The 131,492-nt window shown below is 41.2% G+C and overlaps 2 protein-coding genes and 1 pseudogene across 10 annotated transcripts in view; all 3 read right to left on the minus strand.

Moving 5' to 3' along the window:
* The window catches only part of GRIA2 (glutamate ionotropic receptor AMPA type subunit 2), a 117,589-nt gene extending 102,737 nt beyond the window's left edge, over positions 1-14,852 (minus strand). For 4 of the 7 annotated variants that reach the window (XM_030563886.1, XM_030563888.1, XM_030563889.1 and 1 more), the window contains exons 1-2: positions 14,477-14,851; positions 13,803-13,943 (exon numbers count right to left, since the gene is read on the minus strand). In XM_030563886.1, the coding sequence (XP_030419746.1) occupies positions 13,803-13,943; positions 14,477-14,570 (235 nt within the window). In that variant the 5' untranslated portion in view covers positions 14,571-14,851. Of the gene's footprint in view, positions 1-13,802; positions 13,944-14,476 lie in introns of all 7 variants that reach the window. The other 3 variants (XM_030563887.1, XM_030563892.1, XM_030563890.1) reach the window with 1 other exon arrangement.
* A 16,244-nt stretch (positions 14,853-31,096) lies between these two features.
* LOC115652341 lies at positions 31,097-31,517 on the minus strand (annotated as a pseudogene).
* A 16,568-nt stretch (positions 31,518-48,085) lies between these two features.
* GLRB (glycine receptor beta) lies at positions 48,086-121,199 on the minus strand. 3 transcript variants are annotated; one of them, XM_030565134.1, is made up of 10 exons: positions 121,056-121,199; positions 118,796-118,950; positions 97,220-97,326; positions 94,687-94,754; positions 91,908-92,137; positions 89,826-89,908; positions 77,815-77,955; positions 73,790-73,942; positions 61,396-61,688; positions 48,087-49,624 (listed from the first exon to the last, which is right to left on the minus strand). In XM_030565134.1, exons 2-10 carry the CDS (start codon positions 118,948-118,950, stop codon positions 49,328-49,330), a joined length of 1,527 nt encoding a protein of 508 aa, XP_030420994.1. In that variant the 5' UTR covers positions 121,056-121,199; the 3' UTR covers positions 48,087-49,327. The 3 variants fall into 3 exon arrangements, with proteins under 3 accessions (XP_030420996.1, XP_030420994.1, XP_030420995.1); XM_030565135.1 differs by lacking the exon at positions 121,056-121,199 and adding an exon at positions 119,693-119,997; XM_030565136.1 differs by lacking the exon at positions 73,790-73,942 and having other exon boundaries at positions 48,086-49,624.
* Between the last annotated feature and the right edge of the window lie 10,293 nt (positions 121,200-131,492).

The raw sequence follows: 131,492 nt of genomic DNA on the forward strand, positions 1-131,492 counted from the left end.
AAAAAGAGGAAGCCATTCATACTGTATTCTCCTCCTCTGCAGGAAGAGAACAGGAGCATAAAGTGAGATGTAACTTGCACCCTTTGTTTCCAATCATCCCAAGAGTAAAAAACCTGTCCACAAAGAAAAATGCCCTCAAAATTGTTTAACTCCCCATCTGGGAATGGACCACTTACATGTGCACATTGTTGATTTTTGTGTGGATACACAATGGAGATCTTGCATACTGTTGATTGAGTTATAAAGTGAGCTATGTCTACATGAACAAAATGTACAAAACAGACAATAATGAAGAGAAAAATACTCCTCCTATGCCATCAGATCCTTCCCCCAACCACAAAGGTCAACTACACCTTATCTGAGCTGAACTTTGTCCCGGTCTCAGTCACCTAAGTGCCAGATTTGGCCAGGCACTGGTCAAACACTGATGCTAAACTGTCCAGATATGGAAAAAACAAGGAAAATCTGTATATCTTCTTCACATTAAAGGACACCACACAGCCAAATTTCTCTACCACCTCCATGCTGACACTCACAGATGTTGAAAGGAGGATGAGAAAACAAAGCCTTGCCAAAACCACTACAAGAGCTGCTTTGCAGACAACTGCACCAAATCACCTTCTGAGATTGACTGAAGAGAAAAGAATATCTACCTCAACCAAGGGCTGCAGGACGATCTCTTCAATCAAATGGTTACAATTATTGACAAAGATGATGAACTGGGTGGAAAACCAATCTTCATGTACATGTTCCTTGCTGAACTTGACCTACTTATCATTGTTCGTCCACATCAAAGCCCTCCTTTGTAGTGAAGCCTATAAAAAAAAACTTGATAGTGCACTGAGACCACAGCCTACCACGCTGACCAATACTGTTGCCTTGTTTCTTTGTACTCCCTCACCTATCTGTTTATATCCATCTGTTTTCTCCTGTCTTATACTTAGATTGTAAGCAATTTTTGTTCTCTGTTTGTAATGTAGCACAATGAGGTCTATGACTAGACTCTTGATCTATAACTAGGACATCTAGGCATTATGGTAATACAAATAATTAGTAATAATAATTCAGAGGTTACAGTCTAAAATCTCCACTAGTACCTCCAAATGTTCAGTGAAAGAATCTGGTCAAAACATCCCTAGAAAAGTTATCCCTTCAGCCCTGGACCAGCCTCTACAATGGCAGCCATTCTAGATTGAATCCACAAAGTATAGTAAAGGAAATGGAAAATTCCTCACAAAAGGAAAAACTACTTCTAAGCAGAGATAGCTGAAAATTAGGAGGCTGTGCCACTTCTCTCCGGCCGCTGGCTGCACGGCTGCCCCTGTTCCTCCCGAGTCCTCCGGTCCATGTTCACAGGGCCGCATTCCAAAACGGGCTTTAGAGCTGCAGGCCAGGGCCCCGGGGCCCCCTTAGCCCAGAGCCCTGCAGCCCCTAAAGCCCCTGCATTCTGGGTGGCCCTACCTGCCGGGGGGGAGGGAGGCAGCTTCCTCGCTGGCTCACTCACTCCCTCCCTCCCACTGCCAAACAGCTGTTTGATGGCAGGGGAAGCACTGGGAGGGAGGGAGGGAGGGAGGGAGGAAGGGAGGACACAGAGAAGAGGAACTTGTGCAATGCTCCCTTGTAAAGTCAGCCAAACAACATGATAAGGGAGCATTGCACAACTTTAAAAATGAGTATGTTCCTTAATGGAGCAGTGACATAACTTTGAAACAATGTTAAACGGGAGGATGGTAAGTAAGGAGTTACTGTAGCTACTTCTCTTTCCACCTCAAAACAGGCCATTAAGTGATAGCTGATGCCATGCGCTAGTAGGCTGTAAAACTTTAGCAATTCAGTAACAGTCATTTAAATTCTAGGATTTATTTGGTAAAAAAGCAACTGAAAGCACTACCTAATGGATCGCTTTGTTTTTTGCTTTTCATTCTTAACATTTTAGAGTCAAACCCTTTTATTTTTCAAATCATTTAAAAGGAAATAAAATCAAACAATTTGCTCCCAGGCTGAAATAACTTTATGCCCAGTTTCATCCTGGGTCAAAATTTTAACTCTTTATAAATAGAATTTTCTAATAAAAATGCTGAGATGACATTCTTAACTACAGTAATATGAGAAAATGCAGTATCACGTAACTGAAATTCAATCAGAGACTAAAATGAAAAGGTGGGATAATATAGCAACTAGACTTCATCAGATGCTGGTAATTGTGAGCATTTTATTTACTATCTCAGTTATAGTATCCTTGCCTCGAGTGGACTTGAAGCTGGAGTTAGGCTGATTTGGCTTTATCTATGGAAGAAACTGCATTTATAAGTTTTCAAGGGTGATTCAGTCTACTGGTAAACAAAATAGAAACGGTGGTACAGGTTTTCAAGAGAGTCCAGTGTTCACATAGGCACCAAAATAAGTAGCCATATTTTCAAAGTTGCTCAGCATGTTTGGTGCTGAGTTCTTTTGAATATTGAGCCATGAATGTCACAAAGAGAACCTGCTGAGTGTGGAACTCTTGAAAATCTAGCACCAATTGCGGATTCTGAAAATTTGAAAATCTGACCCTACATGAACAGTTTTACTGACATTCCCCTTACACTGCACATGACAAGTAAATACTCTCATGGACTTCAGTGAAAATTTTGCCAGCAAAAGACTCATGGGATTAGACCACAAATGGGAAATTGCCATTTTTCTCTTCTTTTCAGTATCTAAAACAATTTAACTTCAGTGTTTAACAAATAAAGATACATTTCTGATGTGCACAATAGGCTATTCACAGAATAATTCAAGTGGTAATTCAGTTGTAGGCACAGCACCATCAAGCAAACATCCAAGAGGATCCCATGCCAAGTTAACTCTGTTAATATAGAGCTGAACAGTCTGATCTTATATAGAATGAAGTTATAGCTTTGTCCTGAAACAGGAAATTTCTTATGGCCTGATCCTCATAGACTCTAGGACTGGAAGGGACCTCGAGAGGTCATTTAGTCCAGTCCCCTGCCCTCATGGCAGGACCAAATACTGTCTAAACCATCCCTAATAGACATTTATCTAACCTACTCTTAAATATCTCCAGCGATGGAGATTCCACAACTTCCCTAGGCAATCTATTCCAGTGTTTAACTACCCTGACAGTTAGGAACTTTTTCCTAATGTCCAACCTAAATCTCCCTTGCTGCAGTTTAAGCCCATTGCTTCTTGTTCTATCATTGGAGGCTAAGGTGAACAAGTTTTCTCCCTCCTCCTGATGACACCCTTTTAGATACCTGAAAACTGATATCAGGTCCCCTCTCAGTCTTCTCTTTTCCAAACTAAATAAACCCAATTCCTTCAGCCTTCTTTCATAGGTCATGTTCTCAAGACCTTAATCATTCTTGTTGCTCTCTCTGGACCCTCTCCAATTTCTCCACATCTTTCTTGAAATGCGGTGCCCAGAACTGGACACAATACTCCAGTTGAGGCCTAACCAGCGCAGAGTAAAGCGGAAGAATGACTTCTCGTGTCTTGTTTACAACACACCTGTTAATGCATCCCAGAATCATGTTTGCTTTTTTTGCAACAGTATCACACTGTTCCACTCATATTAAGCTTGTGGTCCACTATGACCCCTAGATCTCTTTCTGCCATACTCCTTCCTAGACAGTCTCTTCCCATTCTGTATGTGTGAAACTGATTGTTCCTTCCTAAGTGGAGCACTTTGCATTTATCTTTATTGAACTTCATCCTGCTTACCTCAGACCATTTCTCCAATTTGTCCAGATCATTTTGAATTTTGACCCTGTCCTCCAGAGCAGTTGCAATCCCTCCCAGTTTGGTATCGTCCGCAAACTTAATAAGCATCCTGCCACCTTTAATTGCATTGAATATAGTACCTTAACCCAAAAAGCAATCTCATTAATTTCTATAAGGTTGCCTGTGGAGTAAGATGATATTCAAAGTCAGCTATTGTAGAAAAACTGGACCTTTATTTTGTAGAGAATAAGTCATATCCCTTGGTGAAAGTCTTTTCTTTGTTATGTCTTTTTTTACTCTTTACCTAGGCATACTGAAGACCAATATAGTTACACTGTCTGAAACAGTGTAAATGAAAACAGAATCAGGCCCCAAAAGCTTTACTCACTGACTTCATTCTCCAAATGGAAACTTTAGGGCACAAATTCACTTCTCTTTTAAACTGACCCATGTATAGGTAAGAAAATGGTTAAAGTTTCTTAAAAGCATACAAAATGTCAAAGATGTATTTAAGGAAAAGTAAAAAAAAATGAGGATTATTCCCCTTGATCAATGATTCACAAAGCATCTTTGCACCACAGACAAAAAGATACATGAAGCGTAGATATTAGAAGTAATACTTAAAACAGCATAATCCATATCACTGTTGTCATAACATTTTTCCCAGATTTGGACCTTAGCGTCCAAAATATGGGTGTTAGCATTAAAACCTCCAAGCTTAGTTACCGGCTTGGACCTGGTAAAGCTGCCACCAGCCAGGGATTTACAGTGCCTGGCTCATTGTTGTCTCCCCAAAACCTTCCCTGGGGGACCCCCAGACTCAGATTCCTTGAGTCTCACAACAAAGGGGAATAAACCATTTCCCTTCCCCCTCCTCGCTCCAGGTGTTCCCTCCCTGGGTTCCTGGAGAGATACACAGAAGCAAGCTCCGTGAATCTAAACAGAGGGACTCCACCCTCCCTGTTTCCAGTCCTGGAAACACATGAGAGAGCTAATCTCTCTTCCCCCTTACCCAGAGGGTATGCAAAGTCAGGCTTAGTAAATCTAACACAAGAGATTTTCCCCCTGACTTCTTCCTCCCACCAATTCCCTGGTGAGCTGCAGACTCAATTCCCTGGAGTCCACACTAAAGAAAAACTCCAACAGGTCTTAAAAAGAAAGCTTTATATAAAAAGAAAGAAAAAATACATAAAAATGGTCTCTCTGTATTAAGGTGACAAATACAGGGTCATTTGCTTAAAAGAAAAAAAATGAATAACCAGCCTTATCCAAAAAGAATACAATTTAAACATTCCAGCAACTACACACATGTAAATACAAAAAAAACCCAATATAAACCTTATTGCCTTACTATTTTTGTACTTACAACTTGGAAACAGAAGATTAGAAAGCTGGAGATAGAAAAATCACTCTCATAGCCGAGAGGGTCAGACCCAAGACAAAGAACTCACACACAAACTTCCCTCCACCCAGATTTGAAAAAGTCTTGTTTCCTGATTGGTCCTCTGGTCAGGTGTTTCAGGTTACTGGTGTTACCCCTTTACAGGTAAAAGAACATTAACCCTTAGCTATCTGTTTATGACAACTGTAAGTACACATTACAAATTAGAAATACAGTGCGGTAAATGGAGCTACTGATGACACAGTTTGTATTATCTTAACAGGTGATTTTCAAAAAAAAATATGCATTTACTATATTTGCCTAGTTCTTTTCATCTCTCCTTTCTATTCAAATAAATTGTAAAGCGTTCACTTATGGAATTCCAGACTGTTTGTTTATCATAAAAGTACCTTTTCAATTTTAACGAGCTTAAAACTAATATGTATTTGTAACCAATGTACAATTTTAATTAACTTTTTAAAGTAACACCTGAAGGTTTTAAAATAAAATAATAATGCTGATACAAAACACATTAATTTCAAATAACATAAGACAGATTTCTACAACAGCAAACCTTCTACAACACTGAAACCAGATTTCAGTAAACTATGTGACACAAAAGAAAAAAATCACCATGGGCAGAACAACTGTAGAAAACTACACGAGTGAATCCCTAACTCTTGGTCTTCTACAAATATAATTTCTCACAGTACTGTGACGTTAGCCACTGTATGTCAGATACTTAACTTGTGGTACCTACAGTTATCCAACAATTTAAAAATATAATATAATAAAAATCTTTCAACTCAGGAATTCTCATATGAGAAGCACAATACTTAATGTGTGTGATGCATTTACTCATGCAAACCTTTTCTCAACATTACTTTGAGCCTGATCCTACAGGTTTTGGCTTCAGTGCCAGTGTCCACTATCCAGGAATGCAGGACAGAGCCTTCAGTATAAAATATTGGTAATTCATGCTCCCAGCTGATTTATAGTTAAAATACTAATTTTGCTTGTAAGGGCTTTTGGAATCATCTTATTCAGAAAGTTATTGTGTGGTTTAAACAATTTCCGTCTTTTTTTTATATTACACCAAAGCCAAGTATTTATTTATTAGTTGTATTCATTTGTCAAGTTTAGTATGGAGTATTTTTCCAACCATTTCAGTATCAAATAATTGGTCTTATTAGAACTTTCTATAAGGTCACTCAGATTTTACAAATGGTCTTATCATTGCATAAATCTTTTTCTGTCAAGATTTAGACATGACATGTTCTAGAACAGAGGTGGGCAAACTATGGTCTGTGGGCCACATCCAGCCTGCAGGACCGTCCTGCCTGGCCCTTGAGCTCCCAGCCAGGGAGACTAGCCCCAGGCCCCTCCCTCACTGTCCCCCCTTCCCGCAGTCACGTGGGCCCCTGGGCCGCAGGGTTGCGCACTCCTGCTGAGCAGCGCAGCAGCATGTCTGGCTCCAGCCAGGTGGCACGGCTGCCAGACATGCTCCTCTGAGCAGCATAGTAAGGGGGTCGGGGAGCTGAATAAGGGGCATGGATTCTGGGGGGGCAGTCAGGGGACAGGGAACGGGGGGGTGGATAAGTTTTGGAGTCCGGGGGGTCTGTCAGGGGGTGGGAGTGTGGATAGGGGTCAGGGGATGGGGAACAGGGGTTGGATAGGTGTGGGATCCTGGAGGGGCCTGTCAAGGGTGGGGGGTGGATATGGTCAGAGCAGTCAGGGGATTGGGAGCAGGGGAGGTTGGATAGGGGGTGGGGTCCCGGGGGCAGTTAGGGGCGGGGGGTCCCAGGAGGGGGCAGTTCAGGGACAAGGAGCGGGGGGGGTGGGGGTTGGATGGGTCTTGGGTTTTGAAGGGGGCAGTCAGGGGGCAGGAAGTGAGAGAGGTTAGATAGGGGGCAGGGGCCAGGCTGTTTGGGGAGGCACAGCCTTCCCTACCTGACTCTCCATACCATTTTGCAACCCCAATGTGGCCCTCAGGCCAAAAAGTTTGCCCACTCCTGTTCTAGAAGAAAGTTACTGCTAATTATATTAAGCATCCTGCTTGTGTATACATTGGCATAACAATGATAGCTTACTTTCAATTTCGTTAATAATCTTGAAGTAATGAAAAATGTTTTCCCTCAAGAATTATCAACTGTGCAAGTAGAATTGTAGCTGTTTTTAATACTCAAATATATCTTTCTCATCAGAAATCTGATCCACTCTATTGACATCAGTAGTAAGACTATAATTTACATCAAGAGCTTTAGATAAGTCCCCAGTTCATGCAGGAGATCCAGATCACGCAAAGATTTGTGCACGTTTAACTTTATGCACTGTGAACAGTCCCATTAAAGTCAATGTAAATTAGTTATTATAGTAGTAATTCACACAATAACTATATTACTAAGTATAAGGAACTAAAATTAATTTTAGTAGTTATTTAATAAGTAAAATAATAATTAATTCATCAAAATATTTAGAGACTAGTCAAGATTTAATTGATGTGTATCTCACGATTAGCAGTTAAATCTAACTCATTTGATACTTAATTAAAATAAAACTATCTTCAGAAATATAAATAGGATGTATATTTAAGACACAGACAAGATTTGTGCAATAAATGCAAATATGCAATGAAAATCTGGAAAGTCAAGCTGTCAAATCAAAAATGTCACTTATGTGTAATTCCTCAACTTCTGGTTCATGGCTCTGTGTATGTAAATTTAAATATCAGCAAGAAGCAAACAGGCACAGCAGGGATGGAACTAGTGTCCTGATTTTGTAAGGACACCAGCAGCAAGAAAGTACTTTAGAGGCTGCTAAATTTCTTGATATTAAGTGAGAAGGTGGGGGAGGGAGGGAGGATTGTTTGGGAGTGTGAGAAGTGTGACAGTTCATACAGCATACCATCCACATATATTTTTACATCATTTTTTATGGTAGATACAGTTTGGAGCTTGTCAATTCTAACTATAAGGAAGTTCCATGGCTTTCCTGTGTAGAGATTTGTAGGGGAAAAGAAATGAAAAAGAACTAACAGGAGAAACATGAACAAACCTAAGCATAACTATTGAATCATTTTCTCCTATCCTTAAAAACCAAACCAAACCATTATTGTGCAATATATTTGCTTTTGGTCCACAGCATATTTATTCCACATAAACACAGATACATCTTTCCTGGCTTTCCTGGAATAGTCTATTTTTTAAAAAATATATATTTATTTTTTAAATGTTTTTACTGGTGATGTTCTAAATGCTATTTTCTTAAGAATTCCATTTGTAGCATTATAGTACAAAATAGCTAGAAAACCCAAATGCCATGAATACCTCTCCTTCAAAGCTGCTGGTTGATGATATAATGAGAGGATTTGAAATTTATGCATGAATCAGCAACTCATTGTCATAATGTCATGGTGCAGTGATCCCTGCAGAGCTGTAAGACTTTATTTAAAATGGAAATGCTCAACCCCCTCTTGAGCCAGTAAGATTAAAGTTCCAAGATCGTATATATATTACCTCTGTGCCATGGCTACTTTATGAATAACTTGTTACTGTCATTGAGCTTTTACATTACCCTGAGAAAACTTCTCTTGAAGGGACTCAAATCTCTTTTTAATATAAAAAAAAATCAGTGTTCACAAAAAAATTGGTACTGTTTAGTGTTTGTAGGGTTAACAGGAAGATTGTCAAGGTTCATCACCTCAGCTGTTTTCTGTTTTGATGTAATTACACAATAGAATCTATTCCTCATATTGAAGATGAGTGATTTCATTAGTTGGGTTGGGTTTAATTATACTGTGCTAAAGGACTAATAGTTCATTTTTCTGGATAACCTCCAATTTTACCCTATAGATCACCGCCAATACTGTAACCTTGTCACAACTATTGAACACAAAAGCTCCCAAACACCAGTTTGTGTGCATGGTAGTGACCTTCTTACTTTCCTTTCCCCTTTACTTCTTTCCCTGATTTACGTCATTGGAAACACCTATGCGCATCGAAATCTGCTGCTTCTAGCCCGCCTCCCCCTTAGGGAGAGATTGTACTCTCGCTCCTGAGCACCACTCACGCTTGTCTCATCCATGTAAGGGCTCCACAGCCCCTCAGTGAAAACCACGAACCAGAGCCTCACCTCCGGCATGAAAGAAATGGTGCTACTCGATTGACACTAGCTGCTGAAGATTTGCTCTCAAGTATTTGCTAAAGACCAAAATGAACCCTCCCAAACGATAGCTTGCGGTATGTGTTACACAACGTAGTGCAACCTGTGCTACCCAAAGCAGAGCCTCCCTCCCAACAGATCTGTCTTTTGGTCATCATCTACGGATCAGAAGAACTCATTCACCAGACTGTCTGCTGCCTGTTTTGACAACTGTTAGTCGCGCATGCCTCCTTCCTTTGTGCATGTGAGAACGTAATACTTTAATCAGTACTGCTTTATGTAAAAGCCACTCGTTCCATGTATAGACTCAGTATTTACATGCAATTAAATGTTTTCAGTAATACATAAGATCTTTAACTAAAAACACTTTTTGAGCACTCTGCGTCGTGGGTTTCCTTTAGCTATTTTGGGAGGTCCTTTGCTTACGGTCCATTATTAGGTGTTGAGGTGTCTTTGTGCGTGCTAACTTTTGAAATGTGTCTCTGTTTCAAAAGAATGATTTACAAACATTTAAAATCAACATCCAACGCTGAGTAAGACTTCCTATTCTCTCAACAATTTCATTTGGTAGGAGAGGAGTTGGAAAGGCTGCCTGCCTGTTGTTGGAACTAGTCTGCCATCTGCTGGATGCCTAATCTATGTCTGACATTTTTGTCTTCGGTCTGTGAACCTACTCTTAAAGGTGTAGAACTCCATTTTTGCAAGTACTGTGTAGAGCAGGGGTCAGCAACCTTTCGGAAGTGGTGTGCCAAGTCTTCATTTATTCCCTCTACTTTAAAGTTTCGCGTGCCAGTCATACATTTTACCATTTTATAAGGTCTCTTTCTATAAGTCTATAATATATAACTAAACTATTGTTGTATGTAAAGTAAATAAGGTTTTAAAAATGTTTAAGAAGCTTCATTTAAAATTAAATTAGAATGCAGAGCTCCCAGACCAGTGGCTAGGACTCAGGCAGTGTGAGTGCTGCTGATAATCAGCTTGCATGCTGCCTTTGGCACACATGCCATAGGTTGCCTACCCCTGGTGTAAAGTTTCTAGCGGTCAAAACAGCATTTTGTTTTATTCAGTCACTGCCATGACTACTTTGAATAGTAACAGTTTCTCCTGAATATTATTATTACTGAACTTTGGTTAAGGCATGGGCTAAGCTAGCGGAAGAGCACCCCTGCTAAGCAAGGTTGATGAACTGACTACCTTAAAATGACTGGGTAAAGATCCAGCAGCAGTTTCCACTATCAGTTTTATTTCACCTGTAAAATGCTTTGTAGGTCACCACAAGAAAGCAGTCTGAGAGAGAACCAGATACAGAATCTCAATACTCAGACAAGAACGATTTTCATAGGATGAGATAGTGGAAATGGTAATGGAGGTGGGGGAAGCTAATTCTGAAATGTTCAGTATCTCCAATTCTAAATGAACTGCTAATTGTATATGCCTCAGCAAATACTAGTCTCCAGTATCCTCTGATGGCTAATCACAAACCTTTCTTGGATAGTAATCGAAGAAGTACTATTTCTAATTATTTTTAGTATGTGCTGCTTGATTCAGTCCAGAACCAACAGGATGCTTGCACTAAACGGTCCACTTATGATAGATTTGAGAGATACTACCTGCTCTTACTTTACGCACTTTAGCTTGTCATGGACCGGGCTATTATCCTGGACACCAATCTTCAAGTTGCTCAAAAATGGAAGTTTGGGATTTGGCCACACAGAGAAAGAAAAAGGAGAGCCCACGATAGCCTCAGCCTACTGAAAGCCTATATCAGCTCTTTAATGACGTCAGAGCCTTTCATAAACCCCCCCGAGGTTCGATAAATATTGTAGGAGTTGTCTGGAGGAAGATATTTAAGATCAAGAATGAGTCGGGTACAAACATGTGGTTTATTAAGGAAAGCATGATTCCTCCACTTTCTGGAAGAAATTTAAAAGCAGCCATGTTTGCCGTTCGGGATTGTTAGCAGCAGTAAAATCACTGGTGCTGCTTTAACTAAATCATAGTCAGGAGTTCATTGACTTGGAGTGGAAAAGCAAGAAAACATAGAACAATCATTCAGGCTGACCTTGAATTTTGTCAGGCCTAGGATTTTAAGAAACATCTAGTTCAGTTGATTAATTTCCAACAAAATGTCTTGAAAATACTACCCAGAAATAATATTAAGTCCCTGGAGTCTCCCATGATATTTGATGTCAATTAAATAAACTGGGCAGTTCTCTCACGTTATAGTAAATAACTAATGCAATAAAATTATGGAACTAGCTGGCCGTTGGAGGAAATCTGTGTTTTCCCCAGCCATTAGTACCCTTATTCAAAGATAACAGCAAGGTTTTTCTTTAAAAAGGTACCTTCTTTCATTCCTACTTTTTAAGGACATATTAAAAAACGAGAGACCCTGGCTGAGTGTGCAGCCTACACGCAGAATTAAGGGATACTTCAGTGTGACCATGCAATGCTCTCTTAGTAGTATACAATAAGGAATAGTCAGTTTCCCAAGCTACTATCAATGTGTGTTGCCTGTTTGTCCTTGTAAACGGTGTCTCTGCAATGGGCTCATTTTCACTGCAAAAAGATGTGTTAGGAGAGCAAGAATGAAAGCTGGAGACTATGTAGGAAGTCTTTCGGAGCATGAGGGACAAAATGCTTGTAATGCTCCACCTGGACAGGTGTGCGTTTTTAGGGCTCCTAGATTTGTTACAATTGTCATTTTAAACGGTTGTTTGGGTTTTCTACTCTGTATCGCACGGTTTCCCCTTAAACTTAGAATGACAAATTGCTGCTCTAATCGGCTGAGTCTGAGATGATTTTTCTCGTTAGGCAGGCGCCTAAATGGGAGTCTTCCCTGGTCCTTTTTCCTTTTCTTTTTTTTTTTAAAGGTGTTGCGCCGCCACTATACAATTAGGGAATCTCACAGGCCAGATGGAACGTTCATAATTCATTTCCAGAACATAAAAGCTCCTTTCTCATTCAAGATACTACACAGGTTTAAACAATCCTCCGACACTGAAAAAATGCAAAATATGGGCGTAAAACTATCCCATCGGAATCGGTGTGTACATGCATACAACACTAGATACAATTTGCAAATGATGCTATAGCATAAGTAATTGCAAAGCACCTTACTCGAGGAATGGCTCTCTCTTTTCATCGAACTAAGACTAAACCCCTGACTCCAGCTATTTTGATATACCCTACTCAAAGGATGTATTTGTTACACATACAGGCAGATTTATGATGTTTTCTTGATATATCCTTATTTTATCAAGGAGACGAAAAACAACAGCCTCTGCCTGAGTGATTTTAAAACGGGGGGATGATCACGACTCTCGCGTCTACATGCTCAGTCAAAATTGTTAATCGTTCAATCAACCATTTCGGATGAGGTGATGTGGTTTGCAACCGATGATGTTCGTAGGGACTTTTCAGTGCTGGTTTTACTGTGGTATTTTTCCGCGTGGCCCTGGCATTTTAACCTATTGTCTGAGCCGACTGCAAAACAACTGAACACGGGGAAACAAACAGGAAATCCTGAGGATGGGAAGGGATGGCAGCTGTTCTGGCCTTATGAAATTATAATACAGTAGATCATAAGAAACCCCCAGAATATGTGTCGGAAGAAAGCAGCAGTTTTCCAACAGTACAACCCTCGAGGTGGCAATGATTTTATACAGGGAGTGAGCGGGCTCCTTCTTAATGTGCATTTCCTCCCGAAAATACGATCTCTTTGCTGGTCTCTTTGTTAAGGTGCCCCCCGGCCATCCTGGAGGGATTCCTCAAGGAGACTTGAATTATTGGGGTAATGGAAGGAAGGGGGAGCTTGATGTAATATGGAGAATTGCAAACAGTAAAATGGCTGATCCGTGTCTCATTTAGCTATTGATGCTCAGACCAGATGGCTTCCCTCGCTCCCGATCGCCGGCACATCCTGCTTTATTTGCCAGGGCACCGCTGTACCACACCAAGGCGGAAGCCAGGAACGCCGCGCAACGGAGCTAGCACTGCACAGCTTTCGTGGGCAGCAGGCCCTCCCAGTTAAGTTAAATTGATTAATTGGAAGAGTTAAATGGATCTCCGCCTAACAGCTCCTAGCTAAGCATGGAGCGTTTAATTTGCTGAGCCTGCCTGTCCAGCTGGACTGGGAAAGCTAGCATATGGTCCCACGCCATGTGCAGTAAGCCAGGCTTATGTAATGCATGGAAAGAGCCGAAAAGGAACCATTTTAAACCTAGACCATGTGTAAAGCAGTGTGTGCCATCCGCGTTGGAGGCGCCCTTTGAGCCCCAAAGTCATCGCCAGAGGAGCGCATTAGATGGGCGCGTTATCCCCGAATCTGCCCCGCACCTACCCGGGGGGGGGCAAACCACTGCACAGCCCGCACACCACTCTCTCCTCTCCCACCGCCCCATTCCCAGTGCGCACGCGCCCCTGCTCCCCTCCCTCCCCCGAAGTCGAGAGAAAGCGGTCCCGGCGGTCTCACGCCTTCCCCAGAGCAGCCCTGTCCACGGTTATTCGAATGACACGAGCATGCGTTACTCACAAGCATTGGTGACGGCGAAGCTGTTGGCTACCTCCAGGTTGTCGATGTGGGGCGTAAGCCTGAACTCTGAAGTGGAAAATTGAACCATTCCTACCCGAAATGCGCTGTATTCCTGATCGGCACCCCTCGGAAACAACCCCCCTGCAGGGAAACAAACACACACAAAATAGAACAAGAGACCCGATCAGTACTGCAAAGAGAGAAGCTTCAGGCAACAGGGGCATCCCCCCTTGGGCATCGCACCGCTGGGAGCCACTTATTCTTGCTGCCAGGGAGAGGGGCAGCTACATGCACGCTCGCTCTGGGGCGGTGGAGCTCTTCTAGTCAGCTGTCGCGGGGGGCATGTTATTTGTCGGGAGCCGTTGGTTCTGCATCAAGCCAGAGAGATGCGAGTCTCTTAATAACGTGCATAGCTAGCATCGGCAAACCGCTATCGGACCAGCTACACGATTTCGTTTCTGTTTAAGGCAAAGGGGGAATAGCCATCATTTCTGAAGGGAGGAGGCGTCATACAAAATCACACACACACACACACGTGTGTATAATACATGGCATTCAGGGCTTGACAGGACATGAATACGCGAGCGCAATGCCAGCTGTGAATGAATGAATAAATAACCCCTTCAAATTAAAGCTCAATCCGAAAAAAAATCCTCCCAGGCAGGGACACCTACCTATTTGTATGCTGTTAGAATAGACCCCCCAAATCAGTCCCCAGAACACAGGAGCCAAGAAGACAGAAATATGCATAATCTTGTGCATTTCCATGAAAACTAGAGCATCCACGAAGCCACAAACGATCCCTTTCCTCCTCCTCCTTCTTTGTCCGTTCTCGCCCGCGAATTAGATCCTCTGCAATGTTGGCCAAGGGACCAGACCACCCAAAGAAAGGAAAATAACCCCGAAGCAGCGGAAGCGGGAGAAGCGTTTGCACAAGGTCTGGCCCTTGTCCCGGCTCCAGAAGTAAGAAGGCTGCTCGAACGCTGCCGTGGTCCCAGTACATCCAGCACACGCACATGCACTCACACACTCGCACCCCCTCGCGCTAGCTCACAGGCTGGGGAGCGGGGAAGAACCTGGCGCGCGTGCGCGAGCAGCATAGCGCACGGGAGCGCGCGCCCACCCCCACTTTCTCTCCTTGTCCCGGCCCTAGAGCGCGGCTTGCGCTGCTCGCCCGGCTCAGCATCAGGGCTGCGCTGCTGCGGCTGCTTCCCACGTCCCACCAGGGCCGCTGCCGCCGGGACAGCGCTAACCAGGTGGCTGGTGCCTTTGCGCACCGTGGACAGCGCCGCAGCAAGAGCAACGAAGCAGCCGCGTACCTACCCGCCGCCAGCCCCCCGTGCTGCAGGGGGCTCCCGACAGCCTCGCCTGGGGGCAGCGAGAGGCTCGCTGGCCTAACCGGCCCCCTAGTTGTGCTGGGTAAAGGGCTCCCTTATCTGTCAATGGCTAGGTCAAGGAGGGGGCTGGGTGTGTTCAGCTGTGGCGGAGCACAGGGCCTCCCTTCCCCCACATCGAGCCCTGCAGGCGCGTGGCGGCGGCAGGGGGAACTGCAGCAGAGCTGCTCTCCAGCCTGCTCCGTGCGGGCCGGTCCGGCTAGCAGCCGGCGTCGGCACACTGGCCAGAGCGCCTAGTGCTGCAGCCCAAAGGGCGTGCGACCGTGACACGGGATTCGGGCTCTGCCTCCCTCCCCGCGCGCCAGGACTCGCTTGGTCTGCGGCAGGCGCGGTGCTCGCCCATTGGGGCGGGGGCACTAAGCGGCTCTGGTCCGTGGAGTCAGACCGGGGGCGTCCGCTTAACTTTGGGCAGCGAAAGGAAACGGCCCGGACTTGCCTCCATACGTGATTTGTTTTGTTTCAGTCACTTAGGCAGGGACTCTCAAGCTTAAGGGTGTTGGGTGCTCAGTAGGAGCTGACGCCTAATTCCCTTAGGCTTTTTGGAAAACCCTAAGCCTTCACTTATAAAGATGAGAGACCCAAACATTATGGGCAACATTATCAAATCCAGGTGCCAATAATTGGACACCTCACCTCACTCCAAATGTCCGCACTTGAATGAGTGTCCTGATTTTCACAGATGTTGACCACCTACAGCAAGCATCCTGAAAAAGATGGATTTAAGTGCTTAACTTTAGACTCTGGCTTTTGGAAGGTTTGGCCTAAGTGAATAATAAAAAATGGAGAGAAATCTCCATAAACACAGGTCTCTCCATAAGGACAGGAGAGATTAGTTTAGATAGAAAGTAGAGGCGAAAAAGGAGGCAGAATTTTGTTTGAGGTAGCTCATTTTTTACTAGTTTTATCCTCATCAAGATCTTACCTGCATGAATGTTGGCTGTATCTGAAATTCAGGTATATCTGGAAAACCTGTTTTTAATTTACACATTAATACTATTAAGTGGCTAAGGAAGTTATTTTATTTATGAATGCTTAGCCAAAGCTCAAATTACCAAATTTAATTTGCACCCACATTTATTTTCCAAAATTCACTTCACCTCCAACAGATACATTTACAGTGAACCATAAGTGAACCTTGTTCAGTTTTCCATAAGAAGCTGCCCCCCAAAATATCTTATGTAAGAACATTTTAATGCATACACTGCAAAGAAATTTGCCAATAAATGGTGAATAGTGAGTGCATTTTTTAAGTTGGTTTGTATCACAAATAATAAGAGTGGGGGCAATTGCCCCTTCTTTGGAAAAATACCTTTCTGGCAAGGAAAACGCTGATGTTCTCCTGCTGGATTTCCTTTTGATTTTTTTATTAGATTCTGTTTGTGTCTCTTTTCCACAGAAGAATCAGAGCCTGCAGCTCCAAACTAGCAGTTGCTAGAGATCATAAGCAACTATAAAAGCAGCAAAGAATCCTGTGGCGCCTTATAGACTAACAGACATTTTGGAGCATGAGCTATAAAAGCTTTACCCCATCTAATTTCTGAGAAGTGCAGCTTCACTGCAGCCATGCTACTAGGGATTTCCTTTGGAAACTACTGGGATTAGGAGGAGGTTCCCCAAGATGGATGGGCTCAATAAATAATAATAATAATAAATAAAGCCTACAACTATAATACATTGTGCCCAGCTGCCCCATTGGGAGGGGGTAGAATTATGCAAGGCACACTATTCCTACTCTGGTGCCTCCCCATTCTTTATCTGGGTTGCCCCTTCCCAGTGCTCATATCATGTGCTACTTGAAGATGGCAATACAGAGGTCTGGGGAAGGGGGTAGTAAACTTCACTGAAATGACTAGCCCTGCTGTACTTCACATCGTCTAGGGAAAATGTGCATATAAATAATCCCTCTGTGCATATATTTAGAGGACTATCATCAAATCAACAGTCATTATGTCTGGTAAATATTTCAGGGTCAAAATGCCATACTACATTTAATTTTAGTACAGATATGTCCAGTCTATCCCTCCAGTCTCAGGGATTAAGAGCTCTACTCTAAAAATTCATTGTGACACAAATTTGGCATATATCTAATTTTGAGAGTGATATTTTATGTTTAAACAAACACGCAAACAAAAATCCTATTTGTGAGTTTGAATTGCAAAATACACAAGAAAACAAACAGCAGCAAAATAACCTGAGACTATTTTGTGCTTGGATAAAAATGAAATTTAGAATAAATCCATTATGTGGACTCATTGCCTTTACAGTTTGGAAAATAACTAAACTGGCCAATACATATAAGTAGAAAAAATATCTAATGATGTGCACCTATATTTCTTTGCCAGAAATGTTGTACATATAATTTATGATGACACATTTTATCCTGTATCTAGTAAAATGTTATTTTTATTTTTTATATCACAGTAACAACTAGGGGACTAAACCAAGTTGCAGTCCCATTGTACTAAGCACTGTACATTTATATAATAAAAGACAGTGCCTGCCCCAAAGAGGTTACAATTTAAGGCCTTGATCTGCAATGTGGGGGCTGAGCAGTCCATCTGTATGCTATGTAGAATAAAGGCCTAAAAGACAAGGAATAAGAGGTGGATGAAACCAAGTGGCAAGGGTAGAAGAGTAAGAACTACGTAAAAAAATATTGGATGTTTAGCACAGACTGTATGCACAGTTCTTGTATAATAACAAGTCAGTAGTAATAGTCTGATTGTGTTATTGTAGAATTAAAAATAATCAGTTTTTCTTTTTATTTCACTAGGTGGCCAACTGCAGAAAAATATAAAAGCCATTTGGCCCCATTCTCTTTTCAGCTCCACCCTGGTGAGTCCACTGACTGCAATTGAGGTGAAATGGTTCAAATATGAGGACAATACAGTCCAATGAAACTGCAAGAAGGTAATTACATCAGACGTTACAAACAGATGTAAAAAGTTATGCTGACAATAAAATAAGGCATTCTATATCTCTCCATTCTTTTTCTATAAAAATCCTTAGTTCAGTGAAAAGATGCAAGACAGGCAAGGGAGAAAAAAAAAGAAAAACTGGCTGATAATAAATTATGCTAACATGGTAAGAATAGACCATACTAATTAATATTATATTAAAAACCCACATAATATGACTGAGATTCGTGTTCAGTACTCTTTGCACAAAAAAAGGAAAAGCGTTGCATGATAAATTGGGTGCAAGCAAATTATATGCATTTCAGTAGAGCCAAACGTAAAGTCATACATCTAGGAACAAAGAATGTAGGCCATAATTACAATATGTAGGACTCTATCCTAGGGAGCAGTAACTGAAAAGACTTGTGGGAGTCATCGTGGATAATTCCTGAACATAATAAACCAGTGTGACATTGTGGCCAAAAGGACTAATGTGATCTCTGGATGTGTAAGCAGGACAATATCAAGTAGAAGTAGAGAGATATTATTTCTGTATTTGGCACTGATATGACCACTGCTGGAATAATGTGTCCAGTTTTGGTATCCACAGTTCAAGGATATTGTTGAAAAATTGGAGAGGGCTCAGAAGAGAACCACGAGAAAAATTAAAGGATTGGAAAAATTTCCTTATATTGAAAGACTCAAGAAGCTTAACCTATTCAACTTACCAAAGAAAAGGTTAAGAAGTACATACATACATCTGAGGGAAGGGAGCAGAAGGAGACTCCACCAACTGGAAGGCATGAGATGCACTGTCCTAGAGATGGAGGTTCCATGACCACCGCTCCCAAGAGCGGGGTGTTGGTGGTCGGGGATTCCCTCCTCAGGGGGACTTAGTCATCTATCTGCCACCCCAACCGAGAAAACTGAGAGGTCTGCTGCTTGCCAAGAGCTGGGATTCACGATGTGATATAGAGGCTCATCAAGCCCTCGGATTGCTACTCCATCCTGCTTCTCCATGTGGACACCAATGATACTGCCAAGAATAACTTTGAGTGGATCAGTGCAGACTACATGGCTCTGGGAAGAAGGAAAAAGGAGTTTGAGGTGCAAGTGATGTTCTTGTCCATCCTCCCTGTATAGGGAAAAGGCCTGGGTAGAGACCGTCGAATTGTGGAAGTCAACGAATGGCTATGCAGGTGGTGTCAGAGAGAAGGCTTTGGATTCTTCGACCATGGGATGGTGTTCCAAGAAGGAGGAGTGCTAGGCAGAGACGAGCTCCACCTAAGGAAGAGAGGGAAGAGCATCTTCACAAGCAGGCTGGCTAGCTTAGTGAGGAGGGCTTTAAACTAGGTTAATTGGGGGAAGGAGACCAAAGCCCTGAGGTAAGTGGGGAAATGGGATACCGGGAGGAAGCACAAGCCAGAGAATGCAAGAGGTGAGGACTCCTGTCTCAGACTGAGAAAGTGGGACAATCAGCGAGTTATCTTAAGTGCCTATACACAAATGCAAGGAGCCTGGGAAACAAGCAGGGAGAACTGGAAGTCCTGGCACAGTCAAGGAACTATGATGTGATTGGAATAACAGACTTGGTGGGATAACTCACATGACTGGAGTACTGTCATGGATGGACATAAACTGTTCAGGAAGGACAGGCAGGACAGAAAAGATGGGGGAGTTGCATTGTATGTAAGAGAGCAGTATGACTGTTCAGACCTCCGGGATGAAACTATAGAAAAACCTGAGTCTCTGGATTGAGTTTAGAAGTGTGAGCAACAAAGGTGATGTCGTGGTGGGAGTCTGCTATAGACCACCAGAGCAGGGGGTTGAGGTGGACAAGGCTTTCTTCTGGCAACTAGCAGAAGTTACTAGATCGCAGGCCCTGGTTCTCATGGGAGACTTTAATCACCCTGATATCTGCTGGGAGAGCAATACAGTGGTGCACAAACAATCCAGGAAGTTTTTGGAAAGTGTAGGGGACAATTTCCTGGTGCAAGTGCTGGAGGAACCAACTAGGGGCAGAGCTCTTCTAGACCTGCTGCTCACAAACCGTTAAGAATTAGTAGGAGAAGCAAAATTGGATGGGAACCTGGGAGGTAGTGACCATGAGATGGTCGAGTTCAGGATCCTGACACAAGGAAGAAAGGAGAGCAGCAGAATATGGACCCTAGACTTCAGAAAAGCAGACTTTGACTCCCTCAGGGAACTGATGGGCAGGATCCCCTGGGAGAATAACATGAGGGGGAAAGGAGTCCAGGAGAGCTGACTGTATTTTAAAGAATCCTTATTGAGGTTGCAGGAAAAAAAATCCCAATGTGTAGAAAGAATAGTAAATACGGCAGGTAACCAGGTTGGCTTAACAGTGAAATTCTTGCTGATCTTAAACACAAAAAAGAAGCTTACAAGAAGTGGAAGACTGGACAAATGACCAGAGAGGAATCTAAAAATATTGCTCAAGCATGCAGGAGTGAAATCAGGAAGGCCAAATCACACTTGGAGTTGCAGCTAGCAAGAGATGTTAAAAGTAACAAGAAGGGTTTCTTCAAGTATGTTAGCAACAAGAAGAAAATCAAGGTAAGAGTGGGCCCTTTAGTGAATGAGGGAAGCAACCTAGTGACAGAGGATATGGAAAAAGCTAATGTACTCAATGCTTTTTTTGCCTCTGTCTTCATGAACAAGTTCAGCTCCCAGACTTCTGCACTGGGCAGCACAGTATGGGGAGGAGGTGACCAGCCCTCTTTGGAGAAAGAAGTGGTTCAGGACTGCACTGGATAAGCACAAGTACACGGGACTGGATGCACTGTATCCAAGGGTGCTAAAGGAGTTGGCGGATGTGATTGCAGAGCCATTGGCCATTATCTCTGAAAACTCATGGCGATCGGGGGAGGTCCTGGATGACTGGAAAAAGGCTAATGTAGTTCCCATCTTTATAAAAGGGAAGGAGGAAGATCCAGGGAACTACAGGCCAACCAGCCTCACCTCAGTCCCTGGAAAAGTCATGGAGCAGGTCCTCAAGGAATCAATTTTGAAGCACTTAGAGGAGAGGAAAATCATCAGGAACAGTCAGCATGGATTCACCAAGGGCAGGTCATGCATGACTAACCTAATTGCCTGCTATGAGGAGATAATTAGGTCTATGGATGAGAGGAAAGCAGTGGATGTGTTATTCCTTGATACGGTCTCCCACAGTATTCTTGCTGGCAATTTAAAGAACTATGGGCTGGATGAATGGACTATAAGGTGGATAGAAAGCTGGCTAGATTGTCGGGCTCAACAGGTAGCGATCAATGGCTCCATGTCCAGTTGGCAGCCGGTTTCAAGTGGAGCCCTAAGGCTCAGTCCTGGGGCCGATTTTGTTCAATATCTTCATTAATGATCTGGAGGATGGCATGGACTGCAAGTTTGCATATGACACTAAACTGGGAGGAATGGTAGATAACGCTGCAGGGTAGAGATAGGATACAGAGGGACCTAGACAAATTAGAGGATTGGGCCAAAAGAAACCTGATGAGGTTCAACAAGGACAAGTGCTAATTCTTGCACTTTGGACAGAAGTATACCATTCACTGTTACAGACTAGGGATCGAATGGCTAGGAAGCAGTTCTGCAGAAAAGGACCTAGTGGTTACAGTGGACGAGAAGCTGGATATGAGTCAACAGTGTGCCCTTGTTGCCAAGAAGGCTAATGGCATTTTGGTCTGTATAAGTACGGGCATTGCCAGCAGCTTGACATTGGTGAGGCCTCATCTGGAGTACTGTGTCTAGTTTTGGGCCCCACACTACAAGACAGATGTGAAAAAATTGGAAAGAGTCCAGCGGAGGGCAACAAAAATGATTAGGGGGCTGGAGCACATGACTTATGAGGAGATACTGAGGGAACTGGGATTGTTTAGTCTGCAAAGAGAAGAATGAGGGGGGATTTGATAGCTGCTTTCAACTACCTGAAAGGGGGTTCCAAGAAGGATGGATCTAGACTGTTCTCAGTATTAGCAGATGACAGAACAAGGAGCAATGGTCTCAAGTTGCAGTGGTGGAGGTTTAGGTTGGATATTAGGAAAAGCTTTTTCACTAGGAGGGTGGTGAAGCACTGGAGTGGGTTACCTAGGGAGGTGGTGGAATCTCCTTCCTTAGAGGTTTTTAAGGTCAGGTTTGACAAAGCCCTGGCTGGGATGATTTAGTTGGGAATTGCTCCTGCTTTGAGCACGGGATTGAACTAGATGACCTCCTGAGGTCCCTTCCAACCCTGATATTCTATGATTCTATGATTCTGAGTGACACAGTGTGTAAGTACCTACAAGGAGAAGACAAATCTAGAAGACAAAAGGTATAAAAATGGCTGGAAGTTGAAGCTAGACACATTCAGAAATAAGGGACATTTTTTTAAGAGTGAGGGTAAGTAACCTTTGGAACAACTTTCCAATTGTAGTGGAGTCTCCATCACTGGAATTTTTAAATCATGATTGCTTGCTTTTTTTTTTTTTCCTAAAAGATAGACTCTGGTTCAAACAGAAATTAATTCAGGCAACTCCTATAGGGTGTTATGCAAGTGGTCAGACTAAATGATGATAACAATGGTCTTTTCTGGCCTTACACTCTATGCATATTTGTTTTTCATAACTAGGAATTCACCTCTAATTTTGAAATCATATCAAATACATTTTTGTTCTTTCAAAAAACAAAGGCTTGCAGAATGCAGAACTGCAATATCTGCTCAGATGTAAAAAAAATTCTGATTCTAGACAACTAACATACTCTCCAAGGCTTGGTGTCTGTCAGGGAACAAAACACTCCATTTGTCCTAAAAAAATTTTTTTTCTTTGGATTTCTGAAATAAGTAAATGGTTTTCTCCAAGCGAATGTAAAGTTCAATACAAAAGTAAATGAAAGCAAGGTGTTCAAGCCCTAAAACTGATGTACTTTAAAATTGTTTAGTCTGACACGCATGTTCTGGATTTCAAATGTCTCTTTAAAAATAAAAAATACAGCAATGTCGCCAATGTACAAAATAAATAAAGCCATTAGAACAATGGTTTCTGCTGTAGTGTCCCCTCTGCTGGCTCTTCACCTGCAATTAACTAGCATTGTTCCCATATATATAATCACTAGTGGTGAGCTATAAGGAAGACAGTCGACAAACATAGACAGGTTAAATTTCTGCTTCATGATATTGGTGAAAAAAAAATGCATCATGAAGCTTTGGAGTGGCTATTACAAATAATGGAAAGTAATATGCAAATATCAGACAGTGTCATTTAATGTCACTTCACTGCATTTTTGGAGTGGTTTAGTTATATAAATAATATGTTGGAGTTTCTAGTGCATTGGGATTCAGTATATCAATCCAGGTTATTTTCATCCATCTGTGACACATTTTCACATTATTTTGAGGATAAAGCCACTCAGATTCAAGCTAAGCTGTCTGTGTGTATAATAACAAAGCCATCTCTGGTGAAGACAAATACAGTTTTTACTGATTAGATTTTGGCCAATGACACAACCTGCAAATTAGATCTATGATTCTTGGCTGGAAAATAAATATGAAGCTAATTTTGGAGTTAGTTGTCAATGCTTCCCTTTGGGAGTGGCTTAATCTTGTACTTTTTTCCACCACAGTTAAAATTGTTGTCTCTTCTTTTAGTTCCAAGAAATAATTTGCTTTTTCATGTTCTAATTATCTCCTGCCTCACCTACTAGTTCCTCGCTGTTTTTTTGCCTCCTTATCTCATCCTTTTCATTTTGTCAAAAATGCTGCGGCAAAAATAATTTTCTCATGCATTTTTTTATTACATCACCCATCTTCTAATCCTTCAACTGGGTGTAGAAAGTTCAAGCTTTTCATCCTTGCTTTTGAAATGCTGCAGCACTCAGCCCTGATTTTGTCTTCAAGTTCTGCCCTGCCCATCTACTTCATCACTTATGCCAGCCTTGACTTCAACTTTGTTTTTTATTCCCACTTCTGCTTTCCATGCCTTCTTCTATGCTGACTTCTGTGCTTGAAGTGCACTCCCTAAATCCATTCACCAAACTGGCTCCCTTTAATCATCCAAATCCCTATTTAAGCCTCACTTTGCTCTGTCACCTATGAGAAGTGAGTGAATAATTATTTTAAAAGAAAAGCATTTTGAATAGCCCAAAACAGAGTATTTCACAGACTAGCTATGCAACAAAGATTCAATAGCTCTCAGCATTTACAAAAAATGTGATACAAATGTTGACTGGCAAGTACCACTTATAAAGATGTAATAGTCCACTTTGTATTGACATTTGGAATGTACACCTGTCACATTTACTTGTGAATTACTCATGTCTTATTAACTATATAGACAACAACAGTGACAACAACAAAAGTGGCTTCCAAGAATAAGCTGTTTTTTATTCAGTGATTACAGAAGTGAAAGTGCTCACACATCCATTAAGATTCTGACCAATGCTAGAGATACAATAGATAATTAGTTCCACGTCCATAAACTGCATACAGCAATGATCTATGGGGCTAACATATATCATAGCTAATGTCATCTGTGTATATACTTGCACTCCACATGGAACCAGGAACAGCAAGATGTGTTCAACATCATAGCAAGCAGAAAGAGCACTGGAGTCATTGGTTGAGCAAGGATATTCAAGCAAACCCTACTGCTACAAAATGTGCCATGGAATGATTAAAGTCTACATAGAGCAGACTGGACCTTAGTTTTAAGGTCTTATTGGCAATAACCAAATATAAAGAATGTGTGCACTCTACCTACCTTAAAGGGATGAAGAATTCAGTTGATCCTGTTGGAATTTGAATTGGTTATTCCACAAAGCTTGGATATTTAAAACCCGATGCTTAAACAGAGTGTGAGAATGTCAGTCACTTGACTGTTTTTTTAAAAATATATATACACATCCAGTGTAGATTTATATCACAAATACTAAAATATTACAAATAATGATAGTATTATACTACTGATTAATACTGTAATTTGTGATATGACATCACAGGAGATTTAGCATAATAATTCAAGTAAACTTTTCAAAGGATCCTGAACAATAGCAAGACTAATGAATTGCAAAATCTTACATCAAAGATCTTAATCCAATTAAGACAATTTTTTATAATATACCAAAATACAGTAGTGAATCAAGATGCTCTCAAACTAGTCTGTTTTGGTTGGAATTTCCTTGACCAAGTGTAATATCTTACTTTGAGGCCTTATAGGTCCTTTCAATCACAATAAACTCTGCTGTGAGGCTACTAGTATGCAGACTGTTTCTGGCCTCCAGGCCTAGATACTCAGCACTATACCATGGAGGAGAGCGGAGAGAGGGGAACAGGACTGGCATAGTGTATGAACTCTGTCTCTTTGGACTGAGAAGCTATATTGCTCACAAGACCAGCAAGTGATTTAGCAAGCTGTCAATGCAATTGGATTTAAAATTGTGATTGAACTCACATATATGAGTTGTCTTTTGCTGCTTTTCTACCACTTGGCACTCCATCTTTGGTGTAAGAAGAATAGAATTCACTGTGGTCACTAATAAAGTAAGTGAATCCCCCATTTTTCTTTTCCTCTCTTAAAATGCTTTTCCTTTAGAAAATTTCTGAAGTAAGCCTCTTTGGCAGGATGTATAGGCCTGAATTCACACTTACACTAAGATTACTTTACCCTGAATCACAGTTACACCCATTGTAAGGCCCATTTATACTGCTAGACAGTGTAAATGAGAATCAGGCCCATAGTCATCTCAGATGGGTGTTTGAAAGTTCTCTATAAACCTGTCCATTTCTAGTTATACATTTTTACATTTTAACAAAGAAAACAAAGAAAAGACAAAACAACCCCCCCCACACACACACTCCATTTAAAAAAAAACTAACACTTCAGACTATAGTTAATTAACCAAATAATGGACGTGGTACTCTCATTTATTTTACTGACAATCTAGTATCCTTTAGCAATTTTTTTTCGGCCAGGAAAGAGAAATTAAACGGTTAGGACTATTTAGTTCATAGCATAGTTGCTAGAACTAGGGCTGCTGTGGGGGCTGCTGCACCCCCTAGCTTGAAGTGGTTTCCATCTTATACAGGGTTTACAGTTTGGTTCAGCACCCCCACTATAAAAATTGTTCCAGCACGCCTGGCTCAGAGGAGATGAATAAAAGACTACACAAAGATCAGTCAGACACACCTATTTACAATTTTGATAAGAATATAACAAAGAGGATATTGTGACATTAAAACAAAATATGCATCAAATATTAAATAGTAAAGCAAATTTTATCTACAGACTGTAGTCACAAGATATTATCAAGATCAAGAACTTAGCAGTATTCAACAACTGATTAGACATGTCTACAAATAATAGGAATATATACAGTTATATAGGATAATCACAAACTCTTTCTTCGGCATACTACCCAACCACCAAATTCCCTAGAGCAGGGCTCAGCAACCTTTCAGAAGTGGTGTGCCGAGTCTTCATTTATTCACTCTAATTTAAGGTTTTGCATTCCAGTAACACATTTTAACGTTTTTAGAAGGTCTCTTTTAAGTCTATAATAAATAACTAAACTATTGTTGTATGTAAAGTAAATAAGGTTTTTAAAATGTTTAAGAAGCTTCATTTAAAATTAAATTAAACTGTAGAGTCCTCCTGACTGGTGGCCAGGACCCGGGCAGTGTGAGTGCCACTGAAAAATCAGCTCGCATGCCGCCTTTGGCACACTTGCCATAGGTTGCCTACCCCTGGGCTAGAGTTACAAAGAATTTACTCTGATCGTTGTATTATTGCTCGATTACTCTTTTTTGTCTTTTTGTGAAGAATTTGGTACCAATCATTGTCAAAGACAGGATAGTAGATCAGTGAGACCATTGGCCAGTTCTGGAATGGCAAATTTTGTGTTCCTATCATTCTGATCTCTCTGAATAGATCTTGCTTGATTTTATGACCTCATTGTTTATTTGCCATAAACACCTTGAGTTTTGGCATGAGAGATTTTCATTCCAAGAAGTTATAATTGTGTAAAGAAGAAGCTCATTCAAATTATCATTAAAATATACTAGGTTGTTCCCAGTGGACATTTATTTTGAGTTTTGGGCAAAGTAACACTTGTTCTTCAATCCCAGCACTGGCTCACAGTATAGGTCAGAGGTATTTCAGCTTTCACTACTGCATGGAAATAGTCTCCTAGTGATTAATTATTATGTTATGTAGTATTAGTGCAAGTATTAAGAACATTAGAATGGCCGTTCTGGGTTGGACCAATATTCCATCTAACCCAGTATCCTGTCTTCTGACAGTGCCAATGCCAGATGCTTCAGAAGGAATGAACAGAACAGGGAAATTACCAAGCACTCCATCCCCTGTGATCCAGTCCCAGCTTCTGGCACTTAGAGGCTTTGGACTCCCGTAGCATGGGGTTGCATCCCATGTCATCTTGGCTAATAGCCATTGATGAACCCACCCTCTATGAACTTACTTAATTCTTTTTAGAACACAGTTATGGTTTTGGCCTTCACAGCATCCCCTGACAATGAGTTCCACAGGTTGACTATGCCCTGTGTGAAGTATAGAGTGGATACTCATTCGTAACAATATATCAGTGCCCTTTTGCTATGTTACTCCTAAGTGGCTATTGCTTTTAGGGGGGAGTGTCAACAATTCACAGTAGGGAAAGTGTTCCCAGGAGAAATGTTGCTTGTAAGTGGTGATTGCTCTTCTAAGATGTTGCTGCAAACAAGTGTCTACTTCCTTTTGTTTGCTTTAAATTAATTTCATTGGGAGACTCTCTCCTCATGTGGAAGCTGTTCCATGCCTCTAATCATTTTTGTTGCCCTGCTCTGTATTTTTTCCAGTTCTAATATATTTTTTTGGAGATGGGACGACGAGAACTGCACAGAGTATTAAAGGTGTGGGCATAACATGATTTATGTAGGAGCATTATGATATTTTCTGCCTTCCTACCTATCACTTTCCTCACATTCTGAGGCCTCACATTCTGTTAGCTTTTTTGACTGCTGTTGCACATTTAGTGAATGTTTTCAGATAATTATCCACAAGGATTCTGAGATCTCTTTTTTGAGTGATAACAGCTAATTTAGACCCCATCAATTTGTATGTGTAGTTGGGATTATTTTTTCTAAAGTGCATTACTTTGCATTTATTAACATTGAATTTCATCTGCCATTTTGTTTCCCAAACACCCAGTTTTGTGAAATTCTTTTGTAACTCTTCACTGTCTGCTTTGGACTTATCTATCTTGAGTAATTTTGTAACAACTTCAAATTTTGCCACCTCACTCTTTACTGATTTTCCAGATCATTTATGAATATGTTGAATAGCCCTGGTCACAGCACAGTTCCTTGGGGGACAATGCTATTTACCTCTCTCTATTCTGAAACTGACTGTTTATTCCCACCCTTTGTTTCCTCTCTTTTAACTACTTACTGATTCATGAGAGGGCCTTCCCTCTTATCCCAGGACAGTTTACTTTGCTTAAGCATCTGTGGTGGGGAACCCTGTCAAAGACTCTCAGAAAGTTCATGTACACTATATCCACTGTATCACCTTTGTCCACATGTTTGTTGACCCCCTCAAAGTATTCTAATAGATTGGTGAGGTATGATTTCTCTTTACAAAAGCCATGTTGACTCTTCCCCAACAAATCTTGTTAATCTATGAATCTGGTAATGGTGTTCTTTACTATAGTTTCAACCAATTTGCCTGGTACAGAAGTTAGACTTACAAGCCTGTAATTGCCAGGATCACCTCTGGAGTCTTAAAAATTGGCATCACATTAGCTTTCCTCCAGTCATCTGGTACAGAAGCTGATTTAAGTGATAGGTTATATACCACAGTTGTTAGTTCTGCAATTTCATATTTGAGTTCTTTCAGAACTCTTGGATGAATACCATCTGGTCCTGGTGACTTGTTACTATTTAATTTATCAATTTGTTCCAACACCACCTCTATTAACACCTTAATCTGGGATAGTTCTTCAGATTTGTCACCTAAAAAGAATAGCTGAGGTGTGGGAATCTCCCTCACATCCTCTGCAGTAAAGACCGATGAAAAGAATTAATTTAGCTTCTCAGCAATGACATTGTCTTTTCAGCACCTCAATCATCCAGTGGCACCACTGAATGTTTGGCAGGCTTCCTGCTTCTGTTTTACTTAAAAAAAATTGCTGCTAGATTTTGTATCTTTTGCTAGTTGCCCTTCAGATTCTTTTTGGCCTGCTTAATTATACTTTTACATTTGACTTGCCAGAGTTTATGTTCCTTTCTATTTTTGTCAGTAGGATTTGACTTCCAATTTTTAAAGGAGGCCTTTTTGGCCTATAGCTGCTTCTTTTGCTCTGTTGCTTAGCCATGGTGGCACTTTTTTGGTCCTCTTACTAAGTTTTTTTTAGTTTGGGGTATACATTTAATTTGAACCTCTTTTATGGTATTTTTAAAAAGTTTCCATGCAACTTGCTGGCATTTCATTCTTAGGACTGTATCTATTAAATTCTGTTTAATGAGCTTTTTCTTTTTTTTGTCATTCCCCTTTCTGAAATTAAATGCTGTGGTTGACTTCTTTTGTATTTTCCCGTCCACAAGGACATTAAATTTAATTACATTATGGTCACTATTACTGACCAAACATAAAACAAAAGAAATTATAATTGTAATTAGGCATTCTAATATATCCATAAGTATGTAATTAAAACTCAAAGTAAATGCACAGAAAAGTATTTTCTTCCAATTGTATGATTTTTATATGCAAGATTTGATAGATGAGTTTTCTGTACAGAATTCCCTGCTTACCATGTTGCAGCAGTAGTGTCAACACAAATGATTATTTTTCCTAATAATTATGTACACCTCTACCTCTATATAACCCTGTCCTCGGGAGCTAAAAAGTCTTCCCGCGTTATAGGTGAAACCGCGTTATATCAAACTTGCTTTGATCCACCGGAGTGCACAGCCCCGTCCCCCTGGAGCGCTGCTTTACCATGTTATATCAAGAATTCGTGTTATATCGGGTCACGTTATATCAAGATAGAGGTGCATGTGTGAGCCATGAACAGATACTCCCAATAAAAGGGGCACTCACAGGCCTGGCATTTTAGATGTATCTTTGCCTACAAGCACCATTTCTGGTTTATCTCTATTTAGCTCTCATCTGGACATATCACATGTGTATCGCTAAAAGAAGATAATCAAATCATGGGGAATAGTTGCTTTATAACCACATTTGAAACCAGACTGGTAGGAATCAGAGACCATTGTGAAATCATGAGGCAGTGAGTCCTGCACCACTTTGTCAGTTGCCTTAGGCAAAAAGATATACAGTAGTGGTTGATGAAAACTGAAGATGCTCTTAATATTAAAAAAAATGGTTCTCTGGGGCAGGATCTCACCACAACCTGCCTACTGTCCTGCTGTGAGACGTTAATAATCCTTGCAAGAATGGGCCCCAAGTCTAATGTCTGGTAAACAACAACTATGAGGTACAAGGGTTAAACTCACAGATAATGAGGTGCTTTTACCCAACACATCTAAGATCTCACTTAGCAAAACAGAGTGAAATGCAACAAGGGAAGCCATATATAGTTTCCTCATCTGGCCTGTATGGATCTGGCCTTCAATTTAGCTGGATTTGGCTGAATTTCTTTCAAGAAGTAAATGGAAAATTCTTCTCAGGGAGAAAAGCTCAGTAATGTAGTTAAGGCAAATCACAAGCCTGCCTGGCACGCTGATCAGGTCTTGTGAATAAGATTTCGCTAATGGTACAGTGGAAGAAAATAATGATGTGGCCTCACTGCCCCAGTATAGCAGCAGAACAGTTGTCTGTGCTACAGTTGTCCTCATATGAGTGAAATTTCCGTCACTAGCCCTCTAAATGCTTCATTTAGTATTTTATCAGTCACAGGTCATCTGTAAACCAGTGCCTTCTGAACACAATGCAAGGTTTCATGTTGTGTAGATGTGAATGTGTGATGCTTGTGGGTAAAAGATTTGTTTTTGTTTTTTTTCTTGCCAATGAGAAATTTTAATAGGCATCTTTACATGTGCAACAAAATCAGTAAGCTATTGTATAACATGTTTTAATTTAGAACTGGGTAAATAACTTCGAGAAGTTCTACTATTCCATTTTCAATGATGTCCTCCATTTTTCTTCAGAGGAAACAGTGTGTACTCGATCCCAAGTGCTACCACAAAGGCTACGAATCCCCACTTGAAACCTTTGGTGAGAACATCCATAACAGTGACAGGTTTTGCAAAGCCACCCATATATCTCCAAGCTACATTGCGAAGCCATGGATCTCTAAGACTCCGCCTAACCAGTCTTTCTTGGACATCCTGTAGCGGAGTACCCTCTATCTTCCATTGTTTATAGTCAGGGAGTTTCATTTTCCCATGACCATGTTCATGTCCATGCCCCATGTCTGGCCGCTCCTACTATCCCACTGAACAACTGGCAGAGAAATTAAATGATAGAGTAATATTATCCTGCAAATCTGACTGAAACCTGGGTTACCACCTAAAGTGAACTATTAAATTAAAATTCTCACCCTGATAGGCAGTAGTGCAAATGGAATCGATTTCTTACTGGCATGGGGGCCAGCCTGGCGGGCATGTAACCTCCTCACGTTACCCGCCACATGACTCCTACCCACCCCGTCCCCAGCCTGGGGCCAGCATACTCTCCCCGTCCCTTCCCCAGGATGCACCCTCCTTACTTGGGGAGGGAAGAGAAGGCTCTGTCCTCCTCCCAATGCATTGGAGATTTCGGAACCACAGTAGTGAAAGCAGAATGTGGGCCTCTGGGTGGCTGTACCATCCCCAACCATGCCCCCAACCCTGTCCTCCAGTGGGGTTGCTGTACAGATGAGGAGACCCTGCATGGAAGGGCTGGGGACGCTGTGGTACAGCTGCACCAGAGCCAGCATCGTGCGGCTGTCCAGCAGCCCCACGTTCTGCTCCTCCTGTGTCTTTCCGGTACCTCATATCAGCTATAAATATCATGCTGGTATGGTGTATTGTACTGTACTGCCCTACTTGCACTGCTGCTTATAGGAGCAGTTTTAGGCTCTGACTTTAAGCTGGAGCAATGGTAATCTGTTTATGAGCATGACAAATGTGTGAAATGGATACTTTCAATTTACAAAGTATATGCTGACCCAGAAATTTCCATGGTTTTGTTTAGGGAATGGATTAGCAGATCTTCATAGAAACAGGATTACTGCCCTATACAAGAGAATATCAGAGATTGCATTGCTCACTTAAAGTGAGCTCTCTTCTTCAGTATTTATCTAATGATTTTTGCCTCACATTCCCAAAAAACACATTCATGTTCTTCTAGTACTGCTTAAAAACTATTTTAGTAAATGGCAAATACCAAGAGATAAGCATTAATCTTCACAATTCAGGCTTATAAATTGTACTATATAAAACACTTGTTCACAAGGGGAGAGGCAACTCTAGATTTAATCCTGAGTGGAGCGCAGGAGCTGATCCAAGAGGTAACTATAGCAGGACCATTTGGAAATAGTGACCATAATACAATAGCATTCAACATCCCCATAGGGGGAAGAACACCTCAACAGCCCAACACTGTGGCATTTAATTTCAAAAGAGGGAACTATACAAAAATGAGGGGTTAGTTAAACAAAAGTTAAAAGGTACAGTGACTAAAGTGAAATCCCTGCATGTTGCATGGGCCCTTTTTAAAGAACCATAATAGAGGCCCAACTTCAATGTATACCCCAAATTAAGAAACACAGTAAACAAACTAAAAAAGAGCCACCGTGGCTTAACAACCATGTAAAAGAAGCAGTGAGAGATAAAAAGACTTCCTTTAAAAAGTGGAAGTCAAATCCTAGTAAGGCAAATAGAAAGGAGCACAAACACTGCCAGCTTAAGTGCAAGAGTGTAATAAGAAAAGCCAAAGAGGAGTTTGAAGAACGGCTAGCCAAAAACTCCAAAGGTAATAACAATATGTTTTTTAAGTACATCAGAAGCGGGAAGCCTGCTAAACAACCGTGGGGCCCTTTGATGATCGAGATACAAAAGGAGCGCTTAAAGACAATAAAATCATTGCAGAGAAACTAAATGGATTCTTTGCTTCAGTCTTCACAGCTGAGGATGTTAGGGAGATTCCCAAACCTGAGCCGGCTTTTGTAGGTGACAAATCTGAGGAACTGTCACAGACTGAAGTGTCACTAGAGGAGGTTTTAGAATTAATTGATAAACTCAACATTAACAAGTCACCGGGACCACATGAAATTCACCCAAGAGTTCTGAAAGAACTCAAATGTGAAGTTGCGGAACTATTAACAAAGGTTTGTAACCTGTCCTTTAAATCGGCTTCGGTACCCAATGACTGGAAGTTAGCTAATGTAACGCCAATATTTAAAAAGGGCTCTAGAGGTGATCCCGGCAGTTACAGACTGGAAAGTCTAACGTCGGTACTGGGCAAATTAGTCAAAACAATAGTTAAGAATAAAATTGTCAGACACATAGAAAAACATAAACTGTTGAGCAATAGTCAACATAGTTTCTGTAAAGGGAAATCGTGTCTTACCAATCTATTAGAGTTCTTTGAAGGGGTCAACAAATGTGGACAAGGGGGATCCAGTGGACATAGTGTACTTAGATTTCCAGAAAGCCTTTGACAAGGTCCCTCACCAAAGGCTCTTATGTAAATTAAGCTGTCATGGGATAAAAGGGAAGGCCCTTTCATGGATTGAGAACTGGTTAAAAGACAGGGAACAAAGGCTAGGAATTAATGGTAAATTCTCAGGATGGAGAGGGGTAACTAGTGGTGTTCACCAAGGGTCAATCCTAGGACCAATTCTATTCAATTTATTCATAAATGATCTGGAGAAAGGGGTAAACAGTGAGGTGGCAAAGTTTGCAGATGATACTAAACTACTCAAAATAGTTAAGACCAAAGCAGATTGTGAAGAACTTCAAAAAGATCTCACAAAACTAAGTGATTGGGCAACAAAATGGCAAATGAAATTTAATGTGGATAAATGTAAAGTAATGCACATTGGAAAAAATAACCCCAACTATACATACAGTATGATGGGGGCTAATTTAGCTACAACGAGTCAGGAAAAAGATCTTGGCGTCATCGTGGATAGTTCTCTGAAGATGTCCACGCAGTGCGCAGAGGCAGTCAAAAAAGCAAACAGGATCTTAGGAATCATTAAAAAGGGGATAGAGAATAAGACTGAGAATATATTATTGCCCTTATATAAATCTATGGTACGCCCACATCTCGAATACTGTGTACAGATGTGGTCTCCTCATCTCAACAAAGAGATTCTAGCACTAGAAAAGGTTCAGAAAAGGGCAACTAAAATGATTAGGGGTTTGGAGAGGGTCCCATATGAGGAAAGATTAAAGAGGCTAGGCCTCTTCAGCCTGGAGAAGAGGAGATTAAGGGGGGATATGATAGAGGTATATAAAATCATGAGTGATGTGGAGAAAGTGGATAAGGAAAAGTTATTTACTTATTCCCATAATACAAGAACTAGGAGTCACCAAATGAAATTAATAGGTAGCAGGTTTAAAACAAATAAAAGGAAGTTCTTCTTCACACAGCACACAGTCAACTTGTGGAACTCCTTACCTGAGGAGGTTGTGAAGGCTGGGACTATAACAATGTTTAAAAGGGAACTGGATAAACTCATGGTGACTAAGTCCATAAATGGCTATTAGCCAGGAAGGGTAAAGAATGGTATCCCTAGCCTCTGTTCATCAGAGGATGGAGATGGATGGCAGGAGAGAGATCACTTGATTATTGCCTGTTAGCTTCACTCCCTCTGGGGCACCTGGCATTGGCCACTGTCAGTAGACAGATACTGCTCTAGACGGAACTTTGGTCTGACCCGGTACGGCCATTCTTATGTTCTTATATTCTAACCTGAAAATGAAGAATTTATTCCAATTCAGAATTGTATGTCCAATTGTATAATTCAAAGTTACAGTAATAGATTCTCCACGTCATGGAATGCATGACTAATTAATATAGACAACTCATAAAAATGCATACATAATCTGATATTGATGTATTTTGGAAGTAGTAGCCAACTGACAATAATAATTTAAAAGAAGATGTCAGTACTTTCTTAAATCCTGACAGACCACATTTCATGCAGCGTTAATCCTAAGCTTTCTATTATATTAAAAGAATAAATAAAATATATTTCTCTCTTCCACAAAATACAGTGTTTCCTATTTCTAGTAAATGTGCGAGTGCTCCGAGAATTTTGATCAGGGGAAGAATGTGTTAGCCCATTTTAGGAATATTATTTAGAGATTCAGGAAAGAATAGTATCTAAGATTATGTGTAAACACAAAAAGTGTGATTCCTGTCTCAATCACACCAGGGTAAATCAGGAGTAACAATGCTGTAAAGCTGGTGTAAATGAGAGGAGAATGAGACATTTTGAAGTCAGGGTGAATATCCTCAGCAGATGTCAGACCACAACAGCACATTGATGGTAGGCCAAGGTGGCTTTCAATTACCTTTCTGCTCCTAGATATGTAGTTGTTACTAACTGATCCAAGTTATTATTATTAATTATTTGTAATATGAGAGTGTCTAGAGGCTCCAATTGATATCATTGTGCTGGTATGGGTCAATAATCATTTCAAACAGCTTCCAATCCAAATACAGAGGACAAAGAGTGGGAGAAAGGAAGTATTATTATCCTCCTTTTACAGATGGGAAATTGAGGGAAAGAGAGAAAAGACAGTTACCTTTTCCGTAACTGGTGTTCTTCAAGATGTGTTGCTCGTGTCTATTCCACAATAGGTGTGCGTGCTTGCCATGTGCACTGGTGCCGGAAGTTTTTCCCCTAGCAGTACCTGTAGAAGAGCGCCCCTAGTGACCCCTAGAGTGGTGCCTCCATGGTGCAGTATAAGGGGCGCTGTGCACTCTTTCCACCCTCAGTTCCTTCTTGCCAGACAACTCGAACAGAGGGGAAGGAGGGTGGAATGTGGAATAGACATGAGCAACCCATCCGGAAGAACACCAGTTATGGAAAAGGTAACTGTCTTTTCTTCTTTGAGTGATTGCTCATGTGTATTCCACAATAGGTGATTCCAAGCTATATCTGTTGGACATGGGTAGGAGTTCACAAATTCCCAGGACAGAGCACAGCCCAGCTGAACGCAGCATCTTCCCTGGTCTGGGAGACAATCGCATAGTGCGAGGTGAACATGTGAACTGAAGACCATGTGGCAGCCCTGCAGATGTCCTGAATGGAGAAATGGGCTAAAAAAGGCAGCAGACAAGGCTTGCACCCTAGTCAAGTGTGCCTTCACAATCGACGGGGGAGGGATACCTGTCAGGTCATAATAGGTACAGATGCACAAGGTGATCCAGTTGGAAAGCTGCTGAGTGGAAATTGGCCAACCCCTCATGTGTTCAGCTGAGGAGATGAAGACTTACTGTAGAAGACTTACTGTATGGCTTAGTCTGTTCCAGATCAAAGGCCAGAGCCCGTCTTACATCCAGTGTGTGGAGGCAGCACTCCTCACTGGACACATGGGGCTTGGGGCAGAGGACTGGCAGGAAAATGTCCTGACCCATGTGGTAGGTGGAAACCACCTTCGGAAGAAACAAAGGATGTGGGCCGAGCTGGACCTTATCCTTATGGAACACCGTTTACAGGGGCTTGGAGGTCAGGGCCCTGAGTTCCGAGACTCATCTAGCTGACATGATCACCATCAGGAAGGCTATCTTCTACAAGAGGTGCAACCAGGAGCATTTAGCTAGTGGCTCAAAGGGGGGACCCATCAACTGGGCCAGCACCAAGTTCAGGTCCCATTGTGGGACCGGGGGCCTAATGTACGGGAAGAGACAATCCAATCCCTTAAGGAATTGGCCAGTCATAGCATGGGAGAATACTGTATGCCTCTGCACCGGCGGGTGGAAGGCCGATATGGCCGCCAAGTGCACCTAGACAGATGAGGGCACAAGCCTTGGGCCCTAAGGTGAAGGAGATAGTCTAAAATGAGCTGGATTGGGGCAGCCATGGGGTAAATGCCCAGCTCAGCCACCCTTCTGGAGAACTGAGACCACTTTGTCAAGTAGGCTTGATGTGTGGAAGGTTGCCTGCTTTCCAAGAGGATGTGCTGAACTCCTTCTGAGCACGTCCTTTCCTTCTGGCCTATCCATTGAGCAGCCATGCCAGGAGATGGAGAGCCACTAGGGTGGGGTGCTGGAGACGTCCCAGGTCCTGGGAGAGGAGGTCTGGGTGGGACAGCAATGGCCACGGTGGGGCAATCTCCAGGCTCATGAGGGTCCCATACCAATGCTGCCTGGGTCACGCCAGGGCTATCAGGAGGACCCGGGGCCTGTCCCTCTTTATACTTTCCAGGACCTTGCCAATCAGCAGGAATGGGGGTAGGGCATAGAGAAACTGGCATCACCATGATAGGAGGAAGGCATCGGAGACAGCACCCAGTCCCAGCCCTCCCGGGAGCAGAAGCGGAGACGTTGACAGTTCTGCCAAGTCGCAAACAGGTCCACCTGGGGAGTTCTTCACTCTTGGAAAAGTCTGTGCACCACCTCTGGGTGAAGAGACCACTCATGCTGAGAGGAGAAGTCCCTGCTCAAGTGATCCACCTGTGAGTTCTGGGCGCCCGGTAGGTGGTAGGCCTGTAGGCAAATGTTGTGGGCTATACAGAAGTCCCAGAGTCTGAGGGCTTCCAGGCAGAGGGCAGAGGATTGGGCCCTGCCTTGCCTGTTGATGTAAAACATCAAGACTGTGTTGTCTGTGAGAACTGTGACCACCCTGCCCTCCAGTTGCGAGCGGAGGGCAATGCACACCAGCTGGACCGCCCTGAGCTCCTTGACGTTTATGTAGATGGCCAGCTCCTCTGCAGACCACAGACCTTGGGTCTGAACATCTCCCATATGGGCTCCTCACCCCAGGTCCAATGCGTCAGACACCAGTTCCATTGACAGGGGCCTGCCTCTGAGCATGTTCCCCGGGGAAGACCACCATTGTAGGGAGACAGTCACCGGCTCGGGCACAGTGAGGACCTTGTCCATCCTGTCTCTGGCCTGGGAGAACACTGAGGCCAACCAGAGCTGGAGGGGCCTCATCCTGAGTCTGGCACAGCAAACCACATATGTGCACGCTGACATGTGACCAAGAGCTGGAGACACACTTTGGCTGTTGTCACTGGAAACCTTGTGACTATGTTGATGAACCCTTTCAGGGTCTCGAACCTGTCCAGTGGGAGAGATGCCCTGGCCAACATGGCATCCAGGACTGCCCTGAGAAACTCTATACATTGTACCGGAACGAATGTGGACTTGGTGTCGTTCATTAACATGCCCAGAGTGGCGCACGTGGACAGAAGGAGCGCCACGTGATCCCACACCTGCGACTGGGAGTTGCCCTTGACCAGCCAGTCATCCAGATAGGGGAAGATCTGGACCCATGGCGCCTGAGGTGAGCTGCCACCACAGACATACACTTTGTGAGTATTATACCGTGGGTGCAGCGGACAGGCCAAACGGGAGGGCCATAAATTGGTCCAACCATGAAACGGAGGAAGCTCCTGTGCCCGTCAAATATATGGATGTGGAAGTACGCGTCCTGCAGATGAGGGCGGCGTACCACTCCCTAGGATCCAGGGAGGAAATGATGGAGGCCAGAGAGACCATGCAGAACTTGAGCTTCACCATGTACTGATTCAGGCCTCGCAGGTCCAGGATGCGCCTGAGTCCCCCTTTTGGCTTTTGGGATAAGGAAATAGCAGGAGTAGTACCCCTTTCATTTGAATTCCACTGGCACCACTTCCACCACTCCTAGGCCAAGGAGCCACCCCACCTCCTGCGACTGGCTACAATAGCCCCTGGGAAACAAGGATGTTCAGTGGCATCTGCCTTGGTCCCATCGGTGTCCACTCCTCGAGGCAGAGCAGTGCCTGGAGTCTCTGTCAGTCAAAACCCAGTCAGACAACCTGGTGGGGGTCGACGGTGACCTGTGTGGACTAGGCACGGGATGGTTGCCAAGCAGCGAACAGCATTTGGAACATTCCCTCGACCATGACCGGTACCAAGTCAGGGGTGACTGCCAAGATCCCAGTAGTGGCTTGCCTCTGGACCATGGAGCCAGCATTAGCGGTGCCCCTGGTACCGGCATGAACATAATGTCCCCGGCCACTTGCAGGATCTCTGGCATGGAGGGCATCTGGACATCTGGGGAAGCCTGCTCCAAATGGGCCAGGCTGCTGTGCTTGACCTGAGTTGGAGGCTTAGAGGCTGATGGGGACCAAGGACTGCCCAACTTGGGTCTAGACTCTCCCCCAGTTTTGCTCCGGTGCCGGGGTAGAGAAGGCCTCTTATAGCCTTCTTGGCTGCCCTGCAGATGGGGAGTGGTCTCGACTGGTAGATGGTGCCAGGGAGTCGCCGTGAACTGAGACCCCAGTACCCGGTGCTGACTCAGAGCGGCGCACTGGAATCGGAATCAATGCTGACTCCATCAGGATGGCCAGGAGACAAATGTCTCTCTCTCTTGGTCCAAGGCTTGAACGACTTGCAAATCTTGCAGCAATCGCTGAGATAGGTTTCACCCAAACAGTGTAAACAGTCCGCATGCGGATCACTCACTGGCATCAGTTGCCTACATGCGTCACACAACTTAAAACCTGGGGCACAGGGCATGCCCTGGCCCAGGTGCACTAAATAAACTGAACTAAACTAATCAAACTACTTTAACTACAAGTACTACTACACTGAATGAATAAGAGTTCTGGAGGAGAGCTGCAGCTGAGCTGGAGCAGAGCAGTTCTGAAGCACCTTCACTGGCGGCAAGAAGGAACTGAGAGTGGGAGGAGCACACAGTGCCCCTTATATCACATCATGGAGGTGCCACTCTAGGGGCTGCTAGGGGTGCTCCCCTATGGGTGCTGCTAGGGGAAAAGCTTCCAGCACAGGTACACGTTACGAGCATGCACACCTATTGTGGAATACACATGAGCAATCGCTTGAAGAAGAAGTTACTTACCCAAGATCATACAGGAAGTCTGCAATAGTGCGTGGAACCGAATTGAGATTTCCTGAATTACAGTTGTGATGGGCTGGATCACAGAAACCCCCTTGGGAACTGCCAACCAATGTGCCAATACTACTGCCCCTGCTTTTCTGCCCTGGCAGCTTGGGACTCCAGCTCACTGTCTTGCTGAGCCAGATATGCCCATCTGCTCCAACACAAACCCAGGGTCTGAATCATGTGCCCCAAAACTGCAGACTTAAACTGAAAGCAATTTAAAGAAGTGTTTCTGTCTTTAGCACTCAGATGCCCAACTCCCAATGGAGTCGAAACCACAGATAAATCCATTTTACCCTGTATAAAGTTTATACAGGGTAAACTCATAAATTGTTCGCCCTCTAGAACACTGATAGAGAGATATGCACAGCTGTTTGCCCACCCCCACCCTCAGGTATTAAAGCATATTCTGGGTTAATTAATAAGTAAAAAGTGATTTTATTAAATACAGAAAGTAGGATTTAAATGGTTCCAAGTAGTAACAGACAGAACAAAGTGAATTATCAAGTGAAATTAAATAGAACATGCAAATCTAAGCCTAATACAGTAATACAACTGAGTACAGATAAAATCTCACCCTGAGAGATGTTTTAATAAGTCTCTTTCACAGACTGGATGCCTTCCTAGTCTGGGCACAGTCCTTTCACCTGGTACAGCCCTTGTTCCAGCTCAGGTGGTAGCTAGGGGATTCCTCATGATGGCTGCTCCTTTGTTCTGTTCCACCCATTTATATATCTTTTGCATAAGGCAGGAATCCTTTGTCCCTCTCTAGGTTCCCAACCCCTCCTTCTCAATGGAAAAGCACCAGGTTAAAGGTGGATTCCAGTTCAGGTGACATGCACATATCACTGTAAGACTTCATTACCCACTTGCTCACACACATGTATACAGGGAGACATACAAGTAAAACAGAGACATCTGCAGAAATTGTCCTGGTTTCATTAATGGTCCACACTTTGCATAATTACAATAGGCTCTCAGAGTTATATTTCATATTTCTAGTTTCAGATACAAGAGCCATACATTTATACAAATAGGATGATCACACTCAGTAGATTATACGCTTTGTAATGATACCTTACAAGAGACCTTTTGGATGAAGCATATTCCAGTTACATTATATTTAAACTCATTAGCATATTTTCATAAAATCATATAGAGTGCAACGTCACAACAGCCCAGTGGTAGAACCAACAGACCATCCTTCCTCCCTGATGCTGCTGTAAATTATGCCAGGGAGTGAACTGATGTCTCCACCCCCATCTCAGGTTCTGCACCAAGCAAAATTCAGGTAGACTCAAATGATCTGGCCCATAATATTTAGCTAGAAAGTAGAAACTACTCTATCCCTTGAATTATTTAAAAATGAATTGGTCAGAACATTGAAGCATTTACTGTAGGAAACAATCTATCATTGGCAGGGAATGGACATGACAATAATGGAAAAGATTACCTTATAATTTCAATCAAGCTATTTTTTCTTTTCTGTTGGTAAATGGAAAGTATTTGAAGATTGAATGTTTTCTTGTCTTTAAATATAGGATTTCCTTTCAGCCAAAGTGGTTTAGTTCAATTGTCAATGTTCATCAGACTCTCAGCAGGAGTTTTTCTTGCATTAATGGATTCATTTCTGGCTGTGAATTTCCCCCCCCACCAATTTACGTTCATCAAGACTTTCTTGATGGAGATTGGCAAATTCACTCTGAGAAGCTGTCATTTAAAATGTACCATATCCTTTTTTATATTCCTCAAGAAAATAAGGTAAACTGTAATCTGGTTCAATATTGTGTATATGTAAATAATAACAATAATTAAAAAACCCACAAAGAACCCCCCCCCACCTTCCTAATTTAAAATGCTTTTCCATGGGAATAGCAAGGAAGAATTTTGATAAATAAAGCAATAAAATGTGGTTGTGAGTAATATACGAGATAATAAATTGCTGCCAAACTTGGCTAAGTAGTTGACATTTTCTGTTTAAAATCTCTTAGGGTGAATTTTTGCAGGGCAGGGACCCAAGATCCCAATAGAATTACACTGCAGCATTTCTCAGTAATGAGTGAAAATACTGCTATAGCAGTAATACTATTCCAAGTTGGTGTTTGGGTCATTACTATAGAACAGCAAGAGAGGACTTTTTGCAGTGAGAACAGAGATTTGTCAGCTTCCCTCTACCTCCACCAATCCTCTGCTGTCCTCTTTTGTCTCCTCTATTGTTTTTCTTCACCTTTTCGCTCCATAAGTCAAATGGTGAGGGGAGCTTAATTATTCTTCTGTAGCAATAGTGACGTCCTCAAATCCTCTAAGACTTGTAAGACCCAAAGAAACCAGAGACTGCTTGGCATATTTCTAAGGGGATAATAGCAACATTTTTTTCCCACCTGTGTTGGGCTAAAGGATTCCTTCCCCTGTATTTTTGTTTGTTTAGTCTTCATTTAATTAATGCGGGAGGTCCTAATGAGCAGCCAATTAACATATGTGAAGCATTAGTAGATTAGTAACAATATATAATTAAATTAAGTAGATTAATTAAGTATATTTTAATGGATAATGATTTGCCTATTGACATTCTATTGAATGTGCCATTCTCTAGCATAGGCCTGATCCTGAGAGAGATCTCTGGGAGGAGCAGACACTTAGGCCTGGATGATCAAAAGGTATTTAGGTCTCAAACTCCCATTGATTTAAATAGGGTTTAGGTGCCTAAATACCTTCAAGAATCTGAGCCTCAGAAATTCTCAAGAGCATGGCATTTAGCCTTTGAAATGGCCAAACCGCAAACCAATTCCAAATTCTAATGCAAGCAGGTCTTCAGAAGTAAAATAAATGAACGTTTTAATCCAACGAAGAAGGCTGCCTGGGACGCTGAGAAATATATATGTTGTAAACACTTATTAAACACTGAGAAGGATATTTTGTTGGCTCAGTGGGTCAACAGAAAATTTAGAAGGTAATAGTCAAAATCAATAAGACTGAAAATGTTACAATTTGTTTCTCATAAGTTGTTTTCAGCAATAAACTCTAGAAAGAGCTGGAAAATATCAAGCCTATAGTGGGTATTCATCCAAACAACATATAATTCTACAGTTACACAGGTATCTAACAGTGGTGAAATATAGTTACCTTTCATATATGAGCACTAAATAAGGCCAATATATTTTCATCTTATTTACTATTCACATACACTTTACCATCCAGATCAACCTTTATTCAATCACATTCCCATACAATGAACCTTTATTCAGTCACATTCCCATACAGTTTTATTGCTGCTCTCAGCCCCATGCCTGCCAAATGTGTGCATGTGAGTGTGGGTTTCACTTTGGCACTACTAATAGTAATAAACCCCCCCCCAAAGTAAATCACTTCTGCCACAGCTGTCAGTAAACCACAACAAAATGCAAATATGAAGAAAGCAAATATGACATACAGGGAGTACCTTGTAAAGACACTTCACTCCATCATTGCACTTGGACAAAGTGTCTCACTGCAGAGGCAAAGCTTGTGTCGTAGACATTTAGTTAAGTTTTCCAAAGAGATTTCACGATGACAATTTTAGTTTTATTTACCATACCAAAACTCAAGGCTGTTACATGATGTCACCACTGATGTCTTGAAGCCAGGTCATGGTAAATGATCAGTAGATTCCTGCATTAAATCATTTCAAGATGACCATTTATTAAGATATTGGGTATTATCTGATGAAATCAGAAACAAGGCAAAGGTAATGCACTGAAGATTTAAAATGAAAAACAAATTGGTACTGGCAGCTGAGAAATATTCAGGGACAGATTAGCCCCACCCACTTCCTTTTCCCTCTTACTCAAACTATTAAAGACACAGAAGTAAGAAAATAGGGTTGGAAGTGTGGAGCGATATGGGCAATGTTTTCTAAAAGTTAGGTTATTTATTAGTAAGTATTTCTTTTTCTTTCAAGAATTGTTTGTATAGATTCCCTGTTGTAGAAAAGAAACTAGAAGTAACATCTCTTAAAGGAGAATAAAAGGAGGATTCGTCATATAACGGTTGCAGAACTGCTCTCCAAAATTGGACATCTGATTTAGATGCCAATTCTAGAGAGTAATGATCCATAAATGTGTGATTTGTGCTCCAGGCAAAAGCCAAACTCATTCCCATGGAAATTACTAATATATGTTGTTTTGGATCTGGTGGAATGGAATTCTAAGATCTTAAGGTATGGAGTCACCTACAAGCTCTTAGCACATTTGAATACAAAGTTTGATCCACTTGGATGTTCTCCGAGCAGGAGCTGTGCTGTTCAGGGGCATTTCAGAGCTGGTTATACTAGATAGCACAGCGGAGACAAAGGGCAACCCCAAGCCTATTTTGAATTCCCTGAGGCTCAAGTGAATCTTGAAAGATGTACCGATTAAAGGGAGAATGGAAACCTGTGTTTCTTCTGCTTACAGGGAAACCATGCAAGTTGAAACTTGCAAAAATTCCTCCTTTCAGAACAGGTTGCTCCACTACGTAGGTTGTTCAGAACTACTGTGCTTAATCTAATTATAAATCTGCTGTTTGCTGAGGAGGAATTGAAATTTTTATCTTCATTATTAGAATTTCGTAATTGTTATATTGTTTTCTTAACACCCCCTATTGTATTAGTAACTGCAGTTATCGAACTTAGCTCTTTATTGAGCCTGTTATTATTGTTTTACTCTACAACATCACTGTGTTTAATATCTGTATCCCCCAAACAGGCAATCAGTTTTGCACTTTTGCATCCTATTCCAGAATGTAGCTGGCAGATGTCATTCTACAGGCAGCATTTTACAACTAGAGGGAGCTGAAGGACCATGATACAAAAAGATGACACATGAAACTCTTCATAACCTTTTAATAGTAGGGTGAAAAATAAAATGTAAAAGCCTTCTTATATCAATTATTACTCACTGGAGCAAGTAGAGTGTTCTGCAGTGATAAAAATGTTGCTGCATTTGATATCCTTTGCTTGTCAAAGTACAAGGTATCTTCTATTTTAAGCCTCATATGAATGTTATTCTAAATTTTGTGTGTTTTGGATTTGGTTCTACATCTTATTCTTGTCCTTAGTCTTTTGTGCTTTCAGGAAAGAAACAAAACATCTGCCATTATAATATATATTTCTTTTGCTTGCTCTTGTGGGAGTTGAATTGGAAAGTAATTATGGTGTATTAGTGATTAAATGTTTTGTGGTAAACACGAAAACCATAAAGTAAGCAGGAAAGCAAGAAGGAACAGAGATTAATTTAACAATAAAATCTGTAATGGAATTGTACATATAAAATATGGACATTAATTACAGACAAGCCACCTGATATAAAAGTACTAACAAACAAAGTATCTTTCAGAAGGCATATAATTTCCAACACTGGGTTATTATTTGCTTGCCCTCCAGAACCTTAGGAAAAAAATACAAGTATGAGAATAAATTATATATATTACTCTGCCTTTATGTAGCCTTTCCTCTGTGAATCTTCTTCATCTCTCCTTAGGTTTTGTAACAACTTCCAAACCTCAGCTGGAAAAAATAGGCAACTTTGAAACAGAGCCTAAACCAGGAGTTCTCAAACTTGGGGTTGTGACCCCTCAGCTAGTCACGAGGTTATCATGTGGGGGTGTTGCAAGATGTCTGCCTCCACCTCCAGCGTTTATAATAGTGCTAAATATGAAAAGATGTGGTTTTAATTTATAAGGGAGGGTGCACTCAGAGGTTTACTATGTGAAAGGGGTCACCAATACAAAAGTTTGAGACTTACTGGCCTAAACAATGTTAACTCCTCCCTCTCACCCCTCAACTTGTTTTTCAGTTCAACAGTGTCCAGTAACATTTGGGTTACTTCCATCTTTTGCAGTCAGAAACCAATCTATGGGCTATATTCAGGCTGCCTATGTAAATAGCCCCTGAAGGCTGCATATCTGTACACTGGAGATGCAAGACTGTTGAGCACCCAATATCTTGAACAGTAGCACATCTCTGAACCATACATAGATTATTACTGCTAGAATCAGAAACTATCTACATGCACTGGAATTTGCAATGTAAGAGCTTCCACAATGTTTTGCTGAAAATCAAAGAATACCCAAATATTGAAATTTACCTCTGTGCTTAAGTGGGGCATAGACCTTGCACCTCAGAAAAGTACTCCACCTTTGTTCACAGATGGGCAGTTATTTGTTAAAACTTGTTTTTGTTTCTGAGCTGCCCACTGTAGCTCTGGTGAACTTTTCTGTTCTATATATGCAGTTTTGGAGGTTGCTAGATCAGATGCATTTTGAGCTCAAGTGCACAGGGACATATGATAAGTTACAACATGGAAGCCATATGATGCTTTTTCTGTTGCGCATCCTGGTTGAATCTGCCCCTGTGAACAAGAGGGTCAGCTCAACAGAAGCTTTATTACCTGCTTCTCCTTAAAGACTGCATTTCAGTTGAACACTCTGATTCAGCTGGAAAAATCAGATTTTTCTCCTGGCCCATTTCTATCTTTTAGTAGGGGACTAGTGTATACTAACTTTGGTAAATCCCCCAGTTAGTAGGAAATGTTGTATTTTAATATTTTGACTAACAACTATAACTCAGTTTTCCAAAAGGAAATGTATTCCCTGAGGTCACAATTCTGCTGCTGCATTAGGGCTGAAGCAAATTCTCACTGTGTACTGGAGGAGGCCTAGGTTGCTTGTACCTTCTTCGATTCCTTCAGATAGCAGAAAATATCATTTTTTTGTTAGTCTCACTTTATATCTTAGTTTCACAAAGGACAGTGTAATAGTAACCACTGGAGTCTGTGAAATCTGACTGCAGTACTACATACACTAAGCTAATGTACTTTTGTAATCTTAAGTCACGTCATATTACAGGGTCATAGAGTCATAAAGCGTTTAAGGCCAGCAGGAACCACCAAATCATCTAGTCCAAACTTCTGTATAGCACAGGCCATCACCTGAACACTAGACCCAGCAACTAAAATTAAACCATGATATTACAGCCCTCATGGGACTAAACTATTAGGAAAGTGTGGTCTACAAAATAAAGAGCAGCTTATCATCAGAACTCCTATGTCACACTGTCATAAACAGATAGTTAAGGGTTAATGTCTCTTTTACCTGTAAAGGGTTAGGAAGCAGTGACCTGCAACACCTGACCAGAGGACCAATCAGGAAACAAGATACTTTCAAATCTCGGTGGAGGGAAGCCTTTGTTTGTATTTTTTGGGTTTTGCTTTGTTCTCTCTGGGCTCTGAGAGTGACCACATGTACCTACAGGCTCTCTAATCTCCTATTCCAATTTTGTAAGTATAAAGGTAAAAAGGTGGTATAGTCTTTTTATTTGTTTTCCTTTATTTGCAAATGTGTATTTGGCTGGAAGTATTTTAAATTGTATTTCTATTGGAGGAGGCTGTTTCTCCAATTTCTTAAGCTGACAGACCCTGTAACTTTTTACATCTAAATTTCAGAGATAGACCTTTTACTTTTTTCTTTCTTTTTATTAAAAGTTTTGCTTTTAAGACCTGTCTGATTTTTTTCCCTTTGTTGAGGCTCAAGGGAATTGAGTCTGTACTTAACAGGGAAGGAGAAGGGAGGGGAAGGGTGGAATCCCTTTGTTTTAGATTCACGGAGCGTGAATCTCTCTCTCTCTCCAGGAGACCTAATTTCTCTATGTTGTGATTCAAGGAGTTTGAATCACGGTAATCTTCCAGGGTAACCTAGGGAGGGGAAGGCTGACAAAGGCAACGGTGAGGAAAGGGGTTTACTTTCCTTGTGTTAAGATCTAGGGGGTCTGGGTCTTGGGGGTCCCCAGGGAAGGTTTTGGGGGGACCAGAGTGTATCAGGCTCTCGAATTCCTGATTGGTGGCAGCTTATCAAATCTAAGCTGGTAATTAAGCTTAGAGGAATTCAAGCTAGTACCCCAATTTCTGGACTCTAAGGTTCAGATTGGGGAAAGATACTATGACACACACCCTTACTACATTTAGGATTTCATTTTCAACAAGCAGCAGCAGCATAAATGGGTTGGTATGGACAGACACTGCACTCCTGCTCTCTGGCCTCTGCACAAGATGACTTTTTGTATGGGCCTCAGCCTTTGAGTTGTTCAGAATCAGAAACCTGTCCCTTTCACTATAGTTGCTAGGCCTCACTTTTGGTGATCTGTTCTAACTTGTTGAAATGCAAACCTTGAATATGGGTCATGATGAAATTTGACCATGGGAAGAATGGGTTCACTTATATTCAAGCCTTTTAAACTTCAGAAACTGCAACCCATGCAAACCAGACAAGACTGTGACTCCTACACTGCAAGCTTGGAAGGGTTTGCCACACATAAGTAAGGTACAGAATTTAGACCCTACCTTGTGATGCTGCTCCACAATTCCTGTTGCTTAGAAGCCTGGAGAGCGGCCTGTTGATAGATTTGGGGGGGGCATGTTCTAGAAATAGCAAATACAGCCTCTAGCCCCAATTTCTCCTCTGCCTGCAGGTTTTCTAACGTGTGCCTTGTGGAGATGGCAATAAATATTGGACCAAATTTTTGGTTGCAAACACATTTTCACTCACTTTTGCAGTGGGTTTGCTTGAAGGATGCAAAGTAATATTTCTAAATGAGATAATTTTACAAAATTAGTTATTCTCTGATCTTTATTTTTTCACATAGACAAGATCAGCTTAGTCAATACTTTCTTCACTTACTTACAAAGTCTAAAGAATATTAATTACAACTTAGCTTTTTCTTTAACAGTGCCATTTAAAATTATACAAGAACAGATTTTTTATCTGAAAGTCATAAGAAGAGTTGTTAAATACTACACGTACTAGAATATTGATCTTAATACTCAACATGCACATCAGTTTCATTATCAGAAACACTTTAAATCTGTATGTTAATAACTGAAGAGAATTATTTTGCTTTAATAATGTGGTATGCATCATCCTTCATATATTCCTAAAGCAGGATGTATGTTGTACATTTATATACAACAGTTGGTTTCAGCACAGACATTGCAGTGTCATGCTTTCATTCAAAATTAAGATGCCATATTTTTATTACAATCGCATGGCATCTCAAATGCAATATATTGCTTTGCAAATGCAAAATAATTTCACAGACTGGCCTTCATGATTGGGGAAGAGAATAATGAAATGAGATATATTTTACACAAATGAAAAAATAAAAGATTTATCATAAATATATGGACCAGTATATGACATTGAAGAACAAGAAGCAGAAAGGAAACAATGCTCTTGCATAAAGATCAATTCGCTTTGCTGCTGATGGAATGACAGGCTTGGGAGGAGGTGGCTTCTTGTTGTTCTTTGCTTGGGATTTCCCGAGTCCACTGTTGACTTCAATGGGCTTTCCGTAACAGTCATAGTTTGATAATTCAAAATCTCTTGGCAAGCTTCCAACGATGCTGAAATCATTGGATCTCAGATCAGATTTCGAGGTGCAAACTTTTTTGCATCTGGTCTCGCCAACCTATGAAATAAAGAGTTTGGGAAATCATGATCTACTCACAAATATTTTATTCACAAACAAAATGCACCTGTGAGAGAACGCAGCAAACAAATATATATGAAATTACTTGTTGATGGGGATTCACAACATTAGCTTAATTTGCAGGAATGCTTGTAATATAGAGTACTTAAGGATGATCAGCCTATCATATAAACTAATCTAAACATTCATAATTATATAATTTTGCATATACAAGGTGCCTCATGCTGTGGAACTAACTATGCTATATTGCTAGATTATATTTTAAGGCTACAGAGAGAGAGGATATTTTTTCTAAGTGGATTCAGAGCACAAGAAAGTTGTTAGACTGATATCATTTAATACTTACGTTACACTGGGGCTCAGAAGCTGCAATTAGGATTGGAATCTGGAAATTGAAGTACTTTATCCACCAAGCTTGAACACAGAAAGGTTCCCCATACCAGATGGCTAATATGCTTAAACCCTGTGAGGGAACTCCTTTAAAGGAGAGAGAGTACCCTCCTTGTATCAATAGTCCTTGTCCCTCTATAATGACTGCAACAAAGGTAATACAGCATTTTCCCAGAGTCACTGCTAGAGGATCTCATGAATGGAAAACTCCTCTGAGAGACTGAAGGGCAACCTTTCTCCCAGCTGTCTGTTCCCTCAACACTCCTGGGGTAAAGGGGAGCAGATCATGGGGAAGGGAATTTAAACTCAGCTGAGTCTGTCTCTATCCCAGACTTGCCCTCTTTGCTGGTACATAGAAAGGCAATTTTAAAAATAAATTGATATTTCATGTAATGAAGGACTAAGGTTTTGAAAAACAGTTACCTGGGTCCCGATACCTGATCTGCAGAGAGTTTATATTTCAGCTGTTACAAACACCATAAAAAGATTAATCCAGTCAGCCTGAAGAGATTTGGAGACCACTGCTAAGCATCAATGGAAGGTGGATATCTAACTGTCTTCTGTGCATTTGAAAACCTCTCCCAGAGACTCCTTTCATTTTAGAATATTCAGAGAAGCAGTCAAAAAATAAAAATGTAAGTATACTGGTTTAACAGGTAATTTCAGGATTGGAAAGCACATCAGGACTTTTGGATCAACTGAAAAATATTTTGGGGTTTATATTTTACCCCTCTTTGAAAACTGCCAAGGTACACTGCATAAAAATAAATCCTAGCATCAGGATAGGTACATCATACTATCACTGCTCATTTATTTATTTTTCTTATCTGATCACAATGGTTTTGGGGGAGGTAATCAAGTGTTCCATTATGACCATGGGGTTCATCATATGGTGCCACATTTGCCAAACTTAATTTTGTAGACAAAAATGGAGGATTTGCAAATAGAATGCACTAATGTTGCTGTGCTAGTTACCCAACAAAAATCAGTTTTTTTTAAATGATACGTTTTACTTCAGAGATAAGACAAAAAACAAACAAAAACAAAACATGTTTGGATGCTGCAACTGCATCTGCCTGAGCAGCAAGAAAGGAGAACTTGAAGGATTGTGGCCGAAGTCAGTTTTTAATTTAAATGTTTTAGATCAAGAGTCATTGACTTCTTTTTTCTTCACTTGTTATTAATCTGTATGTATTTTAGGGTATCTGACTCATTTTGTCATGATTAAAACCAATCAGGTTTGATGAATGGATATACCATAGACTCATAAGAACATAAGAATGGCTGTACTGGGTCAGACCAAAGGTCCATCCAGCCCAATATCCTGTCTTCCGACAGTGGTTTTACAGAGGGTTTGGGTGCACTCTGGATGTTTACTTTTGGGTGTAATTTCAGCACATTTTTCCTACTAATGTGCTTTTTTGCATTCAAGATAATGATTGGGGCCCAAGAACTTTATTAAAGATGCTGATGACACTAATGAAGCATTAGAGGGAGTCAGAGGGTAATTTGTTGCCAGGCTGATTCTAGTAAAGCAGTGGTCACCAACCAGTGGATCGCGATTGACTGGTCGATCCCAGAGGATCTTCCACTCAATCACGATCTCAGGTGGTGCAGCATGCCTGCCACTAAGACAGGCTCCCTACCCCGGCCCCATGCCGCTCCCAGGAGCAACTAGCGCAGCCCCTCGGCCTTGGGGGTCTCCCTCCACGTACTGCTCCTGGTTGCAAGTACCACCCCCACAGCTCTCATTGCAGAAAGGGGAAGCACGCAGAGCCACGTGTCCCCCACCCCCTCCATGGACACACTGGCCCATTCCGGGAGCAGTATGGGGCCGGGGTAGGCAGAGAACCTGCTGTAGCCTCGCTGCATCTGCCACTGACCGGGAGCTAACAGAGGTAAGTACTGCCTGGTGGGAGGCCTAGCACGATGGGGTCTTGGTCCAATGTAAGGGCTCCTATGTGCTATTGTAAAATACACATTGAACAACAATAAATTTATTCCGTTTGCACAAAACACATGTAATCAAGTCATGATCACTTTTACCTAAGCAACCACTAACTTTTATTTGTCAATATGAGATGTGGTAATAGAATCTTCCACAAAATGGTTGCAACAATTTCTGAGTTAGTAAAATTGTCATCCATAATTTCTAGAAATTCCAAGGATGTTTTAGTACTGGCAACATGAGACTTCCTGCATATGTTCTTAGATTGAAGTTCCTCCTGAAAGAGTTTTTTTCTCTCTACACACTATAACTAGGTGCATAAGGAGCCAGTCATCCTGTTCTCTAGTGTGATTTGGTGGTCCATAACAGATCAACTAGTACTCCATCTTGTGCTTTATCTCTTAGAAAACTGATCTATTGAGTCTTGCCCTTAGCAGGCAAACCTGATGCTAATACACAATGTGATGAGTTCCTAGAATCATCACCTAGAATGTATTCTATCTATATGTTTTTAGGGCAGTTTGACTAAGTTTCTTGTGTTTTACCAAGGAAGTTGGTATGATACTAAAGTACCATCTTTTCTGTAAATTCTCAACACTTGTCCCTAAACCATCTTTATGGTAGAGCAATAGCATCAGAAGTAATGCTTAGCTACAAAAGACACAAACCAACAAAACCCAAGGTGCCCATGGTCTGCTTCTCTTGAAGTCAGCAACAGGTCAAAGGTATTTAATATTGCCTTCACATACATACACAGTGGTTTAGCTGTCAAAGTCAAAACTGTGCACGTAATGAATCTGCAAGAAAAATCTCTGAGGTTAAAGCACACAGGTGAAGGAAAAAGCACTATAGTAAGATCAAAGGAATGGTCATATAGATTATAAATCAGCATAGATGAACATAATATGCATCAGATGCCAAAGCCCAGAAATATGTTAGCAATGCTCTGAGAAGATTAGCAAGAAATATGCCTATTTCTCCTTAAGACAGACTGAGTTGGGGGTGTTATCACCATCTTCAGGGAGCCATTCATCATCTGCCAAAATCATTATTCTTTTAGCAAATGTTCAGTTCAGTCATCAGCACACATGTGTGCTTCTATAAACGGGCATGATGAAAATGTGACTTTTCAAATCCAGGAGAATTTGCCAGAGTTAACAATGTAATCTCTCTCTGCAATCACACCACGAGTGGTAGCAAAGAAAAAATGACTCATTTTTCAAACAGTTCTCCTTTTCCCTGTTTTTTTCACTATATGATGTTACTCTGCAGTGGGAAAAAAAATCAAACTCCCACAGTGGTTACCATTAAAAAGTCAAAATTTGCTAAAAAAGAAAAAAAAAAGTTACCACAGCATCAGAGATTATCAAAATTTTCTCGATGCTTAGGACCAGTGATATCTGTGGAAACTGTGTGGTAAAAGTTGGCTCCTGATATGTAGATTGACATGCATTAGAGCTTTCTGCACTAGCAAAAGCTACAACAGCAACTGAATCTTCCTTTGTTTTCTCACACATAGGTGTTCATGTGATTTTGTTAGATCTACCAGATGCCTTTTGATAGCAGTGACTATGAAGCCCTGTTAACATATCTGTAAACACTAGCACTTCCCTTTATACGTGTCAGTCTTATCGCTCACAGATTCTAGACGGTAATTTGGGGCAATTGGTTTTCTTTACTAAGGACTCTCTCATGTGTAATTCTGCAGGGTTCTGTCTTGTCTCATTTCATTCAGTATGTATATGGATGATATATAGGAGATCAGACGAGATGATCTAATGGGCCTTTCTGGCCTTAAACTCTATGACTCTATGACAGTTGCGAGGGTTACTGAAGAGGCTGTGAGGATTGCAATAGACTGATGACACCCAGCTGTATTTCTCTTTCTCAGCCAAGTCAGCCTGTACTGCTGAACACCTCATCAAGGGTTTGGGTAGAGAGGAAGTTTAGCTATCTGAAGTGTAGGCTGGGGAAGATGATGCTGATAGAATTATCGCCGCATTTCCAGATGTTCCTATCTGTCCTCTCAGCCATGGGTGTGTGCCCACTTTTTGTTTCTAGAGTTCACAATCTGAAGCTGTTGTTGAAACCCTTGTTGTTCTGAGTGCAGAATTGAAGAGAAAGGCATTTCTCCATCTTTCTCTGGCTCAGAAATTGGGGCAATTTCTTAAGACCTGCCATATATGATCCCTTTGTCATACTGTCACAGCTGCACTGAACAGAAAAACTCAAGCTAGGCTCCCACTGGTTTAAAAGAGGGAGTTTCTACCAGGGAGGGGCTTTCTTGACTTTGGAATTTACTTTTATTCCCCACTCTCAGTTCTAAATAGCATCAATCTTAACCTTTAGAACATGCTGCAAAGGCCACCATTTTACACAGACTGGGAACTGGAGAAGCTAAGGCAGGCAGAGTGGTATGTTGATGAGGCTTTCTGGGACAGTGTAGATTTGTCCCATCTCCAATCAAACACCTCTGCACTGTTAAGTAGGATGAAAGGCCCAGGGAAGGAGAGCAGTCAATGGGAGCAGAGGGAAACCTTCCAATAGTTGGGACCCTTCTTCCAGATGATGTTGGGGTATTCTCTTGCACTGAGGTTATCTCTCCAGGGGAGGGAACTCAGTCATTAGGAAAAGGCAGGTGTTAGTAATGAGAGTTTCAATCATTAGAAATAGAGATAGCTGAGTTTGTGATGACTGGGAGAACCGTATGGTGACTTGCCTGCCTGGTGTGAAGGTTGCAGATATCTCAAGGCTTCTAGATAGACTTATGTGTAGTGCTGGGGAGGAGTAGGTGGTACATGCAGGTATCAATAACATAGAGAAGGGTTGGAGAGACATCCCTGAGGCCAAATTTAGGCTGCTAGGAAAGAGCCTGAAATCCAGGACCTCTATGGTAGCATTCTCAGAAATGCTTCCAGTTCCATGCGCAGGGACAGGTAGGCAGACAGAGCTTCAGAGTCTCAATGCGTGGATGAGATTTAGGGGTTTAGAGTTATTAGGAACTGGGGAAACTTTTGGATTAGGGGGAGCCTATACAGGAAGGATGGTCTCCACCTAAACCAAAGTGGATCCAGACTGCTGGCACTTAACATTAAAAAGGTTGCAGAGCAGTTTTTAAACTAAGAGATGGGGCAAAGCCAACTGCTGCAGCAGAGCACGTGGATCGGGCAGAGACTTCTCTTAGAGGAGAGTCTATTGACAGAGATTCTCTAGGTTCTAGTCAGGAGGAGAGGATGGAAGAGGATAAAGTATGGGCCAGATCAGACGAGAAACATTCACATAAAAAGAATCTGACATATCAGAAAAGGGCAGACAATTAAACAGTGACAAGTTTTTAAAGTACTTGTACACAAATGCTAGGAGTCTAAATAATAAGACGGGTGAACTAGAGTGCCTCGTGTTAAAGGAGGATATTGATATAATAGGCATCACAGAAACCTGGTGGAGTGAGGACAATCAATGTGACACAATCATTTGGGGGTACAAAATATATCGGAAGGACAGAACAAGTCATGCGCGGGGGGGAGGAAGGGGAGAAGGGGAGGGACACTATATGTGAAAGAAACTGTAGAATCAACTGAAGTAAAAATCTTAAATGAATCCACATATTCCATAGAATCGCCATGGATAGTAATTCCATGCTCTAATAAGAATATAACAGTAGGGATGTATTATCGACCACCTGACCAGGACAGTGATAGTGACGATGAAATGCTAAGGGAGATTAGAGAGGCTATCAAAATAAAGAACTCGATAATAGTGGGGGATTTCAATTATTCCCATATTGACTGGGTACATGTCACCTCAGGACGAAATGCAGAGACAAAATTTCTCGATACTTTAAAAGACTGCTTCTAGTAGCAGCTGGTACAGGAACCCACAAGGGCAGAGGCAATTCTCAATGTAGACCTGAGTGGAGCGCAGGATCTGGTCCAAGAGGTAACTATAACAGGACCACTCGGAAACAGTGACCATTAAATAATAACATTTAACATTCCTAATCTACTAGAGTTCTTTGAAGGGGTCAACAAACATATGGACAAGGGGGATCCAGTAATCATAGTATACTTAGGTTTCCAGAAAGCCTTTGACAAGGTCCCTCACCAAAGGCTCTTATGTAAATTAAGTTGTCATGGGATAAGAGGGAAGATATTTTCATGGATTGAGAACTGGTTAAAAGACAGGGAACAAAGTGTAGGAATAAATGGTAAATTTTCAAAACAGAGGGGGTAACTAGTGGTATTCCCCAAGGGTCAGTCCTAGGACCATTCCTATTCAACTTATTCATAAATGATCTGGAGAAAGGGGTAAACAGTGAGATGGCAAAGTTTGCAGATGATACTAAACTGCTCAAGATAGTTAAGACCAAAGCAGACTGTGAAGAGCTTCAAAAAGATCTCACAAAACTAAGTGACTGGGCAACAAAATAGCAAATGAAATTTAATGTGGATAAATGTAAAGTAATGCACATTGCAAAAATAATCCCAACTATACATACACTATGATGGGGGCTTATTTAGCTACAACTGATCAGGAAAGAGACCTTGGAATCATTATGGATAGATCTCTGAAGACGTCCATGCAGTGTGCAGCAGCAGTCAAAAAAGCAAATTGGATGTCAGGAATCATTTAAAAAGGGATAGAGAATAAAACGGAGAATATTTTATTGCCCTTATATAAATCCATGGTACGCCCACATCTTGAATACTGCGTACAGATGTGGTCTCCTCATCTCAAAAAAGATATACTGGCATTAGAAAAAGTTCAGAAAAGTACAACTAAAATGATTAGGGGTTTGGAACAGGTCCCATATGAGGAGAGATTAAAGAGGCTAGGACTTTTCCGCTTGGAAAAGAGGAGACTAAGGGGGGGATATGCTAGAGGTATATAAAATCATGAGAGGTGTGGAGAAAGTGAATAAGGAAAAGTTATTTACTTGTTTCCATAATATAAGAACTAGGGGCCATCAAATGAAATTAATGGGCAGCAGGTTAAAAACAAATAAAAGGAAGTTGTTCTTCACATAGCGCAGTCAACCTGTGGAACTCCTTGCCTGAGGAGTTTGTGAAGGCTAGGACTATAACAGGGTTTAAAAGAGAACTAGATAAATTCATGGAGGTTAAGCCCATTAATGGCTATTAGCCAGGATGGGTAAGGAATGGTGTCCTTAGCCTCTGTTTGTAAGAGAGTGGAGATGGATGGCAGGAGAGAGATCACTTGATCGTTACCTGTTAAGTTCACTCCCTCTGGGGCACCTGGCATTGGCCACTGTCGGTAGACAGGATACTGGGCTGGATGGACCTTTGGTCTGACCCAGTATGGCCGTTTTTATGACTGAGAGGCATGATAAGGACTGGCATTTCCAGGTGAGCCTGGGTATTTTTTGCATTTTATTTTAAATCTCTGGTTGGTTATTTTCTAGTTTTGGGAAGAGGGGAAGTTACTGTTTTTATATGTACCTTTAATAATGTTATGGGTGCCCAGAGCCCAGGATAGATTCTGTTTTATTGATTATAAATTGAATGAATAAATAAATAAGAATAACACCTGTTGCCAGACTAAGCCCCATGCAGGCGGTATATCTACCCTACTAAGAGGAATGGTTTGGGTGCACTCTGGATGTTTACTTTTGGGTGTAATTTCAGCACATTTTTCCTACTAATGTGCTTTTTTGCATTCAAGATAATGATTGGGGCCCAAGACCTTTATTAAAGATGCTGATGACACTAATGAAACATTAGAGGGAGTCAGAGGGTAATTTGTTGCCAGACTTATTCTAGTAAAGCAGTAGTCACCAACCGATGGATCGCGATTGGCTGGATGATCCTAGAGGATCTCCCACTCAGTTGCGATCTCAGGTGGTGCAGCGTGCCTGCCACTAAGACAGGCTCCCTACCCCAGCCCCAAGCCGCTCCCAGAAGCAGTCGGCACAGCCCAGAGACCTCAGGGGTTGGGGGCGCCCTCTGCGTACTGCTCCTGGTTGCAAGTACTACCCCCACAGCTCCCATTGGCTGGGAGAGCTGCGGGGGCAGTGCTTTCAGAGAGGGGAAGCACGCAAAGCCACGTGCCCCCCACCCCCTCCATGGGCACATTGGCCCCTTCCGGGAGCAGTATTGGGCTGGGGTAGGCAGGGAACCTGCCTTATCCTCACTGTGTCCACTACTGACCAGGAGCTACCAGAGGTAAGTACTGCCTAGTGGGAAGCCACACTCCAACCCTCATCCCTGAGCCCCTTCCCAGAGCCAGCACCCAAACCCCTTTCTGCATCCCAGCCCTGAGCTTCCTCCCAAAGTCAGCACCCCATAGCTCCTCCTGTACCCAAACTCCCTCCCAGAGCCCACATCCTTCACCCCCTCCTGCACCCCTTCCCAAGCCTGGTGAAAGTGAGTGAGGGTGGGGGAGCACCCACATGGCAGCCAAGCTCCCCTCATCCCCCTCCCACCTCCTCCTCCCCATAGCACACCGTGTCCCCGCTCCTCCACCTACCACCCAGTGTTTCCCACCCAGTCACCACCAAACAACGGTTTGGCAGCATTACCGTGCTCCAGGAGGGAGGGGGAGGAGTGGGAATGTGGCGCGCTCATGGGAGGAGGCAGGGAAGAGGCGGGGCCTGGAATTGGGGAAGGAGTTGGAATAGGGGCAGGGAGGGGGCGGAGTTGGGGCAGGGACTTTGGGTAAGGGGGTGGAATGGGGGCGGGGCACGGGGGCAGAGAGGGGTAGAGCACTCACGGGAAAGAGGGGAAGTCAGCAGCATTCCTATATTTTTTTTTACTCTGAAATTCTCCATCTCTTTTAAAACATCATTTCTCCCTTGCTTTCTGTATGCTTCTTAATGTCTTCCTCTTTTGTTCATTGGTTTTCATGCCTTATTCTGTTCATCATTAAGTATTTCCTCACCCTGGTTTCTGTAATCTGTACTAGAGATAGGCCCAAGTTGTATAATTTGGATCTACTTTTGAGCTCCTTTCAGCCCTTCGTAGTATGAAGAACCAGCTCTGAAATGTGGATTTGGATTTCAGAGCTCTCCAAAATGTCAGGCAGTTCAGATATGGAGTTTTCAGTCAAGCACACTTTTAATTTCCAAACTTGGGTGCCAAAATTTAGGCACTTAAGCCCATAGTTGGACACCTAAATAAGTAGGCTTATTGGAGAAGTGCTGAGCATGCAACCCTCCTCAGCACCTCTACCAATCAGACTATTTATGTAGATACCTAAATATGGATTCAGGTGCTTAACTTTAGGCACCCAACTTTGAACGTTTTGACTTCGTTCCCTCGGCCCTGAAATAAGCAAAATACAGTGTGTCAAGGTCAAAAAGAATTAAAGCTGAAATGTTGAGGATATGGAGCACTTTGGCCCTCTCCAGGAGTTACCAGTCTCAGAACACCTGTTCTTAAAGGGACTGCATCTTGGAACGGAGAATCAGCTAGACCCAAACCCCACTATCATTTAAGGAGACAACCCTATTACAGAGACAAATTCTGTCCTACTACATAAATGCTTCCAAAATTTCTCAGAAAAAGCAGTGTTTCATTTGTACCTATATTATGGCCAGCAGAAGCCATAAGCACAGCTCTCTCTATCCAGCAAACATTATTCCCACCAGGAGAAAAAGGTGTTCACATATAAGGGTCCCTGATAGCTTGGAGGAACACACAAAACTGTGCAGGCCAAACCGTCTTCATCTTGGAGTGCCCTACCCAGGCTCCTGTAATGAATGACCCACAGAGTAGGCCCCTGCATTTTCTGGGGAGAGAAATCAGGACTTGAGTACAAGCCTTTATCCCACTTCTGCCCCTCCGTTGTGTGTGTGTATGCTGGGAGGGAATATTTCTGTTGATTGTCTATGCACAATCCCTTACCTACATCTGGCCCTTAAAATCTATAGTGATATGCCATCTTTTAGGAAAGCTTTGCAGAACACTACTATAGTATAGCACAGATGAAAGACATGATCACAGAGAAACACCTAATGTTCTTACACAGCGTGGTTAAAGCAATTAAAAGGACCTCACACAGTGGATAGGGGATATGCAACCAGAGGAATACATGATTTGGATAGAGGATCACATAGATCTGTTTTAGCTAGCAACACCATAGTCATTTTAAAATGTTAACCTTGATTAAGCTGCACAAAAGTAATCAATTTTAACAAAAGTAATCAATAGATTCCATGCTGCTCTGCTGGAATGTTGTATCTACGCTATTCTGTTGTAAGGAATTACTGAAATTGGTACCCATCCTAACACAAAGAGCATGGTCATAATTCCCAACTGCTCATGCTCAGTGCACCAGTGTTGCTATGCCACCTGTACTCCTCCCCACAATCCAGGGATGACTGGGGGTCAAGAATGGCTCCTTGCACAAGCTAAAGCAGCCACAGGGTTGGTTTAACTTATGCCAGCCAGAATGATTTCCTAGGGACTCTACTGCCAGCTGGGAATTGGTGGAGTATACCATAGTCCAACCCCAGCATGTTGCTGGTGCTGGTGGACTAGTAGAAATTGGTGTATGTCAGCTTTTCACTAACCCAGACCCCCACCCCCATGCTGGGTGAATCCTCCCATGCCTTTTTAGGACAGCATTTTAAGGTAATTTGTTGGACTCAAAGTGTCCTTAGCAGGACCCCAGGCGTATTTTTGTTCATTTAAAATTGTTGAGTCATTGGAAACCATAAGCCAAATTAGTGCCTGGTATAGCTCTATATTTCCTCCTGCAGAATAGACATCAAGTTAAATATCATCTAGGACAGGCGAGGATTGGCCTGTAGAGTCCATATCTCTCTACATAAGAATGTTGTTACTGCCGTGTAAAGCCAGCATCCATATAGAAAACTTTGGCATGAGACAGTATGCATAACCATATAATGACAACTAACAGATTTCTCCATTAGCTCTAACAGCACAAGGGGGGGGCAGTTTAACAGGGAGAGATCTCCCCTATTTATACATGCCAGGACTTCTGGGTCCCTAGGATTAGAAATTCTTTACGTATAATGCAGTACAGCTATGGCCATTTCAAGCAAAGCAGTGAGACTGATGTTACTTGAGTATGCTCTTAATAAATGCTTACTGAAAGCCCGGACTGAATTAAATCCAGTTATAATTTCACAGCTGCTATTAGAAGTGCAAGATTATCATAAAGTTGCTTGTCACTTGATTTACTTGAAGCACAGCAGTAGGCATCTTATTAGGATGTTAAAAAAATGTGCTTCACGTTTTTTTCACTGGGAACATCTGAACGGAAGTCATTTGCGGTGGACTGTTCAGAATGTTGCCCATTAATGATCATGGTGCATAAAGAATAATGTGCTTTGGCTATTTCTAATCCCATTTTTAAGATTAAAACTATTAAACTATGAAAAATATTTCTTAAATAATGATGACTGGGATTCACGTATCATAGCTCTTACCTGTAAAGTGCTGATGTGCACAGGGGTCCCTGTACCATTTACTGTGTTCTTTTTGGCTACATTGCCTCCTTTCCCTTCTGCTTGATCTGCCTTGGCAATTTTTGCTTTTTCAGCTTCAATTCTCTTTGGATTGTTCAGCATTACCTGAACCACTGCATACTCAACCAGTGAAGCAAACCCAAAAAGAAGACAAACGATCAGCCAGACATCTAAGGCCTTCACATAAGACACTTTGGGAAGTTCAGCAGCAAGAGTCATACATTCAGATGCCAAGCTGAGCACCGAGAAGATACCTAGAAACAGTAAAGCAATATATTAAATTAATGAAAACTGTGCAGTCTTCTTAGCCTCTTCCCTGCTGGAGCTCTCTTCCCAGTCCCCGAAACACATATACTGCTACATTCTAATGGATGACATTTCTTATGAGTGAATGGAACTTCATGATGTAGCAGGTATGCTTTGCAAGAAATATATATACATGATACACATACCTTCAGTTAATTAATGGCTTAATAATCTAGACAGGATTTTATTAACCCCAAATGCCTTGAGAGATAGATAAACAGACAAAAAGATGTTAAATTACTTATGGTTATACACACACACAGAGTCATTTGAGTATGTGCATCTAACTCTGGGAAGATGGAAGGGAATGAAATACACTGTTAAAACTGTGTCTTTTCTGCCATATCCTTTAGTGCTAACATGATGGCCCAGAATTAAGCCAGAGGTGTCCCAGGAATCTAGACAGCATGGAAAATACTTAAAATGGTCTTTATCAGTGTAACATGTCTAAAGTACAAGTTAAAACTAGGTTTCTGGCTAAAAATCAAAAAGAAAACCTGTCCACAATTAGCTGCACAAAGGAAGGAAATAAAATGGCTAGGGACTGCATGGTGTTTTATAATCTCAGCTTCAAATGACTGGTGCTCAGAGGGGGCCTTTGTATGGTCCCAATGAGCACCACTTTCCTAGAAGGTTCTCAAAGCTCAGCAACACCCAGGGATACATCTCACTAGTGACAAATGTGGACATCACCTCAATGAAGCAGTTCAGTCACATGCAGTTATGTACTGAAAAGGCTTTCTAAATGGTTTTCAAATTAGGCACACTTACACCCTCTTCCCCAAGTCAGAACTGCCATTTTTGGTGCTATGATCTCTATTGGTAAAATTCTTCCCTCAGTTGCACCTGTGCAATCTCAATGAAGTAAGTGATGTTGGATGGATGTAAATAACTGCAAAATCTGGCCTTAAAAAGAGGCATCAAGACAGCCCATGCTATCATCTAAGTTGCTGACATATGTTGTCCAATATACACACTAAAATATTAATTCATACAGGGATTTTTTTTTCTGATCCATATCCACTTATGTTTGGAAAATTTTAATGGTCCTTATAATATTTGTGCTGCTCCATCAAATAAATTTTAAACCGAGCAGGGCACAAAATATCAGACTTTATCACACCCTTGTTTATTTTGCTTAGATTTTGGTGAGATTGTAGTGGCCAGTATATTCAGAACTGCTATAATTAGAAATTTGTCTCCTATCACCTTAGAATCTCAGATTTTATTTAGTATGAGGCATTAATCTAACACTGGCAGCTTGTCAGATATTAGCTACTAAAACAAAGATGGGGGGAATGATAATAATCAAAGTGATATGATTTCAAAGTCAAAATCTTTCAATATACTGTCTAGAAAGAGATAATATCCCTATATCATTCTAAAGCTCAAAATTCCAGCTTTCCATTGGTGTAATGCATTTATTTCCTGCCCTAGTGAGATATCAGACTGATATCACTGGGCCAAGAGTGAAAGTAGCAAATCCCTGTGCTTGAACCAGATGATTTTCCCTGTTTCATACCTGAAGCATTTGAGCACATACAAGAAATTCCCCTTTTTCCTTGCCTTTCACGTCATTATGAACCACTTATCTGAGATGATCTCATTAGAGATTTCCACTTCCCATTTTTAACAGTGGGGAGAGGAAATACAAATACAATGTTAGAGTTAAATAAAGCTCATGCCCTATTTATGTTCACTCCATAGAAAATGCTTAGTACATCTATCCACTTTCATTCAACAGCCCTGAAAATCAACACCTATTCTGAACCTGAATCACCTCACTAGTAGCCAAACAGACTACCAATATGGGCTAGTAAATATCTCTTTGTAACTGGATATTCTTTGTAATTATTTTTACTCTCTTTAAATATGTTTATTGGCCTAATAAGCTATTTTTGTTAGTATTATGTGATAGGTGCTGAAAACACTCAGTTCTTTACAGTCACTGCCCAGAAGTACATAAGATCTTGGAGCTTACAATTTTGGGCTTAAAGTTGGAAAACTAACTTGTAAATCCTACTGACTGAAAAGATTACAGCAGAGCTTTCATCAGTTTGTTCAAGAGGGCAGCTGAGACCACAATGGCCTTCTGCTAGTTTCCATTTGTCTGGAAACCTGAGGTAAAAAGTTCAGTGTCAGAGCAAAAGAAAGGAAAGAACGTTTTATCAGATTAAGGAAAGAATATAATCAGGTGGAGAAAATATTCTATTAAGTAAACATTCACTGCAAAATCAACACTGACATGGCTTAGAGAACCTGACAGCAGTTTCGTAAGTTGCACCTCTGAGTGCTGCTATATTAGGTGCTTACCTAAACTGACCCAAAGCAAAATGCTGGAATACAGTTGGGGAGAAAAAAAGAAACTCAAAAGTTGAAATATAAACAACATTTTATTCCTATGGAGCACTAAGAGGAAGGGCTTGGAGCCCCTCCACAATTTTGCTGGGTAGAGAAGTGCTTGGCCTGGACTGGGAATGTATCTGTTCCTCTTCCCTCTCCTAGGGCCCCAGATAGGTGGCAGAAGGGGTTCAGGGCTTGGCTACACTTGAGAGTTGCAGTGCTGGTGAGGGGGTTACAGCGAAGCAACTTACTCTGTGTTGACACTTGCAAAGCACGGCCAGCGCTGCAACTCCCTGGTTGCAGAGCTGGCTGTACACCAGGTCTACTTGGGGTGTAATGATTCCAGCGCTGGTGATGCAGCGCTGCTCATCAAGTGTGGCCAGCAAAAGCGCTTTTATTGGCCTCCAGGGTATTAGGAGGTATCCCAGCATATCTGTTCAGCCACTCTGCTCATTGTTTCGCACTCCACTGCCCTGGGCTCAGGTGACCCGCCCTTTAAATGCCCTGGGAATTTTAAAAATCCCCTTCCTGTTTGCTCAGCCAGGTGTGGAGTGCAATCAATCAATCAATGACCATGCCTCCACGCCCCAAACGAGCCCCAGCATGGAACACTTGCAAGCTGCAGGACCTCATCAGTGTTTGGGGTGAGGAAGCTGTGCAGTCACAGCTGCGCTCCAGCCGTAGAAATTATGATAGCTATGGCCAGATATCAAAGTCCATGCTGGAAAGGGGCCATGAACGGGCGTGGTGCAATGCAGGATTAAAGTAAAGGAGCTGCGGAGTGCCGTGAGGGAAACCGCCACTCAGGTGCTGCCCCCACGACCTGCCGTTTTTACAAGCAGCTGGATGCGATACTTGGGGGTGACCCAACTGCCAATCTGAGGACCACAATGGACAGTTCAGAGCAGGGAGAGGAGGGGAAGGGTGTAGAGGAAACCGAGAGTGAGGCTACTGAGGTGGTGGGAGACACCCAGGAGTCCCAGGAGGCATGCAGCCAGGAGCTCTTCTCAAGCCAGGAGGAAGCTAGCCAGTCGCAGCAGCTGGAACTTGTTGGTGAAGAAGAAGCAGAGGAGTGGATTCCCAGTAAGCAGCTTTTATTTTTAGGATGGAACTGTTTTGGGAGAGGAGGGTGGGGGTTATGGCTGCCTGTATGCATGCCTAGATGTGGAATAGCCCATTGATGTGGTCTATCACATCGCGGTAATTGGCCTCTTTAATCTCTTCAAAAGTTTCAGCCAGAGCATGGGCAATGAGTTGCGCGGGTTTACAGGGAGAGCTACTGTGGTCCTTGTCCCAGTCAAGCTAACGCATCTGCGCCACTGTGCCATGAGGGATGGGGGGACCATTGCTGCACACAGGTAAGCTGCATAGGGACCAGGGCGGAATCCACATTGCTGTAGAAGACCCTCCCACTGTTCCCAGGTAACCTGCAGCAGCGAGATATCTGCCAGGATAAAATCCTGTGGAAAATGTAGGGATAGTGTTCAGTGCAGGTCCCCCCCCAGTTGCTCTCTGCTTTCCCCAATGCACAGAAACCCCAGTGAGCCCTGACTCAAGAGGCTCCCCTTCCCAGGTGAGCCGTGGCAGCAACATGGCTTCATTAGTCACTCATTCCCCATTACTCACCATGTCTTCGCTGCTGTGGCCTCTCTGTGCTATGTTTGCTATGTGTAAATGATGCTACAAATAGTCTACAAACTCGTTCACTGTGATTATAAACAATGCAGCCTCTGTAATAAATGTTTCTATTTCTGTTTTTTTTAAGTGTCCTTGAATCCTCCGGCTCTATCACAGCCTGCTGAAAGCCTACAGAACTTGAGGAGGAAACCAAGAAAAAAACAAAGATTTGGTGAAAGCAGTTATGAATCAGTATGCCAGAGAGAATAAGAGGCTGCAGGACTGGAGAGAGAAAATGCATCAGTGGAGGGAAACGCAAAGCGGGAGAAAGGAATTGGCTACCAAGAAAAGCACAAAGCAGCTGATAAACCTCCTGGCGCACCAAACGGACTGTATGCAGTCACTCGTAGCTATGCAGGCAGATCACTACCGTGCTAACGCCCCCCCATCCCAAAGCTCCCTCCCCTGTGCCCCACTGTTTGCTCAAAACCCCCTTCTCCAGCATCCTGGTTCTTACCACCACCAGCTGCCCCCAACACCTGTACGTTCACCTACCAGCCCGAGAACTATGACCTTTACCCTATGGACTCAACCCCCATCACCATGCAGCATATTAATCCTGAAGTGCAGCAGGCATTGCACAGCACTCCAGGCAGGACATAGTCAAACCTCTGACTGTACAGTTCAGCACCCTACCCCCCTGCCCTTTCATGTACTGTATTTTGAATAAATGATTTCTTGGATTTTAAAACAGTTTTTATTATTGCAGAAAGTGAAACATACTGTACCCCAAGGGAAAAACAGGCACTGAAAATCATTGTAACCACTGCACTTCACTCCCGTGGAAGGCACCAAACATTACTGTTGGCTTTCAGCCTCAAATTGCTCCCTTAAGGCATCCCTAATCCTTGTAGCCCTGTGCTTGGCCTCTCTAGTAGCCCTGCTCTCTGGCTGTGCAAATTCAGCCTCCAGGTGTTGAACCTCGGAGGTCCATTCTTCACTGAATGTTTCACCCATCCCTTCACAAATATTATGGAGGGTACAGCACGCGGATATAACCACAGGGATGCTGCTTTCCCCCAAGTCTAGCTTCCCATAAAGACATCTCCAGCGCCCTTTTAAACAGCCAAAAGCGCACTCCACAGTCATTCTGCACCAGCTCAGCCTGTAGTTGAACCAGTCCTTGCTCCTGTCAAGCTCCCCTGCATACGGTTTCATGAGCCATGGCATTAACGGGTAAGCGGGGTCTCCAAGGATCACAATGGGCATTTCGATATCCCCTACTGTGATCTTGCAGTCTGGGAAAAAAGTCCCGGCCTGCAGCTTCCTGAACAGGGCACTGTTTCGGAAGATGCGTGCATCATGCACCTTTCCAGGCCAGCCTGTGTAAATGTCAATGAAATGCCCACGGTGATCCACAAGCGCTTGGAGAACCACAGAGAAATACCCCTTCCGATTAATGTACTCAGATCCCAGGTGGGGTGGTGCCAGAATAGGAATATGCGTCCCATCTATCGCCCCTCCACAGTTAGGGAAACCCATTTGTGCAAAGCTATCCAGAATGTCCTGCATGTTCTTCAGAGTCACAGTTCTTCTTAGCAGGATGCGATTAATGGCCCTGCAAACTTGCATCAACACTATTCCAATGGTCGACTTTCCCACTCCAAACTGGTTCGCGACCGATCCGTAGCTGTCTGGAGTTGCCATCTTCCAGATTGCAATAGCCAACCGCTTCTCCACTGATAGGGCAGCTCTCAATCTCGTGTCCTTGCACCGCAGGGTAGGAGCGAACTCAGCACACAGTCCCATGAAAGTGGCTTTTCTCATCCGAAAGGTCTGCAGCCACTGCTCATCATCCCAGACTTGCAGGACAATGTGATCCCACCACTCAGTGCTTGTTTCCCGAGCCCAAAGGCGGCGTTCCACAGTGCTGAGTATGTCCATTACTGCCACAAGCAATTTATTGTCATGCGTGTCAGGTGAATCGATATCATTGTCGGACTCCTCACTGTCACTTTGGAGCTGAAGGAATAGCTCAACTGCCAAACGTGATGTGCTGGCGACATTCATCAGCAAAGTCGTCAGCAGCTCGGGCTCCATTTCTAACAGAAATCGCGCTGCAGACTCACAATGGCGCCAAACTGCTGGGATGTGTAGCAATGCACCGCGGGGCGTTGGGACAGGAAGTGCAATGACCCGCACCCTTCCGTCCCCTTCCCACAACCCACAGCACCAAAATGGGACAAGGTGCTCTGTGGGATAGCTGCCCACAATGCACCACTCCCAATAGCACTGCAAATGTGGCCACACTGCAGCGCTGGTAGCTGCCAGTGTGGCCACACTGCAGCACTTTCCCTATACTGCTGTACAAAGACAGCTGTAACTCCCAGGGCTGTACAACTGTAAGTGTAGCCATACCCTTAGCCAGGAATACAGAGCAGGGCTGCTCAGTGCCAGGAACAGTACCAACCTTTGCATTTCAAAGGTTTACGGTTACATTTCAATTCCTAAACCTCATGTCCTGATTTCCCTTTATGGGGACTCCCCTACTCTGTGCACACACGCACACACTCCTCCTACCATAATGTTCTTTTCCCAGTCACATGGAACTCCTAACCTGACTTCTCTCATGGCTCCTTCTAGCAATATGGGATTCTTTTCTACCTGGATCCTCTTGAAATCCCCTTCCATATGTAACCTGCTACTTGGATTCCCTCTTTAACTTCCTTCTATCTTAGCTAATTTCTATTGCATCTTTACTGCCTGACTGGTGAGAAAGATCTTTTTCTTTTTGAAACAACCCTTGTTCAACAATGCAGCTAGTCTAAGCCTGGCTCCTCTTAATTTCATGGAAGAGGTGCCCAGTAGGACAAGTAATAACATTTCCCCTTCCTTCCCTGATTTCTGTGTGTTGCACTGTACCAGAGCACTGACTTACCAGCACGGCACCTCCTGCTGGTCATCCATGAATTAGCTCTCTAAGCCCCGGAGTGCACTCTATGGGCTAGTGTCTCACCCTCTGTTACCTACCACCTGCAGTCCCTTTATCTCCACCACATATAGGCCCTCCCAAACTACAGTGCCCCTTACCTTGGGGTGCTGCCTCTCACCCAGGGAACCCCACTCCCCTGAGCCCCCCTCACCGACCCACTGCCAGTCCTCATCTAGCCCCTTTACTCAGGGGAAAACTGCAGTCTACAATGGATACTCATCATTGGCTAGGGGGTTAGACTTGCTGCCATTCCCTACAGCCCCAGTACCTCCTTAGGCCTTCCTGTCAGGCCTCATGCTGGGAGGTCACCAGGCTTGAGCTCCCCAGCTCAGCCTGCCCATTCCCCAGCACTACTCTGTTGAAAGTACCCTGTGCTCCTAGGCAGCCTAATCCTTCCCACCCCAAGGCTAGAGTGAGACTGCCTGCCTTCTAGCTCACAGCCCTCTTTATACCAGTGCTACTGGGCCTGGATTGGCTACTACCTGTCTTCCCCTGATTGGCTCCTCAGGGAGCTCTTTCTCGGAGCTGGTTTTAACCCCTTTCTCTTTGGAGCAGGGTGCTTGCCCTGCTACATGCTCATATAGCAACTGATAGATAGTTCCTTTGCTCAGTAGACAGTTTCTGGGGTCTCTGCACAGTACAACAAATGTAGGCAGCAACCAAGAAGCTGGGTTTGAGGATATACAGGTACATAAGAATTGCCATACTGGATCAGACCTGTTTTCCACATATCCCACTTCCGTTTTAGAGTTTAACAGCCCTTGGTGGACAGTAATGGAATAACCAATTCATAGAAATTTCTTCTTAACCCCTGTCAGCTAGCAGTTGGCTTATGGCCCTAAGAATGATGATTTATAGTTCTTATTTTTTTAAATTTCTATCTGAGGCAATGGTGGGCGTTTTCATTAGGGTGCTAATCCAGCAGAGCACTTAAGTATGTATTTTACTGGACTGGGAAGTAGTCAATAATTCCTTTTTTAATCCTTCTAGCTTCTCAGCCTCAATGTTATTTTTCTGGCAATGAGCTCCACAGGTTAATTATATGTTATATAAAACAGTATTTCCTGTCATCTGTTTTAAACATACTACCTTTAAAAACCATTGGTCTCCTCTTTATTCTTATTTGAGAAAAGGTACACAGACGCACCTGATTTGCCTTCCTTGTGACACTGTTTATTTTGTAGACTTCTATCATGTCCCCTCTTATTAATCTCTCTAAATTAACAGATCTAATCTTGTCACAGTCTCTCTTCAAATGGAAGCCTTTACATGTCTCTAATTATTTTGTGGCCTTTCTTTGTATTTCTGTTAAATTTTATATGAGATAGGATGACCAGAACTAGCAGAATTCATGGTGAGGCATATCACTGATTTGTGTAATGACATTAAAATAGTTTCATCACTATTTTCTCTCTTATTCTCTATACATCCTAACTTTTTTCTTTTCTTTTTTTTTGACAACTGCTGCAGAGGAAATGTCATACACAGCAACCCCCAGGTCTCTCTCCTGAGCAGTTAATTTAGAATCCAGGCATATGAGAAGTTCAAATTCTTCCTTTCAATGTGTATTACCTGGCATTTGTCAATAAAATTTCATCTGCCACTGTACTGCCAATTTATGTAGCTTTATTAGATTTCTCTGCAATTCTTCAGTCTTCTTTAGTTTTAACTAACATAAATAACCATATGTCCTCTGCAAATTTTGTCCAGTCCCACTTGTTTGATGGATACCAGCAGGTTGTGCTGAGATCAACCTACTGAATCTCATGTGCTGCTAAGCCTCCTGTGTCTGAGTAGTGATTAGTCACTGTTCCAAGTTCTGGCTCTCAAGTGCTCTCCCCAGCTGCAGACCCCATATGTGACACCCTTTTTGGGCAGTAGGACCCTGAACCCTGGATGCTTAGGCCCAGGAACCAGTGCCATAGCCCTCCTGAGCCCCCAGTTGTTTAGACCCATTCTCCCCCAAGAATAATCTGGCTGGCGGAGCTCTGATTTTCCTAGTTACACCCAATGGGCACCACATACTAGTAAAGTAAGGTACACAGTTTAGCAAAGGAATTTCTTAAACAGACTTTACTCTTAGAAAGCATAAGAGAATTAGAGATCTATTGAAAACAAACTCTCGAATGCAATCCAATTTAAACTAATCTGACCCTCTTTTGGGACTCAATGGATTTGATCCAAATCTTTGGAGGAGGCAAAGACAACCGTTTTTTTCAACACCCTCCTGCTACGTCATGTGCTCTTGGTGATGAAAAGTCTCCCCTGGGCTTGCAGAAGCCCTCTTTTATTAATAGTCTGTCCCCCTTTGGTCAGCTAAAGAAAAAACACAGCTCTTCTAGTCTAGTCACGTGATTAGGCTGGTGGGGATTCCAGCTCCCTCCTCTCCAAACAGGTTTTTGTGAAGACACAGTTCAGTCAAAGGCAGAGGACCTGTAGGCAGAAACCTCAATGTTAAAGCAGGTGAGAGTCATTCAATATTGATGGTAACTTGACTTCTGTGGCACACCTTTCCAGACATAGCTCCTCACTGCTTGCCAGGTTCCTGCTACCAAATGGATGATCTAATTCAGTGGTTCTCAACTAGGGGTCCGATGCCCCCTGGGATGCCACGAGCAGGTTTCAGGGGGTCTGTCAAGCAGGGCCAGTGTTAGACTCACTGGGGCCCAGGGCAGAAAGCTGAAGTCCCACTGCATGGGGCTGAATCCCAGGGCCCTGAGCCCTTCCACCTGGGACTGAAGTTGAAGCCTGAGCAATTTACCTTCCTGGCAGCCCCAGGCAATTACACTGCTTGCTACCCGCCACCCCAGCTTTTATATGCAGAAAACTAGGTGTAGTGGCACAGGTGGACTGTGGAGTTGTTTTATAGCATGTTGAGTGAGGGAGAGGGCTCAGAAAGAAAAAGATTGAGAACTCCTGATCTAATTCATAATAACCGCTACAAGTACAAATAGAGTTCATAAAACTAACTGGAATTAGTAATTGTACACAGACATATTCCCTACATTAACATGTCAATTCTTATGATTAATTAGTGAACATAATAAATAGCTTCTGCCCACTGACTTTCAATGTGTCTTGTGTTCCTAAGTCACTCGAACACTACTGAAAATTCCACCCATGGAATTTAGGCACAATTATGTTTATTTCTTGAACCAATTCCTTAGGACTGAATTGACAGTAACCACTCTCTCCTCTTATGGCTCTCTATAGCTTGTATTGATAGTAGCCACCCTCTCCTCTTATGGCTCTCTATAGCTAGCTATTCCAGAAGCAATCTTTTAAGGTGTGGAGCAATTGCTTCTCCAAAGGTTGTACAAATGTGACATGGTCAGTCGAGATACAGAGAGTTAACAAAACCCATTACTGTTGCTTTGTTGGATTTAGTTGTCTCTGATCTCTCTCAATACTGCATGTGCAATACAATTTTCCTCGTACAAAAGAAAAACATTAGTATAATTTTGCAAGCATATTATATTTGCATTTTGACTTGGGATTTGTTTCAATATGGATTATAATGTAAAGTCCACTTCACACCAAATTTTTATCTCATTAGACTATAAGTCGTCAAAACTTCAGGATGCTGCTATAAAGTTAGGTTTGTCCTGATGCCATACTGCAAAACACAATGCCTGTAATTTGTGGGGATTTCAGTCCCAATCTTCCCTCAGTAACACTCACTCCAACCTCCTCAGCAAGAAGTAGGCAAATTATTTACAATCTATTGCTTCCATTTGGGGTCACACCAAATACCACATAATTATGCTGCTGTATTTCATTTATAAAAAAAACAAAAAACAGACACATATATTCATTTACTGAGACGAGGAAATACTCTGAAATTTATATATATATATAATCCTCAAATACTGTCCAACCTGCAACATGCTTCTTATAAATTTAATGTTTAATTAGTTCAACCTTTCTGCTAAATTACTTTTAAAAGTTGTAATATTTATGCTTATGAAATATAAAATTTCAAGTTTTAATCATATTGGAAATGACTATATGAAAAAGACTTGTTTGCAACAGATTTTTTTTATTTCATAAAAATATGTATTTTCCCTATACTACTATATAAAAATTCCTCCATCTAAACATTATTTCTCTCTGTTACATTTTATATTCATGATCCTTGTAAAGCTGTAAACACTGTAAAGTTAGAACATGATATATTCCATGTGCCATCAAACTAAAGTAAACTATGTTTCATAGACAAACTTACATTTTTAAAGGAGCAAGTAAAAAAGAAAGGAGAAAGTATATGCATGTGATGGATATGCTAAAATACTCCTTTGAAAAAGACAAATATTAAATAGATTTTATTTTCATTTAACATCTATTAGAGTATCATGTACAATCCAATTAGTCAAGTTTTTTTTTCTTAATTAATTCTATGCCCCTACTGCTTGGTAGCAAATGAAGGATCTGATCTTGCGCTCATTCAAATCAATGGGACTTTTGTCAGAAGCAACAGCACTCCTGAAGACTAGAATTACCTCTTCTAAGCATGAATTCAGTCCACAGGAAACCTTAATCGTGTTTTGCTGAACAGGATGGAGCACATGGTTAAAGTACTTGGATAAATCAAGGCTCTGATGAGACAGAAGCCAGTCAGATAACGTTGGCCATTAATCCTCTTCAGAGCATTACTGCTATTTAATCTTCAAACAACTGCTGCAAGAGGTAGGTATTCTACACCTTAATAATCATCTTGATTAGCCATTATATATGTATTCAAGTCTCTATAAGGTGCCTATCACCATTGTATCTGTGGTGCGCACTATACATGTATAAGATAAAAGCACAAACTTTTCCAGGTATGGAAAGTAGATACATCACAACTTCCTTTCCGCAAAACCACATTAGAAGGCAATGCTAGGAAAGCCATGCCTAAACACTAGATATGGCATTAAGCAAAAGCCTGGATGAAGAGATGTGTTTTACAGAGGCTAGAAATGGGAAGGTTTCAATGAAAATGAAGTTCATGCAATGGGATGCAGTTACTTTCAATACCCCATCTTTTGCTATCAAAGCAACTGAAAAGGGTAAAGTGGTGCTAAGTGCGTTCTGACAGTAAGTGTAAATGTCGGTTACCCAGTGGCACTCTTGCAGCACTTGCATCAGGATTGATCCAAAATGACAGCCACGACAGAACTACAATAAGCAGTGTAGGAGCATAAACACCCATCATGTAAAATCCAACTTGTCTTCTTAAAGTGAAGATTACTTCTACACAAGTGTAATAACCTTTAAAGAAATAAACACATTAATGTTCTAAATGTTTTACAGGCCAACCTTTTCAGATTTGAATGTCTTAGCATTACTCAGAACCCTGCCCTGTTGAAATCAGTCGAAATTCTGCCCATGATTTCAATAAGGTTCTCAATGAATTAGGCTTAAAATAAATTGTTTTCCCCAAAACCAAATAGTTAATCTGAAAACATGTTTGAAGCACACATGCGAGCTTACAAAACCTGAATGAAAAGAGAGCCGTAGCTCATGACTGGCCTGTTGCACTTGACCTTTCAGAACACAGAGAAAATCACAGTGCCTGCTGCTAAATCAATCTCTAGATTTACAGATCTTTCTACACAGAAAAGTAAAGTAATATCTTGTCATTGCTAGTGGGTGTTCCTGCAGGCATATGAAAGGTCATATTCAGGAAGCCAAATAGGGACAAGCAAAATCAAAGAGAGAAAAGGGGGCCTGAGGGGATTCTTCTGTATTCCAAGGAAGTGTAATGCATGAACAGAGACTAGGGTTTTCAAGCATCCAAAAAGAGTTAGGCTTCCCAACTCACACTGGCAAAATTCTGTTCTCGAAGATGCATGGTCTCCAAAAGCAGAATTTTGCCAAATGGGAGCAAAGCATTTATCTCCCTTAGGCTCGTGTGAAAATTCCAGCTGGTATCAATTTTGTGAAAAAAAAGGAAACGCTTATTAAAATAAGGTGTACAGCTATGAAGTCTTGTTCAGATTAGAAAAAAATTGGAAAAGTAGAGACCTAAAGCAGGTCTTAATGAAAATTGCCATGATAATGAAAGTTAATACAGATAATTTTTCGTGTTGGGACAAAATTTTAAAAAAGAGATCTCTACATTTAAAATTGGGAAAAACTAGGCAAAGAGACTCAGGCTTATTTAAATATGGAACTTCATCACACAAACATACTGCTGGACTACCTGGAAAGGTGACTGGAGCAAAGAGTAAAAATGAACTCCACAGCCCCCTATATTTGCTGGTAGAGAACAAAGGGATCAAGGAATATGATGGTAAAAACAGTAGCCAAATTCTGCTCATATTTAAATTCGTGTAACCCCACTGACATTGTCTTATGTTCACCTGATTTGATAGTATAAAAATAACTCCATAAACTTCACTCTCACCATCTCAGAGCAAGATTTTTCCCAGGTGCATTATACAATACAAATTAGTCTATCTAGTTAGTAGCTAAAGTTAGTGAAAAGCAAGTATATCTTAAATATAGAGCTTAAATAGCAAAAAGGGAAATATGTTCTTTTTTATGTTGTTACGTTAATAAATTGTTCACCACACACACACAAAAACAGAGTTTATAGTTAGAAGCTGTTTGAATATATAATAATCACAAAGCCAAGTACAAACAAAAACAGAAGGGAAAGAGTTTTCCTTATTATTTTGTAGGTAGAAGACATCCATATGCTCTTAATTCTTCTTCTCCCCTTTTATGATCTTTAGTCTGAGGAATTCTTCCTATGCAGTTTGTGAATCGTTTCCAGATATTTTCAAATTCTTATTTATTTTCCACACTATTTATGACTTTTATGTGTTCGACTGTCTGCGTTAGGTCAAATTCATTCTGGCTTTGGCTAATGGCCTTGTATCATCTTTCAATAAGCAGAGTATAATATTCTTTGCCATCACCATTTATCATAATGGTATCCATTTAGCATTTTCATGAGAAATTTCTGTCTGGCACACAAAGAAAAAGAAATGCAGGGACTTCTATTTTAGTGCAGGCAAAGATTATCATCAAAATGTAATCCCCAGATTTGCTTTTGCTTGGACATGTACAGAACATACGGATCCAATCCTACTTCTACTGAAACAAATGTTAAAAACACCCATTGACATAAATGAGTGAACAAGGTCGGGGACTATGTTTGCAGTTGTCATGCATTTCCAGCATAAACCATAGCTTTGAAATCCGGTTTGTACATTAATGAGGTGCTCTTGCACAGTACATGAGACTGGCTTTAATTTGGTATTGCAAAGAGATGATTTCCCACCATATGCCTTCAAAATATGAACCTTTAGTAAATCAATATGCAAACCTAGCAATTCCTGCCTGTATCTGCCAAGAACCTAAAACAATACCTCTGAGAGTCATCTCAAGGAAGTGTTAAGTCCAAAGCCTAGTTATTACAAAGGTGAACATTAAGAGAGTTGGTAAAAAATTGGTTTTTGACAAAAATGAGTCAAAATTTGACAAAAACTTTCATGAAAATCTTACCAGTTCTAAATGTTAACTCTTTCTTTCCTATGAGAAAGAAAAAGAGAACATCGAAGATATTCACAGTCTACCATTAAATATCTTCTTTTTCTATCATAAGGGAGCCCCACTACTCCCTCCTCCAAAATATAAACAAAACCCCAATTAATCCCACTCAACTGTCAAATATTTTTCCAGCATCCAAGCACAGCACAGCAATTGGTCCTAAGTATTCCATTTTTCACCATCCAAATAAGATGGAACAGCCTCCTTTTTTGTGATCTCGTGATTCCCTATTTTATTTCAATACCATCTGGCCATTTGAAGCTGAAATTCAATTTTTTTAGTCTAATTATTAGAACTTTTGTGAGTAATGTGTTGTTTAATGGTTTAAGAATTCAATACCCCTGTAGCTGCTACATAAACTGGTATCTTATCCAAAAGTAGGGGTGAACAGAATTGCACCTCTGGATTGTACTTTTTACAGCTGTATAATTTTGCAGGATGTAGAGTAATTCTATAATATTTTAACATGGTAAGTCACCCAGAGACAATGGATTACCTAGCAAAGACTTGGATTGAGAATTCATTCCTGTTGTAGTTAAGACAATAGTTCCAAGGAAAATTTACACTGAAACCTGAAATAATGCAAAGCTCAACTGATTTCAAGTTCCAATACATACTTCAGACTCAGATCAAATTAGCTCTGAGGATTATTACGATTACCTGGAAACTCTCCAGATATAGGGTATGACTCCATAGTACCTGCAGGATAACAAACACTATCCTTTGACGGAGCAGAGTTTCTTGATGATTGCAAGGGGAGCCTCAGAGATTCCCTTCCTCTTAGCTCTCCTTTCTGTGTTTTGCTGGAAGCTTTCTGAAAGCCAGCAATATACGTTTCAAAAAGCACTGACCAAAATACAACAAAATACATGCTCAGTTGAAAAAGAAATGCTGGTCATTGCTTCTGGATGTGAGCAATTTTATAGCTATGATTGTTGGCAGAAATCAGTGGCAGTAGAAATAGACAATAAATCACTAGAAGCCATGTTACACAAATCATTGTACATAGCAGAGCCTGGATTTCAGAATATCATGAAAATGTAAAAGAACAAACATAGGACCTGTAAACACTTTTTTTTTTTTTTTTTTTACAGTAAACATGCTTTCAAGAGCACCCTATCAAAAAAGCTAGAAGCTGCAGTAAGAAGAGTCTGAAGTAATACTCAAGTATTCTGAAACAAAATTTGACAAGCTCAAAGAAGAAAACTAACATGACTCAACCATAATACAATTTGAAAGAGTAGTTCTAGATGAATGACCAGCCAGGAAAGCCCAGGCACTTTCAAAACATAAAAACTTATCAGGATAATGGAAATGAAATTGCTATGAGAGGATTAGAGACATCTAAACAAAAATAAGGATGTCATCTATCCTGACCGCCAACATCTCAATGTCTGTAGAAGTTTATGGTTATTATATTTGGCTGTTATTGTGTTATTCACATCTAAATTATTGATTAGTTAAAAACTAATGTCCTCTTCCGCAATACAAAAACTATCAATGCAACTATTCATTAACAATACACAATAACTAAATACAAATTGAAATCTTTAACAAATAAATTAGTTAACAGAATTATGTACCTGTGCCTTTATAATATTTGGTACAGTTACCATATTCAATATCCTCTTCTTTAATGTCAAACTGGGGCAAAGCAATTTTTTCTAACTGAACAGGATCTCCAGATTGCCAGATAAATCGTAAATCATCAGTTGTGTAACCAACTACAAGAAAAAAAAAACAAAAAAATTTAAAGCTACCTTACACCAGAGTCAATCCAGCAAAATTATCTATATCTCTCTATATATGCATGTATGTATTTCTTCCATTTCTTGATTCCTGCTTCCTGTCATAAAATGATCAGTTGATTCACAACTAGATTTTTATTGTCTATTTGTTAATTAGGACTTGATGGAACTCTGTATTACTGAAAATCTGAAACTGAATGAGAGTGTTATTTTAGCACTCAGTATTTAAACAGAGAAAACAGTACCTGAGTCCCCACAACTTTTAACATCTATTGTCATTTAGACTCTGATTCAGCAAAGAACATTAACACATGCTTATCTTTAAAACACATTCTTAAGTCCCATCAACTTCTGTGGGATTTAAGACTGTGTTTACGTGGCTTTCTGAACCTGGGCCTTTCATGTGTCCAAAGTGGCCTTTCATGTGTTCCCTTCTGATTTGAACAGACTTAAGGGCCTAATTCGGAAAAGCATCCCTTCAGCAAAACACTTAAGCATGTGCTTAACATCAAGTACATGCCTAAATTCTACTGAAGTCAATGCAGTTTCCGAACATAGTTCAATTTAAACATTTGCTTAAGTGCTTTCTTAAATACAGATAGACTTAAGCACAAGTGCTTGCCTAAATCTGGGCCCACACAGATCACTTTTGATCACTGCATTCATACATAGTGCAAAGCAGTGGAAAAAGCAGGCTCATGATGTTTGAGCATAAAAGGATGTTAACTAAAAGTGCAATCACAATCGTGATTTTACATGTCATTTTTCTGTCTGCCTGATATTCATTAAAAATGGAGTTAAACCCAGACAGAGCATGACAAGTAGTGGGAGGAATGGGGGAACATACAAAGGGTAGATTGAGAATGCAATGTAATTTTTTTCTAAGAATGCAAATCTTTAAGAAATACTTAAAGAGCAAGTCCATTTAGGGAGTGAGAATTAGGCGGATGATTTTCACATTTGAAAACTATCTGTGATAAAAAACTAAAATGTGAACGACCCTCTAAAACGTCTCAAAACTTAATACTTATTATCTACCTCCACATTTGTGTCATAAAAGCTTTATCATGAAAATAAGTTTTAATACACCCTTAATAAATTTATCTCACATCCTCAATATGCACAGCAAATTACAACAAAACTGTTATAGTCAAGTGGCAAGTATCAGAGAGGTAGCCGTGTTAGTCTGGATCTGTAAAAGCAGCAAAGAATCCTGTGGCACCTTACAGACTAACAGACGTTTTGGAGCATGAGCTTTCGCGGGTGAATACCCACTTCCTCAGATGCATGTAGTGGAAATTTCCAGGGGAAGGTATATATATGCTAGCAAGCAAGCTAGACCTCGTTATCTCTAGCTTGCTTGCTAGCATATATATACCTGCCCCTGAAAATTTCCACTACATGCATCTGAGGAAGTGGGTATTCACCCGCGAAAGCTCATGCTCCAAAACGTCTGTTAGTCTATAAGGTGCCACAGGATTCTTTGCTGCTTTTATAGTCAAGTGGGGGGATTACAGAGAGTGTGCTTAGTAGACAGTGAGAAGTGTTTAGGATTATTAACAATAACTGCAGATGAAGAATTAGTGAGGGAGTGGAAGGCAAGCATATGGTCAGGATAGCTGATGATGCAGCAAAGAATCAGAGTAGAGGGAGAATGCAAGTCTAAGAGGATACCTCAATTGGCAGAGCACAAGAGTAAAGAGACGGGAGACCAGAGGCAGTTAAGGGCATAGTCATGAAGGATACTTAGTATGAGTCAATTTTCAAGTGGCTGGGAAGTCAGTAGAGGTCTTTCAGGACAAAGGCGAAAGGTATGAGAGAGGTGGCAGCACTCCCAGCAGACTGGAGTTTGGATAGGAGGATCTCTAGGAGGACTTGCAGGAAATGTGTTGTAAAAATCAAGGCATGAAGTAACTAATTCACAAAAAAGCAGTTCTTTGTGTGAATGCTGAGGAAGCCGCGGACTACACTGCAGAGGTGGACTAGTAAAAAATAGTAATGAAAGCTGCAGTGGAGATTTTGGAGTCAGGGATAACTCCAAGATTATAGCCCTGTGAAGTGCCAGGAAGGTCAGAGGCGACGAAGGAAATGCATGTCTTAGAGACATGGCTGAGGATACTTCTCTTGCAAAGGTGGAGGATACCTGTCTTTCTAACATTTAATTTAACATCACATCAAGGATTTATATGCTTAAGAGAGACTGGGAGAGAGCTGAGGGAAAGGTAAATGAAAGAGTTAAAAGGACAGACAAAGTTAGATGTCACTGGCATAAGAGTGGTAGTTGTGCTTAAATTGCCAAATTTTTAACGTAAAGAAGAGGAGGCAAAGGAAGCAGAGAGCTTTTGGGAGACTAGAGCAGAATGGTTTAGAATCCAAGGCACAGTCATCACTAGAGATAAAAACAATGAGGAGTCCTTGTGACACCTTAGAGACTAACAAATTTATTTGGGCATAAGCTTTCGTGGGTTAGAACCCATTTAATCAAATGCATGAAGTGAAAAATACAGGAGCAGGTCTAAATATATGAAAGGATGGAGGTTGCTTTACCAAGTGTGAGGTCAGTTTAATTAGGTAAATCAATTAACAGCAGGATACCAAGGGAGGAAAAATAACTTTTGAGGTGGTAAGAGGGTGGCACATTACAGACAGTTGACAAGAAGGTCTGAGTAACAGTACGGAGAAATTAGTATAGTGACCCAACCGCTCCCAGTCTTTACTCAGGCCTAATCTGATGGTATTGAGTTTGCAAATTAATTCCAGTTCTGCAACTTCACGTTGGGAATTTGGTTTTGGAAGTTTTTTTTGTTGAAGAATTGCCACTTTTAGGTTTGTTATTGAGTGACCAGAGAGATTGAAGTGTTCTCTTACTGGTTTTTGAACGTTATGATTCCTGATGTCAGATTTGTGTCCATTTATTCTTTTGCATAGAGATTGTTCAGTTTGGCCAATGTACGTGGCAGAGGGGCATCGCTGGCACATGATGGCATATATCACATTGGTAGATGTGCAGGTGAATGAGCCGCAGATGGTGTGGCTGATGTGGTTAGGTCCTATGATTACGTCCCTTGAATAGACAGGTGGACAGAGTTGGCACTGGGGTTTGTAGCAGGGTTTGGTTCCTGGGTTGGTGTTTTTGTTGTGTAGTGTGTAGTTGCTGGTGAGTATTTGCTTCAGGTTTGGGGCTGTCTGTAGGCAAGGACTGGTGTGTCTCCAAAGGTCTGTGAGAGTGAGCGATCGTCCTTCAGGATAGGTTGTAGCTCCTTGATGATGCACTGGAAAGCATTTAGTTGGGGGCTATAGGTGACAGCTAGTGTCATTTTGTTATTTTCTTTGTTGGACCTGTCTTGTAGTAAGTACCCTTCTGGCTCTGTCAATCTGTTTCTTCACTTCACCAGGAGGGTATGCCCCTCTGCCATTAAGAACGCTTGATAGAGACTCTATAGGTGTTTATCTGTCTGAGGGATTGGAGCAAATGCAGTTGTATCTTAGAGCTTGGCTGTAGACTATGATCATGTGATGTGGTCTGGACGAAAGCTGAAGGCACGTAGGTAACAGAGACAAACACCTACAGAATCTCTATCAAGCATTCTTAAACCTGCAATATCCAGGGTGAAGTGAAGAAACAGATTTTTCCTCCCTTGGTATCCTGCTGTTAATTGATTTATCTCATAAGACTGACCTCACACTTGGTAAAACAACCCCCATCCTTTCATGTATTTATACCTGCTCCTGTATTTTTCACTTCATGCATCTGACGAGGTGGGTTCTAGCCCACAAAAGCTTATTTATGCTCAAATAAATCTGTTAGTCTCTAAGGTGCCACAAGGACTCCCCATTGTTTTTGTTGATACAGACTAACATGGCTACCACTCTGAAACTAGGGACAAAGAAATGGTCATCAGAGATATAGTAGCCAAACTTGGTGAGGAGGGACTCATATCTATTTAGTGTTCAGGCCAGTCAAAGAGTATATTTCTTGACATTGATGTCATATGCTGCACTGAGATTAAGAATAAATAGCACAAGGAGTTATCTTTAGCAAAGTGGAAGAGATAACTGAACAGTCCAAGCAAAGCAGTTTCTTGCCATGGAGGAGGTTGAAGACATACAGGGCTGGATCAAAAGCAGGTGAGCAGTAAAGTAATTGGAGAAAGTTAATCTTACCAACACTTTATAGAGTGAGTGTAACTTGTGCAGGTGGTAACAGCTGTTGGGAATATTGGGGTCAAAAATAGATATCTTATCAATTATGGAATTTTTAGTGCAGTAGTGAAAATGCTACAAAGTAAAATGAAGATGGTAATACAGGGCGCTAAAGCTAGAAGGCATCCTGAATGGAGTGAGCTGAGTTAGGAATTAAGACCTACCATACCAGATCAGGACACCGGTCAATCTAGTCCAGTATCCAGTCTCTAACACTGGCCAGACCACATGCTTCAGAGGAAGGAGCATAAAACTTCATAGTTGACAATTATGGCATAACCTGCTCATTGGGGAAATTTTTCCAAAACCCACCACACAAAGTTTGACTTATCCCATGATGCAGGAGGGTTTATATCCCTTGATTTTTAGAATCTTAAATGTAACTGTAGATACTCCTTTTCTGAATCCCACCAGGCTCTGTCTCAACAACATCTAGTGGAAATGAGTTTCAAAGGTTAATTCTATTTTAAATAAAATTGTATTACCTATTATCAATTTTAAATTTGCTGCTTTTCAACTACAATAAATGTCCTCTTGTCCTTGAATTATGAGAGAGGATAACAGAAGCATTTAATTTACCTTCTCTGAACTATTATATAGTCTATTCACCTCCCTCTAAACTAAGCAATGCCAGTCTTTTCAGTTTCTCTTCTCTTCAGTTTCTAATTTTCATCACCTGTTTCTAAACCCCCTCTATTTCTGCTATTTTCTTACAGACACAGGGTGACCAGAGGTGGTAGGGAGATCAAGAAGGAGGCATTTTACTTTCCCAAGAGAACGTTCGTGCAGCCAGATGTGGTAGGAGCAGAACAACTATAGATTTTTGGGGAAGACTAGCTAGCGGTAAAGGCAGATAGATTATGGAGTTGGTGGCTGTGGTGCTGTTATGGATTAATGAAATTTTGTGTTACAATGATGTTGCAAACACTTGATAACTGATAATTGGAAGAGTGAAAAGGAGTCAGGTAAGTGAAGTGGTATGGGGAGGAATAGCTCAGTGGATTAAGCATTGACCTGCTAAACCCAGGGTTGTGAGTTCAATCCTTAAGGGGGCTATTTAGGGATCTGGGGAAAAAGTCTACCTGGGAATTAGTCTCCCTTTGACTAGATGACCTCGTGAGGGTCCTTACCACCCTGATATTCTATGATACTCTTCTGGACTAAGTGAGGATTTCAATTGTCTTATAGACTCTAAGACTGGAAGGGACCTCAAGAGGTCATCAAGTCCAGTCTCCTGCCCTCATGGCAGGACCCAATACTGTCTAGACCAGCCCTGATAGACATTTATCTAACCTACTCTTAAATATCTCCAGAAATGGAGATTCCACAACCTCCCTAGGCAATTTATTCCAGTGTTTTACTACCCTGACAGTTAGGAACTTTTTCCTAATGTCCAACCTAAATCTCCCTTGCTGCAGTTAAAACCCATTGCTTCTTGTTCTATCATTGGAGGCTAAGGTGAACAAGTTTTCTCCCTCCTCCTGATGACACCCTTTTAGATACCTGAAAACTGCTATCATGTCCCCTCTCAGTTTTCTCTTTTCCAAACTAAATAAACCCAATTCTTTCAATCTTCCTTCATAGGTCATTGTTCTCAAGACCTTTAATCATTCTTGTTGCTCTTCTCTGGACCCTCTCCAATTTCTCCACATCTTTCTTAAAATGCGGTACCCAGAACTGGACACAATATTCCAGTTGAGGCCTAACCAGCGCAGAGTAGAGCGGAAGAATGACTTCTCGTGTCTTGTTTACAACACACCTGTTACACCTGTTAATGCATCCCAGAATCACGTTTGCCTTTTTTTGCAACAGTATCACAGTTGACTCATATTTAGCTTGTGGTCTACTATGACCCCTAGATCTCTTTCTGCCATACTCCTTCCTAGACAGTATCTTCCCATTCTGTATGTGTGAAACTGATTATTCCTTCCTAAGTGGAGCACTTTGTATTTGCCTTTATTGAACTTCATCCGGTTTACCACAGAACATTTCTCCAATTTGTCCAGATCATTTTGAATTATGACCCTATCCTCCAAAGCAGTTGCAATCCCTCCCAGTCTTTGGAGACTGCAGAATAATAAAACAGCATCTTAATAGATGAGAGGAAAACACGTTCATACCTACTTGGTCTGTCTCAGTTCCCACCCTTGGGCTTTCCAGTAATGTCAAAATAAGCTTTTATGTGTCAAATAACACCCCTTCTTGGGGTCTGGGTTTATTAACAAAGTTCTCAAGGAAACACAAGAACCCTTACCCAGTCGTCCTGGCTGACTCAACTGTTGGTGCAGGTTTCTTAGTCCTATCCCTGCTGAAGCTCTTCTCTAGCAGACTTATTCTCCACACTCTATCCATCCTCACTGACTCCTGCGCTCTGCTGACATGCACCCCCAAACTTGCTGCTGGGGAACTAGGGAGAGTCTCTTTCTGCTCTCTATCAAGCAGCAACTACCAGGACTTTCAACATAAGTCTTTCTTTCTCTCCCCGCTGGCTCTCCAGGGGTATTGTTTTACCCCATCCCAGAAACCCTGATTTAGTCATAAGACTTGCCTGCCACATGACTTCCAACATTTTCTCCATATGGAGAGGTAAGCTATGTGTGTTACAGGTGAGGCTGGACCCTTCTCCCCTTAAAGAGCCGGTCACCTTGTTACATCTCTTAAGGGCTCTGTATTCATCATTATGCCAGGGGTTCTCAAGGTGTAAGCAATGGAGAATGCTTTTACAGAAGCAAGTTGTCAGGAAAAAAACCCACCACCAGCCCCCCTAAAAAACACAATATAGGGCTTGGTTCTGAGAGAATGTCCACAACTTCCATTATTGTCAGCAGGAGCTATGGGTGTTCAAAGCCTCTCCAACTCAGATTATGTAGTGTAATTACTATCACAAATTACACAGAGCTTACTAGAGACTTTGGAATGAGAGAAAGAAATATTTTGGGAGAACTCTTTGCTGAGATCTGGTTATGGCTCCCCTATTCTGAAGTACAGCTGCCGAATGCCAGCTGTGTAAGTTATCACCTGCCAGTTAAGAATTGGTGGAGTGGAACTGCAGACAAAGTGCCTTTCCTTGTCCTCTACACAGAGATAAGGAGAAAGTCAGCAAAGGAGCCAGATCTGCTGGCTTCATTCCTGCTGAGAGATCCTCCTTAGCGGGGTGTGACAGGGCATACCTGGCCTTTGCAGCTACCTAACAGAGGCCCAGCGGTTCTACTGTACCCCACCCTAGAAAGCAGAGAAGTGACAGGGAAGCAGCAGCAAAGGTGGGTCCTCCAGGCCTGCCTAGACAAGCCTCATGGAAGAAGCCAATAAGAACCCAGTAGGTCAGATAAAAGGAGCTCCAGGACCTTAGCAAGTAAGTTCCTGGTTGGGATCAGAGGATTAAGGACAGGTGTGACTCTGCTCAAAGGAACTTGAGAGATAACCAGAGTTTGTTTCTGACTGCATTTCCTTGAGCTGGGTTTCCAGGGAGTGATGAGTGCCCCCATTACATTGGGGCATTCCCAGTTACTCCACTATGGCCAGATTCCTTTGTGTCTCCCGAGTAGAACGAGAAGAGAAGAGAATTTGGCCCATAATTTTTAAACTTTCAAAACAGCAAGTGATAAACCCACCCAAGAATCCAAAGCCAAAGCCAGGACAATATTTAATTATTACTACTTTAAAACATTTGATCTTTATGATCTAAAGTAAAGCCTGGGTGGGATTTATTGTTCAGAAGATGTATCTAAAAAAACAAACCCATCACTCATTAAATCCTTAAAGCCCGAGAGTCTGTATGTAAATAAAGACCTCCTACTATATGTAGCTCTCTGCTCATCTAGTGGCTAGTCCACTAAAACAGAGCTCTTAACTGTAATCCTTCTCTAGCTACCAGCCATTTTCCTTTAGCTCAAGTGATATGCACCTAGGTGACTGGAATCAAGAGTTCATATGATCCCCAATACCATTTTAAAGCTTTTTCCAATCACTGTGATGTTTCTATGTATGCAGTTTGTGGCTTTATTACACCGTTTTTAGTAACTGTGCCCCATTTTGGTATGTTTAATCAAAGGTTTGGATGCAGGGTCGTCCTTAGGATTTATGGTGCCCTAGGCGGGATTATTAAGCTGGTGCCCCTGTGCCTGTCTTGATCTTAGCAACACAAACATAAGCTTACACTACTGGAAAACTTGCCACATGCATGTTATTAAAACCAGTTTAACTTAATTAAGCACACTGTAATACTGATGGACTAGCACTAAAGAGGTAGCACTATAGACAAAATTCTGATTTGACAGAATGATGCAAATAATATAATTTTTTTTAATTTGTCAAAAATTTATTGGAAATTTATATGAAGAGGTATTGAAACAAGGATTTGTTTTTAATTAAAAGCAATCTTTCTGGCTTGTTTGGCTCCAAAATTAGTAATAATGTCATTGTATGACAAAGACAAAGTGATGTCTTGTTTGAATCCAAGAATAGCAAGACCAATCAAGTGTTCCTGACTCCTTGTAGAGCGGAGATAGTTTTTAATGAGATTTAGTTTTGAGAAACTCCACTCTCCTGATGCTACTGTTACAGGAATTGTCAGTAGAATACGAGTGGCAATGTACACATTAGGATATATGTCAACAAGTTTGCTGGTATGAGTAAACTGTACAATGTCCATCATCGATTTTGCATGTGGCACCATTGATGACAGTGTACTCAATTCTTCATACAGTTCATGTCCATTTAAATCAAAATGATCGCCATGCTTCAGGAGGCTCTCTAGGTCAGGGGTCCCCAACGCGGTGCCCGAGGGTGCCATGGCGCCCGCTGGGGCCTCTCAGTGCACCCGCGTACTGGCCGGCAGACGAGCATCCGCCGAAATGCCACCGAAATTTGGCGGCATTTCGGCAGCAACACCTCTGGATGACGCCGCTTGCCGCCATCAAGCAGTGTCATCCAGAGGTGTCGCCACTGAAATGCCACTGAATTTTGGCAGCATTTTGGCGGATTCTCGTCCACCCCCACAGTCCTTCATCTGGCGCCCGCCAGACGAAAAAGGTTGGGGACCACTGCTCTAGATTCTTGCACTTTGTCATTAGTTGCTCTTGTCTTCCTATTTCATTGAATTTAGTGTTGCTCAGCCCACCTACCAGCTGAGTGAATGGAACCCCAGGCCGATAGCGGGTTGAGTGGCTCAGCCAGGGTATCAGCCACCGGCCTGCTCAGCACGCTGCCAGCCTGAGGTTCATTGGGGGTCCCCAGGCCAGCAGTGGCTGCTGAGTGGGGCCGGTAGCCAGGACCCCAGGTGGCAATGGGGCAGCAGCTGGAACCCCAGAGCAGTGGCGGGCTGAGCTGCTCAGCCCACTGCTGCATGCCATCAAAAATCAGCTCGCGTGCCACCTTTGGCACATGTGCCATCGGTCGCTGACCCCTGCTCTATACATTAGTAAGGAGATGAACATATTACAGTTGTTGGAGGGCTCTATTTAGCAGTAATAGGGCTATAGGAAAGTCAGTCAACATTTTTTGTTTCTCTGATGAAAACTGGCCCACTCCCTTCCCTGTACCAAACTTGTCACAAATAATTTCAATAACTTAATTTTCTGTTTTTGGCTAAGATATTGATTTTTAAAAAAAAATATTGAAATTGAATTCAGGATTGTTAGCAAGCATTTTTGGCAAACAAATTTGTTAAATGACAATCTAAATGGCAACGCAGTACTGCTTTCATGCTTGGCTCACCCCTAAGCCTGCTGGTCTAACAGCTGCAGTAGAGGAGGAGATAGGTGGAAAACTGCAAGACCTCAAAATCCACCTCTTTGGGTGCAGAGTGGCAACAGCAGCAGCAAACCCTCAGGTCCGATCACACGCCAATGGGCACCACCGCCAGCCCAACAGACCATGGTGAAGTTAGCACAGCATCTGATCTCAGGGACGGGGCACCCATGGAGCCACAGCAGCTCATTCTACCCTGTGCAGCTCCCCCCGGATGAGATGGATCGCTGCCAGCCCAGGAGAGAGATGCACTCCCTAGCTAGGATGACCAAATCCAGATGTCCTGATTTTATAGGGCCAGTCCTGATATTTGGGGTTTGTCTCATGTAGGTACCAATTACCCCCACCCAGGGTGACCAGACAGCAAGTGTGAAAAGTTGGGATGGGGGTGGGGGGAATAGAAGCCTATATAAGAAAAAAACCTCAAAAAATCGGGACTGTCCCTATACAATCGGGACATCTGGTCACCCTACAGGTGAGTTCCTTCCCCCACCCCTACCCAGAGACCACAGCAGCAAATCCCCTCCCTCAGACTGTGCTGCATTCGGCTCTCTCTAGGACCCAGCAGCCCTGCTCTTACATGCTCCACTGCTTCCCATCTGTCCGGGCTCCCAGCAGAGCGGTGCCCCCAGACCTAGTGGTGCCCTAGGCGGCTGCCTATTCTGCCTATGGCTAAGAACGGCCCTGTTTGGATGAGATACATAGCTGTTCTAGCAGATTGTTAGAGCTACAGTTTAAATGGAGGCGGGAGCTTTTTTTAAAATACACATACTATGCCAATATTTTGTGACATGCGTGTATTCAATCTGAGGTCAGAATAATGCTTAAATGCATACCATTGGGGAAAATGCATCCAGAGACCTTCCATCAGGGACACATTAATAAGATTGCTCTAGAATTCAAGAGCATAAGCACAGAGTCAAATCCATTTACTTTAGTGAATTTCATGATTTTTTTTCCAGATGGTGACCTTTTTAAAAAAAAGACTGACATTATGTAAGAAACAATTTGGTTTTAGATGTTCCATTAGTCAAGTAATTAAGTAAAACAAAACATCTTATAGGTAACAAATAAGTAAAACAAGAAAACATCCCCACTGTTGGAACTGGAAGGGAATACAGGTAGTTATGCCATGAGCTAACTTCTTACTGTTGCTAGTAGAATAAAAAAGGGCAAAAGCTTAAATCAGACTATCACTCAAGGGAGAGGCTGATAATCAATTCTTCCTCCTCACCAATTTGAATTTAGCAGGACTGCTATTAAAGAAAGGTCAGTGTTTCTAATAAAGTGGAGAATACTTCTTCCTTGAGTAAATATGATATCTATAATGCTGCTAATGAGCCTTGTATTGAAGTTTTTTCTCAGGCAAACTTCCACTGATATCAAGGGTTTGGGGATTCAAAGGACTGTAGGACTGAGCCCAGTATTAATTAAATGTATAGAACCTAATTCAAACCTATTATAAACAGGGGCAGACCTATTTAATTTGGTAGATTTACACTCAATAATACAAGAACTAATTTATCCCAAAATATTCTGCAGAGAAAGTGGTTGTCATGCAACGTAAAACTACCTGAGAGAACTACTAATTCATTTTTTCAAATGATATTTATGTCCTGACTTTACCCAATACATTTTAAATGTCTTCAGAAATGCTAAACAGTGTCATTATGTGTTTGCTAGCAAAAAACTAAAAATAGAACAAATGGTGCCATAAAAATTAGAAATTTTTGTAGGAAAGAACCATATATTTAAATTTGTAATGATTATGGAATATTAATTTTAAAATTCATTAAGAAATGTTTACACTAAACAACATATATAATATATTTCTTGTTTGATTTTCAGGCCTGCCTTGAAGGTAACTGTTTTTAAGCAGAGACTGATTTACATACAGCTCTCCAACTGCATCTTGCAACGCTGTGTATCCATAGGAAACAAGGTCAAGTCCAAAGGGCATGACAGAGTAACGGATAATCTGAAAATGGAAAAATAGATCTTAGACACAATTTGAACTGTTTTGTAAGTAACAAAGTAGATTAAGATATATCTATAGCTTTAAATTTAAAGAAGTACAAAACCAACAAGAATGTATAGAGCAGAGCCTCAATAATTTTCTCTTGTCATAGAGTCTGATTCCAAAATACTGAGGTATTGAACATACATAATTCAAAATTTATTCATGTATTTTGTCGGCTAAATTCTGTATGGTTTAAAAATAGTGCAATAAGGTTTTAATGGATAACATTTTGAGGGGAAAAAATGCTCAACTCACTAGTCAGGATGTGTCTTTGATGGATCCGAGAGTAGGGTGACCAGATGTCCTGTTTTTAAAATGGACAGTCCCATTTTTTGAGACTTTTTCTTATATAGGCACCTATTACCTCCCACCCCTGTCCCTTTTTTCCCCCCAGTTGCTATCTGGTAACCCTATCTGGGAGGGCATCTCCCCTCACCCTAGGTAGTGGGAGGGGGAAATTCTCAAGTGAGAACAGTTGGGGAAGTACTACATTGTGGGGAGGGTATTGCCTCTTTCTCGTTCCCTCTCCCCCATCAGGCTGTGGAGGAAAAGGGGGAGGACCATGACCTGTCTGCTCCTGCTCCACTGAACAGCAGTAGAGGGTCAGGATAAACCAGCTGATTGGCTCTCACCTGCTGGACTAGGGGAGGATTGTTTCTGCTTGCTGTTGGCAAGTAGCCGTTTAAGCTCTTTTCCAGGCCCACTTTTGTGTAGAGCTGGATCTCACGATGTCAGGGATGAGGCTGATTGCCAAATTTTGTTTGGGGTCTGGAAGGGATTTTTGTTTTCCCATATGGAAAAATGGCAAACTGCTCTGTGGGTTTTTTCACCTAACATCTAGCATCTGAAAGGTTTACCTGGGGAATTTAAATTACATTCATTGCAACTTTTGAAGTGAGGTCTCTATAACCCCAATGGGCTGCTGGGGAATGAGCCTCATGCACAACACTGCATAGTGATGGGCTTGCCTCTATGTTTCATGCAGCATATGTCTCTCCTCATCCCTTCTACCTCTTGTGTGGAGGAGAGGAATGGGTTGGGACTCTGACTTCCAGCCAGGGTCTCCAGACAGGCCTGAGGGAATAAAGGGGGCATTGCTCCCATATCTACCCTCAGGTTTGTAGAACCCAGAACCACTGATGCCAGGTGAAACCCACACAAGAGCAGTCCTGCCAGGTAGTTTGTATGTGGGAGGGCGGGGGTTCCCCCCATTGGTCAGTAGTTTTAATAAGGTTGCAAGCCTCTGTATTTAACTATACTATAGCACATTATTTCTGTTGCGTGTCTTTTACCACTAACTCAATCCTCAATAAAAAAGTTTAATTGTATTTGTAAGATAGTCTTCTAATAAAAAAATATTTGGATCCACTGAAAAACTTATATCCAGTATTACACTGACCCTAATCAGTATTTTCCTGCTACGTTTACAGACCAATGGACAATCCCCTACATACAGGTTTTTTCCATTTTCTGCCTCTGGCTGCAGCAATTGTTAGTAGCTATAAATCAAATTCTTATTAATTTAAGAGGCATATAACGTGGTCTGAAAATTGTATCACTTACTCTGAAAGACCCTAATTATTGTCAGTTTCACCAGGCTTCTGCTGAATTTGGCCAACTATCTCACTAAGATCTTTATTCCATTTTGTAAAATCTTATTTTACCTACATTTGATATCTTAAAATGATCTAATACATATCTACGCTTCAGAATCTTTCACACTAGCCAAAATATAAATCAATATGCTTTAGAATCTGTAGTTTTATGAGAATTCACTCTGATTTATTTTTATGCATTTTTAATATCAATATCAGCTGAAAGTTCTACCAATGATTATCTTTGTAAATTATACATATTACTAACCTGCAAAGTGAGATGTATGTCCTACACCAAACAACTTATTGAAAATTTAAATAAAACCAATAGTAAATATTTACAATTAAAAATAACACAATACCTCATACTGACTAGAACATCTCCATCCCGAAATACAAATAGAAGAATATTTTCTTGAGTGACATCATGGAAGTTGGCGTTCTTTTCATTTGCAAAGAACAAGTCTGGTTTCCACAAACATTTGAACATTGTAGGATCCACTGTCAGTGTATCTGAACCCCTCCAGTCATTGGGCAATTTAAGTCTGGGGTCATTCCACTTTTGTCTTAGGAAGATGTTGACTCTGTAATCCTGATGAGAAGAATTTGCAAGTGTATATTAATCTAACAACAAAACAGAAAAACAATACAAAAAAGACATGCAGGTTCTAAAATGAAAAAATATCTATTTAGTTTTTGTGGTTTTCCTCTAATGGATACAGCTGATCATTCTTCAGCACCCAATCTTCTTGGTTTTAAAGGAATTAGCTATAAGATACATAAAGTTAGGTTACATAAATGCTTTGTTTCTCAAGATTAGCCATGTTAAAATTACAATACTATGGGTCAAATTCTGCCCTCACTCACATCTGTGCAGCCCCAATGACACCAATGGTGCCACATGTGTGTAAATGAGGACAGAGTGTTGTATCATATTTCTACAATATATATATATTTCAGGCAACAGGGTATCAGGCAGGGCCCATGCGTATTTCACATTTACATCAATGACCTGGTAAGTGTAAACTGCAGCACATGCTCCAGTTGGTTAGATGGTATGTTAACAATATGGCATTACATTGTCAAAGAAGAAAATAGAGCAGAGAAGTAATACTAAGGACCCACAGAATAAACAACAAAGAAAAGAAAAATGAAACATGTTTCTAAATTTTTGTGTCAGTCCACTGCAAACACTTACATGCACGCTTAACTTTAAGCACTTGAGCAACTCCATTGAAATTGTCTTAGGACAGCACCTATGTGTGTCCTTAATTTTAAGCACGTTTAAGTCCATTGACATCAAAAGGGGCTTTTACTATTATTATTAAACGTTTATATTGTAGTCCATGTGCTTACATACTGTCTTTAACAAGGGAAGTTTTTCTAAATCAGAACCTGAAGTAAATGGACAAATTTTCAAATCTGCTGAGCTCCCAAGGGAGTTGGTGGACTCAGCACCTTTGAAAAACCAGGTAATTAAGGACTTGATCCAAAGCCTACTGATGTCATTGGAAAGATTCCCAGTGACTTCAAAGGGCTTCAGAAGAGATCCTTATTTAGTTAGATGTTTGAATATGGATTGAGGAGCCTAATTTTTGGCATATATTAAGAATCATGTATTTAGATAGTGGAACCATGGTTAATACGCAGTGAGAATTTAATAAAAGAAAAATCTTGCCAGACAAACTTGATTGCCCTTTTTTTTTTTTTTTTTTTTGAGAAAGGGTCACAAAACTGGATTAAGGAAAATAGTAGATATATGACAGGGTATTTAGGCCCCAGTAAAGTATTTGATACTGGGTCTCCTAAAATATATTCTCAAATCAATTCCTGGTGAATGACTAAGCTAATGATAACTGAAAATAGCAGGACTGAGCTGGGGGAGGAATCCAATGAATTACCACAGGTATTTGTGTTACATCCGGTTTGTTTAAATGAAATCTTCCTGAGTGATACAGGAGAGGAAATAATGTCATACTAATGAAATTCACAGATGAAATTGCAGTCCTGTAGGAAATTGGGAGGAGTTTCAAACATCAGTGAGGACAGAGATATAATACAAAAGGGACTTAAAGGGATTTAAAAAATGAGCAAAACACACAATTTAGATTCATCTTGAAAAAAGCAGGTTAATATCTCTGGGGGAAAATAATCCCAAAGTAGACATTCAGTCTGAGGGAAAAACCTGAAAAGCTAACGCAGAGAGAGTGAGTTAATAATGCAATATGGCAATAAGAGAAGCCAATGAAATATAGGATGCACACGTAGGGGTGTGATGAATGTAGGTTATTTGTATTTGACCTGATACCAAATAGTTGGCCTGGGCATTTACTGACTATTGAATATGAATCCAAACAGTGGGATGGGGCCAGAGAGGGGAGTGATCAGAAGATTGGAACAGACTGTGACAAATGAAAAAGCTTTAAAATTTAGACTTCCCTTTCCTAAACCAAATTCCAAATTTAAATGCAAGTCTTTCACACTACTTCTGCTAATGTCATTGGGTCCAACAAGGACTAAGCTATTGAATATTTCTCAACTTTTATGTCCATAAGAGAATGCTTCTCACCCTGGTACTCAGAAAAACTACCAAAATGACTTACTGCAGTAGGGAGTTCCCAATCACTACCATCTGTGCTTTATCAATAATCAAATTTACCTTCGCTCATCCTGGGTAACAAACATGGGTATAAGTGTGATCAACTGTACATTGATATTACATTTCTTTACATTCTTCCACTGGGCTTACTCATATCTTCAGGTGCCTGGAAAATTAAGAATTTGTATACTACACATCCTTCTGCTTTTGGCATGGTCACCTTTCTGTGTGTTTCATTTATGGACCAAACATTTACTTCAAGATTGCATAAGTGACAAAACTGGCTCTCAGGGAGGTCATTGACCTCACACTAATACACACTAACACATTGCTGAGTTGCATATTTTAAGCAAAGAAGAACCACATTTCACACTTCTCAGGAGCCACTGGACTCCTTTTAATTTTTCAGGCCTTGAATCCATCAGATAATAAAACCTCTCACAATTTATGAACAACAAGATACAATCCTCTTTGTGGATGAGTAGATTTAACTTAGTTTAATTTAGAAATTTTATATGCAAATATTTAAATTTCACACTTACCATCGTTGTCTCTTGGATTGATCCAAAGCTGTTAATGAAAATGTTGACTGTTACATCGACTGGAATTCCTAAAGAAAAAAAAATAGAAAATACACAATGTAAGGTTTAGGGTGTGATTCTCTTGTGAACTAGTGACCATTTATACCATTCTGGCAATGTAAAGGGTCCTTAAATTGAACTGCACCCACTTTAGGGCCCCTTTTAAATGTACTTAACACTGCTCTGGCACTGAAATATAGGTAAGAATCAGGCCATTAGTATTTTTTATCTTCTAATATACATTTGCCAGATTAAAGATATGGTGTCCAATCCTGCTCCCATTAAAATAAAAATTATGAAAATTATTTTCATTCTGGTGATAAGAAACTAGAAAAATTCCTCAGTCCACATATCTAAGCTTAAAATGGTACATGAATAGTAAATTGGAATCGTTTGCAAATGTAATGCTTCTGTGTTACCACAAAACTCACAATCTAGTACCAGCCCCTGTATATAGTGTAATGGATACAGACAACATACATACAGAGGAAAGACATACTTTCGTCTCTCTTCACTGATTTGTGACTTATACTGTCATATTTGGTTAGATTCTCCAGACCAACTGTTCTTTGTGCAAGTCTGGTGTGAGTGTGTGAAGGAGTTGGTGGTTGTGGTGGGGTATAAAAATGGCCCTTTGCAGTTTCTTCATCTGCAGCACAACATAATTTAACTGAACCTGAAGGTTGCTCTTATATACTCTTCCCTGGAGACTACAACTTGACATGAGGGGGCAGCTTATGTTCTCCAATGACCCTGAGAGCTATGCTGGCAGGAGTTTTAATTCCTGGTGGGGTCACCCAAGATGGACGGTCAAAGGATAGAAAGGGACCAGATGAAAAGCAGTCCTTTGGTCCTCCAGGTTGGGTTGAGAGAGAGGCCGACACAACACGGTAGCCTTTCCAGCAACCAGCATGATGGACAGGGATGGCAGAATCTTGTTTGTGTCCTAAATAAAGTCTGACAACATGGAAAACATTCAGATTCAGAATCTAACATAAATTTTATTTAATTAATATTGTTCCAATTCATGCTGCTAAGACTGACTGGTGAAAGTGTAGATTCTACCTTACGTGCAGGCTTGATACTATGTCACACTGAGTCCCTCCTGCAAGTGGCTGTGTGCCCTCAACTCCAAATGCCTTCAGTGCCATTGAGGGTGCTCAGTACCTTGCAGATTTAGGCCAGGTCTATGTGCAAGCCAAGTAAATCAGTCATGCTTGAGAAATATTTTAACGTGGGAAAATCACTTGTCAGAAGATATTCTTCTTCCTCCATTACCTCCCTCTGAAATGATGTAACATTTCTCCTCTTTCTTCTTCAGTCCTGATTCATTGTGGACTGCCAGCGATGGGAGTAGGTGGGAGGGAAGGAATCAAATATTGACAATAAGATTTTGGGCTATATGCCTACCTATTGCTGAATATCAAGTAGCCTATTAGGTGGTCAGGCGACCCCTGTGACAATGCCTAGTGTTGAAAATAATTGAGTAAGCTTCCATAGTGAACAAAAAAGGGGTGAGGTTTCTTCTGAGGTAAGATATAGTATTTGAGGTTGGGAGGCGGGGTTAATACTTTTATAAAGTGAGTTGAATAGATCTATCTGAAGAACTGTTTCCCACTGGGAAGAGGAAAAGTCTTTATCTTGAGGACAAGGTGGTAATGGCAGATCTGTAGCACTCTCCTCAGAAGTACAATCAAGATTATAGCTTTCCAGAGTAGTTTTCTTCATACTATATATGTATGTGTGTTACAATTCTATACCTACACACGCATATTTATATGCGATTTTTAATGTGGCAAAAGCCACACTCACAAGCTGCAGTTTAAGTAGTGTAATAAAAATTGATTTTTTTTTAGAAAGAATCTCATTCCTGGAAAACTTAAGATGCAGCTGTGAGAATTATCACATATTATTTAGGAGGATATATACTCCTGTCATTATTATAACTGTACAGAAGTGATAGCTGCTAAGGGCATGTACTTAAGCATATGAACCACATTAATTTCCAAAATGCAGCAACAGGACTTAGCACAGGTTTAAGGGAATTATAACTTCTGTGTGCTTTAGAAATACTAACACGGTAGGGCCTAAATTCTGTAGTATTTTCATGATCATCGATAAGAACCTCCTTACAAGCAATTAAATAAAACTGTTTAATGTTTTAAAAAATACATTGCCTTGAAAACAGTATTCAAATACTAAATAAAACCATTTAAAACCATATAATTTAATTTTTAAAAAGCTATTAATTAAAAAAATCCCTAAAAACACTCCATGTGTTAGCAGCACGAAATATGCATATGCTATCTATCCATCAGCTAAAAAGGGTAAATATCTTTCAGCAGTTTCACCCCCTTTTCAGAAGTTTTATCCTGTATCTTTCCAGAAATCTAGTTTCCACAGATTCTGTGCATGTGAATAACAAAATAAAAAATAAAAAAAGGAAATGTTAATAACATGACAAGGTCGAAAATGTCTTTTATATGCGACAAACCTTTGAAATTTGGTCTTATCCTGGGATCATAAGTGAGCAACAGCCTATTCAAGATATTGCTGGTAGAATTAACAGGTACTCTTGCAAGATCTTCAGCTGATTGCTGGCTGTGAAAAGCGCATTGGTTATTGTTAAGATAGTAGGTACTGTAATTTTGAACTTCCTGAGTCATTTTAAAATGCCATTCAAACTATCAAAAAGGCATCATACATATACACCTCCCCCAAGTTCACTTCTTTCAAGTAACGTCTATAGTAATTAATCTTCCTTTACCTATCTTACTCTAATACACTGTAGTACTGACATTTCAATATTTTCTTCATAATGTTATAAAAACAATGAAAACTCTCAGTTTGATTGTAAACTAAATAAAAAACTAAAAACATCAAATAAGCAAAAATGTACTAATGACATATTGGAGATGCTTTAATTTCTTCATTAGTAGAAGCAGCCTACAGGACTATTTTTAGTGACTGTCAAATTAGTAACAAACAAATTGACAAGCAATTTTAGGAGCCAAAATATTCAGAGGTTTTTGGCAGTCTATTGCTTTCATGTGACAGACTCAGCTATCCCACAGAGAGTTAAAGGCTTTTCGTAATTTAATTGGTAAATCGTGATAACCCTTTTCAATTGAAAAAGAGATTGCAGATTCTCATTTTACTTTTGCCGGGAGAATTGCAATCCTCATTAACCTTCCCATTACAATTCATGTTTCGGGTGATCAGTAAAATTAGTTAGCTTGGGATAGGTAAGTGTAGCTTAGCTACTGAACTTTGATACTAAGGTCAGCAGGCACATGTGTGCATACAACACCACATACACACACACACCCCTCCTTGCAACTCACCCATGCAATTCAATGGACCATCCACACACACAGAGTCTGGTGAGATTATGTACATGTGGTTGTGAAATTCCAAGACTCCAGAGTAACCTCAAACAAAACTCATGAGAACAAATGAAACATCAAATCTAAGCCTGTTTGTGATTTATCATATGACTAAACAAATCTATCATTTTGTACTACTTACACCCTGATTCAGACTCCATAGGAGATAAGACAGTAAGTTTATACACAAGTGTGTTGCATCACCTAACCCAGACGGTGAGGTTATTTCATACCTCACTCTAAACTGAATAGTAGGTCACTGGACCTAATTTGCTCAGCTTGTTACGATGTTTCAGTTTGCTTGTACATATTTTACATGAGGATTCAGTGAATGTGTTGAGAGCTTTTGATGTTACCTTTGTTCATAAAATTTACAACTAAACGCTGTGCATGTGGAAGACAGAGTATATTTTATATTTAGAATCCAAGATTACCTCCTTGGATGTGAAGTATGGTTTCGCTTATTAGAGTACTACCCTCAACTTGATTATATTAGTGTAGAGGCTGTGATTATAGGAGCAGCAGCATCTCTACATGCTGAGAAGCACTTCTAAATGAAATAATCAAGTTTCTAATATCTCAGACAATGGATCATCATACCAACAGGATCAGTCTTCCACTCATCCACATATTACCATAATGTATTATTGGCTGTTTCCCCAAAATGTAATATGTGCTATGATAAAAAGGATACTTTCAGGAACCAAAATCATAAACTAAATGGAATCCCAGAAGATTTATACAACAGTGAAAGGTCAGGAGTGCACAATGCATCACAACTAGTTTTACAATTATAACTTTCAAGATGCTCCAAAAGAAGGTGGGGGGGGAGGGAAAACACCTATAATCTATATGAGAACTTTCCTTGCCGATCCCGCAAAGCTGAATAAACCATATATCGTCTACCAGCAGCTGCTGAGCTAGCATGAAAAACCTGATATTTAAACTACCTGTAAACCTGGCTTGATTAGGGTTGCCAATTTTGGACGTTTTATCATATGACAAACTTTAAGATTCAACTTTAATTCCTGGAGACTCCAGAACAGTCCTGGAGGGCTGTCAACTCTTGGCTTGATATTCATTTCAATCACATCCATATAAAACAAGAGTAAAACCACTGAAAACAATAGAGATCATAGTCAGACAGACAGGGCCAGACCCTGCCTAAGGCTTATTTTTGTTACTCCTATATATAGCGGAGTCTTCCTTTCACAGGCAATAGCATTTCTTTCCAAATTATATATGTCCAGCATTTAAGATATGAAACATTTTAGAAACCCTTGTTAGCAGCATAAATTACCAGTTTCTGGCGCACATTTCTAAACTGTCCTGGTTGCTATAGTATATGATTATAGTACTAGCCCAAAGTGGTTAAACAGTGATATCTGTCTGACTCATGTAGCATGTTATCTGTGTATAAATTAAATTAATAGATTCTACAAATTGGGAGATGGCAGACATAAGTAAGAAGAGAGCAACAATACTAAGAGAGAGCTAGAGAGACTAGGAAATGAGCAGGAAAAACAAAAACAAAAAGGAAGCCAGATGTAGAAGACATTCAGATAGGTTTACTGATCTCTTCATGTACCAGGAATAAATGACTGTGGCTCTTGTTTGAGACCAATGCAGGTTCAAGTAAGTATTTGATTGAGAGAGGAAAATCAAAATGTGACAGATTGAGATTTCAAACCACGTGGCTATTTATTAATGGGGATAAGTTACAACTTGGGCAGGAAAAGGTGATTTATCAACTAGAAATACTACCAGAATAAAACCATACACAACTTGAAACAGTCTATTTACATCCAACAACAAGAAACCAAATGATCTGTAATCAACTACTCACTAAACACTAGAGCAGATACACAAAACTAAGTAAACTGCTTGAGCATTAACCGAATATTTTAAAATACATCAACCAACCACAATAGCAATTAATACAACAATTTGGCTCTCATATACTGTATACACAACTTTGCACCAAGTAAGGGAAGGGAAAAAAGGGAAGAGGCTAAGCAAACAGAGTATTTACAGAAAATTAAAATGCACATATCACACTCCAAGTGCAGCTGACCAGCAGTACAGACACCAAGAGCCTGATGAATTGATGGGAAATAATCCAAGAAAAAAAAAATGAAACGACACGACACGAGCCGGCAAAATCCGGAGGAGACCCTGGCTGAAAGGGTGATCAGGCCTTTCAGCTAACAAGCGGATACTCCTGCCGTTTTTGGCATGAGACCTAGTTTTATTTGAAGACTCTTACTCGTGTCAGCATCTGATTGGTCCCTAGCTCCTTCGCCTTCCAGGTTCCGAGCTGGTGCCCTCTACATAAACAGATCTGCACCCGGCACACTACTTTTTTGAACACGACACCCTACTCTTCTGCACATGGCACTAACTTGACCCACAATTGACCAGACAGGAGGTTCAAGAATAGGCACATGGCACTATAATATTGCACACCGCACCATAGTGTAGCACACGGCACCAATGTGACCCTTTGACCGAAAATTGGCCATACAGATGCCATGTTTGAGCATAGGTTTAGGGTTGCGACAGCTCTGTGCAATCTTAGTTGAACTAGAGATCCATTTCTTGACATAGGAAATGAGACACAGACTATTATTGTGAAGTTTTCACATTCAACATCAATCACCAGGATAGCCAGTTATCTGTGGACTCCTGTGGGATAGCTGACGTGTACAGTCTAGTACAGAGCGGGCCAACCTGTGGCTCCGGAGCTGTATGCGACTCTTCAAAAGATAATATGTGGTTTCTGCTAGGAACCACTCTGGGGGAAAAAATGGTGGATACTCAGCACCCACCGACAGCCCTATCAGCCCCTCTCTCCTCCCCCAGCACCTCCTGCCTGCCGAAGGCCCCCCTAATCAGCGCCTCCTCCTCCCTCCCCCTGGCCTCCTGCTCATTGTGATCAGCTGTTTCGCAGCATTCAGGAGGTTCGAGGGGTGGGAAGGGCAGAGGAGTGAGGATGCAGTGTACAGCCTCACCCCTCCCTCCCCCAGTGCCTCCGCCTCACTCCCTGTGCCTCCCGCCCACCACAATTAGCTGTTTTGCGACACGCAGGAGGCTGGAGTGGGTCGGGAAATGGGACAGTGTTTTCCCCAGGAATTGAAATGGAGGGGAGGTGTTTGAATTTACGGTAGGGAGGTGGAGTTAGGGCCAATGAGGGGAGAGACCGTGAGGGTGAAAGTGGGCTGTATGGCACCATAGTAAAAATCTTTGATGATAAATCTAATAAAATTAACTCACGTTTTAAAATCATCACCACACAAATTAAAGCTGGCTACTCAAGCCTTCTATGAAGCAATACATCTACATCCTTCTTGCTTTCTTGTTATAATTTTGCACAACTCTGTTAATGAACGTCTCGAAAGCAATGCATTCATCTTTGGTGGCTTCTCGTGTGTCCGGTACTTCCATTCCTTCAATTGATATGCTCATTAGTTCATTCACATGATCAGGCAGAAGGCGACTTCTTTCAGAACACAAAATTCTACTCAATGATGAAGAAGAATTCTGTAGCTACTGTGACTGGGAGTAGCAAGAAATGATTTCCTACTTCTTTCATCCCAGGAAACATAGAACAAAGATCAGGTCGAGCCACTAGTGATGATAAAAAAGAAGTGGAAGTCAAATCTTCATTCATTCGTCGTATGATATTCCACTCTGTGTCCAAATTCTCTATTCTGTCCTGAGCACATGGCAGCCGCATTGCTGATAGTGCCTCACTCCACTCAACTGTCGGTGTTTTATAGGACAGGCATCTGTAAAAGCTGTTTAGAGGTTGAGTAGAATCTAGAAGTTGCTGTAGTAGATTTTTAAGAATGAAGTCTGTGTACTTTTTAAGTTGTCTTAACAAACACTTCTTGACCTCTTCACTTAAGGATTCGATATAAATTCCTTCATTAGTCAATTTCTGGACTGAAGTCTTTACTTCTTCCAGTACTTTTTCAAAGGATAGCTCTGATTGATCGAAATGTAGCTTCTATTGCTGGACAAAGATCTATTACTGTTGTAGCAGATGAGTTGATGGCATTTTTTAATGACCCAAGGGACTTACAAAAGAATGGCAATAGTCTTCTCTGAATGTAGTAGCAAAAGTAATCCACTATCCTCACTACTTAGATCCATCACATTTTGGTAGATACTTTCCAAAGCCAGTAATAATGGCTGGAGTAATTTTAAGACAACAGCCAAGGACTTCTCATGAGAAAGCCAGCGGGCTTTCCCAGGTTGGACTAATTTGAACTTCAGTCCCAGTGTATCTTCTATATTTTTCAAGCTATTCAGTCTTTTTGGACTCTTTCTGAAAAAAGAATATAATGAAGACATCAAATTTGTAGCTTTTTTAATGTCTTTTGAAGAGTCTGCAGCTTGTACTAGCACTAGTTCGAGTAGATGGCCTCTGCAGTGTGTATAGGAGAGATTAGGGTTACACTTTTCTCTGAGCAAAACTTGTGCTCCACCATGTCTTCCAGAGAAGTTTGCAGCTCCGCGAAATGCACAAGCAGCCATCTGTCTGGGGTCTACTTGACAAGCATTTAACTCTTCTAAGATGTGGGTTGTCATGGATGCAGCCAATGTGTTGTCTATAACTTGAACATCTAGAAATGCATCTACTGGCCTACCACTGACATCAAGATAATGTACACAATGACTTAATACTTGATTCCCATTTTCATCGGTGCATTCATCAGCCATGTATGCAATCTTTTTGATTATGGTGAGAGCGTTCTTCACTTTTTCAACTGTTGAGTCTTTCACTGTTGCACCGCATGCTTCTAGCCAGTCAGTTGAGTTTCTTGCAGAAAGATAGTGAGCATTTGCTGGTCTTGTTTGGAACCAGTGTTCAACTTCAGGATGAACAAGAGACAATGCACTTAACATTGACCTCCAGTCTGTAGTGTGTGGTATCTCTTGCTTAAATAGAAAGTATGATGCCACAACCATATTTGTTCGCATGAACTGTGTTGTGTCTCCAGCATTCTTAACAGTCTCATTAAGTACTTCTAAAATTGGCATTGCAAGTGGCCTTATAAGGCTTTCTGCATGTTGATGCACTCCAGAGGCACAGTGTTTTGCAGCCTTTTCACATAATTTGTCAGCATTGGCTTTGCTGATCGGTCTGACAAAGCTCCTCCACTTTTACCAGTTATACCATTAGAAAGCTTTCCTTCTTCATAAGCTTTTTTACAAGAGTGGACCAGTAGCCTTCTTTTGTAACGTCAATAAATGGGAACACTTAGACCGACAAACATCGGGAACTGCCTTTAGGTTTTGGAGACACTGTTTTTTCAGTAGGTACCTGTATTTGTGCTTCGGGCTGGTTGTATATAGATATACCACTTGAACCTTCAGATGAAATGTTGATATATTCTTGGTTCTTGATGTGTTCTTCACCTTGGTTGGTTTTTGAGGCCTTTGAGTGGAAAAAATTGTTGCATTGTTTTTTGTCTTTTCATTTTCACTTTGACCTTCAACATATAAAAGAGATATGAATAAATTAAATGTTTTGTTAGGATAATGCAAATTTAGCATAAGGATAATGCAAATTACATCAAAACACAGAACAGTTCTAGATTTCTAAAACAAAAACAAATATTTAATTTAAATTGACTTTTGGAAAGTAAGCCATCATGGGATAAGAGGGAAGTCTTCTCATGGATCAGTAACTGGTTAAAAGATGAGAAACAAAGGGTAGGAATAAATAGTCAGTTTTCAGAAGGGAGAGAGATAAATAGTGGTATCCCTGAGGGGTCAGTACTGGCACCATTACTGTTCAACATATTCATAAATGATCTGGAAAAGTGGGTAAACAGTGAGGTGGCAAAATGTGCAGATTATACAAAACTATTCAAGATAGTTAAGTCCAAAGTAGACTGCGAAGAGTTATAAAGAGAATCTCACGAAACTGGTTGACTGGGCAACAAAATGGAAGATGAAATTCAGTGTTGACAAATGCAAAGTAATGCACATTGGAAAACAATCTCAACTATACACACAAAATGATGGGGTCTAAATTAGCTGTTACCACTCAAGAAAGATGTTGGAGTCAATGTGGATGGTTCTCTGAAAATATCCACTAAATGGGCAGCAGCAGTCAAAAAAGAAAACAGAATGTTGGGAATCATTGAGAAAGGGATAGATAATAAGACAGAAAATGTATTGCCTCTATATAAATCCATGGTACGTGCACATCTCGAATACTGTGTGCAGATCTGGTCACCCCATCCCAAAAAAGAGATATTGGAATTGGAAAAGGTACAAAGATGGGCAACTAAAATGATTAGGGGTATGAAATAGGAGGAGAGATTAAAATGACTGGGAATGTTCATCTTAGAAAACAGATGATTAAGGGGGGATATGATAGAGGTCTATAAAATCTTGACTGGTGTGAAGAAAGTAAATAAGGAAATGTTATTTAATCCTTCACATAACACAAGAATTAGCAGTCACCCAATGAAATTAATAGGCATCAGGTTTAAAAAAAACAAACCAAAAAGGAAGTACTTCTTCACACAACACACAGTCAACCTGTGGAACTCTTTGCCAGGGGATGCTGTGAAGACCAAAACTATAACAGTATTAAAAAAAGAACTAGATAAATTCCTGGAGAATAGGTCCATCAGCAGCTATTAGCCAGGATGGGAAGGGATGCAACACCATGTTCTGAGTGTCCCTAGCCTGTTTGCCAGAAGCTGGGAATGGGCAACAGGGGATGGATCACTTGATGATACCCCGTTCTGTTCATTCCCTCTGACGCACCTGGCCTTGACCACTGTCGGAAGACAGAATAATGGGCTATATGGCCCATTGGTCTGATCCAGTATGACCATTCTTATGTAAAAATTAATTATAATAATAAAAATGTTTAGTACAGAAACTTCAACAAAATGACCTCTCAAGATAGCAATGATGTGAGATAACCTTGACAAATAATGTGTTTTAAAAATCTTGGCCTACTAGGAAGCATATTTATATAAGTTTCCATTCCGAGTCACAAATCTAGCATTCTGGAGCAAAGTCACTAAAATATCATCCAACAAATAAATGTTTATACAACTTGCCCCTCACTTTTCCCTCCACCGCACCCTACTCACCGGTGTTGTCCTTGGCCAGTGGAGACTCAGAGTTCCAAAGGTGCTTTCACATGAGTTCTCCTCCAAGGTGGGGGACAAGAAGGCACCTTGCTCGTTCCTTCAGCTGCTCACTGTTTGCTCTGGCCACTGTTGTTTGTTGTGTCACCATTCACTCCGTTGCTCTGTTGCCAACGGCCCTGAGCCGTCACCTTCTGCTGACACTGTGACCTCTGCAAATTGGTCTCTTGAGGTTCCGCCCAGGTCTCAGTGATTTCTGCTGAGCTCTCAGTGGGGAAACCTCGCTGCTAGTGCAGTCTGGGCCATCACTTCCACAGAAAGACCATCCCACAGCAGGTCTAAGCACTTGGACCTGATTATCAGTGATTTCAGCTGTTGTGGTCACTTAACAAAAGACTATGTATGGAGCCTAATCAGCTCTGTCTTTAAATGGTGGAAACAGGCAGGTCAAATAGTACTTGTGACTCAGGCAGATCATCAAGCAAAACAGCTGTTCCCACCCTCTCTCTTGATGCCCTCAATCAGCACAGGCTAAATACAGTTCTACTGCTCTTTACTCGTACAATAAGAATAACGTTTCATTACCCCCTGCATTCAAGTGATTTGTAACCCAACCGCAGCCAAAATCTATCACTTGGGCAACACAGCTCTGTTTGCTGGATATCTAGGTAGATTAGGTGTGAATGTAAATACAATCTGGTCCTGAAGCCTTTCCCCCCAGCCCCCACCTCATCACTGGCTGTCAGGGAGAGCTCATTTAGACTTTGCATACAAATAATAATTTGAAATTATTAACTTGGCCAACATCACCGAAATGAATGCACCGACATGGTCATAAAAAACAACAGTTGTATAAGGAAACTAGTCTATGTTTATACTTTTCCAGATACATGTATTTTATCATACACTGTATATGCTTTTAAAGTGTGTATTAATGTTTCAATTTCAATTCAGATTTCCAAACAATCACCAAATTGGCAACACTGCATGTAACTAGTTCACAAAACTGGGCGAGGGGTTGGGGAAATTCAGGGGAGATGTAGAGAAATCCCTGGTGGAGGAGGAGGAGTGAGGACACGGCTCACTTGGGGAAGGGGCCAGGAAAAGATGTGGCGGAGGTGGGAGGGCTTGGGGCCGAGGCCGGGGCCTGGGACAGAGCCAGGAGTCCAGAACCCACTAGCTGGCATCAGCATCTCCTTAAATAAAGCACACGGTGACTAGCTGGTGTGGAAATTTTTAATCAAAATTTTTCTTACACTATCTAACAATGGAAGGCAAGTGCAAATAGGAAAGAAAATACACAATGAAAATCGAGGGTTCCATCTGGAGCGAGAGAATAAGTACTTTTTTGTTGAATGTAATGGTAAGGCCATGTGTCTTCTTTGCCAGACATGCATCTCTGAGTTCAAATCTTCAAACTTGCGGCATCATTTTGCTCTGAGCCATGCACACTTGGATCAAGAATTCCCATAAGTTTCTGAACTCCACACTTTAAAACTGAAAACTTTGAAAAAACAAACAGATATAGAAGCCCAGTTCTTCACCAGATTAGCCAACCAATCGCAGACTGTAACATTAGCCTCCTATTATGTGGCCTGACACATAGCTTCTGTGAAAAAGCTCTAATCTGAAGGAGAGCTTATAAAAACGTGCCTCACTGATGTGATTTCAATCCTGTCGCCAGAGAACAAGAATCTACAGAAGAAAATTTCTGGCCTGCAGCTTTCACGCCACACAACAGAATGCAGAATCTCCTACCTGAACAGTAAAATCAAACCGCAACTGCACTCGCAGCTTCAGCAGTGTGACTATTTGAGCATCACTTTGGATGAGTCGTGCCATGCACAGGATAAACCTTATTTGTCCGCAAGTTGTCTGACAATTGTGTTGTAAGGGAAAAACTCCTTGATATCGTGTCTCTAAAGGACAGAACTCGTGGACGAGATCTAAAGGAAGTGTTGATGTTTGTAGTTGCAAAAAGTGACTTGCCTTTACAGAAGCTCACTGCCATTGCAATGGATGGGGCTCCGTCCTGTGGGGATCTGAGAATGGATTAGTAGGGCTTTGTAAGTCTGACAAGAGCTTTCCCGATTTTAGATATTTCACTGTATTATTCATCAGGAGAAACTGGTATCTATAAATCTCAAATTTTATCACATCGTGAAACCTGTCTTGCATACTGTCAAATTCATTCTCTCATGTGCACTCAATCACAGACAATTTAAAAATCTAGTTGAACTGGATGAAGATGACTCCCTTGCCGATTTGCCATTTCACTGCGCAGTTGGATGGCTCTCAAGAGGTAAAGTTATCTCCCATTTTTTCAAGCTCCTGGAACCAGTAAAATTGTTTAGGGAGGAGAAGCACAGAATACACCCCAAGCTTACAGATCCTGGATGGGTTCTAGGCTTAGCATTTCTTGCAGACATGCTGCTGCATTTGGATAAACTAAACGTGGACTTACAAGGAAGATTCTGGTTGCTGTCTGATCTAGTGCAAGGCATATTTGTGTTCATGAACAAACTGCAGTTGTTTCACAGACAAATGCTTGAGGGACAGCTGATGCTTTTCCCTCAACTTCAAGCCAGATCAAAAGAAGATGCAGCAGAACCCCTAAAACGAGCACAATTAGGCATGCGAGCGTGATTAAAGATCTTAAGGACAGTTTTGAGGAAAGATTCCAAGATTTGCAGCAGAAAAGACCTCAAATCAGATTTCTGATTGACCCTTTTAGTGCTGAAGCCGATTCTCTGAAGCCCCCTTTAGTCACTGATGAAGCAACCTCCCAGATGAAAATAACAGAACTTATGGAAGATGACAGATTGAAATCTGTTCAGAAGACAGAAGGACCCTTCCTTTCTGGATATCTGTACCAAGGAATAAATACACCAACATCAGAGGTGCAGCCCTAAAATTAATCACAATGTTTGCCTCAACCTATCTTTTTGAGTCTGTTTTCTGAACACTCATACACGTGAAATCCAAGCACCGAACCATTTTGACAGACAGCCATTTAAGAGAACTGCTGTGTTGGAGCACAACTGAATACAAACTAAACTTCAAGGTAATTGTTGAAAGCAAAGGTTGCCAGAAGTTCCACTAAGTAAAAGATTAAGTTGGAAAAGTTATTTACTTATTCTCATAATACAAGAACTAGGGATCCCCAAATGAAATTAACAGGCAGCAGGTTTAAAACAAATAAAAAGAAGTTCTTCACACAGCGCACAGTCAACTTGTGAAACTCCTTGCCTGAGGAGGTTGTGAAGGCTGGGACTATAACAGCATTTAAAATAGAACTGGATAAATTCATGGAGGTTAAGTCCATTAATGGCTATTAGACAGGATGGGTAAGGATTGGTGTCCTTAGCCTCTGTTTGTCAGAGGGTGGAGATGGATGGCAGGAGAGAGATCACTTGAGCATTACCTGTTAGGTTCACTCCCTCTGGGGCACCTGGCATTGGCCACTGTTGGTAGACAGGATATTGGGCTGGATGGACCTTTGGTCTGACCCAGTACGGCCGTTCATATGTTTTTTATTATCGTTAACTATAGATTATAAATGCATAATAAATATACATTATCAACTTACATAAATTATTGTGTGTGTGCACAGACACAGACACACACACGTATATAATCATTACATGTTACTGTGGCTCTTTGGCAGTGGATGCTGGTAAATTCTGGCTCCTTCTCAGGCTCAGGTTGGCCACCCCCGGTCTAGGACATTAAAGCTCAATCTTGCTTGCATCTAAATCTACATTTTCTTGCCTCTGCAACCACTGATAAAGCAATTTCCTCTAAAGTAATAGTTTCCCCTGAAACGTAATCCTCACGGCATGTTAATACAAACACATTTTTAGCCTGTGTGGTCACAGGCCAGTCAAAATATGATCTGCTGCCTCTGGAGGAAAACAACAGACAGGATGAGGAAACAATGACATTAAAGATTGAGAAGTGCTCATATACTATGGTGATGGTGACCATATAAGTAGCTAAGGTAGATAATCAGGGTCTCAGCCACGTGAGTGGCAGTCCCTGATATGAGAGACCTTTAATATTCCATGGAAACTCACCTTCAGAACTTAGTTACCATACCTACAAAAGTACATTGTCATTGCAATTTTGTGAAATGTGTTAGAGAGACAGAGATAGAGAGAGATCGGTTTCTTATTCCTAGACAAATGGGAAATATATAACCTTTTCCTGATTATCATTTCTCGTCATTTTTAATGAGCCTATTGCCATGGTATCTGGACACCAAATTTAAAAATTAAGACTTCATTAAGGTTGTCCATAAAAACCCTGTTCTCCACTCCTAAGTTCAGTCACTTTACTGGAGCAGTTTTGGATTTTTTGTTTTTTAAGGGTGGGGGTTAAAATTCACATTCATTTTGCTATCACTTTCCCAATGTCTCTATTACCTCAATAACCTTGTGATGGATTTGGAGATGCTCTGTGATATTTCATAAGTAAAGTATATTGGCTAGTTATAGGGATGGGTTTTTTGGTTTGATTACATTGGCTTCAAATCAACAAGAGGCTGTCTAGAAAAATAGGCAGGAAGGGAAAGAACGGCTCAAGAGGGCCACCTCTCCACAAACACTTGGTGCTTGTTACAGGGGAAGTGCCAAGACTATTAGCTTTTACTATTTTGCCTCTTCTCCACCCAATTTGCAAAAGTGGTTCAAAGCAGGAAAGGAAGAGTCCAATGAACGCAGGAGATCAAAAGAACTACAGCAGTTAAAAAAAAAAAAAGAACACTTTCTCAAGACAGAGGGTCAGTTGTTCTGGGGAACGAGACTAAGACACAAGTATCTGCTGAGAAATCTGGAAAAGTTAGGCCTGCATAGACTGCCATCAGGGAATGATAAGTCTTTAGGTAAGCTAGCCATGCAAGTAGTCCATTTGTTATTTTAAAATCCTCTCTCTAAACGCTTTGTTCTTACTGCAAAATAAACAATACTTTAGTTTAAGAAGACTCTCTGGTCACTATATACACAACTGGTCACAGACTCCCAAAAAGAAGACCGACAGGCGCCCACGTTCAGTTGGACCTGGGGGTTAAGTACAGTTGATACACAGAGCACTGTAGAACAGGGCCTGGTCAAAGGGCAGAAATACTGTGGAAGTCCACCGCAGGAAAGGTAAAGAAACAAGGCCTGACAGCTGAAAGGAGGGTGCACTCAAAGAGGCCAAGAAGGGACAAAGATACAGTTAACGTTGCAATCATCACAATACAGTAGAATACGTTGGACCTCTTAATAATCATTAACTGATCAGTAACCATTAGCAGTACTGACAGGATGTAACAATGACTTTAAATGAAAGATTTCCAATCATCTCACCTGTATAATCCCTGCAAACCATATGGATCCTATATCGTCAACACGAATTCTCAGACAGTTTACCCATATATGATACGGAAGCAAGGCATTATCAAATGTGTGGTGGAGGAAATACATTTATATTGATGGTGGTGAGATCAGGAACTGATTCATTGACCAAAAGGTGACTCTTAGAACTCTTGTTCAGCTCAGCAAGTCTGAGCAGACATATAGGTGGCATTCTCAGTTTGAAGTCTATAAGGCTTCCTTGAGTTTGTCAAGATACATTACGTCTCATTTTTTGGGCTTCTGAGACATACATATGATGGGATTTATTGTCTCACACAATTCACTGAGGTTACAGGGAATCCTTATCCTAACAGACCATGTTATACAAGGATAATTATTTGGGGAAAGAACTGCTAATGAATACTGTTTCTCATTGTCTTGCTCTCATATCAGTTACCTCTTGTCCTAAGATCTCATTATGCTGTGGCATCTGTAATTTTAATGAGTGTGTGGTATACACCGTTGACATGTAGCATGACTATGAGGGAAGAAATAGACATGTCTCAGCCAAGTTAATCCATGTGTCATTTTATAAAACACTGTACTACTGTCCAGACTGCCATATGATATGTAAACCAAGTTGCCAGAACCTCCTTATAGCTTAGACATTAGCTGATTTAGCATCTTGTCCCACTATTGAAGAGTTCAAGACTGCTGGTTGACTGATAGAGAGTGTGGTAAATAACACTGCTGTATTAACTTCAAGCATTTTAAAAAAAAACAATATATCACTCAAGCGGACTTTGATTCTAGCTTATCGAACCACAGTGATATGAGCAGATGTTTTACACAAACAGTGATACATAAATAACAGTGATGCAGATATCGATAAAGTAAAAGGCAATGCAGTGAAACATAACATAATGCAATAAGATATCTGACATATCACAGTAAACCACAAGCACTATTACTTTTGATATGAATTATTAGTCTTTTGTGATGTGGGCATTTGATATTCTGAGTGATATGCATCATATTGTAGAAAAGGTCTAGTACCATATAACTTTTTTCAGTATGAAGGGAATTATACAATATGTATGTGATAAATATCAGCATTTAAATAACTGCCCCATGTACAATATATCCATTTTGGGACAAGCACTGAATGATATCAGGAAGAATAATCCTCCAGAAATTCAAACATGTTCACATGATTTCTCATAATATTATTTTAGATCTGTATATCTCTGAATAATTAGGTGTATACTCATGTAAACAGATAACTGCTAGTATCCAACCATACATTCCTTGCATACTCAACATTTCTCAATTTAGTGGGAGTTTTTACATACACAAAGGCTTCAGGATTGGCCCCCAAGTGAAGTATATACACAAACTAGTGTTAGCATTATTATATATATATACACATGAAACATGGCCAGCATCTGCCTCTTTTAAAGAGCACCACGCAAAGAAACATGTTTTAGACTAATCCACCCACATTTTCGCTTGCCATGTTCTTTTTTTCCTAAATATGTGCAGCCACACACAGATAACATACAGATCTTGGGAATAATATTATCTTGGTTAGAAAATATAAATGGAGATACATCACACATACTTTAGTCAATTTTTAAAGATCCATTTGACAGATCTGAGAACACAATTTACCCCTTAAATTTCTTCTTATATGGTTGTATTGTGGGACAGATTTCCAGGGGAAGTTACAAGTGTTTCTCAACCTAGTAACTATAAGAAGAAATACAGGGACAGATTGCGTAACCATTACTCCCAAGGAGTAGTATCTAAATCACACCAGTGGTCAAAATACATGCAGTATAGCCACACATGTGAGCAAGCACTACTGAGTGAGGGTTGCATAAATAGGCCCAGATTATTATGTGTAATATTACAGTATAAATATTTTACAAAAACAATATAATGCCCAGTTTATACAGAATTTTGTCTCTTTACTCTCCAGAATGTCTATTCATATTGAATAGAGGGCTATCCTGATACTGAATGCCCACCAGGGGACTGTCCCTAGATACCTAGGAGATCATCTATCCCCCATAACTTCCCATGACAGCCATGTGCCACCAGAACAATGAAACTATTGATCAACAGGGGAGGCTTATGAGTATGTGAATAATGAAATTTCACAGGAGCCAGATGTAGATTATGGAGCTTACTTATTTTCAGAAGGGCCACAAAACCTCACAACTTTAAAAACTAAATACACAACTCATTTCTTCAATTTAGCTTTTCCTCATAAATTTACTTACACCCCCAGCCACTCACCCCAAAACCCTTGTAAACTAGCAAACTATTTCTCCCACAAGATAGGAAAGAAGGAAAAAACAGAGAGATGATTGCTCATCCTTCTCCCTCCCTGCCACACTCCTTATATTTAGGCCTGGCCACACTTGAGAGTTACAGCGCTGGTGCTGGCTTTACAGCACTGTAACTCACTCCCCGTCCACACTGGTAAGGCACATACAGCGCTGTATCTCCCTGGCTACAGCGCTGGTTGTACTCCACCTCGACGAGAGGAATAAAGAGAATAGCGCTGGGGTGCCAGTGTAAACAGGGAATAACCTTACTACGCTGTAACTGACCTCCGGAAGCTTCCCATAATGCTTTTAAGTAAAGATTACACTCTTTGTTTTGTTGTGATGCCTCTGTTTGTTTTGCTGTGAACTCTGGGCTTCCAAAGCTACTTATCAAAAAAACAAACACAGCTCCTGTTTGCTGTGAATGACCTCCCTTTGGAACGCCCATAGCTAGTGTTTGCTTGAAGAGAGGGGGCTTGAGGAGAGAAGCAGCATGGCGTGCGGGACGGGGGGGGAGTGGGTCCATTTCGGGGACGCGCTTATCTGGTGCTTTCAGTGAGCGAGAGAGGAGTAGTGGAGGGGGTCGGAACTTGCAGCTGCTGACAGAGTGTCAGCTCCAAAAATCCACTCTCTCTCCCCCCCACGCTCCCTGTCACACTCCACCACTCCACCCTTTTGAAAAGCACACTGCAGCCACTTGAACGCTGGGATAGCTGCCCACAATGCACCGCTCCCAATGCAGCTGAAGATGCTGCATATGTGGCCACGACAGTGCGCTGGTAGCTTTCAGAGTGGCCAGATTGCAGCGCTTTCCCTATTCAGCTGTATGAAGACAGGTTTAACTCCCAGCGCTGTACAGCTGCAAGTGTAGCCATACCCTTAAATATTTGGGAGGTGCTCAGCCACTGCAGAAATGGAGCCAAGTAAGTACTTGGTTAGGTACCAGGTAAGGAAACAAGAGGTTATTTTTTCTACTGCTGTGTGGTGTGCCAGAGAGGTTCTGCAGAGCCACGATGCATTCTCTACTCTTTTTAATTATTTAAAGGAGTATTTTGTGGACTGGTAGTTCACCAATAAAAATTCTAGGATAAATTTTCAAGTAATTCCATTTTTTAGCCACCTAGAAAATCTTCAATTCCACTAACTTTTTAAAAAGTAAAATGGATTCATTTTCTTTTAAAATAAGTGATTTATTGGACTTTGTCGTCTCTGACCTTTTTGAGTTTCTGCTTCTGGCCAATGGCAGAAGTGATATTCTCTGAAAGGCTTAAAGGGGCTACTTCTCAGCTTCAGAAGGGGTTGATGTGTGTTACTGAGTACAGACCAGGGTTTTGGAGAATATCTTGAAAAAAGTAGGGTGACCAGATGTTCCGTTTTAAAGGGCCAGTCCCATTTTTTAAGACTTTCTTATATAGGCACCTATTACCCCATTTTTTTACAGTTGCTATCTGGTAACCCTATAAAAAGGCTACAAGAATGATACAGCAATCATCTCAATGCATTTCAATTTTCCTTAATCAGAAATACCAGGGAACTGAGAAGAATGTACTCTAGGAAAAAACAAGTTACTTGATGACTGCTTTGAACAAACCTTAGAAGCAGGCTATAGAATTCCAGTCTCAAAGATTCCCATTTACACATACTTATCCATCATCAATAGCACACAATACTTATATCTATGGCTAACATTTATTAGTTATCTTATGCTCCTTCTCTGTGACAAGGATGGATTTTTAAATTAAATAAATACTTTTAATCTGATAAACATTTCCCACCTAATAAATACTTTTATAACATAGGTCACATTAGTGCCTTAATCAACAGGACAGTGTCCCTTTAAGATTTTTACTACTTAGAAACCATTGTCAGTTCAATATTCCTCTCTTTGAAATCTTTCTAACACCCAAGATCTTTACAAAGATTTCAGTGGCAATCATGGATTCACTTCACAAATGCATTCATCATGTTTTCTATACCTGAACTCCTGGTTAATTGCAGCAGACACACCACAAGCACGCAGTCACCTCCACTTAATGAACAATGGAGACACTGGGATTTATGTAGTTCCTTGAGCAAGAGTTTATGTCAAATCATTTCACAAACACATTTCCCATCCGTGGAATTCTTTGCAGGTTTATACAGCAGAGCTCCCTATTATGGCCTTTTAATTCCAGTATATCAATTTGTTCTTTAAATCGGGAAAATATTCAAGGGTCAGACACTACAGCAGCTCTATTCTACTATAATCATTATAGGCTTATATATAAGCATTAAATCTTAATAGTCTGTTAATTGTCTATTTAATGAAAGCAAGAGTCTGCACTGTTTCAAAACACAACTGGCAAACTGGTTCAGATCCAAACAGACTAGAGGGCAGCACATCATACTACTCACCAATTGTATAATCAAATAGAACACCCAGAAAAAAAGGAATCGTAAATAATCATGACAAGAGTTTTTTGTCTTAGAAAGAAACTAGAATTTTCTTGTTTGCAAAACAAGTTAGTTTCCAGTAAATATTTGTAAATAATAAAATTAACTTAATGCAACTTTTTTTTTCTCTGCACTCCCCATCTGTCAGTTTCATGCTGACACTAGTCAATTTCACAAGGGAGAGTAGTGTTTGGCTGACAGCTAGTACACTGGGAATGGTGCAGGTAAAGGGGGAAAGTACTGACATATTTGCCTGTATTACAGAGAAACCTGGTGACAAAGTTTAAAGATGACCTTCATTAAGAGTCCATTTTACAGTGTTAAATTACCTATAGTAAATTACAATCTCTCCAACCAAAGTAACCAAATATTTGTCCGACATAGTATACATCTTTCCTAGGAGAATACCTGAATGACTTAGGACTGTGATTTACATGGTTAATTATTCATAGTTCACAGTATATCAGTGGTTCTCAAACTGTGTGTTGGGACCCCAAAGTGGATCACAACCCCATTTTAACGGGGTCGCCAGGGCTGGCGTTAGATTGGCTCGGGCCCAGGACTGCAGCCCGATCCCCACTGCTCAGGGGCGAAGCCCAAGGGATTCAGCGACAGGTGGCAGGGCTCGGGCTTTAGCCCCCTCCCGCCCAAGCTCATGTAGTAATTTTTGTTGTCAGAAGGGGGTCACAGTGCAATGAAGTTTGAGAACCCCTACAGTAGATTATAACAGCCTATATATTTTTTCTTCACTAATGGCTAGTGTTAATGGAAGACAGATGAACATTTTGACTTTATATACTTTAGCATGTTTTCATCAGTTATTTGTACTTAAAATATTAAAACATATTAGTTTAATAAAGAATGCAATAATATTCCGCATCAAGAAAATTTAATCTTTTATAGGATTCATAGATTATCACGGCTGGAAGGGACCTCAGGAGGTCCATCTAGTCCAACCGCCTGCTCAAAGCCGGACCAATCCCCAGACAGATTTTTGCCCAGATCCCTAAATTTTCCCCTCAAGGATTGAACTCAACCCTGGGTTTAGCAGGCCAATGCTCAAACCAGTGAGTTATCCCTCCTTTTTGCTTGTCAAGTAACATTTTCATCCCACTTTATGAAAAGACCACTCCTTTGAGGCTATTTTAGTCACCCCTTAAGAGGTTACTTATTTAACTTTATTGGCGGGAGGGAGAGATGTTCCCTGAATTTTTCTACATAAATAGTATTAACAAAAATACTTAATTATGTCATCAGCAAAAAGCAAATAAACAAACAAAAAAAAATCCCCCAAATAAATATACAAGGTCATCAACTAAAGAAGTATCCAATCTGTATTATGCAGTTTAAGGGACATTATGGGAAATTCTCTCAGGTCTGGCAAACTCACACAGACTAGGTATGTAATTTTTAGGATTTTGGAATCAACTGGCAGAAACTGGTAGGTTCATAGCTGAGTCATCATCTTTTCTCATCAGGACAATAGCAAACAGAATATGAGAATATTTCTGCACAGATTCAATGCACAATATCATTCTACCTCAATTCTAAAAATTAGTATTTTCAACACCCATTGACATTGATGTGTTCTCAATGTCTTCTAACTACTCCAACAGGGACTCCTCCATATTATAACATCAGGATCCTATTGGCTGTGAGGCTCTGAATTTAAGAGATGCCAAATATGGGTACTTTGTTTATTTTTAGAAAATCTGACTGGGCCTACCTTTATGTTAATGACCTGAAGCCTGAGTTTCCACCTCTTTAAAATAAGAATAATGATACTGACATCCTTTTTAAAGTTCTTTGAGATCTACTCATGAAATGTGCTATATAAAAGCTAGGTATTATTATCGGCCTCAGCTTTTCCTTACACAACCTCTCTCCAATGACCTAAAAACATTTTATCAAAGGATTCTAAATACGGTAAAAAAATTCTTAAACCAAATCAATGAGGTGTACTGTTCATCCGACAAAAAAAAAGTAGAAGAACACAAAGTAAAATCTACCTGTAACATTTCAGGAGATCCCTGGTCACATATGACACTAAAAACTCAAGAGTTCCAAATCTAACTGACCAGCACCCAATTCTTTGAACCCAACAAAACAACAAAAATACATACATACATACTTCCCTCCATAGGTTGATGTTTGTTTATTTGGCAAAGGATCAGAAACAATTACTATAGCCATTGTTCAAAATGAGAGTTCAAAAAGGGTATACACAACCAGTGTTTGTTTCTGGCATTTAAAAGAAAAATAATAATGGCTTTTCCAGTTAATATCTCCTCTCTCTTCTCCCAGGAAGATATGTCTCCTAATTCCTGCCTCTTTCTTATAGTGCCTTAAGGAATGACACTGGTTAAAAAGTCTACATTTAGCACAGAAGCACACAAAGTGACAGCAGTATCTCAGATATCTCTGTGTAATAACTGTGTAAAATGTTGATTTTTTAACTGGCGACTCTGGTACCTCATACTTGGCCTCTAGCCTCACCATTTTACTTTGGCAATCTCTGCATTTACAGCATGTTTTTCCTATATTTAGTGATAACCCATTCTACTTTGTCAGTCTCTGCCTGGAGTCTTTACATCACACCATGCAAAAGATGACAAAGGGCAATTTGTCCATGAGAAAACTGCTATGCCATTTTAGAGGCTGAATATAACTAAGGTATAACTAAAGTGTTTTGACATTAAAAACAGGAAGTCTTTGCAAAATGAAATCATCTTAGATTTTCACTAAGGGTTTTACTGTATATGCTCTCTGTTACTGAGTTCTTTATATTCAACTTGGTAATTAATAACTTTTAAGTTCTATATTTCATTAGTAGAAAGGTTCCAAAAAGGCACGTGCCACTTCATCTAATACAGCTACCATCAATGGTACTTCCTTTAATATAAAATGAATATTTACATCTTATCAGTTGGGAAATATTAAAGACACTAGTTGCATTACCAATACATTACGAATGTGAACAGCTGCATTACTTTTTGGCTGGAACAAAACCTACATATCCAGGAAATGGATTTTAATACCACGTTTTAAACCCTCTTTATTTACTAGTATATTTTTGATCTGATGCTAGATAACACAAAATTATAAGCCTGTAGTATTATTTTTGCAAAAATCTGAGGGTATTGGGCTGAAATCACAACATTCTAAATCACAATTAAAAACAAAGTCATTTTGCCATCAGATTTTTTTCATGAAACTTGAAGGAAACCCAAAAGGAGTCTACGTCAGAAAACGGATGCCAACTGATAGACCTTTAAGACATTATACTGACCAAAAGCCCTTGCTCTCTTTCCCACCCACAAAACTTATTAAACAACTATATTTTTTCAAATAGGAAAAAATCAGGCTTCGCTTTATAATTGTATGCAATCTCTTCAGATAAAAGAAAGATAATATCCATCAGTCTTGTCACACAAAAAGTATAAAAGAGATAAGGAACATACGATGGGCAGAGATATTGCTTCTTTTTCCCCTTTCCTTTCTTTGAAGATTTCTCTTTAGAATATGCTTCTTCAACCCATAACGATAACAAAAACAAAAAGAGAACTGCCAGTAAGAACTTCATCTTGAGGGCATAAGTCTCAGAAGTACAGCTCATCTATGGTAGATAAGAAAAAAGGACTATATTAGTGGGATTAATTATGGAAAATGTGATCACCTACATATAGGAAGTAAACAAATATATTTCATTCACACACAGCGACCACAGAAAACTCAGCTCAGTAAGTTATCTCAAGAGAGAGGTGCTCCTGGGCTACAAATGAGATCATTTTGTCTGTTTTAAGTATCCTCCCAAGATTTACGTACATGGATAGACTGTATGATAGTTAGGAGATACACAACAGGTTGATATAAACATATTTTTGTTGCTGTGTTTTGGAGGAATACATTTAAACCCTATAAAAGAAGCCCTAACTCAAGAGGCCTATAATGTCTCACCAGACATGGATGGACTTCCCTCTCTTCCTCTTCCCCGCAAAAAAACCAACATCTTCACCCAGAGACATTTATATGCAACAGTATGCCCCACAGTATGCCAAGTATTGAGATAATGAGAATTTCATATTTCATTTTAAAACATTGTGATCAACAAATTTACCATTAATAGACAAGACACAAAGTTAGCGACTCACACTTCAACCTTAACTCACAATTAGTCTCATTATTCTAAAAGTTAAGTGTGAACAAAGACTGCACGTGTAAGCTCTTAAATGGGATTGTATATTTGAATAGCTTTCAAATATAACACATTAGACAACAATGAATATACTATAACAAGTATTATAGAAATTACAGATTATAATGAACATGGTAATTAGCAAGGGTGACCAATAACCTACAGAATACTATGCTTTCCTGTGCATTTTGTGTCCCAAGTACCACAAGTAGCTTCTCCATTCTTTTCTTTCTAGACCAACAGAAGCACTTTATGGATTTTTAAGAAACGGTAGTTGCATCGCTCTCTCCCTTGGAAGCAGCAGGATATTTATACTCCTTTTAACATCAGCAACAGAAGGAGCTTCATGTCCACGCTCCAAAAGCAACAACAGAAGGGGCTTCTTATGCCCTAAGCAAACAGCAGCAGGGGCGCCTTGCCAAATTAGAAGATATGGGAATTTCCATCTCCTTCCCAAGCAACAGCTGCAGAGCTCTCTGATACCCTCCACAAGTGCAGCAGCAGTCTTTTGACTCTCAATCACAATAGCAGCAGGAGGATGAGGGATACCTTAACACCTTCACTCACATAGAGCATCCAGGGACTTCCTGTCCTCTCTCCCACATTGAAAACTGTCCTCCCCTCAAAGAAAGCAGCATTAATACACAATAGTAATAATAAACATGTATATCGGATCTTTCATTGGAGGCTCCCAAAGTGCTTTACAAAATGCACATAAGGGATCTTTACATACTCTCTAACTATAGCATCCGGTCCCACTAACCTACTTCCCCCCACCCACCCACACACCATTCTCCAATCACAGCAACAGCGACTTTCTACTCCTCCCCGACTCAAGCAGAGCAACATGGGGTTCCCCAGTGCCTCCTTCTCCAACCACATGAAGCTCTCTGGGGCTCCCTTCAGCTGTGGGTCTGGTACATAGGTGCTGGAACTAGAGATGGGGTGGTTGCTGCACCCCCTGAAATAGTTTCCCTTAGATACAGGGTTTACAGTTTGGTTCAATGGTTCTCAGCATCCCCACTTACAAACTGTTCTAGCATAAATTGTTCTTGTATAGTGCTAGCCACGTTATCTGCACTAAACTCATCACCAACCCAGCGACAACAGGGGCTCCCTGGGCCCCCCATTCTCCAGCAGCAGCCACCCCACCTGCAACAGCTGCGCGAGCGACTCCCCGCCGGCCTCTGCAAGCCCAGCCCTGAGGCTCTCTGTCCACCCCCTCCTGCACGCAGCAGCCCCGACTCCCTGCCTGTCCAGCTCCCCACGGTCGCGAGCAGCAGCGTCTGCACCAGCTGCCCAGTGCTGGCCGAGGTACTGAAGGCGCTTCGCGAGGAGGCAAGCACGCACCGTGCACAGGGGCCCCAGAGACAGGGGCTCCCTGGGCCAGTGGGGCTGATGAAGCACCTCCTCCGCCGCTTCCCAGCTCCAAACCCCTCTCCGGGGGGGGGCGAATCCACCCGCGCCCGTGCAAACGTGGCACCCACGCAGCCTCACGGCCCACTCTGCAAACACCCGCTACATACCACAGCCCGAGCGCAGGACGCCCCAGCCCCCGATTCCTAGAGCCGGAGGTGGCCCGGGAACCTGCAGCGCGCCATGGCACAGCCGCAACGGACCGAGCAGCTCCTCCAGCAGCCGTAACAAAATGAACCCTGCATCAAAATGCGCCCTTTCCGCTACTGAGCATGTGCAAAATGCTCGGGCTGGCTCTAGTGAGCATGTGCACAGCGCTTGCCCATGTGCCCTGGGGAAGTGAAGCCTTTTGCCCTCAGTTTCCCTGTGTGCTTATTTCCCCGAGGGAATGCGGGGAGGTATAGTTAGGAGCGGAGACAGACGGGACTAGGGATGCATATTCGCTCTTATCTATGAGCTTCACTGCTAGAATTCCGGGAGGAAAAAAAAAGTTAAACTGGTACAGTGGCATAAGGGGGGAAAACGCTAGGCTCACTCTCCCCACCTCTTCTCAAGCAGATCTCCTGCTCTTGTGGGCACCCCCGCGTGTTCAGATATAGAGAAGGGTGGGCACCCACTGTGAGACATGAGGGCTAGAGGAAGGCAGAATTCCCAGGGGAAATCATGTAGTAGGGTGAAACCCTGGATCAGGATATGGTGGTGGGAATAAGTATCTAAAGGGGTTTCGAAGTAAACGGAAAACGGCAATTAACACACTAGAAATAGAAACTACACAAAAGTAGGGGAAATGAAATAGGAATGTACAGTTAATGCAATTTAAAAATGAGAGGGATGAAATAATTTAAAAATATCAGAAAAACATGGAGGGGGGGAAATCAGAATAGGCAAGAGCAGTACTATAGGACAATTTTAATAAATAAATAAGAGGAAATAATCTTGAACTACAAGATATGTATCTATGACCACCCTGCTCATTCTGTTTGTATATTTGCCCATTCTTTTTGTCATTTTTTGTTTTAGATTATGTGAACAAATCACAGAGACTAAATCCTCCTATGTGTTTGTACAGGGCCTAGCACAGATGGTTCCAGTTGGGGCCTTGGGGCACTACCATAATGCAAATAAAAATAATGATAAATTTTTGTTGGAGCAGCTTTGGGCATTGAAGAGCATGACAGAGCATGTCATTTAAACTAGCATAATTCCACTGGAAAAAAAGGATTTCTGTTTCAAAGATTATTGTACATTTGCATCTTTCAGATACTGTAATTTTTATATTATAAAATCTCTTAATTATTGCATAAATTAGTTGTATTATAAATTAAGAGTGAATAGAAAGGGACATCATTTACAAAAAAAATTAGGCCCCAATTGTGCTGAAATGTACACATGCGCATTACTTTAACCATATAAATAGTTCCAATGAAGTGCATAAATACTTGCAAAATCAGAGCATTAAGGCCAAATTATGGAAACACATGCAGGAGTAAGTTTAGTCATCTGAGTCGACTCAGCACAGAACAAGTCCACTCCTCCATTAGCATCATGGTCCTTAGCAGGGCACCTTTCAGCTACCATTCCTTGTTGCAGGGCATATTCTCAATATTATGTAATATTCCTCAAAGTGTGCCCATCCTCAGCTCTTCATCCATGGTTTACAGAAAGAAAGTCTGAGCGTTGCCTTGTGCCATTCAGAATGTTCCTTGTAAGGGACCATTGATGCTAATGGAAGGGCAAGCACACTCTGTTGAGCATATGCCTTAGAATGTGTCTTGCTATAAGAGATGAGAATGTATTGATGGGCACATTCTGAGGCATTTCATATCCCTCAAACATTCTGTGCTATGAGGCATGGGTGCTAGTGGAGGGTGGGCACATTCAAAAGGGTATTCTACACCCACCAGAATGTGCCCTGTAGTAATGGAAGTGTGTGCGGGTATGTGCTGGGGATTTTTCCTTTGCTACTATACATCAAATGCTTGGGGTACTTTCTAATATTTGCTGTGCGCTCAGAATTTGCAACCACAGATTTTATTGCTAGAAATTAAGATCGGCAACAGGCTTCTCCTGATATAATGGGCACATTACAAGAGGAGTGCCCCATTGACTGCATCTCATATTCTGTATGTGGACTGCTGTTATGACAGAGATTAAAGGAAAAGGTTAAAGCAGCAGCAGAAATATGCTGTCAAGATGCCTTTGGCTCCCTAGAATATGATAAGGGATTTGGCCACCTGATTGTTCCAATTTCTTTTTGCTCAGAAAAGTATTAACACGGAGGAGCACAGTGTAGTACCTGCAGCATGTGCAGTAATAGCAGCAGCAACAGCGACACTGAAAAGTGTTCCTGATTCCTGCAATCGTCTTCCCACAGCCACACAATGATGGTGCCTTTAAACTTTATTTACATTGCAAAATGTGCAGTTGTCTTCTATGGGCTTGCTGCAAATCCACTAACATTTGCAAGAACCTGCTGCTACAGCTACACACAGCTAATGGATGGATCAGTGCTAGCCAAATACTTAAGTTGAAATATGGAAAGTAATGCATTTCTTGTCCTCCACCCCACCTCCCACCCCAAGACTCAAGAAAATGAGAAAAAATGGCAAAAATCTTTACCTAGCACAGTAGCTATGAGATACATGTTACAAAACACAGGCATAGAAGACCTGTCTGAGTCAGATATAGATTCTCCCTTTCTAGCTATATATATAGATGATACCATATGGTTCAAAATCCACAAATACAAGGAGCAAGTATTCCTATAAAACTGATTTGTTTAAAGATATACTTAATAGTGGACAGATTATGGCTAGCCCTTAAGAAGCTGCATAGAGTGGAGCGAGGTCTCCCCTTCAGCCCTTGAAAAGCCTGTGTAACAGCTGGACAAGATCACAGCCCTAGAACCCCAGAGCAAGTTTTTGGAAAGGTGCCAGGGAATAGGCAGAGCAATAGTTACTCCCCCTCCTTGCTCTGTGCTTTCCAGAAAAACCCAGGGCTTTCATACGTACAGGATTTTGCAGGATGTTTTACATTTTGTCCTGTTTGCTATCTGGTCCACTGCACTGCCCAGTCAGGGCAATGGTATCTGTGGATCAAAGAGATGAAGAGGGATTTCTCCACACATGCTCTGTAGCACGGCGCCAAGAGACCATGAGTTATGGTTTTACCTCTGCTGATTGTTTATATTTCTGTGCACTTATTAATGAACAAGATCTCATACCCTGCCTAGAAGGAAGCTAATATCATCCCACCCCTTCTTTTAACAATAAGTAAGTTACAGAAGCTAGGAATAGAACATAGTTCTCGAAAATGCAAACCCAAATCTTATCCACTGTGCCTCCCAAAACACATATGCCAAACCTGTGGACTTCACTATCCTGTCTCTAAATATTTGATCATGTTCACCTTGCAGATTCAGGAAGAGATCACAAAATTCCTGATATCCAGCATTCTATTACTAATAGTAGCATAAACCGCTGGTAATAAATATCTAATCCTCTTATAAGGATTCCTCCAAACTGGGGATGCCAATTGCTTCTTGAGCTCAAGTTGTAAGGGTTCATGCTGGTCATCTGAAAGTCCAGACTAAAACCCTACTGACAACTCACACACAAGGTCCTTGCAATTGCATATGTTGAAATTTGTTTTTTCATTTTTTTATATAACTGGGTGATTTAATTAACACTCCTTTTAAAAGGTTTTATACTAAAAAACAACAATTTGTCAGTTATAATGTGACGTAACAAAAAACACTGATGCTCCTCATTTTGGTTATTTGTCACACATTTTGATTGCCTCTGTTACATAGTGGCAGTTTCAAAAGGTATAGCCAGTTATCTTCTCTCTCTCACTCCTAACAATACGCTGCACCTGACAAACAATTTATGCACAGTTTTTTATAAAAGAACTAGGTCATGATTAGTCAGATTAGACAGGCAAGTCTTCATCCATTACACCTCCAACTCAAGTTAATACTGATAGCACAGACATCTGACTCTTCACAGGAGACACTAATGAGAACAAACCCGATAGAAATAAACCATTTTGTTAGGCATTTTCCCTCCCAAGAATGTAGAGCGTTCCATTGAATTCACCTCTGCCACATAGATATATAGTGATATAAAAGTCTATTTGCCAATACGAGGTGGCAAGAAGTGAAGTCAAACTGCGCCAGTGAATTGACTATTCTAATACCAGGCTGGGACCTTGTCATAAACAGATAGTTAAGGGTTAATGTCTCTTTTACCTGTAAAGGGTTAACAAACAGGGAATCAAACACCTGACCAGGGGACCAATCAGGAGACAAGATACTTTCAAATCTCGGTAGAGGGAAGCCTTTGTTTGTGTTTTTTGGGTTTGGCTTTGTTCTCTCTGGGTCCTGGAAGGGACTAGATGTGCAACCAGGTTTCTTGCCAATCTCCCTGCTACAGTCTCTTATATATTCAGAATAGTGAGTATTTAGTGGAGAAGATGGTTATAGTCTTTTGATTGTTTTCTGTATTTGCAAATGTGTAGTTTGCTGGAAGTATTTTAAATTGTATTTTTGCTGGGGGGGAGGCTTCTTTCTAGTGTCTATAAGCTGTAAGACCCTGTAACTTTTACCATCTAAATTGCAGAGATAAAAAGAAAGAAAAAAAGTAAAAGTTATTAAAAGTTTTGCTTTTTAAGACCTGTTTGATTTTTTTCCCCTTGTTGAGGCTCAAGGGAATTGAGTGATCCGAGTAACTATAGGCCTGTTAGTTTGACATCTGTAGTATGAAAGGTCTTGGAAAAAATTTTGAAGGAGAAAGTAGTTAAGGACATTGAGGTCAATGGTAATTGGGACAAAGTACAACATGGTTTTACTAAAGATAGATCGTGCCAAACCAACCTGATCTCCTTCTTTGAGAAGGTGACAGACTATTTAGACAAAGGAAATGCAGTAGACTAATTTACCTCGATTTCAGTAAGGCATTTGACACGGTTCCACATGCGGAATTATTAGTCAAATTAGAAAAGATGGGGATCAATATGAGAATTGAAAGGTGGATAAGGAACTGGTTAAAGGGGAGACTACAATGGGTCATACTGAAGGGTGAACTGTCAGGCTGGAAGGAGGTTACTAGTGGAGTTCCTCAAGGATCGGTTCTGGGACCAATCTTATTTAACCTTTTTATTACCGACCTTGGCACAAAAAGTGGAAATGTGCTAATAAAGTTCGCGGATGACACGAAGCTGGGGGGGTATTGCTAACACGGAGAAGGACCGGGATATCATACAGGAAGATCTGGACGACCTTGTAAACTGGGGTAATAGTAATAGGATGAAATTTAATAGAGAAAAGTGCAAGGTCATGCACTTAGGGATTAATAATAAGAACTTTAGATATAGATTGGGGACGCATCAGTTGGAAGCAACAGAGGAGGAGAAGGACCTTGGGGTATTGGTAGATCGCAGGATGACTATGAGCCGCCAATGTGATATGGCTGTTAAAAAAGCTAATGCGGTTTTAGGATGCATCAGGCAAGGTATTTCCAGCAAAGATAAGGAGGTGTTAGTACCGTTATATAAGGCGCTGGTGAGACCCCACCTGGAATACTGTGTGCAGTTCTGGTCTCCCATGTTTAAGAAGGATGAATTCAAATTGGAACAGGTTCAGAGACGGGCTACTAGGATGATCCGAGGAATGGAAAACCTGTCATATGAAAGGAGACTCAAAGAGCTTGGCTTGTTTAGTCTAGTCGAAAGAAGGCTGAGGGGGGATATGCTTGCTCTTTATAAATATATCAGAGGGATTAATATTAGGGAGGGAGAGGAATTATTTAAGCTTAGTACCAATGTAGACACAAGAACGAATGGGTATAAACTGGACAGTAGGAAGTTTAGACTTGAAATTAGACGAAGGTTTCTAACCATTAGAGGAGTGAAGTTCTGGAACAGCCTTCCAAGGGGAGTAGTGGGGGCAAAAGACATATCTGGCTTTAAGATTAAGCTTGATAAGTTTATGGAAGGGATGGTATGATGGGAGAGCCTAATTTTGGCAACTGATCTTTGATTATCACCAGATAGGTATGCCCAGTGGTTGGTGATGGGATGTTGGATGGGGTGGGATCTGAGTTACTGCAGAGAATTCTTTTCTGAGTGCTGGCTGGCGAGTCTTGCCCACATGCTCCGGGTTTAGCTGATCACCATAATTGGGGTCGGGAGGGAATTTTCCTCTGGGGCAGATTGGCAGAGGCCCTGGAGGTTTTTCGCTTTCCCCTGCAGCCTGGGGCATGGGTCACTTGCTGGTGGATTCTCTGCAGCTTGAGGTCTTCAAATCACAAATTGAAGACTTCAATAACGCAGGCATAGGTTAGGGGTTTGTTATAGAAGTGGATGGGTAGGATTCTGTGGCCTGCTATGTGCAGGGGGTCGGACTAGATGATCACATTGGTTCCTTCTGACCCTAGAATCTATGAATCTATGAGTCTGTACTTAACAGGGAGGGAAGAAGGGTGAAATCCCTTTGTTTTAGATTCACGGAGCTTGAATCTGTCTCTCTCTCCAGGAGCCCAGGGAGGGAACACCTGGAGGGGAAGAGAAGGGGAGGGAAAGGGTTTATTCCCCTGTGTTGTAAGACTCAAGGAATTTGGGTCTTGGGGTCCCCAGGGAAGGTTTTTGGGGGGACCAGAGTGCCTCAAAACACTATATATTTTTGGGTGGTGGCAGTGTATCAGATCTAAGCTGGTAATTAAGCTTAGGGGAATTCATGCTGGTACCCCAACTTTTGGGCTCTAAGGTTCAGATTGGGGAAAGATAAGATGACAGACCTGACATAAAATGTCAGTTTTTATGGGTGCCAGGGGCCAAAATGGAAATGGCATTTGATTAATTTGTCACCTAGAAGTCTAATTTTGACCATTTTGCTACCTTGGCTCTATTGTTATCAGCAATGTAGATCTTGACACAGAGCTGAGCTCACTAGTAGAATCTGAAAAGCAACCAAGAACTTTGGTCTTTTGCAACACAGAGCTTGGAAAAAATAAATTGTTAACTAAAAATGAAAATCCATGTCTATGAGACTTGTTTTATCCACCATTCTATATGGCTCAGAAATACGGACAACTTACGCCAAACATACCAAAAGACTGAATATCTTTCATACCAGATGCTTTTATAAAATTCTTCGAATAAGATAGCAAAACAGTGTGACAAATGTGGAAGTCTTAAACCGTGCTGGTATGTCATTCATGAGAATGTTGATTTGTAAGAAAAAAGACTCAGGTAGCTTGGACACGTCAAGCGAATGCGATTACAGGATCCCGAAGAGTGTGCTGTTTTCTGAAGCTCATCAAGGGTCTAGAAAGAGAGGCAGACTGCTGCACAGATTTCAGAATTCTTGAAAAAAATGACAATATCCTTTGGGAAAGAATGCAAATGCCACTCTGGTTGGTGGAGTCAGCTTGTAGATGAAGTGAGGCAGATTGGATCAAGCTTTATGATGACCAGTGTCAGAGATGAAAAGAATCTGCTACTCAGATTCACAGCACTGCTAGTGCATGGGTGTGCCGGAGCTGTGGATGGGACTGTCAGTCATGCAGCAGACTAATCAGCCATCAAAGAACTCATCGGTGCATACATCATGCTCTGTGAAGAATGATGGTGCCACTTATTAGAAGTCTAGGCACCTTAATTCATACATGAAACTTAAAAAGAAAAACTCAGCATAAAATACCAACATATAAACACAATAATTGAAATAATTAATGAGCTGGACAACCAAGCAAAGAAAAAAAGATGACATTTCTACAAACTCCAGTTCTCCCATACGTCTCAATCTTTCTCAAACATTCAATAAAATAGATGACCTTTGCAGAGTGTTACCCAAGAACCTAATGCATACCAGCTAGCAGAGGGTACTGGGGTATATGTGTTATACCAATTATACTAGACAAGTAAAAACCAGCAGGATCTTATTAAAGGGGATAAGACATTTGTCACATTTATTGTCAATACCATAATAAAAGATAACAGCAAACAATGTTGTTTGTCTACTTATTCCTATGATTACTTTATATATCTCCATTCACACAATCATTCATACAGGTTCTATATAGATATTATAGTTACCAGCCTAAAGTTGCTTGTGACAGAATACTGGCCAGGTACCCTGTACACAAGAGTGCAGCCGAGTCCAAGTCAGGTGCACCTGATCCTCCTGGAGGCTGGCAGCAGAACCATAGACTCAAAGTCCTCAGTCTTCAGAGTCCAGTTTTATAGGGATTTTTTCCTATGTTAGTTCATGGGAGTTGTTTCATTCTGCTGTTGCTAGATCAATCAGCAGGTAGCTGGCTCCATTCTGTCAGATGTTTGTTAGGTGCTTGGGGTGGATTCCAGTTCGCCCTCCGGGGGTCATCTGGTTGATTCCACTTGACACCTTCTTCGGCTGACACTGAATTTTTCAGGCTGGTAACTCCCTAACCATTCATTCATCATTTAAACTAGGCACTCATTCACATACACTCTTGATCTTTAAATAAAAATGAATTTACAGAGATGGGGGTCTCTATTTGTAGTAATTATACAGTTTTGTCTGAGGCATAGGGTCAATTGACGGCTTGCCACTGAGTCAATTGACCAATTTAGCACTACAAAGTTTCACTTAGAGAACAGGCCCTTAGAGTCTATTGACATTTAACAAGTTTTATACAGAGTATCTTTTTGGCTTCACACAGACACAGCTATTTCTAACAATAAATCATTACAAATTTACTTCTAACATAAACCTTAAGTTATAAAGTATCAATTAACAATAAATCATCCCAAATTTACTTCTAACATAAACCTTAAGTTCTAAAGTATAAACCTTAAGTTCTAAAGTATTAATTAACAATAAATCAATAATATAAACCATGTTTAATATAAACCTTTAAATATCCCTACATATGGATCCCTGAGTTCACCACAGAAATGTCATGTATGGTCTCTACTGAAAGTCTGTGTCACATATGTCAGAGAGTCTCTCAACCTGGTGTCCCAAGCCCCAGCCCTGCTGCCTGTGGGGCAGAAGCCCTGAGCCCCCTCTGCCCCTTCCCTCTGCCACCTGAAGCCCGAAATCTCAAGCTCCCCAGCCCCCACATAAGGCCTGAGCTCCCCCTCCCACTCTGTTGGGCTCTGGAGTTTGTATAGCATATTAGGGAACCTCAGAAAGAGAAAAGGTTGAGAACTCTGATACAGGTCATCATAATCATTGCAAGATATACATATGGAGAATAAGTGCAGAGTTATGTGTATATACACTAAAAATTATGTTCTCTAGCTCTGTAGTTAAAAACACATCACTCAAGACAAACCTCAACCAGAAAGGGGGTAGGAGACACTTATCTCTGGGCAGAAGGAGGGTGGGGTGATTGTGTGTTGCATGTCATACAATAGGAGTCTTAGCATTTTAAGTCAAATGCTAATGAGGAGACAACTTTGGAAGGAAACTAACAGGAAAAGGTAAGCTGCAGGTCGGGGTGACCCCCTATCCTGAGGTGAACATCAAAGATCTGTTCTGGTATATTTTGGGGTGCAAAGAGACATCTAGGAAGTAAACAGAGTTTGCTTCATGAAAAAGGGGTCTCAGTCAGGCTTCACGGAAAATTCTGAAGAGAACTTTGGATGAGATATCCTTCTTTAAAACAGAAGGATAACTAGTTAGTTAAGTTTAGGCATCAGAATGCATTATGATGCTGTGTTATATATTACCACTTGTTCCCAACTTTCATGCTACTTTTTATTTGAATCTCTATTCTTTCTGAAATAAATTTCTTTGTTTTATAACTGAACTCAAATGCTGTGTGTAATACAGGAGCAGCGGTCTACGGTGAACTGTGGTCACTATTCCTTTGGGAACAGAGGATCTGGGAATTCAGGGTGTATTTCTGTGGGGCTGGATAACACAGAGGGACACTTTGAAAGGACTCAGAGGCTCAGGTGCACCTGTTGTCACCGTAAAAGGCAAAGACAGGGCAGGTATAGCGTAGAACAGAGTGCTTGAGTGGCTGGTTTTGTTAGAAGCTAATACCCAGCCAGCACAAGAAAGACCCACTCACATTGGAGGCAAGTGATGACAGGGTGACTCACAGCTCTAGTTGCCCCAAGAAGTGTCACAGAGTGACTTGAATGTCAACAAACTCAGGCTACTTTGGACTGTTGGAAACTGAGTTCTAATGATAAGGTTTCTTCACAGAAAGTACTCTAGCTGCATTCCCTTCTCTTACAAAGTGAAAGAACTCAAACCCAGGTATTTTCTGATACTGATAGTAAAGGTAGCAGAATGGAATATGTCTTTTTATTAGAGAGGGCTCAGGCCACTTAATGCTTCACAAATTAATATCAGCTAATAGACATTGAATGTAGACTATGCAGCACTGTTGTAATGTGCTCCAAATTAGAGACTCCACTCAACATGCAGGCAGTAGCATTTTTCAAACCGCTTAAGTTTCAGAATGGTTTTTAAAGTGCAGCACTCTGTACAGTAAAGCACAATGCAGTAAAGCACAATGGTCCACATCCCAGGAAAAAGGTCACAACCTTTT

Source organism: Gopherus evgoodei, chromosome 5, assembly GCF_007399415.2.
Source record: "Gopherus evgoodei ecotype Sinaloan lineage chromosome 5, rGopEvg1_v1.p, whole genome shotgun sequence".
In the NCBI taxonomy this organism is placed as follows: Eukaryota; Metazoa; Chordata; order Testudines; family Testudinidae; genus Gopherus; species Gopherus evgoodei.

What these genes read in the sequence shown, in the direction of transcription:
- GLRB (XM_030565134.1), bottom strand. Translation starts at nt 118,950, where the DNA reads ATGAGCTGTACTTCTGAGACTTATGCCCTCAAGATGAAGTTCTTACTG. An exon ending in AAGCAATATCTCTGCCCATC is followed by an intron (nt 97,327 to 118,795) that starts GTATGTTCCTTA and finishes CGCTTTTCACAG; the next exon opens with CCAGCAATCAGCTGAAGATC. An exon ending in CAAATATTATAAAGGCACAG is followed by an intron (nt 73,943 to 77,814) that starts GTACATAATTCT and finishes ATTTCTTTAAAG; the next exon opens with GTTATTACACTTGTGTAGAA.